The sequence below is a fragment of the Hylobates moloch genome, unplaced genomic scaffold (assembly GCF_009828535.3).
Source record: "Hylobates moloch isolate HMO894 unplaced genomic scaffold, HMol_V3 SCAFFOLD_11, whole genome shotgun sequence".
Taxonomy (NCBI): domain Eukaryota; kingdom Metazoa; phylum Chordata; class Mammalia; order Primates; family Hylobatidae; genus Hylobates; species Hylobates moloch.
In genome coordinates this window covers 89450080-89590745 of record NW_026652286.1, presented here as the reverse complement: position 1 = coordinate 89590745, position 140666 = coordinate 89450080, and the positions used below count along the sequence as shown (strand labels likewise).

At 47.6% G+C, this 140666-nt stretch overlaps 4 protein-coding genes and 1 long non-coding RNA gene across 8 annotated transcripts; 4 read left to right on the top strand and 1 right to left on the bottom strand.

Moving 5' to 3' along the window:
• Window positions 1–1320: 1320 nt before the first annotated feature.
• APOA4 (apolipoprotein A4) lies at window positions 1321–3921 on the top strand. The gene is made up of 3 exons (XM_032167475.1): window positions 1321–1482; window positions 1840–1966; window positions 2742–3921. Exons 1-3 carry the CDS (start codon window positions 1434–1436, stop codon window positions 3754–3756), a joined length of 1191 nt encoding a protein of 396 aa, XP_032023366.1. The 5' UTR covers window positions 1321–1433; the 3' UTR covers window positions 3757–3921.
• A 20999-nt stretch (window positions 3922–24920) lies between these two features.
• LOC131384631 (uncharacterized) lies at window positions 24921–36452 on the bottom strand. Of its 2 annotated transcripts, XR_009215678.1 has the most exons (4): window positions 36214–36452; window positions 34218–34376; window positions 30066–30215; window positions 24921–25150 (listed from the first exon to the last, which is right to left on the bottom strand). It is a non-coding gene; the product is annotated as an uncharacterized LOC131384631 (long non-coding RNA). The 2 variants fall into 2 exon arrangements; XR_009215677.1 differs by lacking the exons at window positions 34218–34376; window positions 36214–36452 and adding an exon at window positions 32834–33194.
• Window positions 32128–35204, top strand: APOA5 (apolipoprotein A5). Of its 2 annotated transcripts, none has more exons than XM_032168134.2 (4): window positions 32128–32168; window positions 32680–32736; window positions 32851–32962; window positions 33500–35204. In XM_032168134.2, exons 2-4 carry the CDS (start codon window positions 32688–32690, stop codon window positions 34437–34439), a joined length of 1101 nt encoding a protein of 366 aa, XP_032024025.1. In that variant the 5' UTR covers window positions 32128–32168; window positions 32680–32687; the 3' UTR covers window positions 34440–35204. The 2 variants fall into 2 exon arrangements, with proteins under 2 accessions (XP_032024025.1, XP_032024023.1); XM_032168132.2 differs by having other exon boundaries at window positions 32656–32736.
• Window positions 36453–36544: 92 nt separating the features above from the next.
• On the top strand, window positions 36545–47728 carry ZPR1 (ZPR1 zinc finger). 2 transcript variants are annotated; one of them, XM_032167474.2, is made up of 14 exons: window positions 36545–36747; window positions 36915–37076; window positions 37499–37589; window positions 37976–38046; window positions 38689–38775; window positions 38935–39057; window positions 39418–39465; window positions 39643–39709; window positions 40116–40186; window positions 40937–41026; window positions 41527–41637; window positions 42310–42396; window positions 44720–44785; window positions 45798–47728. In XM_032167474.2, exons 1-14 carry the CDS (start codon window positions 36577–36579, stop codon window positions 45930–45932), a joined length of 1380 nt encoding a protein of 459 aa, XP_032023365.1. In that variant the 5' UTR covers window positions 36545–36576; the 3' UTR covers window positions 45933–47728. The 2 variants fall into 2 exon arrangements, with proteins under 2 accessions (XP_032023365.1, XP_058302560.1); XM_058446577.1 differs by having other exon boundaries at window positions 36555–36815; window positions 36896–37076.
• A 3993-nt stretch (window positions 47729–51721) lies between these two features.
• On the top strand, window positions 51722–76770 carry BUD13 (BUD13 homolog). The gene is made up of 10 exons (XM_032167473.2): window positions 51722–51983; window positions 54580–54673; window positions 59411–59495; window positions 61602–62351; window positions 63939–64156; window positions 65708–65813; window positions 66492–66630; window positions 66949–67133; window positions 67672–67753; window positions 76353–76770. The coding sequence occupies exons 1-10, from the start codon at window positions 51841–51843 to the stop codon at window positions 76444–76446; spliced, it is 1896 nt and encodes a 631-aa protein (XP_032023364.1). The 5' UTR covers window positions 51722–51840; the 3' UTR covers window positions 76447–76770.
• Window positions 76771–140666: the final 63896 nt, after the last annotated feature.

Sequence of the window (140666 nt, the reverse complement as noted above, 5' to 3'; positions counted from 1 at the left end):
ATGTTTTAAAAAAATTGTGTCTGGGCAGGGTGCAGTGGCTCACGCCTGTAAGCCCAGCACTTTGGGAGGCCGAGATGGGAAGATCGCTTGAGGCCAGGAGTTGGAGACCAGCCTGAGCAACAAGGTGAAACCCCGTCTCTGCTGTAAATACACAAATTAGCTGGGCGTGGTGGTGGGTGCCTGTAATCCCAGCTACTCAGGAGGCTGAGGCAGGAGAATCACTTGAACCTGGGAGGCAGAGATTGCAGTCAGCTAAGATTGTGCCACTGCACTCCAGCCTGGGTGACAGAGTGAGACTCTGTCTCGAAAAAAAAAAAAAAATTGCACCTGTACTAAACATATACAGACTTTTTTGGTGATTATCTCCTAAACAATACAGGATAACAACAATTCACACAGCATTTCCGTTGTATTAGGTATTATAAGTAATCTAGAGATTTAAAGTATATGGGAGGCTGTGCTTAGGTTATATGCAAATACGATGCCATTTTATATCAAGGACTTGAACATCCATGGATTTTGGTATCTGCAGAGGGCCCTGGAATGAATTTCCCATGGAGACTGAGGGATGACTGTACTACCCACTTCGCAAGCAATGTCCTCTTTAATGTACTGAACCATCCCATTGTTCAGAGGAGAAACTGAGGCTCAGGGCTTTGAATAACTAGACCAAGGAGGCACAGCATGGGAGTGGGACATGAAGCACTCTACAATTAACCCCTTCAGGACAAGGCCCTGTCTCCCGCACCCATCTGCCCAAAGGCTCTCCAGGACCCCCTCCTCTTGGGTGTACCTTGACAAGAGACCTAGATTTTAGCTCACTATGCTATCTGCGGTCCTGGATGGTCCCACTCCAGTGTCTGGTGCTCTGAGATGGAGTCAGCATTAGTGGCGGATGTGGAGACTGGGGGGACCTCTCTTCACTGGGGTAGACAGAGATGTGGACTTCGCCCCCCCATGAGCCTGGCACAAACCCAGGGCCGCCAGCAGGGCCTCGAGGCATCAGTCCCAGGCTCAGGGGCTCTCTGAGGTGTTTCTCTCACTGTTTTCCGTTCCCTTCCTCCCTTCCACACTGAGGTTGGTTGTGGGGGCGGGGGGTGCCTATGCACGGAACAGCCACCACTTCTAACTATCGCTTAAGTCCTGGTCTGCTGTCAGCTTCCACGTAGTCTCAGGGTCACAAAAGTCCAAGAGGCCTCTTGGGAATGTGTCACCTTCCAGCGTGGAGTCACACTGGGGAAGGAGGCAGGGAGGGCAGCCGGTGGAGGGGGGTGTGGTAGGGAGAGAGTTTAAATGTCTGGCTGGCTCTGAGCTTCAGTCAGTTCCCACAGCAGCACAGGTGAGCTCTCCTGAGGACCTCTCTGTCAGCTTCCCTGATTGTAGGGAGGATCCAGTGTGGCAGGAAACTCCTCCAGGCCAGCAAGGAGCTCAGGATGTTCCTGAAGGCCATGGTCCTGACCCTGGCCCTGGTGGCTGTCACCGGTGAGTAGAAGCTGTCTTTGGATGGTGCTCCTGGGCTGCTGCTCTGAGAGGTGCAGGATGGAGGCTGGGCCCAAGCAAAAGGACACTTCTGAGTGCCCCTCAGCCCCCAGCTGGACATGAGGTCTGCCTGGCTGCCAAGTGGCTCACAGGAGAGCTGGCCCAGTCCCAGTGGTGGGCCCATTGGCATTGGTGCTATACCAGTTTCACATATCCCTGTGGCTTCCAAAAAGCTAAGCTCAGACAGGGAAAATGGCAGGTTGGGGCACCCCCACCATTATCCAGTCTGCAGCTCAGAGCTGGAGCACAGGGGCCACAAAGGAGACGGGGCCTCATGAATTGCTCTCTGTTACCACCCAGGAGCCAGGGCTGAGGTCAGTGCTGACCAGGTGGCCACGGTGGTGTGGGACTACTTCAGCCAGCTGAGCAACAATGCCAAGGAGGCCGTGGAACATCTCCAGAAATCTGAACTCACCCAGCAACTCAAGTAAGAGGGACTACAGTGTGCGGTGGTGACGGGGGATTCTTAAAGGCCATGCAATGTATTGGCAAGGGTTGAGCTTAGAGACAGAAGCCCTGAGTTTAGGATAGCCACTGCCCTGCCACTAACTGGCCGGGCCTCTGAACCTAGGATCCACGTATGTAAACCGGAAGGTTGGACCGAATAATCCTTGCAATGTCCTTTTGCTTTGACATTCTAGAGTTTGACAAATGGCCACATCCTATCATTCAGGCTCATGGAAGAGCGGGAGGGAGGAAAATGTCATGTGAGCTGATTTCTAATACGTTTCAGAAAGACAAGCCCCAGTAGAATCAAGGGGAGGGAGGTGGGAATATTTGGGAGGCCCCTGGGCACAGGCAAGGAAAGCAGCACCTTGTGCCGCTGGAAGACCCCAGCAGAGGTCAAGAAGACACCATTCTGTTACACAATGTGATACTATGGCCCAGCACAATCCCACTGGGAAGGACCTCAAAGTCCCACCCTCTGCAGACAAGGAGGGGAAAGCAAACTGCTGGAGGTGACATGGTGGGTAGATTCTGAGACAAACTCTGTGGGAGATTCTGAGATAGAAATTCAGCGTCATAACTTAGTCTGTGACACTCATCCTCTCCAATCTGAACCACCATAGGGAGGGTGAACTCGGTACCCCTGAGCACTCACCTATCCTAGCAAGTGTGCATAAGGTGAGTGGTATACAAGCAGACAGTCTTGCCATGTAAATGCCAAGTGTAACGTGGCCTCCTTGTGCCCTTCCCCACAGTGCCCTCTTCCAGGACAAACTTGGAGAAGTGAACACTTATGCAGGTGACCTGCAGAAGAAGCTGGTGCCCTTCGCCACCGAGCTGCATGAACGCCTGGCCAAGGACTCGGAGAAACTGAAGGAGGAGATTCGGAAGGAGCTGGAGGAGGTGAGGGCCCGGCTGCTGCCCCATGCCAATGAGGTGAGCCAGAAGATTGGGGACCACGTGGGAGAGCTGCAGCAGCGCCTGGAGCCCTATGCGGATCAGCTGCGCACCCAGGTCAACACGCAGGCCGAGCAGCTGCGGCGCCAGCTGACCCCCTACGCACAGCGCATGGAGAGAGTGCTGCGGGAGAACGCCGACAGCCTGCAGGCCTCGCTGAGGCCCCACGCCGACGAGCTCAAGGCCAAGATCGACCAGAACGTGGAGGAGCTCAAGGGACGCCTTACGCCCTTCGCCGACGAATTCAAAGTCAAGATTGACCAGACCGTGGAGGAGCTGCGCCGCAGCCTGGCTCCCTACGCTCAGGACGCGCGGGAGAAGCTCAACCACCAGCTTGAGGGCCTGGCCTTCCAGATGAAGAAGAACGCCGAGGAGCTCAAGGCCAGGATCTCCGCCAATGCCGAGGAGCTGCGGCAGAGGCTGGCGCCGTTGGCCGAGGACGTGCATGGCAACCTGAGGGGCAACACCGAGGGGCTGCAGAAGTCACTGGCAGAGCTGGGTGGGCACCTAGACCGGCAGGTGGAGGAGTTCCGACGCCGGGTGGAGCCCTACGGGGAAAACGTCAACAAAGCCCTGGTGCAGCAGATGGAACAGCTCAGGCAGAAGCTGGGCCCCCATGCGGGGGACGTGGAAGGCCACTTGAGCTTCCTGGAGAAGGACCTGAGGGACAAGGTCAACTCCTTCTTCAGCACCTTCAAGGAGAAAGAGAGCCAGGACAAGACCCTCTCCCTCCCCGAACTGGAGCAGCAGCAGGAACAGCAGCAGGAACAGCAGCAGGAGCAGGTGCAGATGCTGGCCCCTTTGGAGAGCTGAGCTGCCCCTGGTGCACGGGCCCCACCCTCGCGGACACCTGCCCTGCCCTGCCACCTGTCTGTCTGTCGGTCCCAAAGAAGTTCTGGTATGAACTTGAGGACACATGTCCAGTGGGAGGTGACACCACCTCTCAATATTCAATAAAGCTGCTGAGAATCTAGCCTCCACTGGTTGCCAGATGAATCCTCCTTGCAGCTGGGGAGGTGGGGAGGTAACCATGACTGGGCAGAGCTTAGCAGCGGCCTGGCAGGAGACACCCAGGACTGGGGAGATGAGACTGCAGGAGAGGTAAGGGCCCGGTGGGCTGGAGGCGAGTGCATGGGGAGTCCTCTAAGGGGAGGCAGAAAAAGATGTCACACATTATCCCAAGACAAAATATGCAACCTACTTATATTCATTTAGCCAACAAATACGCATTGAATGCCTCCGATGCGCCAGTCATTATTCTAGGCACGGGCAACCAGCAAACAGCTTTTGTGCAGCCGTGTGCCCGACTCTGCTTCACACTGAGGGGGACACCTGGAGGCGAGCAGAACAGGGTCCCTGGCCCTGGGGGGCTCACAGTACACTGGGGGAGATGGTTCCTCTTTGCATGAGATCTTCAGTGCCTTTAACTTATTTATGTAGTTTCATTTAACCCACCCCACCCAGTTCCATTATAAAAGCGATTCATGTTTATTTCAGAACTTTCTTGACTGCTAAACCTGTGGTCTCCATCCAGAATTGAGGATTGAGGCTTGGGGACCGAGACGAGTCCGGGGAGGAGGGGCGGAGCAGGTGCTGGAGGCTGCGGGGCCCTGGTCTGCTCTGTCCAGGGGCCTCCTGCCAGGTGGCCTGCCAGTTTGGGGCTGAGTTTGCAGCCACTGGGGTTAGGGGCAGAGAGTCAGGGGGCCTGAGCAGTCTCATCAGCACAGCCAGTTGTGGGCAGCTGCAGCCTTGGAGTGGTCTCTCACCCCACCCTTAGAGACTCGAAAACCTCACTAAGGAAAGAGCCAGTTCAAGCCTTTGTCTCAAAGGACTCCACAGCCTGTTACCTCTGGACCCAGCCCTGCGAGTCTGGCCACCTCCCTTTCCCCTCCACAGGGGGATGCAGGCCCTTCAGGGCTTTCCTGGAAGAGGCCTGGAACATGCTAAGGAGGAGGGGGAAGTCCCCTGGGAGGGTGTCCTGGGGCCTCCTCCTTCCCTCTCAAGGTGCCCTCAGGGTGGTGGCCCCCAGCATGGTCTGGCCCAGGCCTATACCCCTCTGGCCCTCGGTGCTGGCCTGGTGGGAGGGATGTATGCTTGGGAATCAGACAAGCCCCGGTTTGAATCCTGGCTTTTGGACTGACTACTGGGTGATGTGGGGCAGATAATTGAGCTTCTTTTGGAACACATGGGTAATGACAATCAATCCTTGGCTCAGAGAGGAGTTGTGCTGAAGGTTTGATGGAGCAGCGGAGTCAAGCACTTAACATCGGGCACAGAGTAACCGTGCAATAGCTGGTGCTGCGGTAAATGCGACTTCCTCATCCCGCTCACCTCCAGGCCACACTCTGTTAATGAGGCTGCCACAGCTGGCCAAGGGTAGACCCCTGGGTCTCCCCTGCCCCAGCTGCTCTTGCTCCTGCTTACCAGGCCAATAAGGCTGCTGCAGCCACTTTGATACCTAACCCCACTAGAAGCACAAGAACCTATGGGGAAACACCTTGACAAACCCACCAGGCACCTGGAGGTTTACTGCATGGCCTTAGGAAACGGCCAATGAGGCCAAACAGAGCAAGGAGGCACCAAAAGGAAGTGAGATGCAGGGTGGGCTGGGTTCCAAGAGGGTCTGGAAGCTTCTGAGATGCTCTCAGACCTCACCTGAGGGCTGCCTGGTTTAGAGCTGACTCCAGAACCCCTGGGGGCCTCAGTGTCTCCCAGAACTTGGTTCTTAATATGAACCCTGGGCCAGCGTGGTGGCTCATGCCTGTAATCCCAGCACTTTGGGAGGTCAAGGCGGGCGGGTCATGAGGTCGAGAGATTGAAACCATCCTGGCCAACGTGGTGAAACCCCGTCTCTACTAAAAATACAAAAAATTAGCTGGACGTGGTGGCGGGCTCCTGTAATCCCAGCTGCTTGGGAGGCTGAGGCAGGAGAATCGCTTGAACCTGGGAGGCAGAGGTTGCAGTGAGCTGAGATCACGCCATTGCACCACTCCAGCCTGGGCAAAAAGAGCGAAACTGTCTCAAAAAATATATATATATTATATATATATATATATATACACATATATATATATATATATGTATATATAGACCCTGGATGAGACCCGTGCACCTCTGCCACCACCCTTAGAGCCATCCTGCAGGTCTCTGAGGGTCCTGCCACAGTGCTCGTCCTCCTGGATGAAGAAAGCCTTCTCTTTCCTGTACCAAGATGTCTCATCAGTCCCCTGGGTCTGGCAGATGTCTCTTTAACTTTGCTTTTGGCTGCTGCAATGAACTGAATGTTTGTGTCCCCCTAAATTCCTATGTTGCAATCCTAATGTGTAAGGTGATGGCATTAGGAGAGAAGACATTTGGGAGGTGATCAGGTCATGAAGGGGGAGCCCTCATGAATGAGATTAGTGTCCTTACAAAAGAGGCCCCACAGAGATCCCTTGCCCCTTCCACATGCGAGGACACAGCTAGAAGGTGCCATTTATGAAGCAGGAAGTGGGCTGTCACCAGACACAGGATATGCCGGTGCCTTGCTCTTAGATTTCCCAGCCTCCAGGACTATGAGGAATAAATGTCTGTTGTTTGTAATCCACCCAGTTTTTGGTGTCTCGTTATAGTAGCCCAAAAGATCTGAGACAGTTTCCCAGCCTCTGAAGCCCTCCTGTTTTGTTTCGGAAGTGTCTCGCTGATGAGTTTTGGTGACAGTCAGAGGCTGCCTCCATTACAGACACTAACAACTCCAGTCGCCTGACTTCTAGCCTCCCTTACCTCCAGCATGGGACATGGGACCTATGCTCAGCAAATCAGATGTAATTGCCCCAGACTGGTGTAAAGAAATAGGGACAGTGGAGAATCTTTTCTGGAGTGGGCAGGAACAGTGCGGCAGCAACAGGCAGCTTGCGGCCAGGCTAGAGCCTCAGGCCAGGGACGAGGTGTGGCAGTGGCTGGTGGGCAAACTGGGCTGTCCCTATCCTGGCTTAGTGGTGACAGCACGGTCGTCCCCATCACTCTAGTTCTGTGGCATGAGTGTGGCCATGTTTCTCCCTCAGCTCCCCTTATTCTTGTTTATCTTCCAAACCAAGTACTCCAGCTTTCCTAGACATTTCCTCGAAATTCCTGGAAATATGTCGATAAGTTCCTCTTCTGATTATCTCTTCCAGAGTAGGTTTCTGTGGCTAGCAATTAAGAACCTTGATTGAGGCCAGGCGTGATGGATCACGCCTGTAATCCCAGCACTTTGGGAGACTGAGGTGGGCGAATCACCTGAGATAGGGAGTTCGAGACCAGAATGGCCAACATGGTGAAACCCCCGTCTCTACTAAAAATACAAAAATTAGCTGGGTGTGGTGGCACACGCCTGTAATCCCAGCTACTCAGGAGGCTGAGGCAGGAAAATCGCTTGAACCCAGGAGGTGGAGGTTGCAGTGACCTCAGATCACGCCATTGCACTCCAGCCTGGGTGAAAGAGCAAGACTCTGTCTCAAAAACAAACAAACAAACAAACAAACACACCACTTTGACTGACACACCCCTCCCCTCTTGGGGATGTTTCTCTTGCTTTGGGCCTTGGAAGACACACCCTCATCTCTGGCCTGTTCCAGTTGGCCAATTGGTTTGTCTGAGGTACACTTATTAGTCCTCATTAGGGTTGGTCCCATCTTCCAAGGAAAGCAGCCTTCCTCCTGTTCTGAGCTAGCATATGGACTTAGTCCCCTGTGGCCAGTCAGTCCTCTGCTCCTCTCCAGCGGCGGAGCTGACTGGGGACCTGGGCAACAGGCTCTACCTACCCTCCTCAGAGAGTCTCTAACAGCTGGTCTCAGATCTCCTATGAGGTCCTGAGTTCAAGCAAGACACTCTGGCTTGGTTTGGGGAATCTGTTTGTTTATGGGAAGATGTTCAAGATATTTTATGGAAAAAAAAAAAGCAAGGTTTCAACTATTATGTACTTTACAACCTGGTCAAGGAACACATGTGCATATTTGTATGTGAACGTGTAAGGAAGTGAAAATCCTGTTAGCTCAACAGTTAGACCTAGAATACCTCTGAGAGAGAAAATGTCATTGACAGTGCACACTAGCTGTTGACGAGGACACCCAGAGGAACTGGCTGGAAAGAGACCATGAGACAAAGAGATGGAGTCAATTGTTCCGTGCATTCCCTGCACTGGCATTTGAGGTGGTAATGAAGAGTAGGAAAGGAGGAGAGGTCACAGAAGGGAAAACAGGGAATACATGAGGAGTTGAAAGCCCCCTGCAAATGACGGCCAATAACAAATGCCCAGTGGCAATGGTTGTAGAGCTTTTCAATACAAGGATGGCAATTCATTGCTGACTGCAATGCTGGTAGTGTGAGGTGCTTTTAAAAACCACCTTATATTACCATATTGACTCATGTAATTCTCATGATCCACCATGACATCAAAGACAATATAGGTGAGGGAGAGACACTTCAGAATGGTGAGGTACATTACCTAGCAAGTGGTGGAATGGGATTTTTTTTTTTTTTTTTTTTTTTTTTTACCAGCACTTTGGTAGGCCGAGGTGGGCGAATCACTTGAGGTCGGGAGTTCAAGACCAGCCTGGCCAACATGGCGAGACCCCCTCCTCTATTAAAAACACAAAAATCGGCTGGGCTTGGTGATGTGCGCTTGCAATCTCAGCTGCTCGGGAGGCTGAGGCAGGAGAATCGCTTGAACTCGGGAGATGGAGATTTCAGTGAGCCGAGATCATGCCACTGCCAGCCTGGGTGACAGAGTGAGACTCTGTCTCAAAAAAAAAAAAAAAAAAAGAGAAAGAAAAAAATATGCCATTTTAGGCCGGGTGTGGTGGCTCACACCTGTAATCCCAGCACTTTGGGAGGCTGAGACAGGTGGATTGCTTGAGCCTAGGAGTTTGAGACCAGCCTGGCAACATGGCAAAACCTTGTCTCTACAAAAAATACAAAATTAGCCAAGTGTGGTGGTGTACACCTGTGGTCCAAGCTACTCAAGAGACTGAGGTGGGAGGATTGCTTGAGCCCAGGAGGTTGAGGCTGGGGTGAGTTGAGATCGTGCCACTGCACTTCAGCCTGGGCAACAGAGGAAGACCCTGTCTCAAAAAAAAAAAAAAGAAAAGAAAAAACCCCCACCATTTTAGTATTACTTTTATAACATAAAATTTACTGTTTCAACTATTTATAGGAGTTCAATTCAGTGGCATTAATTACATTTTCAATGTTCTGCAACTACTGCCACCACTATTTCTGAAAATTTTTTCATCTCCCCAAACAGAAAACTCTATCCATTAAGCAATTGTGAAAAACTGCTGCTATGAATGTGGGTGTACACATATCTTTCCAGTCCTTGCTCTCAATTCTTCTGAGCAAATACCCAGAAGTGGAATTGCTGGGTCACATGGTAATTCTATATTTAAATTTTGGAGGAACCGCCAAATTGTTTTTTATAGTAGTGGCACCATTTCATATTCCCACTGGTGACGCCCAAGGTTCCAATTTCTTCACAGCCTCTCCAATGCTTGTTGTTTTCTGTTATTTTTTGGTTTTGTTTTATTTTGTTTTTAACAATAGTCATCCTGAGAGTAGTACTTTTAAAACCAGAAATAAGTAAGAAAAGAAATATTCCCCAGAGCTTCTCCAGGCTACAGTCTATGCCATCAGGAAAGACTGAATCATTGACACCCATAGGAAAGCGTGTGCTGGGAGGTCCCTGTGGGCACCAGGGAGGTGTGTTTGAACTCCAGCCCAGCCCGCATTAGCTTACCCAACAGTCCCCCAGAGCCAGCACAATTTCAGGCCATAATCTCCCTGGTCACCACTGGCTCCTCAGGTGACTTGGAAGTAGATGACTCCTCTGTGGACCTGGGTTAGTGCCCCAAAGGCATGCTGACCAGCACTGGTGTGGGCCAGGCTGAGATGCTGGCCATACTCCTATGCCCATCCCCAAGTTCAAAGGTCAGAAGTCCTCTGAGAACGTCCAGGGTCACTACCCCTGAGGTCTCTGGTGTACTACGTGGCCCTGATTAGGGCCAAGGGAAGCGATCTGAGGGCCACTCTCTTTCTGTACATACAGGGCCTTGCTGCTCTTGAGGGATTGTCCTGGCAGGATCAAAAGCAGCTTCTGCATGGGGACGCCGTGTCCTCCTGCTGCTATCATAGCATGCCCTGTGCTCCCAGGAGCAGGCCGCGGCATGTCCTGGGGACAGAAACAACAAGCTTAGGGTTATCTGGGCACTCCTTTGTCTCCTGTCTGACAGCGTGCAGGGTGGAGTCATGGCTATCTTGCTGTATAATGACAAGCAGCTGACAATGCAGGGGCACAACAGAAACCCCCGAATGGCCCATGTCTGAGGAGTGAGGGTTTGGTGAGCTGCTGGTTCTGAGATAATGGATTAGTGATATGGGAATCAAAGACCTAGGACCTGGAATCATAAGATCACAGGGCATTAGGGTTGGAGGGAACAACCTTGTCTCTCAGCCCTAATTCCTTTGATATCATCTAACGAATGATCTTAACTCTAGGCTAATAGCTCTTGAGCTCAGGCATGTCATTTGTTTGTTCATCATTGTATTTGCAGGGTGTGGTAGCTAGCCCTCACGATGGTGGCTGATGTGTGATCAATAGGCTATGTCATAGTATTTCACTTCTAAGTCTAGGTCATAAAGGGCATTGTGGCACCTACCTTGATTTCTCTTGGATCATTCATTCTGAGGGAAGATAGCTGCCACATTGGGAGGACGTGCAAGCAGCCCTGTGAAGAGGTCAACACAGTGGGGAACTGAAGCCCTTTCCGAACAGCTAGCACCAAGTTGCCAGCCATGTAAAGTGACCCACCTTGGAAAGAGATCCTCCAGCCTCAGCCAAGCCTTCAGATGCAACCTCATGACAGACCCTGAACCAGAAACACATAGCCAAGCTGCTGACCCACAGACGTTGTGAGAGGTCATAAACGTTTACTGTTGTTCTAAGACACTGTTTTAGGGTGCTTTGTTGTACAATAGCTTACTGAAAATACAGAGAGCCTGGCACAGTGCCTGCACGTGGTCATCACTCAATGGTTGAGCAAGTGAATCTTGTTTAGTATTGAACACTCCCACTGACAGCTAACTGTACCATCTCTCAAAACAATTCATTCTCTCTTTGGGCAATTCTGTTAAAGATTATTAGAATTAAACTGGAACTTTCTCAATACAGCTTCCACATTTTGGTCTTATTTTTACTGCTCTTTTCAAAAATCATTAAACTGGAATCTTTCTTAACATGGCTTCTACACTTTGATCTTACTTTTATTTATCTTTCCAACCATAGAATAATTATTCCTTTATACATGCATTCTACATACAGGAAATCTTCCCAAAGACTCATTCATGGAACGCCAAACCATATGGAGAAAATTGAGCCAGAGATGTGTTATACTTCACAGCTGCCTTGGGTTAAAGAGTTGGTTTCTGAAAGGGCAGAAGTCTTGTCTATGTTTATTCTTGAACAGTCAGTGCCTAGCATGATGACTAGAACTTAGTAGGTGTTCAATAAATATTTGTTGACTGAATGAATTTAACAAATCTTTTTGTCTTGCTGAGTTGTATGGTATATATATATATTTTTATATTTATATATTTTTTATATCTATATTTATATATAATATATAATATATAATAATATATAATTATATATATTTATATATAAAAGATATTTATATAATATATATAATGTATATATCTTTTCCAGATAATGCTGAATTATTTTTCAAGGTGATTGTACCACTTTATCTCTTCCAATCAAAGGAACTTCCTGGACAGATCCTCTCATTTTTTTTTTTTTTTTTTGAGATGACGTTTTTGCTCTTGTTGCCCAGGCTGGAGCGCAATGGCGCGATCTCGGCTCACTGCAACCTCTGCCTCCCAGGTTCAAGCAATTCTCCTGCCTCAGCCTCCCGAGTAGCTGGGATTACAGGCGACTGCCACCACATCTGGCTAATTTTTGTATATTTAGTAGAGATGGGGTTTCACCATGTGGACTAGGCTGGTCTTGAACTTCTGACCTCAGGTGATCGACCCGCCTTGGCCTCCCAAAGTGCTGGGATTACAGGCGTGAGCCACTGCGCCTGGCCCGGATCCTCTCATTTTCTTATCTTTGTTCTTACTTCAATCTCTACATGCTCTCCCTTTCTGAACTATTTCTTTACTTTCTATTTAGTTTTTAATTTCTACTATCTGTCTTTTTTTAATTTCTAAGAGTTTTTATTATTGATATTCTGTGAATGTCTTTTTATACTATCCTGTTCTTGTTTAATCAATGTAATCTTTTCATTCTCTGATGTTATTAATGTCATTTTTCAATGTTCTTCTTTCTGTATATTCTCAGCTTTCCCTAACTTCCTTTTTAAATATTTGTTTGTTTTGGGTCTCTATCTTTCATGTTAGAATCTTTCCTCAAATGACTGGTAATCGTTGGTTGCTTAAATTTAAGAGTGGGAGATTTGGGCTGGGCGCGGTGGCTCACGCCTGTAATCCCAGCACTTTGGGAGGCCAAGGTGGGCGGATCACGAGGTCAGGAGATCAAGACCATCCTGGCTAACACGGTGAAACTCCATCTCTACTAAACATACAAAAAATTAGCCAGGCGTGGTGGCGGGCGCCTGTAGTCCCAGCTACTCGGGAGGCTGAGGCAGGAGAATGGCATGAACCCAAGAGGCAGAGCTTGCAGTGAGCCGAGATCGCACCACTGCACTCCAGCCTGGGCGACAGAGCGAGACTCTGTCTCAAAAAGAAAAAAAAAAAGAGTGGGAGATTTTAAAGGTGATTTGAAGCTCTAATACATGGGTAGTACTTATTGACTATGAATGTCACTGTAGGGTGATCCACTGAGATGTTCAGCTGGGGAACCCCATTGTGAAAATCTTTGGGTCTTACCTCTTGAGCTGGTCATATTCTCCTAAGAAATGTCTTTCATTATTCTGCCTGGAGGATAAAGGCCTGGATACCAGTGTCCCTGGGGCCAAGTGGAAGAAGCAGGAGGGTGATTCAAAATTTCAGAGGGCATACTTTGATTTAATCCTGTTGCTAGTCCAGGTCTCCTGCCCTCAACTCTGCCTGACGTTCAAGAGAATAAACTTCCAATCTTCTACTAAGGTGAGACAGGGAAGCTAAAGCTCTAACTGCTCCTTAAATAGTTTCAACCAATCTTTCATGTTTTATGACAGCCTCCTCCGTCACCTCTACTTTCAGTAGAAACTGGTGCCCCAGTTCAGGACAGTCATATATGGCTGTGCAAGCTGTGCACTGCATCATTCTGAGGCCACCTCTCTTACAGGGTAGACATGACAGATTTGTATATTTATCATGTCAAATTTCTGGCAGACGGCTGTAGAGTGTCTTGAGAAAGGGGAGGCTGTTTCTACTGCACACACAGGTGCAGCATGGGCTCGCAGGAGCCCTACTATCATCTCTTCGCCTTTTGAGAATCCAGCAGCGTAAGTCAGGCTGGAACTCATCTTTTCTCACTTTTCTCACAGCTCATGACCAGCATTCCCAAGGCCTGCTAAATCAGTTACAACTGGTCCATTTGCTTTCTAACATCCAAAATTGTGCCGTGGTCTTTTCTTCCTTTTCCCGATCCCGTCTTTTTTTTTTTTTTTTTTTTTTTTCATTTGAGACAGAGTCTCACTCTGTCGCCCAGGCTGGAGTTCGGTGGCACAATCAGGGCTCACGGCAGCCTCTACCTCCCAGGCTCAAGTGATCCTCACATCTCAGCCCCCTGAGTAGCTGGAACTACAGGTCTGCCATGCCTGGCTGATTTTTTGTATGTTTTCAGTAGAGACGGTTTCGCCATGTTGCCCAGGCTAGTCTCAAACTCCTGGACTCAAGCGATCTGCCCACCTTGGCCTCCCAAAGTGCTAGGATTACAGGCGTACGCCACAGTGCCTGGCTACATCTTTTCCCAAACATTTCTTCATTATAGTTTCAGGAGGATTTCGGGAAAAAAAAGTGAAATTAGATGCATGCATTCAATCTTCAATGTTTGTCTGGAAGTCTATACAAGTAGCATCGACAGAAGATTGCTGAAAGCTTTACGGTACATTCATTCCTTTGGAGTCTAAGCCATTGGTTCCAACCTCCCCAGGAAGTCTTCATTGTTACGGCAAAGGGTTTGTGAACAGGAATGTACTTCGACAGAAAATGTTCTTCCCTTTAAAAATGTATCTTAAGGCTGGGCGAGGTGGCTCATGCCTGTAATCCCAGCACTTTGGGAGGCTGAGGCAGGCGATTGCCTGAGGTCAGGAGTTCGAGACCAGCCTGGCCAACACAGCGAAACTCTGTCTCTACTAAAAATACAAAAATTATCCGGGCTTGGTGGCTTGTGCCTGTATCCCAGCTACTTAAGAGGCTGAGGCAGGAGAATTGCTTGAACCTGGGAGGTGGAGGTTGCAGTAAGCTGAGATTGTGCCACTGCACTCTTGCCTGGGTGACAGAGCAAGACTCCGTCTCAAAAATAAATAAATAAATACACAAACAATAAGAAAAAAATTATCTTAAGAAAATAATCATGGAATGCATGCATTTAGCTATGTGGATGTTCATCACAGTGTTGTTTATAATAAAAAATTAAAAACAAGCCAGGCACAGTGGCTCATGCCTATAATTCCAGGACTTTGGGAGGCTACGGCGGGCGGGTCACTAGAGGTCAGTAGTTTGAGAGCCTGGCAAACATGGTGAAACCCCGTCTCGCATGTGACAGTCTCTACTAAAAATACAAAAATTAGCCAGCCATGGTGGTTCATGCCTGTAGTCCCAGCTATTCAGGAAGCTGAATCAGGAGAATGGCTTGAACCTCAGGAGGTGAAGGTTGCAGTGAGCCAAGATTGCACCAGTGCACTCCAGCCTCGGCGATGGAACGAGACTCCATTTCAAGACAAAATAAAAAATAAAAATAAAAGAAAGAAAGAAAGAAAATATGTAATTGACTGAATCCCTCTCTTCGTGGGTTTTCAGGAAACCCAAAACCAATGGTGAAGATCTGGCAACCTTGTCATCTGTTAGTGCTTCTATGATTGTGCTTTTCATCAGGTCATGATTTTCTGCAATTATTTCTGTTTTCCCCATCCTGTGGTCCTCACTGCAACCCCCTCTCTTTTATTACCATTTCAATTTTCATTTTCAGTAGCCTCAAATCTTTGGTGATGAAGAGTACATATAAACAAAACCCAAACAAATAAATAATGAAAATCTTTATCTGGGGTTGGCACACTATCACTATGTTGACTCAGAATGTGTTCGGTACATTTTGTGGCACTCGAGTCCACGTCACTGGTCCCACCCAGCTGTTGCACCACCGGCAGGCATTTTTGACACAAACATCTAGCAGTGGGGCATTTCTCGACCTGATGGATCATGGTCTGCGCAGGGTAAACAGGTCGTAGTGGCAAGCCTGAGGACCCAAGGACCTGCTGTCCTGTCTATCACTCAGAGCTGGTTCTGCCTATGCAGGAGACAGGAGAAGAGGGAAACTGAGTGGGGTATGTTTGTGCTGGGACAAGGCATGGTGGGACAAGGAACGAGAGGTGATAACTTGGCAGCTGTGCCTGGGCTTGGCTGTTCTTTCCCTGGCTGGCCTTGAGTTACTGTTCTTGTACCCAGATCAGTTAACACATGGACCTGGTCCCCCTGTATTCCATCAGGCCTCTTTTTCCCAAATCCTAAACCCCCTGGGGTAAGGGGAAGAGCACCTGGCTTTTTACTTAGGATGGTGTTTTCTCCCAGTAGTAAGTGTTGAGGCTCTTTGTGGTATGGGTCTGGTCTTAGGACCAAAGTCCTCTCTTTGCTCCCAAGCAGGAGACAGTGTACTGAGCATGGACTTTGGAGTTAGATAGACCTGGAATTGGCCCAGGGCAAGACCTTGGGCAAGAATCTCTCTGAACTCCAGTTTCTCTGTAAATAAAATGAGGATAACAATTCCTACCTTAGAGTATTGACTTGAGCGTTACAGATAAGAAAGGTAAATACTGGGCACAAGGTAGGTCCATAGAGAGCTCATTGTCATTAAATCTTTTCGAACCCAATTGGGCCAGATTCTGGAAGGCAGAGAGCCTTGCGGGCGTGCCCAGGCTGCTTCCTACCCCCACGCGCTAGCCGCACTGAGCCCTGCATCATTTCTCCAACCCACTAGATGAGGGTTTGTGTCTTATTCTCTCCAAGATGTGGCAGGGTGCCTGACACACAATATGTGTCCCACGTCTCTGAGTCCCAGCCAGGTTGGCCTCAGTGCCAATTGCTGCCTTCATCAGTTTTAGAGATGTGTGACGCATCGTTGATCTCTCTTCTGAACCCGCCATGCCTCACACCTCTGTCAGCCCTGGTCATAGCCCAAAACATAAGGCTCTCTAGCAAGGTCACTGCCTCCTACCCCACTCTTCTTCCTGCCTTGTTCTTTGCTTATTCTCTCTATCCAACATCCCGAGACCTATTCCCTCCCAGTTTTCCCACTGCCTCTGGAACACACTCCTCTGCATCTTCAGCCTTCCTAGGTGCCTCCTTCCACTTCCTGTCCTCAGCTGGGCTTGGCCTTGGCTCAGGCTGCCCTGCTCCCTGGCTTCCCCTCGGTCCTCCTGCGTGGAGGCTGCTGGCTCTAAGGTGGGGGTGCTGTTCTTTCCGTATCAAGTTTGCTGACTGTTGTTCTTATTTTTTTTTCTGTGATTCTATCAGTTTGAGGAAATGGTATTAAAATCTCCCACCAAATTTGTCAAGTTCTCTTTGGGACTCAGTGGCTTTTTGCTTTACATATTTTGAGACTATGTTGTCAGGTTCAGAATTGTTTTATCTTCCCAGTGAATTTCTTCTTCTTCCTTTTTGTTTTTTTTGAGACAGAGTCTTGCTCTGTCACCCAGGCTGGAGTGCAGTGGTGCGATCTCAGTACACTGCAACCTCTGCCTCCCCAATTCAAACAATTTTCCTGCCTCAGCCTCCTGAGTAGCTGGGACTACAGGCATGCACCACCACGCCTGGATAATTTTTTGTATTTTTAGTAGAGACAGGGTTTCACCACGTTGGTCAGGCTAGTCTCAAACTCCTGACCTTGTGATCCGTCCCCCTGCCCCGGCCTCCCAAAGTGCTGGGATTACAGGTGTGAGCCACCATGCCTGGCCAAATTTCTTCTTTTATCATTAAATAATGATCTGCTTTATCCCTATCAATCCTATCTATCCCTATCAATCCAAATAAGCAAAGCTGATTTGTTCTGATGTTACATTGCATACCTGCTTTCTTTTGATTACTACTTGTCTGGTATGTCTTTTTAAATTCCTTCCCTGGCTCCACTTTTTAACCTTTCTCTGACATTATATTTTAGGTATGCCGCTTATAAATTGCAAATAAGTAGAGTTTTAAAAAAATCCAATCTGAAAACAACAACAATAGTAAACTGATGTAGCACCTACTATGTCAAGCATGTTTGTGTGCTTTTTAACCTATAGTAATAAAGCATTATTTCCCACAGGTCCTATGAGGTAAGTATTATCATTATCCCCTTTTACAGAGTTTGAGGCTGCGTGGGGTGGCTCATGCCTGTAACCCCAGCACTTTGGGAGGCCAAGGCGAGAGGATTGCTTGAGCTCAGGAGTCTGAGACCAGCCTAGGCAATATAGTGAGACCTAATCTCTACAAAAAATTTAAAAATTAGCTTGGCAGGGTGCCACATGTCTGTGTTCCCAGGGACTCAGGAGACTGAGGTGAGAGGATCGCGTGGGCCCAGGAGGTGGAGGCTGCAGTGAGTTGTGATTGGTGATTGCACCACAGCACCTAGCCTGAGTGACAGAGTGAGAAAAGAAAAGAAAAGAAAGAAATTGAAACACAGAGAAGTTAAATAACTTGCTAAAGGTCACAGAACCAATAAGTGGCAGGACTTTGACCCAGCAGACTAGCCCCAGAGACAATGCCTTGTGGGCTCACTTAATCTACTTAATTTGATAGTGATTACTGTTTTATTTATGTCATATTATTTTGTATTTTCATTTTACTATGATATTTCTTTGCTTCTTGTATCTTCCTGCTTGCTTCTCTGTTGGTTTTGTGTTCCTTTAAAGACTAATTTCATACCTTTTAAAAAATTCAGTTAGAAAGTTCAAACTGCACATAAAGAGTCAAACAGAGCCAGGTGCGGTGGCTCATGTCTGTAACCCCAGCACTTTGGGAGGTTGAGACAGGGGGATCACTTGAGGCCAGCGGTTTGAGAGCAGCCTGGGCAACATAGCAAGGCTCCATCTCTCCAAAAAATTGTTTTTTAAAAAAGAGTCAAACAGATCTACAAGTTAGTTTAAAATAGCAGCAGTATCTCAACCCCACCTCTATTTTTCACTCTGCAAAAACAACTACTTTCAACTGTTTTTTGTTTGTTTGTTTGTTTGTTTTTTGTTTTTGTTTTTTGAGACGGAGTCTCACTCTGTCACCCAGCCTGGAGCGCAGTGGTGCGATCTTAGCTCACTGCAACCTCTACCTCTCGGGTTCAAGCGATTCTTCTGCCTCAGCCTCCCATGTAGCTAGGATTACAGGCATGTGCCACCATGCCTGGATAATTTTTGTATTTTAAGTAGAGACAGGGTTTTACCATGTTGGCCAGGCTGGTCTCGAACTCCAGACCTCAGGTGATCCACCCGCCTCGGCCTCCCAAAGTGCTAGGATTATAGGCCATCGCGCCCGGCTGACATTGCCTCTTTAGAAAGAAGGGCAGTTCATCTTCACTGATGAGGGAGCTTTTCTTCATAGAATAACATCAGCTGAAATATATAAAAGAAGTAGTAGAATTAGAACATTCTCATTCTGCAACTCTTCCAATGTAATAATTAATTCAGGCAAAGATCTTGAATGTATGCTATGTTCATCAGGTTGCCACGGTATTTTAAGATGCCAAAGTATCCCAATTCTGTTACTTGCTAATTACAAAGGGAAATAACCTATCTTTCCAACCAAGAGTTCTGCTAGTTACCACTTCACGAAGTGAAAAAACTAAGGATTGCTAATAGTGGGACAAGTAGCCATTGTGTACCTCCTGATATGACATCATGTGAACTTCTCATTTCACCTTTAAATATTCTTGGCCAGGCGCAGTGGCACATGCTTGAAATCCCAGTACTTTGGGAGGCTGAGGCAGGGGGATTGCTTGAGGCCAGGATTTCAAGACCAGCCTGAGCAACATGTCAAGACCCCCACCTCTACAAAAAATTACAAAGTTAGCCAGGTGTGGTGGTACATGCCTGTAGCCCAGCTACTCAGGAGGCTGAGGTGGGAGGATCACTTGAGCCCAGGAGTTTGAGGCTGCAGTGAGCTATGATCATACCACTGCACTCCAGCTGGATGACAGAGCAAGAACCTGTCTCGAAAAACAAAACAAAACAAAAAACACCAAAAAACCCCACAGTAAATTAGAAGAAAGCTGCGTAAATTAGAAGAAGCTGATGTGAAATCCTGAGTCCATGGGTCAATTTAGGAGAGACCATCTGGAGAGCAGGGAACCCCCAAAAGTCAGTTTCTTTAGGCCTATTTCCTTGGGCCAGCCAAATTTCTCAGGGAGAATGTTGTTCCATTTTCAATAAGGGGAAAGATGGTGAATTGAGGAGTCTTTTAAAAAAAATTATTTTTGAGATGGGGTCTCATTCTGTCGCCCAGGCTAGACAGCAGTGGCATGATCATGGCTCACGGTGGTCTCTAACTCGTGGGCTCAAGCAATCCTTCTGCCTCAGCCTCCTGAGTAGCTAGGACCACAGATGCTGCCATACCTGGCTAATTTTTGTATTTTTTGCAGAGACAGGGTCTCGCTATATTACCCAGGTTGGTCTCAAATTCCTGGGCTCAAGCGATCATCCTGCCTTGCCTTCTCAAAGTGTTGGGATTACAGGCATGAGCCACTGTGCCCAGCCTCAAAATTTAATGTGTAAAGTTTTCCTTAATTTTTCTTAGCACAAAAACCCTGTCCCCCAACAATACCTAGTTTTCTCCAGGCCAGAGTCCCACTCTTTTACCCTTTTCAGAGAGAATAAGCATCTGGTTTTCTGCTGCTTTGGGGGTACCCAGCCAAGTAGAGTTGAAGAGAACAGCTGCTTCTCAGACCCTCGACCAACTGCCATATTTCTAGTCCCATTGCCACCCACTCTTCCAGAAGAATGTTGACACTAATGTCAGAGCATTTGGAGAGTTTAGTAGTGAAAATCAGGGGACTTCTTGGCTTTCTCCACTGCTGCTTCAAAATTCGTCAGGTGTGCCTGTCACCACCGTTTGACCATTTGGAAGCTTTCCAACTTCCAAAATGTTGTTATTTTTGTCTCCTTTTCTATTTTCCCTGTGGGTTTATGCATTTTGTAAAAAGTGCACTTCAATGCCACGTTATTGAGATTTCAGAGAACAGCAGAGGCTAATGCATGCAATCAATCCACCGTCCTTTACTAGAAGTCAATCGGATGCTCTTTAGTCTCTCTTCCCCATATACTAGTTTAAAAGTTATCCATTCTTTCTATTCGTTTTATGGGTTATCCTTAAAATTTTAATATTCTTTTCTGACCTAATAAAGTCTATAGATAATCAATATCCCTGTCTTCCTCCTGAATAATGCAAAGGCTGCTGAATGCTTTCACTTTGATCTCTCCTTTCCCATTTACAGGTTGCTTCAGTCTGATATTTTAGTTCCTCGTTACTTTTAACACCTCCTCCAAAGTAGTCCCTTCATCAATAGATGTTTTTGAGCCCTCCCTACCATGTGATAAGCACTGGTCTAGGCACTGGGAGTACAGTAGGAAATGAGATAAACTTGGCCAGGTGTGGGGTGGCTCACGCCTGTAATCCCAACACTTTTGAGGCCGAGGCGGGCAGATCGCTTAAGCCCATGAGTTCAAGACCAGCCTGGGAAACATAGTGAGACCCCCGTCCCTACAAAAAAATACAAAAATTAGCTGGGCATGGTGGTATATGCCTGTGGTCCTAGCTACTCGGAAGACTGAGGTGGGAGGATCACCTGAGCCCAGGGTGGTCGAGGCTGTGGTGATTACACCACTGCACTCCATCCTGGGCAAGTGAGACCCTGTCTCAAAAACAAACAAACAAACAAGCAAACAAAACCCCCACAAACTAAACTATGTGTAAATACATTTTTGTTAGGTAGAACTATATGAAATTGCCACTATTTGACCAATTTTTAGTGAAAACTAATCTCATAAGTGTGTGTGTGTGTGTGTGTATTTTCACTAATGTTTTTTGGATTTACCTAAACATTTATTAATTTCATGCTCCCCATGTCTCCTTCTATCCTATTCCTTTTTTTCTGGGTTCTGTTTCCTTTTCAGATTTTTAGTAGTTCTTTTCAATGAGGATGTGTGAGTGGTAAACTCTCTTTCTCTGAAATTAACTTCTTCCTCTCAAATAATAGTTCACCTGAGTATAAGTCTTGGCCATTAATTTCCTTTCAGTCTTTAGAAGATACATTGATGATAAATCAGTTGCCAGTTTAATCATGCTTCGTGTGTAGATCATTAGTCTTTCTCTTTGGTTGATTTTAAGATACCCATTGCCTTCAGTGTTCTGCAGATTACTGTGATGTGTCCTCATTTGGTTGTGTGTTAATTTTTCCTACAAAGACTCAGGATGCTTCCTGTACCTGAGGATTCAGGTCACATCTTTCTTCAATTTTTGAAATTTCTCAGCCATCATCTTTTGACTATTGCTTCTTCCACAGTCCCTGTGTTCTCTTCCTGGAAATCCTACAGGCATATATTGGACCTCCCATTCTGTCCTCCATGTCTCTTACCGTCTATTCATACCCTCCTTTTTATATTTAATTTTTTTGAGACAGAGTTTTGCTCTGTGGCCCAGGATGGAGTGCAATTGCATGATCTTGGCTCACTGCAAACTCTGCCTCCCAGGTTCAAGCCATTCTCCTGCCTCAGTCTCCCAAGTAGCTGAGATTACAGGCATGCACCACCACGCCCGGCTAATTTTTGTATTTTTAGTAGAGACGGGGTTTCACCATGTTGGCCAGGCTGGTCTGAAACTCCTGACCTCAGGTGATCCACCTGCCTCGGCCTCCCAAAGTGCTGGGATTATAGGCATGAGCCACCGTGCCTGGTCAATATGCTCCTTTTTATTTCTATGATTCTTTCTGTGTGATTTTCTCAGATCTACCTTCTAGCTTACTAATTCTCTCTCCAACTGTAGCTAAATGTGTTTTATATTATAATGACTATATTTTTTTCACTTCTAGATGTTCTATTTAATTCTTTTTCTTTTTGACAAATAGAACTTATTTCAAAACAAACAAAAGGCCAGGCATGGTGGTTCATGCCTGTAATCCCAGTGCTTTGAGAGGCTGAGGCAGGAGGATTGCTTGATCCCAGGAGTTCAAGGCCAGCCTGGGCAACACAGTGAGATCCTTTCTCTACCAAAAAAATAAAAAATCAGCTGGGTGTTGTGGGACACTCCTATAGTCCCAGAAACTACAGATTCTTGGGAGGCAGAGGCTGGAGGATTGCTTGAGCCTGGGAGGTTGAGGCTGCAGTGAACTGTGATCGTGCCACTGCACTCTAGCCTGGGTGACAAAGCAAGACCCTGTCTCAAAAACAAATAAACAAACAAGCAAAGAAACAAAAAAATGCTTACACAGGGCACTACTTTCTTGCTGGGATAGTTTTAACACTGCGTTAAGCATAAACACCTTTCTTTCTGAAATGTATTTGAGATGTATATTGATTTTTAAAAAACCCACACCTCCATTAAGGTCTGGTGATAGCAGTAGAAACAATGTAGAGTGGCTCCACAATCACATAGATGTCTTTGGTGTGTTCTGAGATGGAGTCCAGGAACACCAAGTAAAGACTGCTACCTCACAGTTTACATCTGAGTTCTTAGAAGACAAGACTGAAGGAGAACAATTTGTAACAAGATTTACTTGGCCCAGGTGTGGTGGCTCACACCTGTAATCCCAGTACTTTGGGAGGTTTGGGAGGCCAAGGTGGGTGGATCACCTGAGGTCAGGAGTTCGAGACCAGCCTGGCCAACATGGAAAAAACCCCATCTCTACTAAAAATACAAAAATTAGCCAGGCACGGTGGCACACGCCTGTAATCCCAGCTACTCAAGAGGCTGAGGCAGGAGAATCGCTTGAACCCAAGTGACTGGGTTGCAGTGAGCCGAGATCACGCCACTGCACTCCAGCCAGCCTGGGTGACAGAGAGACTCTGCCAAAAAAAAAAAAAAAGACTTACTCTTCAGAAGGAGAAATCACTAATGTTGCTTAAAGAACAGGTCACAAGAGAAAGACTCTAGAAGATCTTCTCACTTGGTGCATATCAAGTGTCTATTTGAGACCCATATACTTGCTTAATCCATGTGTTTAAGGCAAAACTGCTGCTGCTGAGCAGTAAGGAATAAGGTACCTGCTAACCTTTATCAATCTACATTTTAAAATCCTTCTTACTCCACATCCAGATTGAGCAGCAATTCTTGGATATTAAAAAACAAAAACACAAAACAAAGTAAAGGGGCAACTCTCTTAAAATGCAGCTGTCCGCAAACACTGTGATACGAAACGACAGTCAAGGAAAGGGCAGCACAAACAAGTTCATGTGGAAGGAATCTGTTCAAAGTCTTTGCATTTAAGAACAAGTTCCCTAAAAGCTCTTACTTACAGAAGAAATCAGACAATAAATGTAGTTGGAATGATGGAATTCTTTAAGTTTTCATTTTGTTTTGGGCAACTCTGTTGCCCAGGCTGGAGTGCAGTGGCGTGATCGCGGCTCACTGCAGCCTCAACCTCCTGGGCTCGGGTGATCCTCCCACCTCAGCCTCCTGAGTGGCTGGGACTACAAGCATGTGCCACCATGCTAGGCTAATTTTTGTATTTTATTTTAGTTTTTCTTTTCTTTTTTTTTTTTGTAGAGACAGGTTTTGCCATGTTGCCAAGGCTGGTCTCAAATTCCTGGGCTCAAATGATCCTCCCACCTCAGCCTTCCAAGAGCTGGGATTACAGGCATGAGCTACTGCACCTGGCCTAGAATTTTTAAAAAATCACTATCTGGCAACTCTCAGGATAATATTTGATCCAGGCAAGGATCATCAATGAATGCTAAAACTATTGGGTGAAAAATTGTTGCAGAATGGGATACTCTCACATGGCTTCAAAGTATTGCTTCACAAATTACTTTTCAATAACTTAAAAAACCAAACTGTACTAACCATGGACAAATCTGGTTGTTATCACTTTAACCGAGTGATCGAACTTAGCATCACCAAATAGAGTGCAACCTAATAGTTCGTGCCTCCGGCTAGGATGCAGTAAGAAGGGCCAGATATCACCTAGTAAGTATTTTTGCCAAAAATGTTTAACCTTAATCTAATCATGAGAAAATAATCACTCAAATCCAGAATGTGGGACATTTTACAAGACGTCCTCCTTGCACTCTTCCAAAACAAATCAATGTCATGAAAACAAACAAATGGTGGGGTTGGGGAGAACTGTTCTAAATTTAAAAACTAAAGAGGGATAACAACCAGATGAGATGTGTTAGAGCTTGAATTTAAAGAGAGAGAAAAACAATTATGAAAGCATTTTGGGGAAAATCTGAATATGTAGCATATGTTAGATGATATTGAGGAATTATGTTAATTTTCAAAGGTATGATAATGTTTTTTTCTTTTGTAAGAGTCCTCATTTTTCACAATGTATGTTGAAGTATTCAGAGTGAAGTGTCATGTTGGCTATAATTATTTTAAATGGTTCCACACACAAAGCAATCATACCACATACACATATACATGTACCTCCAACCAACTCAAACCATGTTCAACACTGAAACTATAAGATGCCACCAAACAGGGAAGCATGAGTGTGCGTTGCATCTACCCATTGTATCAATCTAGGTTCAGTCAGAAAAACAAAAGCCACTCCATGTATTTCAAGTACGAAAGGCTTTAAAGCAAAAAATTAAAGGTTTATTCAACTCTTGGAAGGGCTGGAGGAATGACCATTTCGGTTTGCAGTTCAGAAGGAGTGACTCTCAAACGCTCATTGGTAAGTGGCTACAAATGGGAAGCTCCCCTTATTATGCCTGTAATATCAATGCATGTGATTCCTAGGAAGGTCATCCAGAAGCTGCTTTAAACTCCAAGCCTGTCCATGCTTCTGTCTGCAACCGGCATTGAAACATAATGGCCTCTCCTCTTCCGTCTCACGCTGGCTGACTCTAACCTAGGCTCATAGAGAGAAGGGATTCTAGAAAATGTATTAATAGTTCCAAGTGTCCCCTCTGCATCTCATAAAAGACCTTAGAAAGGGCACTGATAATGCTATTTGCAAAAAGACAATCCAGCGCAGTTGTATTTTACAGCACAGACTCTTTTTTTTTTTTTTTTTTTTTTTTTGAGACGGAGTCTCGCTCTGTCGCCCAGGCTGGAGTGCGGTGGCACAATCTCGGCTCACTGCAAGCTCCGCCTCCCGGGTTCACGCCATCCTCCTGCCTCAGCCTCTCCGAGTAGCTGGGACTACAGGTGCCCACCACCACGCCCAGCTAATTTTTTTGTATTTTTAGTAGAGACGGGGTTTCACCGTGGTCTCGATCTCCTGACCTCATGATCCGCCTGCCTCGGCCTCCCAAAGTGCTGGGATTACAAGCGTGAGCCACCGTGCCCAGCCTACAGCACAGACTCTTTAAGTTTGGGTTATCAGCAAAAAACCATTAGAGTATGAGAAATTCCTTTTTAAATTGTGGCAAAATATATGTAACATAAAAATTACCATTGTAGCTATTTTACATTGTAGCTAAGTATATAGTCCAGTAGCATTAAGTACATTTACACGGTTGTGCACCACTATCTAGCTCCAGAAATTTTTAATCTTCCCAAACAGAAACTTGTACCCATTAACCAATACCTTCTCCTTCCTCACTTCTCCTAGAAACCAGAATTACACTTTGTCCCTACAAATCTGACTACTCTGGATACCTTAGAATCACAGTATGTGTCGTTCTGTGACTGGCTTATTTCACTTAGCATCATGTCTTCAAGGGTCATCCATGTTATAGCATGTGTCAGATTTCCTTTTCTTTTCTTTCTTTTTTTTTTTTTTGAGACACAATCTTGCTCTGTCGCCCAGGCTGGAGGGCAGTAGCACAATCTCAGCTCACTGCAGCCTCTGCCTTCCAGGTTCAAGCAGTTCTTGTGCCTCAGCCTCTCAAGTAGCTGGAATGATAGGCATGCACAACTACACCTGGCTAATTTTTGTATTTTTAGTAGAGACGGGTTTTACCATGTTGGCCAGGCTGGTCTTGAACTTCTGGCCTCAGGTGATCTGCCCACCTCGGCCTCCCAAAGTGCTGGGATTACAGGAGTGAGCCACTAGGCCTGGCCCCTGATTGTCATTATTTAAGGCTAAGTGATATTCTGTTGTCTGTATATACCACATTCTGTTTATTCATTCATCTGTCAGTGGACATTTGGGTTGTTTCCACCCCTTGGTTATTGTGGATAATACTACTAGGAACACGAGCATACAAATATCTGCTCCAGTCCCTGCTTTTAACTCTTTTGGATATATGCCCAGAGGTGGAATTGCTGGGTCACAAGGTAATTCTAGGTTTAATTTTTTGAGGGACTGCCATACTGTTCTCCACCGTAGCTGCACCATTTTACCTTCCCAGCAGCAGTGAACAAGTGGTCCAGCTTCTCCACATCTTCACCCACACTTGTTATTTTTGGCTTTTACTTTATTTTTAAAAATAACATTCTAATGGGTGTTAAGTGGTCAGAAATGGTTCTTTTAGGAGTAGAGATAGAAGCCGGGGGGATGGCTCAGGCCTGTAATCCCAGCACTTTGGGAGGCCTAAGTGGGCGGATCACTTGGGGTCAGGAGTTTGAGATCAGCCTGGCCAGCATGGTGAAACTCCATCTCTATTAAAAATACAAAGATTAGCTGGGTGTGGTGGTGTGCACCTGTAATCCCAGCTACTTGGGAGGTTGAGGGATGAGAATTGCTTGAATCTGGGAGGTGGTGGTTGCAGTGAGCCGAGATCGCACCACTGCATGGCCTGGTGACACAGCAAGTCTCTGTCTCAAAAAAAAAAAAAAAAAAGAGTAGCGATAGAAAAGCATTGAAAACACAACCTCAGCTCAGCTCAGTCCACCATGGTGGGAAGCCATTAATTCTTCACTCTTGAAACCTTTTCATCCTTGGTGTGGCAGAGGCTGCAAGTCACCTCTGTAACTTTATTCTTCCCTTCTTTCTCAGTTATAAAATCCCCGATTTTAGAAACATCTTTAATGAGATATAATTCACATACCATAACATTCACTACAATTGAATGGTTTTTAGTATATTCACAGATTTGTACAACTATCACCACAATCTAAGGTTAGAACTTTTTTCATCATCCCACAAAGAAACCCCACACCCATTAGCAGTTATTCACTATTTCTCCCCAACCAACCTCCCCTCCCCCCAATAGCCCTAGGCAGCCACTAGTCTACTTTCTGTCTCTACCGATTTGTCTTTTCTGGACATTTCATACAAATGAGATTTTACAACATGTGGTCTTTTGTGACTGGCTTTTTTTCCCCTAGCATAATGTTTTCCAGGTTCATCTGTGTTGAGCAGGTATCAGTACTTTAACCCCTTTTTATTGCCAAATAATATTCCATTATATGGATAGGTCACATTTTGTTTATCCATTCATCAATTGATGGACATTTGGGTTGTTTCCATTTTCTTGACTATTATGAATAAATGTTGCCATGAACATTTATGCACAAGTTTTTGTGCAGATGTGTATTTTCATGTGTCTTGGTTTTATACCTAGGAGTAGAATTGCTGAGTCATGGGAGAACTCCTCCATGTTTAACCATAGATTAACTGCCAAACTCTTTTCCAAAGAAATTGCACCATTGTACAATCCCACCAGCAATGTATGAGGGTAGAATCCCTGATTTTTAACTGATCATTGAGCTTAGGCCCATTCAAAACAAAGATGACATTTCCTAACCTTCCTTACAAGTAGTTCTGACCAGTGGGATGGGAGAAGAAGTTAGGTTTTGTCCTTAAAATAAAGGAGAGTGGCCGGGCACAGTGGCTCACACCTGTAATCCCAGCACTTTGGGAAGCCGAGGTGGGCAGATCACCTGAGGCCAGGAGTTCGAGACCAGCCTGACCAACAAGGAGAAACCCTGTCTCTACTAAAAATACAAAATTAGCTGGGCATGGTGGCGCACGCCTGTAATCCCAGCTACTCAGGAGGCTGAGGCGGGAGAATCGCTTGAACCCAGGAGGCGGAGGTTGTGATGAGCCGAGATGGTGCCATCGCACTCTAGCCTGGGCAAGAAGAGTGAAACTCCGTCTCAAAAAAAAAACAAGAAAGGAGAGTACATTCTACACTCTCCTCTCCTCCACCCTGCCCCCTTTCCAGTGGCTGGATGTGGACATGGTGGTAAGATATCTTAGATCATGTGGGCAAGGGAAACACACAGGGATATTAGAGCCTCCAGACAGAAGGAACTTAGGACTCTGGACAGCTTTGTGGAGCAGTGCTCCCATACCAGCGTGAAGTTTTGTATGGGAGAAAATATACATTTCTAACTTTTGTAAGCCACTGTTATTTTGGGTCTCTCTCAGAGCAGCCACATATATAATTTAACTACTATATTTTCTTTCTGTGATTCTTCTTTATTTTGATTATACTTCTACTTCTCTGCCCCTCTTTTAGGTGGGAGGTGCTGCTCCAAGCACTAACTCAGAATATAGACCCTCTCCCTCTTGCAACGGTGCCAGCTTGGAGTTCTTTGCTTCCACTGTAGGCGAAGGAAGGAAAAAGTATGGAGAACTCACATCCACTCTTCATTGTCCTCAAACAGAAGTAACCCATTTTGTTCTGCTCACAGTCCATTGGCCAGAACTAACTGTATGGCCCCAATCTAACTGCAAAGGAGTCTGGGAAGTACAGCACAGCACATGGATCTTTGGAAAGCGTTAATTTTCTCTGCCAAAGGCTTCTTTTGTTGTTGTTGTTGTTGTTGTTTTGAAACGGAATCTCACTCTGTCACCCAGGCTGGAGTGCAGTGGCCCTATCTCAGCTCACTGCAACCTCCACCTCCCAGGTTCAAGCACTCCTCCAGCCTTGGCTTCCCAAGTAGCTAGGATTACAGGTGTGCGCCATCACACCTGGCTGATTTTTTTGTATTTTTAGTACAGACAGGGTTTTACCATGTTGGCCAGGCTGATCTCAAACTCTTGGCTTCAAGTGATCCACCTGCCTCGGTCTCCCAAAGTGTTGGGATTACAGGCGTGAGCCACTGCACCTGGCCAATACTGGTGTTTTCTGACCTCAGCGTTTTTCTTTTCTCCTGCCATGTACTCTCCCTAGAGATTTCATCTACTCCCAACTCTTCCACTGTTCCTATCTGCTGATGACTCCCAAAACTCAGTCTCCAGCCGAGACTTCTCTCCTGGGCTTGAGACATCTGTATCCAACTGCCAGAACATCTCCAGTGGACAGCCTTTGGGCGCAAGGCAACACTAGCCTGTGGGTACAAGTAATCACCCAAAGTCAATTTCAGTGGCTCTCCGCTCCCATATTTTTTCATTCCCTGGAAATGTACCCTTCTCAAATACTCTGAGCCTCTCTTCTCCTTTGATGACTGTAGTTTTGTGACTGGATGGTAGTTTCTGTTGCTTTTTTCCTTTCAAATGAATTTTCTCTTAGAAGGCTTCTTAGCCATTATGCAAATAGACCTCAACTGGGCTTGCCCTATGCCTATCTGAAACCCAGCTTAGGTTCAAGTTAGGACTCCTGCTGATCTGAGCTCTCACTTCCTGTCCCAACCTGCTTTTCCTTAGGAGGCTTCTGCTGTTGGTGAAAGAAAAAATCATCCCCCTAGTTGCTCAGAAACCTGGGAATTATTGGGATTTTTTTCCTCTCCTTCACCTTCCTCATCCAATCAGTCACCAAGTGCTATCAACTCTGCTGCCTTAGTAGCCCTCAATATATACTTACCTATCAACCATCACTGCCGTGCCATATTTCAGGCCTTCATTTATCACTTGGATTACTGAAATATCCCTAAATAGTTCCTCTGCCTTCTGTCTGGCCACCCTCCTGAGTGATCTCTCCATCATGTACCTTTCAGTGACTGCTTGCACAAGCCCCTTCGTGACTTGGTCATAGTCTGCTCTCTCGAACAACCAGGGCCAAGCACCTGGGTTCTGATTCTGGTTGCAACTCTTAGTGTGTGATGATGGACAGGCCACTTGATCTCCTCAACCTCAGTTCCTAAATCAAATGAATGATTGAATTCAGTCACTCAACTTTGTATTAGGCAGTGTGCAAAACACATTAGTGGATATAGAGATGAATTAGAAAAAGCCCCTGCACTCAAAGAGCTCTCAGATTAATCAACAAATTATTGTGCAGTTAGATAGTAAGTGCTATAATCCAGGAATATACAGTGTTGTGTGAATAATGTGGAGTCAGTTTATCTCCAGAGCAGAAAAAGGTGAAGGCAGAAGAAGGCATTCAGAGTGATACGGAGCTGTGCAGCAGGGGCTACTACTGTCCCCTCAAATCCTTTCTTCTCTTCTTCCTGAGTAATAGAGTCCTTTTTCAGCTGGGCATACAGCCATCCAAAATAAAAACTATATTTCCCAGCCTCCTTTTCAGCTAAGTGTAGCCATGTGACTAAGTTGTGGCCAATGGGATGTCAGTACGAGGGGTAATAGCAGTATCTGGGATGTGTCTTTAAAAGGAGGGAACACGTCCTTCTCCTTTTCCTCCTTCCTGTTCCCTGGGAGGTGAATTTGGTGGCTGGACGTGAAGCAGTTGGAATTTGGACATGAGAGTCTTGTTGACGATAATAGTGCAATAAGATAGAAGCAGCCCTGGCTGGCCTACATTCACATGAGAAAGAAATAAGGCTCCATTTTGTTTAAGCTATTCTGTTGCATATATATATATGTATATATATATTTATATATACACATATATCAGCTAAGTGTAGCCATGTGACTAACTTCTGGCCAATGAGATGTCAGTACGAGTGGTAAGAGCAGTATCTTGGGTGTATATATACACACACACACATATATACATATATGTATGCAAGAACATAAAATATATATGTGTGTGTATGTATATATATATACACACATATATGTCGCTTGCAGACAAGTCTAATTCTAACTAATACAAACTAACTCTAAAAAATGAATATATATTCACCAGGGGACAGGCTATTTCAAGCAGAGGGAATAGCCTATATAAAGGCTCAGGGAATGCCGTGGTTTTATGTGGCAGTAGATGAGACTGGAAATGAGTCAGGATGAGCCACAGTGGAGGATGAATTAAATGGGCAGGAGTGTGGCAGAAAGACCTGTTGGAGGCTATGAATGCAATCAAGGTGACAGACAACTGGTGCAATGATAGTAGTGGAAATGGAGGAGAGGGGATTGATTCAAGATGCATTTAGGACCAAGAATCGGGAGCTTGTGAATGTGTGTATGAGTACTGTAGATGGAGTGGGTGTGTCATCAGAGAAGATCTGAGCATTTGGGCTTGCTCTCCTCAGAGGCCCTGCAAGTGAAGTTCAGCTTTTCCTCACGGGGCAAATCCTACTTTCGTTCCAGTTCCTGGGGCTCAGAGTCCCTGGCCGAGATGCCTCTTGCCATCTCATCTTCACCCTGCCTGGCTTCCCTTGCTTGTTCCAGGATTATTTCATAAAGAGGGATGTGGTTGGGTCTTTAACCCTATGAATGCTGGCTCTCCCCAGGATGCCTGAGGAGCCTGTAGCGAAGTTGTCAGGGGCTGCTCAGGTTCTGGCTGGCAGGTGAACACTGTCCGTCTTGCCGGCTGGGACACAGTGACTCTGGGTAGTTGTGTAAGAGAGGGGCCCTTGGCAGGCAAACAGGTTCTTCTCTGTTGATGGGCCAGCCAGCTGGTCAGTGGGAAGGTTAAAGGTCATGGAGTTTGGGAGAAACTGGGTGAGGAGTTCAGCCCCATCCCCAGTAAGGCTCCTGGGAAGCACTCCTCTACTGGGGCAGCCCCTGATACCAGGGCACTCATTAACCCTCTGGGTGCCAGGGAAAGGGCAGGAGGTGCGTGCTGGGAGGCAGCTGAGGTCAATTTCTTTTGAACTTTCACGTGGTATTTACTCAGAGCAATTGGTGCCAGAGGCTCAGGGCCCTGGAGTATAAAGCAGAATGTCGGCTCTCTGTGCCCAGACGTGAACAGGTGAGCAGCTGGGGCAGAGGGATGGGAGTCACAGTCCTAAGGGAGGGCATTGCAGGTGGCCTCAGGGGAGAGCCTGGGGTGGCCCATAAGACGTCCTCTTGGAACACTGTGGCAGAGTTGCGTCTTCGCCCTCGTTATGGTTCAGTTTTTCCCACCATGAAATGGGAGGGAGGGAGACAGGTGGGCAGGGGAGAGGTGGTAGAAGTGGCCTAGGGAACTGTTCCTGGAGTCTGGGACCTTTGCGAAGGGGTTAGAGCACCACGCTCTCTGCTACGTGACCGAGGTAGCAAGAGCACGCCCTCTTCCCGTGTCTGAGGAAGACACTCTAGCCTCCTTGACTCATCTAGGTCGTCCTCTTGAGCCCCAACAGCTCTGTGCTCCCCAGCCCAAGGAAGGGGTAACAGGATTTCGGGCAGTTGCCCCCGCAGAGGGCCCCTGGGCAAGTCCCCTGCGCCATGTCCCTTCCTCTGCTTCTTCCCCTAACCAGGCCTCCCTCCACCTGTCTTCTCAGAGCAGATAATGGCAAGCATGGCTGCCGTGCTCACCTGGGCTCTGGCTCTTCTTTCAGGTGGGTCTCCGACCCTGACTTCAACGTGGGGGTGTGGGTGGAGGCTGGCCTGAGGGCCCTGTCCACCCTGGGGGAGGAGAGCCCAGGCCCTGATTACCTAGTCCCTCTCCGCAGCGTTTTCGGCCATCCAGGCACGGAAAGGCTTCTGGGACTACTTCAGCCAGACCAGCGGGGACAAAGGCAGGGTGGAGCAGATCCATCAGCAGAAGATGGCTCGCGAGCCCACGTGAGTGCCCAGGGGAAGGGGTGTAGGCGAAGGGAGGAGACAGCTGGGCCAACTCCAAACTGTGGGTGCTCCATGATGCCCTGCTTCTGCTGCCTCGACCTCTGTGGCCGCTGCTGGGACAGAGGAAAGGAGCGATGCTAGTTCTGCCTGCAGATCCCGGCCATCCTGGGCTCTTCAGCGCCCTCTGCCTGCAGCCCCCGCCTTGACAACTCTGTAGCTGTTGCCCCTTGCTCACTGAGGCGCGGGACCTGGGATCAATCGGGAGGACACCCGCTGCAGTTCCTAGAATCAAAGGATGATGTGGCGCATCTATGTTTCTTTGGAGAGTGTTGTGGGTCTGGATTTGTATGGGCGATGTGTTTGTGCTTCGAGCGTGAGGAGTTGTGACTGGCCAGGGCTAGGACAAGAGCCCTCGACTCTGGCGCCAACGCCCTGCGTCTTTGGTTTCCCCAGAGGATCAGTGAGCGATGACTTGGGGACATAGGAGATGATGAGGGCTAGCAGTCTGACGGCCTGGATATCTGTCCCCTTCCCCAGGAGCCTGAAAGACAGCCTTGAGCAAGACCTCAACAATATGAACAAGTTCCTGGAAAAGCTGAGGCCTCTGAGTGGGAGCGAGGCTCCTTGGCTCCCACAGGACCCGGTGGGCATGCGGCAGCAGCTGCAAGAGGAGTTGGAGGAAGTGAAGGCTCGCCTCCAGCCGTACATGGCAGAGGCGCACGAGCTGGTGGGCTGGAATTTGGAGGGCTTGCGGCAGCAACTGAAGCCCTACACGATGGATCTGATGGAGCAGGTGGCCCTGCGCGTGCAGGAGCTGCAGGAGCAATTGCGCGTGGTGGGAGAAGACACCAAGGCCCAGCTGCTGGGGGGCGTGGACGAGGCGCGGGCTTTGCTGCAGGAACTGCAGAGCCGCGTGGTGCACCACACCGGCCGCTTCAAAGAGCTCTTCCACCCATACGCAGAGAGCCTGGTGAGGGGCATCGGGCGCCACGTGCAGGAGCTGCACCGCAGTGTGGCTCCGCACGCCCCCGCCAGCCCCGCGCGCCTCAGTCGCTGCGTCCAGGTGCTCTCCCGGAAGCTCACGCTCAAGGCCAAGGCCCTGCACGCACGCATCCAGCAGAACCTGGACCAGCTGCGCGAAGAGCTCAGCAGAGCCTTTGCAGGCACTGGGACTGAGGAAGGGGCCGGCCCGGACCCCCAGATGCTCTCCGAGGAGGTGCGCCAGCGACTTCAGGCTTTCCGCCAGGACACCTACCTGCAGATAGCTGCCTTCACTCGCGCCATCGACCAGGAGACTGAGGAGGTCCAGCAGCAGCTGGCGCCACCTCCACCAGGGCACAGTGCCTTCGCCCCAGAGTTTGAACAAACGGACAGTGGCAAGGTTCTGAGCAAGCTGCAGGCCCGTTTGGATGACCTGTGGGAAGACATCACTCACAGCCTTCATGACCAGGGCCACAGCCACCTGGGGGAGCCCTGAGGGTCTACCTGCCCAGGCCCATTCCCAGCTCCTTGTCTGGGGAGCCCTGGCTCTGAGCCTCTAGCATGGTTCAGTCTTGAAAGTGGCCTGTTGGGTGGAGGGTGGAAGGTTCTGTGCAGGACAGGGAGGCCACCAAAGGGGCTGCTGTCTCCTGCATATCCAGCCTCCTGCGACTCCCCCATCTGGATGCATTACATTCACCAGGCTTTGCAAACCCAGCCTTCCAGTGCTCATTTGGGAATGCTCATGAGTTACTCCATTCAAGGGTGAGGGAGTAGGGAGGGGGAGAGGCACCATGCATGTTGGTGATTATCTGCAAGCCTATTTGCCGTGATGCTGGAAGCCTGTGCCACTACATCCTGGAGTTTGGCTCTGGTCACTTCTGGCTGCCTGGTGGCCACTGCTACAGCTGGTCCACAGAGAGGAGCACTTGTCTCCCCAGGGCTGCCATGGCAGCTATCAGGGGAATGGAAGGGAGAAAGAGGAGAATATCATGGGGAGAACATGTGATGGTGTGTGAATATCCCTGCTGGCTCTGATGCTGGTGGGTACGAAAGGTGCGGGCTGTGATAGGAGAGGGCAGAGCCCATGTTTCCTGACATAGCTCTACACCTAAATAAGGGACTGAACCCTCCAGACTGTGGGAGCTCCTTAAACCCTCTGGGGAGCATACTATGTGCTCTCCCCATCTCCAGCCCCTCCCTCTGGGCTCCCAAGCTGAAGCCTAGACTTCTGGCTCAAATGAAATAGATGTTTATGATAGAAGTTTGCCTGGCATGACTCTCATTTGGACCATGTCTGAAAGCAGTGGCCTCACCACTATCCCCAAAGCACACCCATCACCCACTCCATTCCCTTGCTGCTCTTTCTCATCGACCCCCTCCCAGTCCAGGTCTGTCAAAGGGGCTCTGGCTGGGCTCTGCTTTAGGGATCCTGGCTAGACAACGGCTGTCTGTCACACCTGGCAGGAGGGCCTGGGTTATGGGCCCTTCCTCTGCACCTGCACTGTTCACTAGCCTGTCATAGGACACTGTGCATGGAATGCAGGCTATGTCTGGAAGAGCTGTGGCCCTGGTGGACCTGAGATTCCTGAGGTGGGCTGCCTCCTTTGTTCCTGCTGTTCTAGAGTTTGAATGGCCTCTTTTTATGCTGGACTCTCTTCTTGGGACTCCCCTCACTCAGGGGCACAAATGCTCCCTATAGATCCCTTGGGAACTGAAACTGGGGTGTGGTAGAGGACGTGGAAAGGGTAAACACAGCCCCTTGTCTTTGGACTGCCCTGTCTGGCCCCCTTTCCTCCCAGCTCAGCCTACTGTCCCAGGGTTCTCAGCACCTGCCTGCTCCCCAACCCCAAAGCATAGACCCCACACATATGTAGGCTCATCATGCCTGCAGGCTGGTCTTCCCTGACACCCTGGAGTTTGACAATGTTGGCAATAGAACTGGGTTGTGGACCCAGCACCTGGAGAGAGGAAGTGCTAGAAAGGTAGAAATAATAAAAGGTGTTTTTGTTGTTGTTAGGAAACTGGAAAAGCATGGGTCAAGGGCTATGATGGGGATGAGGAGGTGAGAGAGAAAATGAGGGCTGTGTACTTGAGGCTGGGATTGGGGAAGGTAGTGATGAGGACAGAATAGGGAGTGGGAAGAACAGAAAGGGACAGAGGGATTCAGGGATTGAGACGGGGGAAGAAGCTGAGCCACCCGGAGGGGCGACCTAGCACGCAAGCAGCATGTGGCCCAACCCTGGAACGAAGCAGCCCGGCTCCGGGCGCACCTTCTCAGGGATTCCTCAGGGACAAGTCCAGCCCCTTTTCGTCAAGGCTCTTGTAGACCGACGTAGGGACCAATAGAACCCCGTGCGGTGGAGCTATTGTGAAGGAGCAAAAAACTGCCCTGGTTCTAAGAGGACGTCTTGCGGGAAGTGACGGCTGAGTTGAGGTGGATCCGGCTGGCGATGGAAGCCATATAAACCCGGGAACCGGGAGCCCTTGACGACATTGTTCCCCGAGTGCCCGGAGTCTGCGGCCTCTTTAAGAAGGGAGGCGAGGGTGGTGGCAGCTGGCGGAAGTGACGAGAGGGGTGGGGCCGCGAGAGCGGCGGAAGTGGGAAGCCAACGTCTGAATTGCGCGTGGTAGCCATGGCGGCCAGCGGGGCTGTGGAACCGGGGCCCGCGGGGGCTGCCGTCGCCCCCTCACCCGCCCCGGCCCGGCCGCCTGCCCCAGATCACCTGTTCCGGCCCATCAGCGCCGAGGACGAGGAGCAGCAGCCCACCGAGATCGAGTCGCTGTGCATGAACTGTTACTGCAATGTGAGGCGGGGGCGCGGCCGGGAGAGTAGGGCTTGTGCTGGGACGAGCCGGGGGTCGGACCCAGCCAGGTGGGCCCGGCCGGGGACCCCGAGGCGCGCCCGGAGATAGTAGGGCGGGGAAAGGGAGTTTCATGGATTTTTTTCCTTAGCTGCTTTCTACTTCACCAGGGCATGACGCGCCTCCTGCTCACCAAGATTCCCTTCTTCAGAGAAATAATAGTGAGCTCCTTTTCCTGCGAGCACTGTGGCTGGAACAACACGGAGATCCAGTCGGCAGGCAGGATCCAGGACCAGGGAGTGCGCTACACTTTGTCCGTCAGGGCTCTGGAGGTGAGAGGACCTCAGAGCAGGTACCTCAGTATTCTAGAGGGAGATCGGGGACTGGAGTCAGAGCTCTGGTCCAGGCGGTAGGATCTTAAATAAATCCCCCTATGTCTCCTAGCCTTAGTTTCTTTTGTAAAATGGTACTGGTGTTGTCATCAGCTCAAGTGAGATAAGATTTGTGAAAATGCTTTGTAAATGTTGTCTGAGGGCATGAAATGAGCGGTAGTTGTTATGAGTAGTATTCTTACCATTTGGACAGCCTGGTTCACACCACCTGTACTGTTCGAAAGGAGCAGTCTGGACCCTGTGGAGTGGCGAGAGGGAGAGACAGCTGGGCTGGGGTCTGATGGAAAGCGACAGTCTGGTTATTACTTGAGGATAAGCTGTTCTGCAGCCTCTTTGTACTGAACGTATTCCTTTCTGCCCAGGACATGAACAGAGAAGTGGTGAAGACTGACTCTGCTGCCACAAGGATTCCTGAGCTAGATTTTGAAATTCCTGCCTTTAGTCAGAAAGGAGGTAAGTTTAAGATCACAGTATTTGGGCTGTTCACATGTAGCTAGAATCTTACCCTCTTTCTTGCAAACCCCCTGGTGCCAGGTCTGATGGTTTGTATATGGGTTCTACCATGTAATCATTGTGATCTTCATTAGTTTATCATGAGTGGAAAGCTTAGGAAAAACAGCTCAAGATGGTAGAAAGTAATGGTAATACCATAGTGTGTTTATTGTAGAATTTTAGCATCACTATTATCAGACATGAATGGAAACTTGCACCTGGCCTTCTCATTTTACGGATGAGGAAATTAAGACCCAGAGAGTTCAAGTGAATTGCCCAGGGTCATACAGGCACTTGATAGCAGAGCTAAGGCTAAGTCACACTTGTCTTTTGTTCTTGTTCACAAGCTCTGACCACTGTTGAAGGATTGATCACCCGTGCTATCTCTGGCCTGGAGCAGGACCAGCCTGCACGAAGGGTAAGCTGGGGTTTTCTGACTGTAGCAGCTCAAGGAATAATTGCTTATATGTGTCTGACTAGAGTGTCCCATGTGTCTGAATAGTCCCTCACTAAATGTTGGAAACTTTTTGGGTAAGCATATGGTGGTGCTGGAGCTGCTAGGATGTTGCATATGTTATAATTATTGTCTTTTCCACTTCCCTCCCTCAGTATATATTCAGGCCTCATCAGACAGACAATATAACATTACCTCTGAAGAGCCTTTCCTAATCCCCTTGGGTCATCTGTGTTTCCTGAGTATTCCATTGCATCTTATATTTATTATGACAGAAGTAATATACTATAACTGCATCTTTAGTTATTTGTCTCCTTAATTGGCTGGGGAGTCCCATGAGAGAACTGATAGATTTACTATTGTATCTCTAACGTGGCATGAGTGCCTGGGCTAAATGGTTGAATGAGTGAGAAAAATGAGGCTCACCTGTCACCACCCGTCAACTTCAGGCTTGTTTGCTACATCTCATTGTGAAGCCTGAGTCACTCTGTTTCCACTCACACTGAGATAGGTGGTGACTTCCTAATGGTAGTAACATGGGCATCACAAGGGGCAGGGCATACGGTACAACACCAGGGCTGATGCTTTACTCTGTATTCATGACAGGCAAACAAAGATGCTACAGCTGAAAGAATTGATGAGTTCATTGTCAAACTGAAGAAGCTAAAGCAAGTAGCCTCCCCTTTCACTCTGGTGAGTACTGAGAGACTGGAGTTGCCCTTGATTAGGGGAGGAGGGATGATTAAGACTGCTGGGATTTTCCACTGTGGTGCCTGAGTGGTCCGATAGTAGGTGATGTAGGATTGTTTATGATTTCCTTTTGCAATGACTCTCTCTTCTCCCATTTGTTAGATCATTGATGATCCCTCAGGGAACAGTTTTGTGGAAAACCCACATGCTCCTCAGAAAGATGATGCCCTGGTGATCACACACTACAACCGGACCCGACAGCAGGAAGAGATGCTGGGGCTCCAAGTAAGTGGACTGAAGGATCCAGAAGAATGCTCTGGAATTATCACGCACTCTGGATTGCTTGGAGTCAGTGGAACTTATTTTGCTGCTGCTGCTCTGTGTGCCCTATTCTCAGTTTGTTTGTGCTTCTCATCTTGCTTATGTCCAGGACTTGGGTAAACTTCACAGAAAGGATGGCAGTGGCTGTGATCCTATCTTAAGTCCTGTTCTTCCTTTGGTTGGAGCTTTACTTTGTGGTTTCTCTAACTGATGAGGTGGCACCTGACATAAGAGAGCCGGAGCATTTTCTCCCACTCCAGGGCAGGGTGTTGGGGACACTGAGGTATACCTGCCAACTTGTGACGTGCATCTTTGCTATTTTAGGAAGAAGCACCAGCAGAGAAGCCGGAAGAGGAAGATCTCAGAAATGAAGTGAGTCACATTGGCTACTGGTGAGGAAGGAGCAGAGTTGTGGGCTGAGACTGATGCTGTTCAGCATCTGTCTTCCTTGTCACCAACATAGATGACCACCAGCATACCAGCTGAGTGTCTTTAGCCTGAACATCCCATCTGGGAGGGCTCACCCTTTGTCCCCATGTTGTGTTCCAGGTGCTCCAGTTCAACACAAACTGCCCAGAATGCAGTGCCCCCGCTCAGACCAACATGAAGCTAGTACGTATCTTTTGCCGAGCAGTTGGGTTGCTCTTCATCTGACTCAGGCATGAAGATTATAATCAGGCTGGGAGCATCCCTTTCAAGGAAAGCACATGCTTTATACCCAGTGATAAGGAGGATATTGTCTTTGATTAGACTGTGTGCCTTGGGTTTTGTGTTCAAAGAGAAAATTAGGCCATGGTCACTAGACTGTGTGTATGTGGCCTGAGCCATGCCTTCAAATGTGTGAACAGGGATCACCATGGGTTGGGAACTTGCCCTCTTCTGGAGGACTCTGTGGGCTGCCTCTTGTGAATATTTCCTGCATTTCTGGGACCAGCATATGTTTGTGTGGGGTTTGGCTTTGTTTTTCCCCAGATGGTGGTCTTGTTCGCCTGGAAGTAGATTTCCTTAACTCTGTTTTCCAGAAATCCCTCACTTTAAGGAGGTTATCATCATGGCTACCAACTGCGAGAACTGTGGGCATCGGACCAATGAGGTGGGTGGGCACCATTATTTGGGAAGAAGACTAGCTTAAGGGTAACCCCCTTTTAACTATCATTCTTCCTAAGTACTTCAGGACTCGGGGGTAGGGGGTGTAGAGTAGCTTGGGTCTTTTTCTTAGGTCTAGTATAGGGTGAGGAGCCCTTGAAGGAACGGGAATTAGCCTAGAGAAGAAAAGTTAGAGATTCTGTAACTTGTTTAAGACATATTAAAGGTTGATGATATGGAAGAAAGAAGTCTTTTGACCCACTCCTCAGAGGTGTGGAAGTTCAGGGAGGCAGATTTTGACTTCACGATGAAGAACTCAATACAGCTGTCTGAAAATAGAATGAGCTGCCTTGGAGAATTACAAATTCCCTTCCCCTAAGTGTATCTGAGTATAAGCTAATTAAATTCTTTAACCAGAATATTATAAAGGAGACCCACACATTGGATGCAGTAGATGAAAGGACTGCAATAAATGCTTAAAAGTCTCTTTCAACCCCAAGAGTCATTTTTTTTTTTAAGGTAAATTCAGAGTTTATTGGCAATTTGGGATAAGTTTTGGCATGTTACCAGGGTTGGGCACTGTTCCTGGCCAGCACTTGGTGTTTTTGGTTTGGGCGACTGCTGTTTAGAAGGCTCTTTCTTTGGTAGCTATTAGTGGGCGTAACTGATTGGAGGTCCAAGCCTACACTCGAGGTCTGTTGGGTACCAAGTGAGGCTCAGGTCTTCTCTCTGTTGCTCCTGACTGTTATCTGTGCAGGTGAAATCTGGAGGAGCAGTAGAACCCTTGGGCACCAGGATCACCCTCCATATCACAGATGCCTCAGATATGACCAGAGACCTCCTCAAGGTAACAGTCTGCTTGGGAAAGTCACTGTCGTCCTCATGAGTTAGATAAGCTGTCTCTATCTAGGGGAAGCTGTCTTTTAGAAATAATGCTCAGGGACATGAGGTATCTCCTACTTCCCTGGCTTTGAGGACCCCTGAGCAGAGGGGGTTAATCCAAGGTTGGGATTGCAGATTTAGAAGGTGACCCTGTTAGCTCTTTCTGATGACCTGGTAGCTTTTTGGCCTCCAGTGTCTATCTGGGTCCTCTTCTCTGTCTGTCCCCTAATGACAGGATACCTGACAGCTTGAAGCTATGACTGAGTTTCCCTTTATTAAGTTGGATCCATTCCCGTGGTTCAGATGGACAGGAGTGAGTCTCAAGCTTTAACAAGGGAGTCAGAGAAAACTGGGACAGCTGCCCTTGTCCCCAGTCTGTCACTGCTGGTATTAATTGGGCAGGAGGCTTCTGGTCGGCTTTCTTTGCCTCTGACTTAAAGCTTAAACTGACCTCTCCTCTCACAGTCTGAGACTTGCAGTGTGGAAATCCCAGAGCTAGAATTTGAACTGGGAATGGCCGTCCTCGGGGGCAAGTTCACCACACTGGAAGGGCTGCTGAAAGACATCCGGGAACTGGTGAGTCACCTGAGTAGTGTGTAAACCACCTTTGAGCAATTTGGCTGTGTGAAGAGGGACTGGAAGACTTCAGACATCCTAGTTTTCGGTGCTGGTAACTGGGTTTCTTTGCCTTAAAGCTGGTTTAAGAGACTTAAATATTATTTTGGATTGTGAAGACAAGTTTATGGGAAATGTTGAAATTCCAGGCCTAACTTTGGGACTTCATAGTTATTTTGTGGTCTTGGATAAGTCATTTATTTTACTGTAAAGTTACGGGATGAGGGTCCTTCTAGCACCTAAAACTTCCCAACATAAAAAACATACATGTATGTGTGGACTTAGCCCAAATATTTATCTTCTTGATGAATTATTTCACTTGATTCTCTGTTGGGCATTTTGTATTTGTAAATCGTACTTTTTTTTTTTTTTTTGCATTTCTTCTCCAAATTAGTATTAGAGATCATATTCTAAGAACATGTTTTGATTTTGTTTTACATTGCCAGTTTTGTTCTTGGCACATTATCCCATAGACTCCTAGGAGTGACTGCCTTGGTCAGAAAGGTGATGTGGGCTAAATGGAAACCAAGTTTCCCTGACTGGGCACCCACTGCCACCTTCTGCCTAGTTTATGGTCAGGCCTAAAAAATATAAAGCCAGTATTCACACAATTTGGATTATCATTTATTGCAGGTGACCAAAAATCCTTTCACATTGGGCGACAGTTCCAATCCTGGCCAGATGGAGAAACTACAGGAGTTTAGTCAGAAGATGGACCAGGTGAGAGGTCACTGGCCAGTCAGTACTTAGAGTCCTGGGGCTCCAGTGAACAAGAGGCTGCATGCTCATGTCTTGCCATTTTTTGAACATCTAACCATCATGTTGGGGATTCTTCTTCTGGTTTTCTTTTTTTTTTTTTTTTTTTGGAGACAGTCTTTGTTCTGTTGCCCAGGCTGGAGTGCAGTGGCGTGATCTCGGCTCACTGCAACCTCCACCTCCTGGGTTCACATGATTCTCCTGCCTCAGCCTCCCGAGTAGCTGGGATTACAGGTGCCCACCACCACGCCTGGCTAATTTTTTGTATTTTTAGTAAAGACAGGGTTTCACTGTGTTGGCCAGACTGGTCTCGAACTCCTGACCTCGTGATCTGCCCACCTGGGCCTCCCAAAGTGCTGGGATTACAGGCGTGAGCCACCGTGCCCGGCCCTCTTCTGGTTTTCTATATTCCATGTCTTCTTTCTTGTTTTTCTCCCTTATTTTGTTAGAGCATCTTCTCCAGTAGCTTCCTGGGATAAAGTGCATGGGAAATAAAATTTCTGGGACCTTCCACATCTGAACATGTCTTTATTCTGTTATCACACTAGAGTGATTATTGGCTGGGAATACGATTCTAGGATAGAAATAATTTTTTATCAGAATTTCGAAGACACTGCGCTATGGTCTTCCACTTTGGCAAAGACATTGCACTACAGTCTTCCAGTTTGGCTGTTGAGAAGTCTGAAGCCCTTTGATGCCTGGTCTTTTATATGTGACCTAGTCTTGTGATCTCTTTGTTTCCTTTGATGTGAAATTTCAGGATGTGCCTTGGTGTGGGTCAGTTGTCACCCACTGGGCTAAGCACTTGGTAGATGTATCTTTTCAGTCTGGAAAACTCGTGGTTCAGTTCTAGGAAGCTTTCATGAATTACTCTATTGACGATATCTTTTTTCTGATTTTTTTTTCCTGTTCTTTCTGAAAACTCCTGGGTTTTAGATATTAGACTCACTTGTCTGGTCTTCTATAATTTACTTTTTTTTTTTTTGTCCTATTTTTGGTTTCTTGGTTTTTTTGTTCTACTTTGGGAGATTCCTTCAACTTTATTTTCCAACCCTTCAATTGAGGTTTTCATTTCCACTAAAACTTTTATTTTCCAAGGAGCTTTTTAAAAAATAGCATCCTGTCTTAGGGATGTAGTATTTTTTCTTCTTGAGGATTATTATGTTTCAAGTTTTTTCAGCATGCAATTTATATAGCACTTATTGATACTGATGTTGGATCTTTCTTGACATTTTATTCTCCTTGCATCCTTTTTTTCCCCATTTGATTTCCCATCTTTCATTGTTAAGGGCTTTGCTCAGATGTCTGATAATCATTGATTGTCTTCTTACAAGTAGCGGACTAAAGACCTGAGTAGGGGGTGAGCCTTGTTAACATGGGGCTTATTACAGGGGAATTTAGCTTAGCTGTTTTATTGAGGTGGTCTCCAATGCCAGAATTGTTAGGTCTTTCCTCTTGGGCTAGTCAGACAAAGACGCTATGTCTGCCAGACAAGAACCAACCCAATTTATATTATATAATCCCCAAAAGTTTTAAGAATTGGTGAAATTAGGTAGCTCTGAAAGTAGAGGGGAAAGGATCTAAAATAAGGACTGTTAGAAAAGCCAACATCAGCAAGCTGTGGACCAGGGGGTGCTGGCCCAGTTGAAGGTAGAGGGAAAGGACTCAAGAACAAGGAGGTTAAATGACTGTGGCCGTTCCATTTCCTGGCCTGAGGGTAAAGGCTTGGCTGGCAGTGTTCTGAGAGCTGTGGGAAGGGGGCTGGGGTGTGTATGTATTCTGTTTCCCATAAGCTTACGTTCATTTAACCTCCTTGTTCTTGATTCCTTTCCCTCTACCTTCAACTGGGCCAGCAGTTCCTAGTCCACAGCTTGCTGATGTTGGCTTTTCTAACAGTCCTTATTTTAGATCCTTTCGCCTCTACTTTCAGAGCTACCTAATTTCACGAATTCTTAAAACTTTTGGGGATTCTGTAATATAAATTGGGTTGGTTCTTGTCTGGCAGGCATAGCCTCTTTTTTTTTTTTAATTTTTCTTTACTTTCATTTATTTCATTTCTTTTATATATATATATATTTTTATTATACTTTAAGTTCTAGGGTACATGTGCACAAGGTGCAGGTTTGTTACATATGTATACATGTGCCATGTTGGTGTGCTGCACCCATTAACTCGTCATTTACATTAGGTATATCTCCTAATGCTATCCCTCCCTCCTCCCCTGACATAGCCTCTTTTTACCAGGGGTTATGTAAAATTTACTTGCTGTGTTCTCTCTGTCCTTTAGATCATCGAAGGTAACATGAAGGCCCACTTTATTATGGATGATCCAGCAGGAAACAGTTACTTGCAGGTATAGTAGACCTTCCCTGATGTTTCATAGAGATACATTTTCTGATCTTCCTTTAATATGTATCATTTCCCTAGAAACTGAAAGACTTGATTCTAAATGGACTGCTTTTTACCAAGGAGGCAGAAGTTAGAAGATACATAAGGGAGAAAAGAGGGGGGTGTGGGAGAGGATTTTTTTTTTTTTTTTTGGAGACAGAGTCTCGCTCTGTCGCCCAGGCTGGAGTGCAGTGGCGCAATCTCGGCTCACTGCAAGCTCCGCCTCCCGGGTTCACGCCATTCTCCTGCCTCAGCCTCTCTGAGTAGCTGGGACTACAGGTGCCCACCACCATGCCCTGCTAATTTTTTGTATTTTTTTAGTAGAGACGGGGTTTCACCGTGGTCTCGATTTCCTGACCTCGTGATCCGCCCGCCCTGGCCTCCCAAAATGCTGGGATTACAAGTGTGAGCCACCGCGCCCGGCCAGGGGATTTTTTTTTTAAGTGTATGTAAAGAAGGAAAAAAAAGGATACTCTGAGGCTCCTTTGTTTTTTTGTGGTCAAGCTCTTGTCCCAGTTCTGGAGTTTTCATTTTGCAAATCTGATTATGGATTGAAGAGAAATGGTACCTTATCCGGAGGCCAAGATAGGAAACTGATAGGCTTTAAGTTGACTGAGGAGATAGTCTGGTGATTGATGTACCTTTATCATTTATTGAGTACTTAACCGTGGGTCAGGCAAAACTCTTTTAAGTTCTTTCCAAGATTAAGACCATTTGTCATACTTTTCATAAAAAGGTACAGATATAACAAAATAGGTGGATTGTTCCCTGATTCTGGTGCTGGGGTCTTCTACCCCTGGCCCATGTGGGCTCTGTTGCTACCCACTAGTTCAGTCTAGCCATGGGAAATTGGAGGCCAATAAAAAGAAGAAAAAAACCCAAAACTCATTATGTTCTTGGGAAAGTGGGAATTGGAAGCTGCCTGCAGAGAGGGGGAGTGGCACGGCAGCACTGATTGTCTCTCCTTGACCTTGCAGAATGTGTATGCACCTGAAGATGATCCTGAGATGAAGGTGGAGCGTTACAAGCGCACCTTTGACCAAAATGAGGAGCTAGGGCTCAATGACATGAAGACAGAGGGCTATGAGGCAGGCCTGGCTCCACAACGGTAGCAGTGGGTGGCTCAAGGGCCAGCCTCCAGCGCTGCTCTTTTTGTAGGTTATTTATTAGTATTGGAAGAAGGCTGGGAGTGTCTTTCCCACCAGCCCTTGCCCATGGTGGGGAGGACATTTGGTCTGAGTCAGAGATCTATGCACACTTTCTAAACAGCTTGTGATGCAAGTGTGGGCCTACTGTGTTACTGACCTTATTTTGGAAGTTTTGAATTGGCCTAGGAGGAAACCCAGAAATGAACCAGGGGTATGTCATTACCACTTTTTTCATATCAAGTCCTTACCCTCCTTCCACATAACGCTCTGTCCTCTAAGGTTGGAACTCTGAAGTTGGAGAAGGTGGAATAAAGTTACACCTGGAGTTTGTTGTTGGTTTTGAGTATATAAAATACTGACTTTGAACAGGAGAGGAGTCTCCTGAGGGGAGACTGAGTCCAGCACAAGTGAAGGAGTTACCGTTGAAATGATGACTTCCAAACAGCACTGGCCTCTGTATTGACCCTATCCTTGTTTGATATCATGCTGTTAGAATTCAGCCTCCTAAAGAAAAGTTTCCCGTGTATCTACTGTAATTTGGGGATTGCAGCTGGCATTTAATTCATTCCTTCAACAGATGCTTGCTTATTTACTGTATGCCAAGCACACCACAGAACAGAGGACAAAATAAATCTCTTTCATGGAACTTAAAAGTCTAGTGGGGAAAAATGACAATAAACAGATGAGGAAAACAGCACATCAGATGGTGATTAGTGTCATGGAGGAATGTAAAGCAGGGAAGGGGCCTGGGTTGTGCAAGGAAAAGGAGAGTAGGGAAGATCTTCTGAACTAGAAGGTGATAATTTGACATTTGGGCAAAGCTGAGGAGGAGGTCAGGGAGTGAGCTGTGTGGGTAGCTGGGGGAAGATTTCCTGGCAGAGGGAACTGCAAATGCTAGAGCTGTGAGGTTAGAGCCAGTGGGGGTATCTGATCAGTTAGCCCCACTCTCAGAAATGTTGAAACACATTCATCCATAGAGACAGGAGGCTATCTGCAGTTCTGAAAGTTGAGGACCAGTGAACACTCTGCTGCTTGGGCCCTGGACTTCCCAGCCAGTGCTCTTTGCACTGTAGTCTCCTGCCTCTCATAAACAAAAGGTGACTCCTGCGGTGCAGACTGCAGGGTATTTGTTCAATAAAGACCAATTCATTGATTAAGATGTTATCACAAACCTTATTGCTTTGTGTTGCAAACTTTTTTTTTTTGTAGAGACAGAGTCTCGCTCTGTTGCCCAGGCTGGAGTGCAGTGCTATGATCTTGGCTCACTGCAACCTCTGCCTCCCGGGTTTAAGCAATTCTCCTGCCTCAGCCTCCCGAGTAGCGGAGACTACAGGCGCACGCCGCCATGCCCAGCTAATTTCTTTTGTATTTTAGTAGAGACGGAGTTTCACTGTGTTGCCCAGGCTGGTCTTGAACTCCTGAGCTCAGGCAATCTGCCCACCTTGGCCTCCCAAAGTGCTAGGATTACAGGCGTGAGCTACAGTGCCTGGCCTGTGTTGCAAACTTAACTCTGAAGAATGAGTTAGAGATGACTTAGCAATCAGACATCCACTCTCATTGCTCTGTTAAACTACTCTCAAAGGTCACAAGTGATTTTCCACTTGGAAAATATTATCTATTTCTGTCACATTTGATAGTGGACCATCTGTTCTTAACCCTTATTTTGGCTCTCGAGATACTGTACCCTTGGTTTTCCCTTCACTTTGAATCTTTCTTATTTGGACACTTTGCCTCCTCCCTCATTAAATTTGTTTCTGAGAGTTTTGCTTTTGGACATCTCTCCATATTGGATTCTTTGGCATCTTACTATCATGTGGGACTAACTTCCATACCTGTATCTCTAATTTCTGTAAGTGAGGGCGAGAGTAAGGTGTTTGGAGACTCAGGTTAGCAAATGACTCATTCAAACTATAAAGCTTCAGTACTTTGAGCAAACTTCTCACAGGCAACTATTCTACCCGAAGAGATTATCTCTAGATATGTTTCCAGCTGACTTGGGAATCTAAGTTTACCAGACAACCCTCCGATCTATCATTTGCTCTCTTAAGTAGACTTCCCCATAGTGTAGGTGTGCTCTGTTAAGATAAACTGCAGTATCAGGTTCATTTTCCATTGTGAAGGAAAAAAAATGGCACTCTGGCTTATTACTGAATCTCTTGTGAGTTTGGTTGGTGTGAGGCAATCTCCCAGAATCCATCCAGTTCCTAGGAAATGATGACCTGAGTTTCTGAACTTGCAAAGACTGAGGACCAGGTGCCAGACTGGGATAACCCAGCTAAGGTACTTCCTGCCCTTTGATGACAAGGCATTCTTCAGTTTCATACCCTTCTCTTGAAGTATCTCTCAGCTCCTTTCTCATTTCATAAAGTGTGTCAGGATGGGAGCTTACATATAGTTAACTGAGTCTTGCTCCACAGCCCCTAGCATATGACACATGGTTAATAAAATCTGTTAAAATCCTCCATCCTAGATCAATCCCTATTAGGACACTAGGGATAACGTCTATAAGTAAAAAGATAGGGAAAGGGTCTTGCTTTAAGGCCAGGGTAGGTGAGTCAAAGTGCCAGGAACATGTGGATTCAGTTTCACAGCCATGAGTAACATTTAAATGGAAAAGGTTTGTGATTGTGTTAAAAAAGGAAAGTCGTGCATGAGGGCATGCCTCCTGCTTTCATGGGTCAAGTATGTGAAATGCAGCCATGTTCAGTCATTAGACCTGTGGACGAACATACAGGTAGGTACCGAATGTACATCTGTGTCGTGATGAGGGAGTGGAGGAGGGGAGGTGAGTGTTGGGAGCAAGTATGAAGGGCAGTTGACTTGGCCAACTGAAAGCTTTAATGATGGCAACACTTTCATTCTAACATCAGTATATTTCCTTCTTTGTACACCTGTGGTAGGTGCCTGATGCACACTGCAGAAAATGGTGCCTCTGCTTACATTTAGGGCAGTAGTGGTTAAGACTACTTGGCTTTATTCCTATTAAAAAATGTTTTTTACACACTTCTTTTTAAGGCAAATGGCAGTGTTTCCAACTGTGAAGAGAAAAAGTTGCTTATTTTGTGTGTTCGCCTCAGTTTAGTATTGGCACTTCCAATGCTTGTTTTCCTAGTCTGTAAAATGGGGATAATTAGGATAAACAAAATTATCCCCATTTTACAGGTGACAAAACAGCCTCAGAGAGGTCACTTCCAGAAGGAAGCAGAGCTTTTTATTTTTTGAGGCGGAGTCTCTGTTGCCCAGACTGGAGTGCAGTGGCACGATCTTGGCTCACCACAACCTCTGCCTCCCAGGTTCAAGCGATTCTCCTGCCTCAGCCTTCTGAGTAGCTGGGACTACAGGTGCACGCCAGCATGCCTGGCTAATTTCTTTTTTTTTTTGGAGACAGTCTTGCTCTGTTGCCCAGGATGGAGTGCAGTGGCACGATCTTGGCTCACTGCAGCCTCCGCCTCCTTGGTTCAAGCAATTCTCCTGCCTCAGCCTCCTGAGTAGCTGGGATTACAGGCGCCCACCACTGCACCCAGCTAATTTTTGTATTTTTAGTAGAGATAGGGTTTCACCACGTTGGTCAGGCTGGTCTCGAACCCCTGACCTCATGATCTACCTGCCTCGGCCTCCCAAAGTGCAGGGATTACAGGCGTGAGCCACCGTGCCTGGCCAGAAGTAGAGCTTCTAAGAGGCAGGTGTCAAACCCAGGCCAGTCAGACTCTGAAACCTGAGGTCTGAATATTTTAAGCTCAACTCCACAATTACTATATTTGTTCTATTAGATACAACTGCAGAGAGAGGCCAAAGCTCAGAGCAGGCCACTGGCACGGCATCTGATCCTGCTTAACTGCCCTGCAGCGTAGGGTGGAGACGCTTGGGTCTTGTCAGGCTAAGGGACTTGGGTAGGATGGGTAGTGGTGGAATTGAAGAAAAATTGAAGAAAACAAATGGGCAGAAGATGGGTGGGTGGAAGTTGAGAGGGCTATCCTGGCAGTGTTCACTGGAGCAGAAGTGTGAGGCTTTCTGAATGCCCGCTGACACGAGGGTGGGGCAGGGCTGTGTAGTGTGAGATGCACCAAATTGGACTAGAAACCAAGGCAGGGTTGTGTATGGGGTACCCCTGGGGCCCTCTGCCTAGTGAAGCCCCATCTTCTCAGCCCAGTGTCCTCGTCTCACAAGCCCTCAGAGCCCCAGCCTGCTTTCCTTTCTGGGCCTGTGCTGCAACCCCCTCAACATGGCCCACTGGGTAAAAATTCATGCTTCAAGACTGATCCCCAAGCCTGTTTTGTATTATATGAGTAAAGAATTTTTTAAACACATATCCCCAGATAATGTATATTTATTTATAAAGTATAGCCCTGTCTGCTTGACTAATGTATTGAAACAGTGACCTTTTTGACTCCTGGTCCAAGAAACTATTGTCTGCACTTTTGTGTAGTTGTGTGTAGCATCCTGCAAATTCTGTCAGAAGTCTGTGATTTCAGTAACACTAAAACTTCTCTCTCAAATGGTACAAATTTTCAGTTTTAAGACAAGTTCTGGGGATCTAATGTACAACATGTTGACTATGGCTAATAATTCTGTATTGTTTACTTGAAGTTTGCTAAGACAAATTTGCTTAAGTGCCCCCCAGCGAACTAGTACATAAATAAGTCTAGTGAAGGATGTTTTAATTAATTTGATTTTGGTAATCATTACACAATGTATAATTATATCCAGTCATCACATTGTACTCCTTGAATATATATAATTTTTTGTCAAATAATAAAGCTGGGAAGAAAACGATAAAACTGACAATCTAACATATATGATGAGGTAAAAAGATCTGGTATTTCAAGAAATTTGGATGACCTCTTGCACCCCACTTTGCTAGCCTCTACTCCCAAGACTCATGTTCTGGCTATATGAAGTTGAGCAACTTCTTTTATCTTGCCACGCTTCAGTTCTTATCTGTAAAATATGATAATGAAACGATTTGAGAATTGTGAGGGTTAAATGAGATAATTCAGGTAGAGCTCTAACCCCCCTGCAAAGAATAAAGTCTTTTCTTTCCCCCCAAAACTTGAGTGTTAGAATTCATTCTCTCTGGTTTCTCTCTTTTGCTATGCTAAAAAATGATCCAGGTCCTTCTCATTGGCAAGATTGTTTTACAGTTTCCTTCAAGAGATAACTGGGGGCTACTTGTAATAGAACACTAGAAGAGTTACACAGGTCTTAGAAACTACGTTTTTCATAGTAATTATGTTGGTTTGCACTTCCTGGCTTCCTTTTTTGGACAGTAGGTACCTGGAAGCCTAGTGGAGCAGATTTTCCCCACTTAAAGATACTTATAAAAATAACGAACATAGTTCCGATGACCATGTGTCCAACACCGCTCTGCGCACTTCACACAGTAGTGTCATTTCAGCCCGTGACCATTCCGAGTTAGGTGCCAGGATTCTCCCCGTTTTGTGATAACTTGCCCGAGGTCGTACAGCTAGCCAGCTATGGAACCAGTATTCAAACTCGGCTACGCTGCAGCCCGTGGCCCTCCACTTTCTTGCCCGTGCTCTGGAGTTTAGGCAGCCGCTGGGGGCGGGGTCGTTTGGGTCAGGCTGTGGCCTCATAGAACAGCGCTTGCTGCGGTTGGATGGATGGGTGGGTGGGTGAATGAAGAGAAGAAACCTGGTGGCGTCGTCCCAGGGCTGTGGAGCGCCCCGAAGGTGTGCACATCCCTGGCTAGCCTGCGAGCGCGTCCCGGGTGACCGCACCTGCCACCCCCGCGGTTCTCAGCACTCTCCGCCACTTCCGGCCGTGGCCCCGCCCCCTCGGGCGGCTGGCGGCCGTTACGCGTTGAGGAAGTTTGTCTCCAGCGCCGACCCGTCTCTCTGCCCTCGCCGCTGCCATGGCGGCAGCTCCGCCGCTTTCCAAGGCCGAGTATCTGAAGCGTTACTTGTCCGGGGCAGATGCCGGCGTCGACCGGGGATCTGAGTCCGGTCGCAAGCGTCGCAAAAAGCGGCCGAAGCCTGGCGGGGCCGGCGGCAAGGGGTGAGTTGGTATCGGCCGGGGCGGGGCCTGCGACGACTCGCCACCCCTTCCCAACTCCGCCCTCGTCCGCCGGGCGGTTCCTTTCCTCTTGGCGGGTCTCCTGGCTTCTCCGCCGACCCCTGCTCATGCCCAGGGCCCCACTCACATCGCTTGAGGCCCCCCGCGTTGCCTCTGCCGCCCCGCTTACATCTCCATCCTCTGAGCAGTAGCGTCAGTGCGTTAAAGCCGGGGTGTAACTTTGATTACTCTTTTCCCGCCTTGGTAGACTTCCGTCCTCTCCCATAGAGAATGAATATTGTGCCTCGAGAATAATGGAGCGGATTCAAAGCCTCTGTGCTTGGATCTTTAGGGCCTGGTACCTGCCTGTGGGGATTCCCAGATCCCAAGGACTTGGTTCTGAATCAGAGACCTTTGATCACCTCTTGTTACTCTTAGTAATAGTCCTACTAACGAGAGAAGCTAACATTTATATAGTTATACTTTTCTTGCCAGGCACCATTATAAGAAATTTAAACATATATATTTATTTAAGCCTCACAACACTACCATGAAGTGGGTGTTATTTTCATATGGGACAACTTTGTGGCCCAGTGTAGTGGGCCCTACCAAATCGTTTTCCACCCAGAACCACAGAATGTGACCTTCAGAAATAGGGTCTTTGGAGATGTAATCAGTTAAGATGAGGTCATACTTGATTAAGGTGGGTGCCAAATCCAAGATGACTGTTTTCCTTTTAAAAAGAGGGAAGTATGGATACAGACACAGCAACAAAGGAAAAACGACCATGTCTAGATTGGATTGGATTTATGTTGCCAAAAGCCAAGGTAGGCCTGGGGCTACCAGAAGCTGGGAGAGGCAAGGAAAGATTCTCCCCTAGAGACTTTCCAGGGAGGATGGCCTTGCAGACACCTGGATTTCAGATTGCTAGCTTCCAGAACTATGAGAGAGTTTCTGTTGTTTTATGCCACGCAATTTGTGGGACTTTGTTACAGTAACCCTAAGGCACTAAGATACCCAGTGAAGTCACATTGTTCTAAAGGACTAGTCCATGTTCTTTTCTGGTTTGGTGCTTGCCTGATTATTGTCTTTGTCTTTCTGCTTCGCTGACTTGTGTGGATCCTTTGGAAGCAGTGCCATGTGATGAAAGTAGCTTGAGTGTTGGAGCAGCACTGGTCAGAGTTCGAATCCTAGCTGTGCCACTTTATAGGCCGTGTACCCTTGGGCAAGTTGTTTCATCTCACTGAGCTGCAGTTTCCTTATCTTTTAAGATGAGAATAATGCTGAATAATAATGGTTTTATTAAGTGGTGGTTGTGATTAGAGGGATTGCATTAAGTGACCCTGGCTTTTTGAATAACTTCACATCATGGCAGTCGTTGTTATTGTTTGGGCTCAACTATAGTTTATCCATGTAACAAACATTTGTTGAATATTTCGTATTCCAGTTACTGTAGGGTGTTGAGGATGCCTCTCTGAACAAAAAAAACATAGTCCCTATTCTTGTGGAGCTTATAGTTTAATGGGAATACTGGCTTTAAGCAACTAATTACACAACTAATTGATATATTTTCTTTATGATAAATGCAATGAAAGTATTCCAAGGGTTTTAACAAGGGTTCTTAGTCTTGAGTGAGTGTGAGATGGTGAGGGAATCGGGGGAAGCAGTCACGAAAAGTTTGCCAAAGGAAGTTAAATTTGTGTTCGGACCTGAAGAATGAGGAAGAGTTTCCTGGAATGAGAAAGAATTTCCTGGCACTTTGGGAGGCCAAGGCGGGTGGATTGCTTGCATATAGGAGTTTGAGACCAGTCTGGGCAACATGGTGAAACCCTGTTTCTACAAAAAATACAAAAAAGTAGTCAGGCACAGTGGCACATGCCTGTAGTCCCAGCTACTTGGGAGACTGAGTAGGGAGAATAACTTAACCCTGGGAAGTCAAGGCTGCAGGGAGCCACGATGGTGTCCCTGCACTCCAGCCTGGGCAACAGTGTGAGATCCTGTCTCAAAAAAGAAAAAGATTGGGGCCGGGCACGGTGGCTCATGCCTATAATCCCAGCACTTTGGGAGGCTGAGGCAGGCGGATCACCAGGGCAGGAGATGGAGATCATCCTGGCTAACACGGTGAAACCCCATCTCTACTAAAAATACAAAAAATAAGCCAGGCGTGGCGGGCGCCTGTAGTCCCAGCTGCCCCGGAGGCTGAGGCAGGAGAATGGCATGAACCCGGGAGGCAGAGCTTGCAGTGAGCTGAGATTGCACCACTGTACTCCAGCCTGGGCAACAGAGTGAGACTCCGTCTCAAAAAAAAAAAAAAAAAAAAAAAAGAAAAAGATTGAAAAGAGTAGATCAGGCAGAGGGAAGGAACTGCATATGTGAAAACTGATGTGATAGGAACTTGGCTCCTTTCTAAGCACCAAAGGATGACCAGGGAGGTGTTCAACCAAGGAAGTAGCAGTAGGAGATGAAGTTGACCTTGTAGACAAAGACTGGACCATGCAGGATCTTGTAGGATTTTGAACTTTATTTTAAAACCAACAGATAAGTGTTTTTATGCTGGTATCCTAGAATGACTCTTTTTGATCTTCTTATTCTCATTTAGAATGCGGATTGTGGATGACGATGTGAGCTGGACAGCTATCTCCACAACCAAACTAGAAAAGGAGGAAGAGGAAGATGATGGAGATTTGCCTGTGGTATGTATCTTTGGGGATGTCAGGATTTTGAAATGAAGCAGGCTTCTCAATTTCTTTTTTCTTTTTTTTTTTTTTGAGGCGGAGTCTCGCTTTCTTGCCCAGGCTGGAGTGCAGTGGCGTGATCTCCGCTCACTGCAAGCTCCACCTCCTAGGTTCACGCCATTCTCCTGCCTCAGCCTCCCGAGTAGCTGGGACCACAGGCGCCCGCCACCACACCTGGCTAATTTTTTGTATTTTTAGTAGAGACAGGGTTTCACCGAGTTAGACCAGGATGGTCTCGATCTCCTGACCTTGTGATCTGCCTGCCTCGGCCTCCCAAAGTGCTGGGATTACAGGCGTGAGCCACGGCGCCCGGCCTTTTTTTTTTTTTTTTTTTTTTTTTTTGAGATGGAGTCTTGCTCTGTCACCCAGGCTGGAGTGCAGTGGCGCAATCTTGACTCACTGCAAGCTCCGCCTCCTGGGTTCAGGTGGTTCTCCTGCCTCAGCTTCCTGAGTAGCTGGGATTACAGGCACCTGCCATCATGTCCAGCTAATTTTTTTTTTTTTTTTTGTATTTTTGTAGAGATGGGGTTTCACCATGTTGGCCAGGCTGCTCTTGAACTCCTGACCTCAGGTGATCCGCCCGCCTTGGCCTCCCAAAGTACTGGAATTACAGGCATGAGCCACTGCGCCAGGCCAAGCTTCTCAATTTATTTTTCGAGCTCAGGGTAGATTTCTAGGGGTGTTAGTTGAGAACAGAAAAGAGGTGACAGTTTCCAAAGAGCTGTTTAAAATAGTTTTCTTTGCTGATGCCTATACACCAACTTCTCTCTTTATGGAGGGCCCATCAGCCTAGAAATGAGATAGATCACAGAGAGAGGACTTCTCAACATCAGTGATAGAGTAATGATGAGACTTAGCTGTGGTTCATTTTGTTGGAATCTTCCTTAAAAACAATGCTGAGGTTCAATTATAGGGAACTTTTTATTTGCTCCTTTTTTTCATTAATTTAACTAAGCTTTCAAATTGTATATTCTTGCCTAAGTACTGGAGATATGTAGATTAATAGAATATAGCTGTATTTTAGAGTGTATACCCTAGAATGAAAAACTGAATTTCAAATAAATTTCAACAGTATGGTAAATATTGGGGATGTTTCACATACGTACCAAGTACCATTAGAGCCCAGGGAGGTAGCATACTTTGTATTCTGTTGGGAGATATCTTGAAAGATGTAAATATTGAGTTTTGAAGGGTAAGTAAGAGCCAGGTGGACAAAATCATAGGCAAATGACCACCCAGTGGTTCATGAAACCATTGCTGAGAATTTCTGAGAAACAAAGTGGAAAGGAGAGCTGTTGATAGGCTCAATTCCACTAAAGGCGGTAAAGATGGATTCCATTCCAGATGAGTATTTAATATTAATTCCCAGCAAAATTCTTTTTGTTTTTTTTTTTTTTTTTGAGATGGAGTCTCACCTTGTCACCCAGGCTTGAGTGCAATGGTGCAATCTCGGCTCACTGCAAGCTCCGCCTCCTGGGTTCACACCATTCTCCTGCCCCAGCCTCCCGAGTAGCTGGGACTACAGGTGCCCGCCACCACGCCTGGCTAATTTTTTTTTTTTTTTTGTATTTTTAATAGAGACAGGGTTTTATCATGTTAGCCAGGGTGGTCTCGATCTCCTGACCTCATGATCCTCCCGCCTCGGCCTCCTAAAGTGCTAGGATTACATGCGTGAGCCACCGCACCCGGCCAATTCCCAGCAAAATTCTAAAATAGATTATTTAAAAGAGGGCTTGCTAGTAATTAGAAGGGAAATAGTGATCTTAGGGAGCCAATTTAGTTTTGGTCAGAAGAAGTAAATATTAACAATATTTGTTGTTATTTTTTAATTTTATAAAAGCAATGCATATTTATTACAGAATATTTGGTTATGTAGTAGTTCTATATATATATATATATTATCTGTTCTATTACTGGATACATGGATTGTTTCCACTTATAAAATATCATACATCATTGTACATAAATCATTTGTAGACATCAGTTTATTTCTTTATTCCCATAAAATGAAATGAATGGATCAAAGGGTATGGTTCTTTTTAGTTATATTCCCATGTTGCTTTCCAAAAGGTGCTACCAATTTACACTCCTACTAGAGGTGATGAGAATGCCAGTTTGCCTACGTCGTCAATATTAGGGCACTATTATTATTATTATTATTATTTTTGAGACAGGGTCTTGCTGTGTTGCCCAGGCTGAAATACAGTGGTGTGATCATGGCCTATTGTAGCCTCTACCTTCCAGGTGCAAGCAATCCTCCTACCTTAGCCCTGCAAGTAGCTGGTACCACAGGTGCGCACCTCCATGCCTGGCTAATTTTGTGTATTTTTTGTAGAGATGAGGTCTCTGTGTTGCCCAGTCTGGTCTTGACCTCCTAGGCTCAAGTGATCCTCCCACCTAGGCCTCCTAAAGTGTTGGGATTACAGGCGTTAGCCACATGCCTCGCCAATATTAAAGGATTATTAACAAAACAAAACGAATAGCAAACCTATGCCGATTTAGCAAGTGAGTAATGGTATCCAGTTTCTTGCTTTTTTTTTTTTTTTGATAGAGTCTTGCTCTCTTCCCAGGCTGGAGTGCAGTGGCACGATCTCGGCTCACTGCAAGCTCTGCCTCCCAGGTTCACGCCATTCTCCTGCCTCAGCCTCCCGAGTAGCTGGGACTACAGGCACCTGCCACCATGCCTGGCTAATTTTTTGTATTTTTAGTAGAGATGAGGTTTCACTGTGTTAGCCAGAATAATCTCGATCTCCTGACCTCATGATCCGCCTGCCTCGGCCTCCCAAAGTGCTGGGATTACAGACGTGAGCCACTGCGCCTGGCCCAGTTTCTTTGAACACTAGTGAAATGAATCATTTTTTATATGTTCATTAGGCTTATGTTGTGGGTATATTTCATCATTTGCCTTTTCACTTAGTTCATAATTGTTTTTATTCTTTATTTTTTTTGAGACAGATTCTCACACTGTCACCAATGCTGGAGAGCAGTGGCTCAATCTTGGCTCACTGCAGCCTCTGCCTCCCAGGTTCGAGTGAACCTCCTGCCTCAGCCTCCTGAATAGCTGGGAATACAGGCGTCTGCCACCATGCCCAGCTAATTTTTGTGTTTTTGGTAGAGATGGGGTTTTGCCTTGTTGCCCAGGCTGGTCATGAACTCCTGGGCTCAAGCGATCCACCTGCCTCAGCCTCCCAAAGTGCTGGGATTACAGGAATGAGCCACTGCACCTGGCCATTTTCTTTTATAATACTGTCTTGCTTTTATGATGGCCCAAAAACCTAAACAAAGGAGGCTTTAGTGCCACTGCTCTCTGCATTGGTTAAAACAGATCTTGATTACTGAATTCATTTTTGTAACTTCAAGATCACCACCACCACCAGTAATAATGGCAAAACGATTATGATGATTACGATAGCAGTGGCAGCACAGGAATAACTAATAGGTGTAATTTATTGAGCATTTATCATGTACCAAGCATGGCTAAGCTTACGTGAATTATCTCATTTAATCCTTATAGCAATCCTTTGAATCCCACTTTTACAAATGAGGAAATTGAGGCTTAGAATAATTTACCAAAGGTTACGCAAATGCTAAGTGGCAGAGCTGGGGTTTAGATCTTAATTCATCTTGCCCGAAACCTGTGCTTTTAATGCTCAGTGAGAAATCTCAAAACTGGGTTATATGAAGAAAGATGGTAGGATTTTGGGAGAAGTAGAGGGCTATTATGACCTAGATTTAAATTCCAGTTCTGCCACTTGTTAGCTTGTGACATTGAGAAAGTTACTTAACTTCTCTGAATCAGTTTGCTATTCAGTAGTGTGGAGCCTTTCTTTGCAGGGTTATTGTGAGAATCGAGTTAGATTATATGAGTAAACCACAAAACACAGTCCCTTGCACATAGTTGCTACTCTGTAATTAGAGTTTATTATGCCAGCAATCTTTGAAAGTTTGTCATGTGGAAAGGGGATCACTTGCATCAGAGATCAGAACTAGAATGAATTCAAAGAAGTTATAGGAAGGTAGATACGGGACCGGTAAAACTAAGAAGTTTCTAACATTTTTGAAAAATGCAGTGGACTCTGTTGTAAGATAATGAGTCCCTTGTCAGAAAGGGATTGGGTGAGTGACCACTTATTAGGAATACTATAGAGAAATTTCTGATTTGTTCAGAAGTTTAGAAGATACGAAATATGGTTTTAGCTCTTAAAGATTAATGATTGTGTGTACATCTCAGTGGCTCTTTTTGGTTGTATTCAAGAAAACCTATCACTGTGACTACCTACAAGAAGGGTTTCATAGAAACTCAGAGTCCTTGATTAGTGCTAGGCATGATGGCGGTGGGGGGGCACCTGTGTTTTCATTGTTAAGGTAGAAGTGTAAAAGGAATTTAGTTATTAGTTTACAAGTGGCTGTTGTGTACCTAGCAGGTTAATAAAAAGGTTTGTAATGAAAAAAATTAACCTTTGCAGGGAAATTGATTATTAGAGAAGGATCTACAATTAAACCAATACAGTGACAATCAGATGTTTATGGAGCAAACATAACTGAAGACCCCTACTTATTTCTTCATGACCATTTTGGATATGTGTGTGCTCTTGTGTTAGGAATCGGAATGGTTGTAACTGCAGGTTCTTGAGACAGTGCTTCTTGGCTGGATCCTGTGGATTTCCTAAGCATAGGAAATCTTTACTCTCACAGGTGGCAGAGTTTGTGGATGAGCGGCCGGAAGAGGTAAAGCAGATGGAGGCCTTTCGTTCCAGTGCCAAATGGAAGCTTCTGGGAGGTGAGTTCCAACAATAGATAAGTCTAAATTTCCATTCGTAGGGGAGGTCTTTTTTCCTTTTCTGTACTTTTCTTTAGAGGAATGCATTGTTTGTTTTAGCATGTCATTGATCCTGAAAAATAAAGCAGGAAAAAGGAAGTTGGACTTCTTCAGAGGTAGTAAGACATAGGAACTTAGAGACCAGATATTCCTCTTTCTCTTATATTTTGGCATTAGGGTTACTGAGGTCGGTGACTAATTTGGAGGCCTTTGAGCACGCATTCCTCTTTGACTCAGAATAGGAGAGCACTTGGTGTATAGGCAAGACTTTGGGAGGGGTTTACAAGAAATAGGAACAGAATTTAGGGACTTTAGCTACCACTATCCTCTTCCACAATGAAGCAACTCATTTCTGGGGGGTCAAGGACCAGTGTTTTTTGTTCTGTTTGTGTTAGTAAATTTCTCTCTTCTTTCCTTAAATATTGGTATTTTATAGTGCATTACCTTCTACTTGCCCACTTTAGACTCTTCCTAAGCTAATATTCATAATTTAACTCTCTTTTAAAAAATTTGAGTCCTTGAGAATTGGATAAAAAGCATTTGTTTGTCACGTCTGTTTGAGCATAGACTAGTCTTATTTGCCATGATATTGCCCTATCTAGCACAAGGAGCTACCTTTAATAAATATTTGTAGAATTGTTTAATTGCTAGTAGGTATTTGATTTTTGTAGCCTAATCAGAATTCTTTTCCAAAGAGAATCTTTTGATCTCCATATCTGTTTGTCTTAGGAAGACACACAGACACACACACACACACAGTGCCTTTTCTTGTGTATCTGAATGTTTAGAAAGTCAGTCACACACACACACACACACACACTCTCACATTTACACTCACTCACTCTTTTCTTCTGCCTTGCTTTCACTCTCCCATCCCAATTTGTTACTGAAAGTACGCTTACCAATCTCTGACCTTTGCTTCCTTCAGATTTACTGTTAGGCCCCCCACAGACATCATACTTTTCTCTGTGGAGTGGATTCCAATCAGATAGGCCTGTTCCCCAAAGTAAAGGAGTTGACTTGGTTTAATTCATCCATTTAACAAGTATTCATTGGTTCCCACCCAGCTATTATTTGTATTTGGGCTATGGAGCTCAATGACAAGAAATAGAGGTAGAGGAAGAACTGGATTTTGAAACTGTTCCAGTTGCTATAGATATTTCATTCTGTGGTGCCTTTGAAAATGGAAGGTCTCAAACTATGTATTTTAACTTTAAAGATTTACATATTTTAAAGATTGCACATGGACTCTGAAGTCAAATAGAGCTGGATTTAAATATTCCTCTACCACTTATTAGCAATATGACTTTGGCAAGTTAATCTTTCTGAGTATCAACTTCCTCATCTATAAAATGAAATGACAATATTTATGTCCTAGGCTTGTTGTGAGAATTGAATCAGGTAATCTCTATGAAACATTGGCATACAGTAGGTGATTGGTAATTACTTGCTCCTTTCTTTTTTATGGTGATTTTTCCCCTCTCTAAGAAAGAGCACAGTGAAATGGATTAAATAGTTAACAGCATTTTATTTTGATATTCACCATTTTAGTCATTTTACCTTTTGAAAGAAGAGTGAGTACAAACTATAAAGTATCTAGGCAAAATATCAGTAGGAGCCACTAGCTGGGAACTCTGCACAAATGAGGTTTTAGAAAGAACACTGGATTGGGAGTTAGAAGACTTGGATTCTAGCCTGTGTCTTCATCTTAGGAGCTGTGACCTTCGGTAAGAAATCGCTCAGCTCCTCAGCTGAAAACAAAGGCTCTGGCCTCTGTTTTCATGCTGTAATACAAGGGTACCTGCCCTGCTTACCTTAAAGGGTATAATATGAAAAATGTGCTGAAAATGCTTTGCAAATTTATGACTTGGTAAGTGGAGGGGTTATTCTTAAGATATTAATGAGTAGTGGTTTGCTGCCCCTAAGCAAGAAAACTGTGCAGGCCTTTTGGGCTTTCTAAGCAGTTCTGAGGTATGTGCTGCTGGAGCATCTTTTGAAACTGGGTGTGGGGGTGGACAGAGGGACAGAGCATTTGTGGGAATCTGACTCTTTGTTATTTGTGTTTAGGCCACAATGAAGACCTACCCTCAAACAGACATTTTCGTCACGATACCCCGGATTCGTCTCCTAGGAGAGTCCGTCATGGTACCCCGGATCCACCTCCTAGGAGAGTCCATCATGATACCCCGGATTCATCTCCTAGGAGGGCCCGTCATGACACCCCGGATTCATCTCCTAGGAGGGCCCGTCATGACACCCCAGATCCTTCTCCCCTCAGAGGGGCTCGTCATGACTCAGACACATCTCCTACCAGGAGGATTCGTCATGACTCCTCAGACACTTCACCCCCAAGGAGGGCCTGTCATGATTCTCCAGATCCTTCTCCCCCAAGGAGGCCTCAGCATAATTCTTCAGGTGCATCTCCTAGGAGAGTCCGTCATGATTCACCAGATCCCTCTCCTCCTAGGCGAGCCCGTCATGATTCCTCAGATATCTCTTCCCCCAGAAGGGTCCATAACAACTCCCCTGACACATCTAGGAGGACTCTTGGCTCTTCAGACACACAGCAACTCAGAAGGGCCCGTCATGAGTCCTCTGATTTGGCTCCTAGTGTCACTCATTCCCTGCCCAGAACCAAAAGTGGTAAAGCCCCAGAAAGAGCCTCTAGCAAGACTTCTCCACATTGGAAGGAGTCAGGAGCCTCCCATTCGTCCCTCCCAAAGAACAGCAAACATGAGTATGACCCTGACATCTCTCCTCCGCGAAAAAAGCAAGCAAAATCCCATTTTGGAGACAAGAAGCAGCTTGATTCCAAAGGTGAGCATGTGACTGTTCATGAGAGGGATGTATGTATCCCTGGGAGCTTTCTTTTGGCCGTTTACTTGCTTTATTAGGTATAAGAATGGAATTTCTTTGGGAAAGTTTTGAAAAGTGAGAGGCTGGGTTTGGGAGAGTTGAACAATTATGGTGGCAGGGAGGAAGGTTTTCATATATCTTTTTATGTACTCGCTCCACTCCATACAAAAGTACAATTTATTTGTTGCAGAAGCTTTGGAATGTACAGAAGTATATAAAGATAAAATGTGACACAAAGTCTGTCATTCAGAGGCAATTATTGTTAGTGTTGTAGCCAGGGTCATCTTAAGTCTTTTTTGGTTTGCATTTTTTATATAGTTGAGCTGTGGCTATGTTGAACATTTGTATTGCATGTGCAATCTTGCCTGCTCTCCTTTCTTAACATAGTCTTCCTCAGGCCATAAAAACATCTTTATGTTAATATAATTTTTAATAGTGTTTCATTACATAAATTTAACCATTTTCCTAATAATGAATGTTTTTGGTTATTTCTAAGTTTTTTTCTTCTGTAATTCTATAATGAACATCCTTGTACATAAACTGTTGTCCTCATTTTGGATTATTTCCTTATCTACTTCTAGATAGATTCCTGGAAATTCAACTACTTCTATATAGGTTTCCTAGAAAGCTGAGAAGTTGATGTACTGGGTCAGAAGATGTGGGCGTTTTAAAGACTGTCGATACATATTGCAGAATGCTCTTTGGGAGGTGACTTGTGATGCTTATACAGTTGCTAGAACTTAGGCCTGTGCAGTGAAATTTTTTACTCCCTCATTTGTTCCTAGGAACTATTTTAATTTTAAAATTAAAGTACTTTGTTATCCTTTAGTCCAAGGATATCAGAATATATTCTAGGTATTTCTGACTTTTGCCACACTATGGAGAGCTGACTACAAGTTATTTTGTCTTTCCATGGGTGGGGTTACTGACATAGAGGAGTGTGTGGAGATCTTACACACCAGTTACAGTCAGTGGTCACTTGGGAATAGAATGCCATATTCTACCTGTTTTGTTTCTGACTTTGCTCTTCTCCTGTGCCATCCATACTTATGTTTAGGTTAATGATAATTCTTCATAGGAAAACTAAATAAATATTGTACATTAGCTTGGTAAGTTATTTTTTTAGATTCTTCCAAGGGGATTAAAGAACTCTTTGGCCAGGCATGGTGGCTCAAGCCTGTAATCCCAGCACTTTGGAGGCTGAGGCGGGCGAATCACTTCAGGTCAGGAGTTCAAGACCAGCCTGGCCAACATGGCGAAACCCCATCTCTACTGGAAACACAAAAATTAGCTGGGTGTGGTGGCGCACACCTGTGCTTCCAGCTGCTTGGGAGGCTGAGGCACAATAATTGCTTGAACCCAGGAGGCGGAGGTTGCAGTGAGCTGAGATCATGCCACTGCACTCCACCCTGAGACTCTGTCTCAAAAAAAAATAATAGTATAAGGAATTCTTTTATTTCTGGGTTCTCCTCCCAGCCATAGGAGATTTCATGTAAGTTCTTCACCTAGGGGACGTCAGAGTCACACAGATTCTTTGCTCCTATCCAGGTGACTGCCAGAAAGCAACTGATTCAGACCTTTCTTCTCCACGGCATAAACAAAGTCCAGGGAACCAGAATTCTGATTCAGATCTGTCACCTCCACGGAATAGACCTAGACACCAGAGCTCTGATTCTGACCTCTCTCCACCAAGGAGGAGACAGAGGACCAAATCTTCTGATTCTGACCTGTCACCGCCTCGAAGGAGTCAGCCTCCTGGAAAGAAGGTCAGGATTTTCAGGAGCCATGTCCTTGTTTTCATGTGACTCTTCTCTCTCAGCTTTATATATGTCCCAGAGAATCAAGCCAAAAAGAAAGATGTAGCTCTTAGAAGTGTAGTAAATCTTAGTTAAAAGGACCTTTGGAGGTCTTTCTTTCTGAAGGCAAACTGGCTATAACCCATCCCAGATGGACTTATAGATACCAGATTTCCCAAGTAGCTTCTGCGTTTATAGCCTCTTAATTCTACAATCTCATTTTAACAGGTCTAGAAAAACTTCCTATTTTCTTAGGAATAAACTGAGGACTGTGATTTGCAGAGTGAAGTTTGGAGCACAAGCATTATGTCAAACGGATCACATACAGAAATTCTGCTTCTGCCACTTTCTGTGAGATTTGGGCAAGATGCTTAGTATCTCTAAACCTCAGTTTCTTTATCTGTAAATTGTGGATAATAGTAGTACCTACTGTGTAAGGTTGTTATGATAATTAAGCCAGTGTAAGTAAAACTCTTAGCACAGTGTCTGGGACAAAGTAAGCATCTAGTGTTAGTGATTTACTAGTATAAATTGGACTATAGGTCTCTGTATCCAGAGCTTAAGAAGAGGCACTTAAAATATGAAACCACTTTTAGAAATCATATTGTCTGAGAAGTCAATGTTTTGTTTTGAATTCATGATAAAGCATGATGAATTAGCCAAAAAACCCAAAAATCCGTATGAACCTTGAGTAATTATATTGTAAAGAACATTGGTAGTAGTAAAGGAATCTTATTTGTGAGTGGTTAAGAAACAGAACGATAGAGCCTGTGATGTGCATTTTTCTCCCCAATGCAGACTTACCAGGTAAATCTTGTCTGTAGAAGACTCTGAGAAGACTGGTCCTGGCAGGGTAGACCAGCCTGTTCTTTACCCAGGGAATGAGATTCTTCTTTTTTAGGGAAAAAAGAGGTCTCTGTTTCAGCTGGACCCCTTGACATTTTATATATCTATTTAGTTCATGGACAACTTAATATTAGTCCAATTTAGTTGCTTAAGGATATCAGGATATACTGTGTGCTTCATTTGTGGGCTGATTTGCTATCTTGATACTAAGTGGAAATTAGCAAAAAGTTTTCATTTGTTAGATCTTCTGTCATTACCCTGAAATATATCCACAATTTAAGGATCTTAGGTTTGCTTGAGTTTGTACTGTAAATGGAATATTTTATCAGTATGGGTCTCTAATGGAAGGCTTAGTGCTTTATACTGGTTTCTGATCAGATGACCTGAGATAATCTTCATGTGTGCAGTTTATATACTGTAAAGTCAGAAATACAAATGCATAGCCCTCCCTTTAATATATTGTTAGTGTTTATGCTTACTCTTAAACTTGATGGTTTTGATGATGGTTTTCTTTTATAGTTTTTGAATCCTATGGTAATTATTGAGAATATAAAGCTAGAGTTTTAGGTTTAATTATTGCTGGTCATCAGACACAAATGCAACTAACTGTGTACCGACGGAGCCTACTGCCACATCATCTCATTAATGTTGGATGCTCCCTTTTCCATTGCATAGGCTGCACACATGTATTCTGGGGCTAAAACGGGGTTGGTGTTAACTGACATACAGCGAGAACAGCAGGAGCTCAAGAAACAGGATGAAGAAACCATGGCATTTGAAGGTAAAAATATGAAAGTGCAGAGACCAATCTAGGCTCATATTGTTTTTTTTTTTTAATTTAGCTTATTGTACCTGATATTTTGAACTTTTAATTGCTGTCAAATTTCAGCTCTAGTTTTATGCATTGTTGTAATTTTTCAGTGAATCCCAGTGATCCCAGTGTTTCCTTCCTTCTTGAAAAATGCCATTTCGCCCAGGTGCTGTGGCTCATGCTTGTAATCCCAGCACTTTGGTAGGCCGAGGCGGGTGGATCAGCTGAGGTCTGTAGTTCGAGACCAGCCTGGCTAACATGATGAAACCCTGTCTCTACTAAAAATACCAAAAAAAAAACTAGCCAGGCGTGGTGTTACATGCCTGTAATCTCAGCTACTCAGGAGGCTGAGACAGGAGAATCGCTTGAACCTGGGAGGCGGAGGTTGCAGTGAGCCAAGATCACGCCACTGCACTCCAGCCTGGGCAACAGAGCGAGACTCCATCTCAAAAAAAAAAAAAAAAAAAAAAGAAAATGCCATTTCTCGGGCCCAGTGCCAATATGCACCTAGATGTTGGTAGGAACTACTACTTTGGTCTGGCTGCAGAAGTTCTTATCTAGCATTAGAATCCCAAGCGGTCGATTTGATCTCTTAGAATGTTATTTCTGATTTTGATCCTGATATTTGAGTATAATTTTCCTTTGCAGCTGAATTTCAATATGCTGAAACCGTATTTCGAGATAAGTCTGGTCGTAAGAGGAATTTGAAACTCGAACGTTTAGAGCAAAGGAGGAAAGCAGAAAAGGACTCAGAGAGAGATGAGCTGTATGCCCAGTGGGGAAAAGGGTAAGGGAACCACTGAAAGGGTAAACAAGATGGCAGTGACTGGAACAAGTCATTTCTCTGCTCTTCTGATCACTCACTTTCTTATTATGCCTTCAGAGCTGATATCAGTAATGGGAAATTTGGTGTGCTGAATCTTCTTCCTAGGATATTGATATATTCCACACTTGCAGTGGGTATTCTGGGAATTTTACCCTGCTCAGTATTTGCCCTAGGGTACTAGAAAGAGGAGATTCTCCAAACTTAGCAGTATGGTCCATCTCGTGTAGAAGTGGAAATGTCATACAGGATAGCAAACACTCTTGGTTCTTTTTTGCCCAGGCTTGCCCAGAGCCGGCAACAGCAACAAAATGTGGAGGATGCAATGAAAGAGATGCAAAAGCCTCTGGCCCGCTATATTGATGACGAAGATCTGGATAGGATGCTAAGAGAACAAGAAAGAGAGGGGGACCCCATGGCCAACTTCATCAAGAAGAATAAGGCCAAGGAGAACAAGAATAAAAAAGGTGGGACTTCTGGGAATCATCAGCTGGAGGTGACTTGTGAAGAGAGAATCATTAGGATGCTGATACATAGCTATACGCAAGGAAGGATTTCCCAAATAATTTAAATTCATTGTATTTGTGAGTTTAGATTCAACTCAATTGGTCTTTCTATATAAAAATTTTTCCGGGCCAGGTGCAGTGGCTCATGCTTGTAATCCCAGCACTTTGGGAGGCCGAGGTGGGTGGATCACCTGAGAGTTTGAGACCAGCCTGGCCAACATGGTGAAACCACATCTCTACTAAAAATACAAAAAAAAGAAAAAAAATAACTGGGCATGGTGGTGCATGCCTGTAATCCCAGCTAGTTGGGAGGCTAAGGCACAAGAATTGCTTGAACCTAGGAGGCAGAGGTTGCAGTGAGCCGAGATCGTGCCACTGCACTCTAGCCTGGGCAACAGAGTGAGACTCTACTAAAAAAAAAGAAAACTCCACATTGCCATCCAGCTCCGAATTAAATTATGTCATTAACTGAATCCTTTTTTCTTACTCCTCTCATTAGTGAGACCTCGCTACAGTGGTCCAGCACCTCCTCCCAACAGATTTAATATCTGGCCTGGATATCGCTGGGATGGAGTGGACAGGTAAGCCTGGGTATTTCTTAAATTTTTATTTTCTCTTCTGCCTGACTGTAACCTTCCCTAACCACTCGTAAGTTGCTCCACACTTTATTTCATTCTCTGCTTTAATCACAAGGTGAAAAATATGTACTTTGCTTGCTTCTATTTCTGAGGTCCACAAATCCTGTTTCTCATGCTTGGAACACTCCTTCTGTTTCCTTTTCATAATACTTTTTAAAGCTCTGGACAAACACCTCAGGTGGTTCAGATGAGACACCTTTTGTTTTGGACATCGATTACTTTTAACGATATTTTCTAAGGTTTAGAGGGGTTGAGTGATGAGTTATAGTCTGGAGCCTTCTATGTGATATATCTTTAAATTGTAGCCTCTGAATCTTTATTCACTCTATGGTCTTAGGAGGCAGTCACTTTTAATGTCTTACAGTCCTCTACCACCTCATCTGTCTACCTACCAACATCTGTACCCACGTACTCTAACTTCCTGTTATGATGGATGAATATTTGCTTCCATCCAAAGTCAGTTTGTGTACTCACATATTAGATCCTATCTCCTCTTGCCTACTAAAGGACATTGTTTTAGTATCTAGCATAATAATTCTTAAACTTTTTAATCTCAGGACCCTTTTACACTCTTTTTTTTTTTTTTTTTTGAGATGGAGCCTCGCCCTGTTGCCCAGGCTGGAGTGCAGTGGTGCAGTCTCGGCTCACTGCAACCTATGCCTCCTGGGTTCAAGTGATTCTCCTGCCCCAGCCTCCCGTGTAGCTGGGATTACCGGCGCCCGCTTCCACGCCCAGCTAATTTTTTGTATCTTTAATAGAGACGGGGTTTCACCATGTTGCCAGGCTGGTCTGAAACTCCTGACCTCAGGTGATCCGCCCACCTCAGCCTCCCAATGTGCTGGTATTACAGGCTTACAGGATTACAGGATTACAGGTGACCCACCATGCCCAACCACTCTTTTTTTTTTTTTTTTGAGGCAGAATCTTGCTCTGTTGCTCAGGCTGGAGTGCAGTAGTGCGATCTCCACTTCCTGGGTTCAAGCAATTCTCATACTTAGGTGGCCTGAGTAGCTGGGATTATAGGCATGTGTCACCATACCCAGCTAATTTTTGTATTTTTAGTAGAGATGAGGTTTTGCCACGTTGGCCAGGCTGATCTTGAATTCCTGGGCTCATATGATTGTCTGTCTCATTTCCGAAAGTGCTGGGATTACAGGCTTGAGCCACCCTGCCTCGCCTACACTCTTAAAAATTACTGATGACCTCAAAAAGCTTTTGTTGATGTGGATTATATATATTGATATTTACCATATTATAAATTAAAACTCAGACATTTAAAAATTGTTTATTCATTCTAAAAAATAATAAACTAATTACGTTAACATAATTACTGTATATTTAAATGAAAAATAATTACATTTTCCAAGTGTGAAAAAACAGAAGGATGGCATTGATTTACATTTTTGCAAATCTCATTAATGTCTGACTTAATAGTAGGTAACTTGACTCTGTATTTGTCTGTTGTGATTTGTTCAGTTGAAGTATAGGAAGAAAATTTAGCCTCACACATAAGTGGTTAGAAAGAGAAGGCATATTACATTTCTTAATGTTACACAAAAACTCAACAAGTGCCGGTTTCTTAAAGGTGAGCTATGTGGAACCTGAAATCAGATCAAAGAACTTTCATTACTGTTATATTAATTTTTTTAATACTTTGAGTGGATATTTTACCCATGCATGATTTTATAACATCATGCATTGGTCATTTGTAAAATATTAGTTCGCTGAGTTTTTCAGACCTTCCAAATGTTGACATATTTCCACTATACAATATCAGAAAATCACTTTTGTTAACATCACTTCCGGTCTTATCACAAAACTCTTTAAATAATGGAAAGTTAAAGAGTTCACAGTTTTTCAGAATTCTAATTTACACTTGAAAGTTTAAATGTTATCACTGGCATTTCCATTGCTTGAGCTATTTCCATTTAATAGCTTAATTTCTCTGCTGAGATTTCCCATCTGTTCATTATGAGATATTTTCCTCTTCTTGAAAATATTTATGATATGTAATTGGTGCTTTGAAGTCCTTCCTGTCTGCTAATTGCAACATTGGATTCACCACAGGATTGGTTTCTATTGACAGCTTTTTCTTCAGTGTGTATTACATTTTCCTGTTTATTTACCTGTGTGGTCACTTTTTAAAATTGTTACTAGACATCATGAATGATACACTGTAGAGACTTTGAGTTCTGTTACACTGTATTGTCAGTTGTTTTCCTTCAGGTAAAGCTCACTTTGTACAATAGCTTTTTATAGATTCTATCAGATTTTGTACCTAGAGGGTCTTCCATCTTTGCATACAGTTTAATTTCTTACTTTCCAATCTAGATGCTGTTTCTTTTTCTTGCCGTGTTGCATTAGCTAGCACTTCAGTGCAGATGTTGAATAGAAGTAGTGAGAGCAGACATCTTTGCTTTTTTCCTAATCTCAGGAAGAAAATATTTAGTTTTTACAACACATTTATTAAATGTTTTGTAAGCTGTCGGTGTTTTGTAGATACCCTTTATGGAGTTAAATTTCCCTTCTATTTCTGTTTTGCTGAGAGTTTTATTTTCAGGAATGTATGTTGGATTTCGTTCAAAATATTTTCTAATTATCCTTTTGGTTTATTCTTTGCTCCATGGGTTATTTAGGAGTGCATTAATTCCAAATATTTGGACTTTTCTAGATATCTTACTGCTATTTACTTATAATTTAATTCCATTTTGGTCAGATAATATACTGTAATATTTTGATCTTTTGAAATTTGTTGGCCAGGCACGGTGGCTCATGCCTGTAATACCAACACTTTGGGAGCCCAAGGCAGACGGATTGCTTGAGCCTAGGAGTTTGAGACCAGCCTGGGCAACATGGCAAAACCCTGTCTCTACAAAAAAAAATACAAAAATTAGTCGGGCATGGTGGCACACCCCTATAGTCCCAGCTACTATGAAGGCTGAGGTGGGAGTATCACTGAGCCCAGGGAGGTCGAGGCTGCCATGTGCTGTGATTGCACCACTGCACTCCAGCCTGGATGACAGAGTGAGACCCTGTATCAAAAAACGATAATAAAAATGAAATTTGTTAAGATGTGTTTTATGGCCCAGTGTATAGTCTATCTTCTGAATGTTTCATTTGCTCTTGAAGAGAACTTATATTCTGTAGCTATATAAGGTAGTGTTTTATAAACGCCAGTGAGGTCAAGGTGTTGAGATTTTAGATCGCCTGTATTCTGGGTTTTTTGTGTTTGTATTTTTCTATCAGTTACTATCAATTGTGGATTTTTTGTTTTAGCTGGTTTATTTTGTTTTTCAACTCTAAAATTTCCATTTAATAGCTTACATTTCTGTGCTGAGATTTCCCATCTGCTCATTATGAGACATTTTCCTCTTCTTGAAAATATTTATGATATGTAATTAGTGCTTTGAAGTCCTGTCTGCTAATTGCAACATTGGATTCACCACAGGATTGGTTTCTATTGACAGCTTTTTCTTCAGTGTGTATTACGTTTTCCTGTTTATTTACCTGTCTGGTCACTTTTTAAAATTGTTACTAGACATCATGAATGATACACTGTAAAGACTTTGAGTTCTGTTACACTGTATTCCTCTTAAGTGTGTTGGTTTTTATTCTAGCAGGTAGTTAACATAGCTGAACTCTAAACTCTGTCCTTTGCAGTGGACCACAGCTACAGTCTTTGCTCAGTTCTTTTAGTTTCTAGCTGCCATTTTTTTAATTGGCCTGATGATATTTTCTCTGCACATGTGTCGTTTAACAGTTAGCCAAGGATTTGACTAGGTTTTGTATGTAGATTTTGAGGTTCATCTCTTTTGTAGTTCTTTCTCTTCCAAGATTTCCCCCCTAATTTCCTAGCTTTCCTGCCCACTTTGCACTAACTCCTCAAGCCAGTAAGCCTGTGGCTTTCTGCCTTCGTGAGCAAATCTCTTTTCACATATAGACTTCATCCAGCTCATACTTACTTTTGGTCACTTTTCCACACCTTCAAATACCTGTATTTTTTTGTTTTGTCTAGGTTTTATAGTTGCTAATTGAGGATAGGTTAGTTTGTTCAGGTTACTCTGCAATGTCTAGAATCTCTCCCCACCTTATATGGGCCTAAGGCATTGTCTTCTGTCCTTCGGGGTGCCGTCAAAATGCAACAGCCAGGTGTGGTGGCATGTGTCTGTAGTACCAGCTACTTGGGAGGCTGAGGCAGGAAGATCGCTTGAACCAAGGAGTTTAAGTCAAGGCTAGGCAACACAGTGAGACCCCAACTCCAGAATAAAAAAATTTAAGGCTCTTCTTTCTGATATTGGCAGATATCTATAAGATGACTGTAGTTCCTCATCTTGGCAGATACCTTTAGGGTAGCTGTGGTTGCAGGCTAGCTTACTAGTTCCGTTTGCAGTTCACTGTATGTAGGCTTTTTGGTAGAAGGAGGATTTCTCAGAATACTCATTTGCCATACATACAGCCAGAAGTAGATCTTTTTATAGCACAACCCTACAGATGTTCCCTGTTACCGAGTTTTTGTTTTTTGTTTTCTATTTTTGGACCCAAAACTTAGAATTCTCCCTGACCTAGTTTTTTTTACTAGTATTTAATTTGTCTTCATCTTTCTTAGTTGCTTTTTTCCACTTCTTGTTCTGATTTTATCCTAGATTTCTCCTGTTATTTCCCTTTGTCACCCTTGCTTTCTTTTTGTTATTCATCTTTCATCATCATTTCTAGTTTTGTCTCTTTTTGGCCTGCTGCAAGGGAGTATTTCCAGAACAGATATATAGTATGTTACAGTTGGAAAAACCCATAAGATAATTACCCAGCCTCTCTTAATTAAAAGAGAAACTGGGCCGGGTGCGGTGGCTCATGCCTGTAATCTCAGCACTTTGGGAGGCTGAGGCGGGCAGATCATGAGGTCAGGAGATTGAGACCATCCTGGCTAACACGGTGAAACCCCATCTCTACTGAAAAAAAATACAAAAAATTAGCTGGGCGTGGTGGCGGGCGCCTGTAGTCCCAGCTACTCTGGAGGCTGAGGCAGGAGAATGGCGTGAACCCAGGAAGCGGAGCTTGCAGTGAGCCGAGATCGCGCCACTGCACTCCAGCCTGGGCGACAGAACGAGACTCCGTCTCAAAAAAAAAGAGAAACTGAGGCCCAATAAATAAGCAGTTTGCCTAGAGTCATGCAATTTCCCTGTGAAAGCTGGAATTAGAACTCTGTGTTCCTGATTGTCTGGTCCAGAGCTCTTTCCACCGTGAGTTCTCCTGCAGTTTGTTTTCTGATTCTGCTTAGGATTAGTGTTTGTTATTCATATGTCCTTTGTATTATCATATTAGTGTAACTCTCTTAAGACCTTATTTCCAAGGTAAAAAACAGTGGTTTCCTTGGTGCTTTGGAATACCATCCATGCTTCTAAGGTTGGAGAGGATGCCATTTATAATAAGCTTCCCTTCTTTTTTTTTTTTTTTTTGAGATGGAATTTCGCTCTTGTTGCTCAGGCTGGAGTGCAAAATGGCACGATCTTGGCTCACTGGAACCTCCGCCTCCTGGGTTCAAGCGATTCTCCTGCCTCAGCCTCCCAAGTAGCTGGGATTACAGGCGTGTGCACCACGCCCAGCTAATTTTTGTATTTTTAGTAGAGACAGGGTTTCACCATGTTGGCCAGGCTGGTCTCGAACTTCTCATCTCAGGTGATTCACCCGCCTCAGCCTCCCAAAGTGCTGGGATTACAGGCATGAGCCACCATGTCCGGCCAAGCTTCCCTTCTTAAAGCCCTCTGTTACTCACTCCACTCATCCCTTAAGAGAAAGTCTTAGCATACATGTTGTAAGTGTAAGCAGCTAGGTAGTAGGTACTAGGGATTCCGTGATTAATGAGAGATAGCCGCTGAGCCCAGGAGCTCACTTTTAATCTAGAATAGAAGACAGACAGTTTCAATGCTGTTTGGTTAGTGTTACTATAGAAGATTTTCAAGATGTTTTGGGAGCACAAAGGAAGAGTAAGTTGAGCCTTGGGAGGATGTGATCAGGAAGGGCTTCCTAACGGATGAAATGTGGGAGCTGAGTTTTAAGGGTTGTTGGTAACCAGCCAAGATAAGAAGGAAAGGAAGGATGTTAAAGGAAGAGGGTCCTATATGTGCAGAGTCATAAGGCTATGAGACACCATGGTGTTACCAGGTGGTGGGGGTCCCTAAGTAATTTGCTGTTGTTGGATAGCATAAAGCGTGAGATGGATGAGAGAGGTTGGCAGACCCTGATCACAGAAGGCCCTGGAAGCCTTTCTGAGGAGCTTGGTCTTCACCCTAGAGGTAAAGGGGAGACACGGAAGGATTAAAAACAGCTCTGCATTTTAGATAGACAAATCCATTATAGCGGTAATGTGAAGGATTTGAAAGGTACAAGATTGGAAGTAAAACAGATACAAGGCTTTTGCAGTAGCTCAGGCTAAAGGTAATGAGTGTCTGAACTACAACTTTTAGGCAGTGGTAGTAAGGATGGTTAGTAAGAGAATAGGAAGTGGGGATGTGGTCAGGGGTGAGCTGGTGGGACCTGTTTGCTGATTTGGGGAAGAGGAGGGAGGAGTCATTGGATTTGGCAACAAGGAATGTCACCGATGACCTGAAAGGGCTAGTTCCGTTGTGTAGTGAAACAATGGCCAGGCTCTGATGTATTAAAGAGTGAATGAAAAGTGAGGAAACAAATAGTGAATACAGGCTCTTTAAGAAGTTTAGATAAGAAGACCAAGAGAATGCATGGTAATTAAAGGGATTTGAGGTCCACTCACTACCTCCTTGAAATTCACCCCTGTATTGTTTTCCATGACACCCTACTCCTGGTTCTTTTCTGTGACTATTCTTGGCCACCTTTGCAAACTCCTCTTCCTCTGTGCACCTCTTAAGTCTTTCCCAGGGCTCCATCCGTAATTTTTAGCTGTTCTTACTCTGTGCTGCCTCTGGCTGATTCTTACCTAGTCATGTTTTCAACTATAACCTATATGTACGTGATTTCCAAATCAGTATTTGCATCTTGGTCTGGTGTATTTAGCTATTTGTTGGATTTCTCTGTTGATTTAGACTTGAGAGATTTCAAATGCGTTGTATTCAAAGCTGAACTCATCAGCTTCTACTGTAAGCCTGCTCCTACTTTTGTGCTCTCTAACTTGCCTCCTCCTCCTTTGTCCTTGTGTACCTAATCAATTAGTCCTACTAATTAGTCTTACCAATTTTGCCTCCTGTGTCTTCTCTCTTCCGTCCCTCTTTATCATTGCCTTCATCATCTCTTGCCTGGACCATTGCAGTGATTTTCCTGCCCCAGATCCCCTCCAGAGTGATCTCTTTGAAATGCAGTTTAACTTCTTGCTTTAAACCCGTCCTTTCTGGATGAAATCTAAGCTTTTTACCATGGCCTACGCAGCTCATTATGCATTGGCCTCTGCCTACCTTTCCAACTTTGACTCATGGCTGTTCCCTTTGTCATACTTCAGGTTCCAGCCATACCAGTTTGCCTTTGGTTTGCTGCACATACCAGGCCACTTTTTATTTCTGTGCCTTTGTTCTTGTTGCTCATTCTGTTCTGAAATGACCTCCAGACTCTTCTGACCCTTCCATCTCCAGAACTGTAGTTAACACAAAGCCTTTACTGATCATTCTTGCCCAACCCTCATGTCACCTTTTTATCATACCTCCCAAGCTGGTTAAGATACCCGTTCTGTTCCCATGATACCCCATGCATATTTCTACTAGAGTTTATGCTGTTCTTTTAATTTATTTGTTTAAATGTCTCTCTCTTCGACTAGTCTGGGAGTTCATCAGGACAAGTGCTGTGTCATACTCATTTTCATGTAGTGTCTACCATGGTACCTAGTATATAATGAAAATTCAATAAATGTTTGTGTAATGAATGGATAAAATATAAGATGTGGACATCAGCTGAGAGAGAACTGGGCTTTTAGAGAGTGGCAAACGTTTGAAATAGCTGTCAGAGTGGGGGAAGGGTCTGAACAAGGACTGAGAAAAGGATGAATGATATATTTTGTCCCTTTGATTCTATTGCATATGCCTTATTTTTTTTTTTTTTTTTTTTTTTTTTTTTTTTTTTTTTTTTTTTTTTTTTTTTTTTCCTTTTTTTTTTTTTTTTCTTTTTTCTTCTTTCTTGACAGAGTCTCACTCCGTCACCCAGGCTGGAGTGCAGTGGCATGATCTCCGCTCACTGCAACCTCTGCCGCCCAGGTTCAAGCGATTCTCCTGCCTCAGCCTCCCGAATAGCTGGATTACAGGCACCTGCCACTGCACCCGGCTACTTTTTGTGTTTTTAGTAGAGACAGGGTTTCACCATATCGGGCAGGCTGGTCTTGAACGCCTGACCTCGTGATCCACCCGCCTCGACCTCCCAAAGTGCTGGGATTACAAGCATGAGCCACCGTGCCCGGCCATGCCTTAAATATTTTCATATGACTCCTTACTTTCCCCTTTTTTCATTATATTGTGAACTCTTCCCTTTCTTTTGAAATAAATGCCCCTTTCAGGTTTCCGGCTGAATAGTATGTCTCTTTTGATTGCAGATCCAATGGATTTGAACAGAAGCGCTTTGCCAGGCTTGCCAGCAAGAAGGCAGTGGAGGAACTTGCCTACAAATGGAGTGTTGAGGATATGTAACTTTCCTGAGGCTGTGGGGGTGGCTGGGCTGTGGTAGTGGGCATAGGCAGTGAGATGTCCAGTGGTAACAGTTGTCTGTGCTAATAATTGGAGCCCACACAGACCAGCAACTTGTTGAATGCCAGTTTTGATCACAGAAGAATATTCGAGACCTGATGTTTGGACTGAGGTACCTGTACTTCTTGGGTGTGACAGCACCGGCTGTTGCTGACTTTCAGAGGAAGCATTGATTTCTCATTGACCAGGGTTTGTTCTTGGTAGGGTTTTTCTTTTTCTTTTTTAAATAAACATGTATTTATTTTTTTAAAATTATCTTCTTAACTGGGTATTCTGTTTTGGGAAGAATACAGGCTACTATTGAACCTGTGGGGATTTGGGGGGTGGTGGTTGAATTTTTCACTAATCTAGAAAGCAGTGTGAGTAAAAACTTTCTTAGTGATAGATCCTTCCTCTGAGAAAACAGGAATTAGTACTAAACTAGACTCAGGAATAGACACACAGTTATTTGGAGACATGGTGTATAATAAAGGTAGTGTCACAAGTTAGTAGGGAAGAGATGGATAATAGTGCTCAGAAAATTGGCTTATTATATGGACAAAAATAAAGTTGAATCCTCATACCATATAAAACAAAATTCCCAAAGTGATTAAAGACCTAAATGAAAGATAACATGATATACAGCTAGTAGGAGCAAATGGCAAATGTTTTTGTGCCTCGGGGTAGAGATAAATTTCTTAAATAAGATCCCAAAGCACAGTGCATAAGATCTGATAGCTTTGATTACTTTGTAATTAAAGGTTTCTATTTGGCAAAGTATCCCATAGTCAAAGCTAAAGATGGATATGGATTAGGAGAAAGTATTTGCAGTGTCTAAAACTGACAAGGATTGCATATACAAGGGATAGAATATAGAAAGAGCTTCTGCAAATCATGAAGAAAAAGACAAATGAAATAAAAATATGCAAAAATATGAATAGGTAAAATCTAAAGAGAAAACCAGAGTGGCTCATAAGTATATTACCTCACTAGTAATTAGAGATATGCTAGTTAAAACACTGAGTTTCTACCTTACATCTTAGTGTGGCAAAAATAAGAGACTGATCTGATGGGGAATCAGAACTCATGGAATATTTTCTCTTCTTTTCTTTTCTTTCCTTTTCTCTTTTCCTTTCTTTTTTTTTAAAGACAGAGTCTTACTCTGTCGTCCAGGCTGCAGTGCAGTGGTGCCTCTGCCTCCCAGGTTCAAGCAATCCTCCCACCTCAGCCTCCTGAGTAGCCAGGACTGTAGGCATGCGCTACACAATTTTTGTTTTTTTAGTAGAGATGGGGTTTCACCATGTTGGCCAGGCTGGTCTCGTACTCCTGACCTCAGGTGATCCGCCCACCTTGTCCTCCGAAAGTGCTGGGATTACAGGCATGAACCACTGTGCCTGGCTACATGGAATATTTCAGCTGGTATATTCATTTTGGAGAACAAATAAATGAAACTTGCTGAAATTAAGTAATACCTAGGGAGCAATATTGCAGTTTTTAATAGTGTGGCTCTGGAGCTGTACTGCCTGAATTTGAATTCCAGCTGTATCATTTGCTAGCTGTGTAACCTTTGATAAGCCAGTTAACTTCTCTATGCCTTAGTTTTTTCGTCTGTGAAATAGACATAATAGTACCTACCTCATAGGTTTATTGTAAGCTTAGAACAATGCCTGGCACACAGTAGTGTCACAAAATTATTAGCTGTTACTATTCTCACTGTCATCATTATCATCAAGTGGGGCAGCCAGCTTCCACGATGGCCCCTAATGATCTCTGCCCTCTGGTATATAAGCCCTTGTATAGTCCTCTCCCACAATAAATAAGGTTGACCTATGTAACCAATAGGATGTACTAGAAATGTGTGACTTACGAAGGTAGGTCATAAAAGGTTTTAAAACATCTGCCTTGTGCTGTCTTGGATCCTTGCTCTGGAGGATGCCAGCTTCCATATCGTGAGGACACTCAAGCAGCCCTCTGGAGAGGCCCAGGTAGAGAGGCACTGAGGCCTCTCACCAACAGCCAGCACCAAATTGCTGACTGTAGGAGTGAATCACCTTGGAAGTGCATCCGCCAGCTCTACTCAAGCCCTCCCTCAGGCTTGCAGCCCTGATCGACCTCATGAGAGATCCTGACCCAGGACACCCAGCTCCAGATTCTTGAACCAAAGAAACTCTGAGATTATAAATGTTTAGTATTTATTTATTTATTTGAGATGGAGTCTCACTCTGTTTCCCAGGCTGGAGTGCAGTGGTGTGATCTTGGCTCACCACAACCTCTGCCTCCCGGGTTCAAGCAATTCTCCTGCCTCAGCCTCCTGAGTAGCTGGGACTACAGGTGTGCACCACCATGCCCAGCTAATTTTTGTATTTTTAGTAGAGGTGGGGTTTCACTATGTTGGCCAGGCTGGTCTTGAACTCCTGACCTCGTGATCTGCCCACCTTGGCCTCTCAAAGTGCTGGGATTACAGGCATGAGCCACTGCGCTCGGCCATGTTTAGTATTTTTTAAAAACAGCTTTATTGAGGTATAATTTACATACTACACAATTCACCCACTTAAGGTGTATGATTCATTGGCTTGTAATATGTCACAGAGTTGTGCAACCATCACCACAATTAATTTTAAAACATTTTTATCATCTTGTGGGTACAAGAAACCTTGTACCCATTAGCAGTCACTCCTCACTTTCCCCTAACTTCTCCAGCCTTAGGCAAACACTAATCTACTTTCTGCCTGTATAGTTTGCCCGTTCTGGACTTTCATATATTAATAAGATATGAATGAGACTGTCATATAATATTTGGCCATTTGTGTCTGGCTTTTGTGCTTAGCATAATGTTTTCAAGGTTTATCCATGTTGTAATATGTATGAGCACTTCATTCCTTTTTAAGGCTGAATAATATTCCCTTGTGCGGATATACCACATTTTATTTATGCATCATTTGATGGACATTTGAGTTGTTTCCACTTTTTGGGTATTATGAATAACGCTGCTGTGAACAATTCATGTATAAGTTTTTGTATGGATGTATATTTTCCTTTTTATATTCCTAGGAGTGGATATATTCCTAGGAGTGAAATTGCTGGGTCATATGTAACTCCATGTTTAACTTTTTGAGGAACTGCCAAACTTATTCCACAGAAATGTAGGCGCGTTCCAATTTCTCCACTGCTTGCCAACACGTATTATTTGTCTTTTTGATTATAGCCATCCTGGTGGGTGGGAGGTGGTATATCTCATTATGGTTTTGATTTGCATTTTCCTGGTGGCTAGTGACATTGAGCATCTTTATATATCTTTTGGAGAAATCTTTATTCAAATCCTTTGCCCATTTTTCATTTGGGTTATTGGTTATATATACACATACACAGGCACTCTCTTATGTAAAGGGTTCTTTATATGTATCTTGGTTATAAGTCCTTTACTAGATATATGATTTGCAAATACTTTTCTCATTCTGTGAGTTGTCATTGTTTTAAGCTGCTCAAGTGTTTAGGAAAGGAAATTTGCATTTAGGGTAGGTAAGCAACAGCAGTTACAGTTATAACAATTGTTATACGGCAACAGATAACTAATACTTTAAATATGTACATACTTCAAAGTAGTTCCACTCCTGGCTATATCCTTCAGAGAAATTTGCATAAATCCTTGAGGAGTAGATACAAGGGTGTTTTTCTTTGTATAGTTTGGGTGGCAAGAATTTGGAAGAAACTTAGATGTCCATCACTAAGGAAATTGACAAGTAAAATGTGGTATATACATATAATCAAGTATTTTTTTAAGTCAAATGCAAGCTGTTAGGAATTTAGTGAAATAATAGACTTCAAGTGAAAAAAATAAGGAACAATAAAATTTAAAGCAAAAATCAGCTATATAAATTAAACACATGAAGTGATATTATTTTATAAGGAGGATATACACCTTAATCAGTAGAATAAGGTTTGTGGGAGGGAACAGAATGAGACTAGAATGGAGAATGAAGGGGGGAAAGGGAAGCAAAGAGGGCTTTGCATGGATGAAAGTGATCGCGTGCCGTGAACTCAGGCCTGTGATAACTCAGTTCTGTGCACCTGAAGCCCTAAGTGCAGCTCCAGAAGCAAGGTCTGGTTTCATGGAAATGACATTTAGTTCCCACATTAGTTAGGGTAGACTAAACTGCTAAAGCAGACTCCAAATAGACGTGTTTTTCCCCCCTGCTCACTCATGTAACATCCAGGTCGTTTCAGGTTGAGAAAGTAGGAGTGGGATACTCTATGAAGTTGTTTAGGGATCAGGCTGATGCCAGCTTCACTACGGCTTCCAAGGTTGTGTTGGGCATTACCATTTTAGTGAGTTGAGCAGAATGTGAAGGATTGCTTGGCAGATGTTACGGGCTAGCTCTAGAAGCGGCACACACTTCTACTCATATTCTGTTCATAAGAACCTAGTCACAAGGCTCCCTTTTAATGCAAAGGAGCCCGAGGAATATAATATGCATCAGGAAGAAGGGATAAATGGATGTTGTTGGACACATAACATTATCTTTGCCACATTATATACTTCTCAGACTCCTAAAGAAAGGCTGTCCATCCTTCAGCCATTTGAGACATACATGGATTTTTAAATAGTTTTGAGACCTGGAAATCCCGAAGGGAGTATCAGTTGGGGTCACTACCAAGTTAGGGATGTCTCTTCCCTAACTCTGGCCAGTGATTGTCCCAGAGAAGGGCTTAATAGGGAGATGAAAGGTAAACTGGGATTGTGTCGAAAGTCAGCATTTATGAGATGGAAGTACTTTGTTTATTTTTACAGCTTAGGTCTTGCTTTGTTGCCCAGGCTGGAGTGCTATGGCATGTTCATTGCAACCTCAAACTTGTGGGCTGTGATCCTACTGTCTCGCCTTCCCAAGGTGGCAGAGGAGGCCTTCAACTCCTAGCTCATTGTCACACCCCTTCTGCACAGCTAGGTTTTGTTTCCATATGGTTTCGGGTTTTAACTTCATTTTCGTGGGACCCCCATACTGTTTCTTAGGAACACCTCACTCTAAGAGGCTCAGAGGCTTTAGAAATCTTAAACCACTTTTTTTCCCTTAACAAAGGAATGTATTATTTATTTTTTATTTTTTTGAGACGGAGTCTTGCTCTGTTGCTCAGGCTGGAGTGCAGTGGCGCGATCTCAGCTCACTGCAACCTCTGCCTCCTGGGTTCAAGCAATTCTCCTGCCCCAGTCTTCCGAGTAGCTGAGATTACAGGCATGTGCAGGAATGTATTATTTATTTTTAAGCAGAGATTGAGGTGTAGGGAAAGCAGTTAGATTGTATTTCAGGTGAGCTCTGTGTTTATTTAGTAGGCGTTAGTGAACATTTAAAAACTCCACCCCTCCAATTTCTCTGCCTGTAAGTGTGAGAACACAGCACATCTTGTAGGGCAGAGATCCCAAGCCTGTCCAGCCCCTAGCTGACTGTCATTTCCTAGGCTGTCTACTAGAGGGCAGTGTGATATGCCTTTTCTAGACTGGCCACAGCATGGGTCTATACACACTTCATAATACGCCTTAGAGAACATAATCCTGTTTCCAATACGGAAAAGATTTTCAAGAGAGAGACCTAGTATTTAGGTTTTGATCAGAATCTCCCTTACTTGGGCTTTGGAAACCTTTCTTTACGTGGAAGAATTTTTTTTCCTTTTAATCAAATCAGTCCCTTTTACTCTCCTTTCTTACGCCTCCGCCACTTTCAAGTTTAGACTTAAGAAGCCATGAGCAATGTGAAAAACCTCTGAACTGTACACTTTAAAAGGGTGAACTTTATGGTATGATAATTATATCTGAATTTAAAAATATTAAAACAGGCCAGGAATGGTAGTGCATTCCTGTAATTCCAGCTACTCAAGAGGTCAAGGTGGGAGGATCACTTAAGCACAGGAGTTCAGGACCAGCCTCGACAATGAGACCCCATCTCAATGAAATAAATAAAATGTAAAAAATGTAAAAACAACAAAAAAGAAGAACCACTGAGAGACACTAGCTCAGATAGAATACAATAGTAGTAACAGACTGCAATGACTCAGTCTCTCCTTTTCTCTCCTGAATGATTCAAACTTGATGGTGTTGATCTTGGCCTTATACAGCTTCACCCTTTCCAAAAACAAGGGCATGTGGGCAATCTTGGTGGTAGGTTGATACTCAGGCGGTACCTGTGAGCCCACCCCCTTGGGAGTGGACAGAGTAGTCAGCTGAAAAAGGAGTCAGTCTTTCCCTCTGCGTATCACATCCAGCGCCCTCTGTCAGCTAAGGAATTACAAAGTGTGTGACTTTATCCTGTCACACGTAAAAATGCAATCTCTAGTGCTTAGTAAACAGGGCCTGTTTTCTTTATTTTCCTTTTCTTTTAGTAGGAGAGGAAGCAATTGTGCAGAGAGGTTAACTTGTTCAAAATCACTCTGAGTTGGGAAAGAGTCAGAATTTAAACAACAGATTCCTCTCCCTGCAGTTGTCACCCCCACCTATCTTCACTCCAGTAGCAAGGTAAGAGGTGAGGGGGCAGTCCAAGGGACTGTTTCCTGCCCAGAGCAGTTCTTACCAGGGGCTTCTCATAGCCTCTGCAAGGAGGTCCATAGTGTACTTGAAGCTGAGTTCCCCAGTCCTGGAAGAATTGCTTGCTGGTAGTTTCAGTTTGGAACTTGGCTTTGAAGATCCCAACCAAGTGTGTTAGAGGGGCACTTGCCCTTGACTGTTTTGTGTGTGTGTGTGCATTTTTTTTTTTTTTTGAGACAGAGTTTCATTCTGTCACCCAGGCTGGAGTACAGTGGCGCGATCTCAGCTCACTGTAACCTCTGCCTCCTGGGTTCAGGCAATTCTTCTGCCTCAGCTTCCCCAGTAGCTGGGATTACAGATGTGCACCACCATACCCAGCTAATTTTTGTATTTTTAGTAGAGACCGGGTTTCACCATGTTGGTCAGGCTGGTCTCGAACTCCTGATCTCAGGTGATCCACCCACCTCGCCTCCCAAAGTGTTGGGATTACAGGCGTGAGCCACCGCGCCTGGCCCCTTGTCTCTTTTTGCCAGGGGCTTGGGAGGAGGTAGAGAAGACCTCTGGGAAGAGAGAAATGCCTGTCTGGGAAAAAAATTATTGTTTTAAATTGCTGTCTTTCATTAAGTACTTACTGTGTGTCAAACATGTATGTTCAGTGCGTATACATTACTTCTGTTGTCAGGGAGAGATCAGTCTGTGAATGGTTGCAGATAGGGAAAGCCACATTTCTGGGTCTCCCAAGAAAAGGGGGGTTGGGATATCCCGGCAGGACAAACTCTTCCTTGTTCTCCCCCATACACCCTGAAGTAATAGGACCTTCATGCTGATTACTTGTTGACAGAGAGCTTGGGCACTTTACCCTGGTCACTGTGTCCCCACCAAATTTGACAGTGCTGTTGCCACCTCCTGCTTTGGCCAGCTCAGCTCTTCATGCAGGTAAGTAGTGGGCTGCCAGCCGGGGGCAGTTTCCTTCTGCACATGCTGGATCTGTTTGCTTCCCAGGGTAAAAATGATGCTGCCAGATGGAGCCATGCAAAGGGGCTTCAGGTGGTATTTAACATCTCCTGGGGCTATTTCCTCCTGGACTTCTAACTGCTGAAAAGCAACTCCCTTCTGCTGCTCTCCCTAGTGGGAAGTTCAGTTTGTGGGGGGTCGAGGGAGGGTGAAGGGGGGTCCTTCTGATCTTCCCTTCATTAATTGGGCTTAGTAGGGGAAGTCTAGTGGTGGTCAGTCTGCTAGAATGAGAGGTCATCAAAAAGTAGTCAGTGTTACCTCCTATCAAGTTACTTTACTTCTCTGAGCCACAGTTTCCTTACTTTTTTTTTTTTTTTTTTTTTTTTTTTTTTGAGACGAAGTCTCCCTCTTGTCCCTCAGGCTGGAGTGCAGTGGCGCAATATCGGCCCACTGCAACCTCTGCCTCCCGGGTTCAAGCAATTCTCCTGCCTCAGCCTCCCGAGTAGCTGGGATTACAGGCTCCTGCCACCACGCCCGGCTAAGTTTTGTATTTTTAGTAGAGAGAGGTTTCACCATGTTGGCCAGGCTGGTCTCGAACTCCTGACCTCAGGTGATCTGCCTGCCTTGGCCTCCCAAAGTGCTGGGATTACAGGTGTGAGCTACCGCACCTGGCCACACAATTTCCTTGTTTGTAAAATCAGGGTAATACATCCCTTTCTGGTTATTGAGAAGATCTGAAATAAAGTTATCCAGCATACTGTCTGGCATGTAGGAGGTGCTTAATAAGTAGTATCTTCTCTTAAAATAGATACTTAAAGAGCGTGTCTGCTGCCTCAGTGGCACATGTCCCAGTCTCTGTTGATCCCTCTCTCGTCTCATTCCTGCTTTACCTGAACACCAGGGTCACTGTTCTCTGGCTGTGTTTGGAGAGCCAGTGTCTCTTGCTGGGTGGGATTGAGGGATGTACTATTTGAAGAAGAGTAGTCAAACAGGTGGGAATCTTCTGTTCCCTGGAGAGGGGGTGTCTAGAGGCGGGACGGAAGTGATCGGCTTGTTCCAGTGATTCTTGCCTGTGTCATGGCAGCCTTCTATTACCCATTGCCCCTTGTCAGGGGAGAGGTGGGTGCTGGTGGTGGTGTCCAGACAGGGCCCAGTTTGAATTTATTTGAAGCTGGGTACATAAGAACTAGTGGTGGGGGTGGGGAGGGGTGAGGAGTTCTCTGCATTTAACATTTAAGGGCATGTGGAATTTCAAAAGCAGTTTTCACCAGCATTTCATGTTTGTTCGGTTGTTTCTTTTGGCTTTGAGCATAGTGCTGGTTGGGGGCAGGGTGGCTTACGATGAAGATGGTCAATGGTGGACTCCTGCATAGGTGGGTGGAACTCCATATGGGAAAACACATTACGCCTGGGCTTAGTGCGGTTGCCGCGGTGTCTGTGTCTCCTAAGAGGCAGGAAAAAGAACAGTCTCTAGGAGCAAAAGAGGAAGAGAATTGAGTTAGGGATTTTGTTCTCTCTCTGCTTCCAAAGCTGCAAGGGCTGTATCCATGAGACCTTGAGGAAGCCCCTCCAGTTCCTCAGTGGGAGGGAAGAAGGTTGGCCCTCCGCACTGCCTGTGTTTTGACAGAAGTAAAACTCTCGACTCAGCCTTCAAAGTTCAAGGGTGGGATATTGGGAGAGGATGAGCAGCTTTTTGGCTTGTTAAGAAAGTCACATTTTTGGCCAGTATAAAGTGGAGGAGGCAGAGTGGGGTGAGGTGTGTGGGAGTCCTGTGGGATGGAGAAAGCAGCTGCCACGGGCCATGTTACCTGTGGGTGATGGGGAGAGGCTGTGGTCATAGTGGGGAGCAGGCAGTGAGAACTTTGTGGGAGGGCTGTGTTTGAACTACTGAGGTCTGAGCAGGGTCCAGGGCAGGAAGCATCCTGTGTTCTCTGCCTATCCACCCTTCATTAGACGGAGGGAAGCAGAGAGCAGGAGCTCTGGGGACAGGGAGGGGAGTGAGAGGGGGATGCCAGGTAGTGGGTGACTGGCGGACTCTTATCCGCAGTCTCAGAGCACACAGAGATGGCTGAAGGATGCCACTTTAAGTGATGCCTTCTGGTCATGCTGGCAGTAGCTTCTGTGCTCGGCCCTGTCTTCTGTCCCCCAGCTTTTGAGGGGGCACCTGTGCTTTGGCAAATGGACTTTGGTTCTGAGGTTTGGTGTCTTAGGTTGCCTCGAGCCTACACTGGCTTTGGGAGAGGAGGTAGAGGCAGCTGTGTCCCCAGCAATAGATGACTGTGGCCAGCAGCTAAGGGAAAGGTCCAACTCTGGATCTCCACTGTGTGTGTGTGTGTGTGTGTGTGCATGCGCGCGCGCGTTCACGCGCCCAAGCTCTGGCCCTTCAGATGTCTGTCTTTTGCTGCCCTCATCTCTGCTTCCCACACCCACCCCCCACCCACGTGCACACACCAGGTGTTGTCCTGAGACCCGAGACAGAGGGGTGAGCTGCATCTTGTCAGCTGTGTAGATCTGCCAGTAGCTCTACAGTGGCTCCCTTTCAGAATCTGGAATTACAAAATGAGAATCTCAGACTTGGAAGATACCTTAAGGGGCTTCTAGTTATTCCACCTTCCCCATACCAATTAGTGTGAAAGTATTTCCATCAGTTCACTAGCTCAACTGCTATTCCCCTCTAGTACCATGGAAATGCAGTGTTAACTCGATTAATCCTAGAATCAAAGTTGGAAAGAGCCTTCGACAAGAGCTAATCCTCACACTCACCCCAGTGCCACGATCCCCTGGCAAAACACATTTATGTGATGTGCCGTTCCACTCACATTTGAACGCTTTCTACTCTGTCTTCCCTCCTGGGACATATGTATTCCATTCCTGAGCAACTCTAGCTTTTTTCCAGTTGTCTTTCCTCATGGCTTCACCATTTGTCTGAATTATCCAACTTGGGGCTTATAAAAAAAAAAGACTAACTCTTTTCTATCTGACACAATTTTAGATGCGTTGGGATAAATTTTTCTCCCTGTGCCCTACCTGTTTCCCTTCCTGGGGCCACAGCATTAAGCTAATAGGAGGAGAGTCTTGCATTAAAACTTATACAGGAAAGGAAGCAGACAATCTTTTACATAATAAGGTAGCAGGAAATTAATCTTCATACTCAGTTTTATTTTTGAAATTATTATATTCTTATTTGTATAAATGTATGGAATACAGGTGCAATTTTGTTCCATGCACAGCTTGTGTAGTGGTGAATTCAGGGCTTTTAGGGTATCTATCACTTGAATAATGTACATAAGGCCCATTAAGTAATTTCTCATCATTCACCCCCCTCCCACCCTCTCACCCTTCCAAGTCTCCATTGTCTATCATTCCACGCTGTTATGTCCATGCGTACACATTATTATTATTTTTCAAGACAGAGTCCCACTTAGTCACCCAGGCTGGAGTGCAATGGCGCAATCTCAGCTCACTGCACTCTCTGCCTCCCAGGTTCAAGTGACTCTCTTGCCTCAGCCTCCCGAGTAGCTGGGATTACAGGCAAACACCACCATGCCTGGCTAATTTTTTTTTTTTTTTTTGTACTTTTAGTAGAGACGGAGTTTTGCCTTGTTGGCCAGGCTGGTCTTGAACTCCTGACTTCAGGTGATCTACCTGCCTCAGCCTCCCAAAGTGCTGGGATTACAGGTGTGAGCCACGGTGCCCAGTGTGTACACATTATTTAGCCCCCACTTACAAGAGAGGACATGCAATATATGTCTTTCTGTGTCTGATTTTGTTTCACTTAAGATAATGGCTTCGGGAGGGGGAAGGGATAAATTAGGAGATACACCTAATGTTAAATGATGAGTTAATGGGTGCAGCACACCAACACGGCACATGTATACATATGTAACAAACCTGCACGTTGTGCACATGTACCCTAAAACTTAAAGTATAATTAAAAAAAAAAAAGATAATGGCTTCCAGTTCCATCCATGTTGCTGCAAAAGACCATGATTTCATTCTTTTTTTATGGCCGAATGGTATTCCATTGTGTATATATACTACAGTTTCTTTATCCAATCATCCGTTGATGGCCACTTAGATTGAGGTTGATTCTATATTTTTGCTATTGTGAACAGTGCTGTGATAGACATATGAGCACACACAGAAGGTTTAATGGTGTTCATGGACACCTCCCCTAAAGGGCCTTGTCCCTCTCCTCTACCCTCAGTTCAACAGCAGAACCAAGCGTGACAACCTGTGCCAGAGGCTGACACCAGAGGGAGAGGCAGGAGGAAAAGGATGTAGGACCCTAGGAGAGCCATAATGTTGCCATTAGAAGAAAGCTGTTGGGCCCATCTGACTTTTATTTTTCCCCCCAGTTTCTTCAAACATCCTTTTTAATGCATGATTTTGAGTCTCACACTGACTTCTCTGAACTCATTCCAGTTGGAGTGAGCTGGGCCATAATGTTCAAAGTGTGCTGATCAGAGTACAATAGGTATCACTTCCCCCAGTGTAGACATTATGCGTGTGTGCGTGTGTGTGTGTGTGTGTGTTTGTATATATGCATAGTGTAACCTCAAACTCCTGGGCTCAAGGCATCCTTCTTGCCTCAGCCTCCTGAGTAGCTGAGACTATAGGTGTGCACCACCATGCCTGGCTAAATTTTAAGTATTTTGCAGAGATGGGGTCATGCTGTGTTGCCTAGGCTGGTCTCGAACTCCTGGGCTCAAGTGATCCTCTCACCTCAGCCTCCCAAAATGTTGGGATTACAGGCATGAGCCACCACACTCAGCTAGATATTCTATTTAATTAATTAATTAATTTTTTTTAGTAGTTTAAGCAGTGGGAAGTTTAATAGAAGAAAGCAGAGAGGAGAGCAGCTCCTTGCGACAGAGAGAGAGATGTCTGAAAAAAGCCTAGATATTCTGTTTTAATCAGTGTATTTAAGATTGGATTAGCTTTCTTTTTTTCTTTTTTTTTTTTTTTTTGAGATGGATTCTCACTCTTGTCGCCCAGGCTGGAGTGCATTGGCACAATCTCAGCTCACTGCAACCTCTGCCTCCCAGGTTAAGCCATTCTCTTGGCTCAGCCTCCTGAGTAGCTGGGATTACAGGCACCCACCACCACGCCTGGCTAATTTTTATATTTTTTAGCAGAGATGGGGTTTCACCATGTTGGCCAGGCCGGTTTCAAACTCCTGACCTCAGGTGATCCACCCGCCTCGGCTTGCCAAAGTGCTGGGATTACAGGCGTGAGCCACCATGCCCGGCCTGGATTAGCTTTCATGGTGACCACATCACACCATGGATTCCCACTGCACTAACTATTGTCAGAAGCTCCCGTGTCTCCTTTACACATATCGTGAGAAAGGAGATGGAGCCATGTTGCACCCATCTCTTTATTTGTGCAGTTGGTGTTTTGGACTCAGTATAGTTACCTTTAGCCTCTAGAAATCCTACTTTCTTGTTCTTCTGTGCTTTCTCAGCATGAAAGTGGTAGGATGCTAAGCTTTGTCCTGGTTTTTCTTGGTGCAGGAGAGGAAGAGGCCAGAATGGGGGTTACTTGGGCCCAGTTACACTCCTGAGGCTCAGATGAGCCCAGCCAACATGGCCTCATGTTGGAGAGGACTTAGCTTCTGAGTCAATTTGAAAAGTCTTTTGATACGAATTAAAGAGAAAGTGTGGGCTGGGGACAGTGGCTCATGCCTGTGATCCTAGCGCTTTGGGAGGCTGAGGTGGATAGATTGCTTGAGCCCAGGAGTTTGAGACCAGCCTGGGCAACATAGTGAGACCTTGTCTCTACAAGAAGTTAAAAAATTAGCTGGGTGTGGTGGCACCCACCTGTAGCCTCAGCTACTTGAGAGGCTGAGGTGGAAGGATCACTTGAGTCTGGGAGGTCGAGGCTGCAGTGAGCTGTGATTGAGCCACTGTACTCCAGCCAGGGTGACAGAGTAAGACTCTGTCTCAAAAAAAAAAAAAAAGTTGTTGGCAAAGACAAAAAGCTGCTATTCAAGCACTCATCTGAGGTGCTAGGAAATCCCCAGGCTTTGTGGCAGGGGCTAGAAGGGCCCTGTCTGCCCAGTTATACTTAGAAACTCAGAATTCGAACTCTTTCTACTGCCCCCAGGACAGGATCTGCTTACCAATTCAGCCATTTTCTGAGTTTTCATGGCACTTTGAGGACAGCATTTATCATACTATTTTGTGCTTTGGGAGTTCCTATGGCCAGAAACTGTTTCTTAGTCATTTTGAAATCCCTAGCTCCTAACCCAAGGCATTAAACCCCAGAACTAATAGCTATCATTTATTAAGTACTAACTTAGGCACTAAAAACAGGTACTCTCCATATATTAATCTCACAACCACCCAACAAGGTTAATGCTAACATTTCCATTTTGTAGGTAGGAAACTGAGGCTAAAGACCACAGCTCTACCAAAGCCTCTGCTCTTTCTTCAAATGAATGAGTGAGTCTGAGGCGGTTGCTCTGAGTGAGTGTGGGCCAGAGTGGGTTCAGGGCATTCAGGAGCCCCCAGACAGCTCATTCATGGAGGTGTCTAATCAGCTATGCTAATTGATTGTCATGTCTGCAATATCAGATGCATGCTTAATTAGCACATGAACTCTCCTGTCAGATATTCCTGGAGGGGCTCTGCCAGCCAACCTAGGCCCAGCCGCAGGAGCCTGCTGCTTTCATGGAAACAGGGTGGGGAAGCATGATGATCCCAGTATTGACGGGGATCCTGAGAACAGGAACATCCCACGGCTTTGTCGCGTGGGAAGCAGATTCAGGATGAAGCCCTGTCGACAGGATGTGTCCAGTCTCCTCTGCCTCAAGGCCCTTGGTTCATCGACCTCTTCCCTACAGCCTTTGGACTTTGCACCACTCTTTGAGGCCTCTGTGCTTTTTTCCAAGCTCCTGCTTCTGCCCTGGTCTTCCTCTCCCTAGCAAATCCTTACTCACCCTTAAGGGCCCAGCTCAAATGTCACTTCCTTTGCGGAGTTCTCCCTGGCCCCCTTCCTACTGGCAGAGTAGCAGAATCAAATGCTTCCTCTTCAGGCTTGCTCCTATCATACTTGTACCTCCCTGACTCTAATGTGAGTCTCTTCAAATTACAGTGTTTTTGATGTGTTTGTCTCCCCCGGCCAGACTTAGGGCTTATTCAAGGCAGAGATCACGGTCTTCAGCATCTGGCACAAAGCCCGGCCTGTACAAGACACTCAGTACATTTAATTTGTTGAATTAAACTGAATGCTAAGTTGAGGTTCCACTGCAGGTAAGAACTGGGCAAGTGTAAACTTCCAGAACTCAGCAGCTATTTTATTAGTGATATGCAGATATAGGTAGGGCATCTTTGAAATCTTCCCAAGGATTCTGTGATCCTTATTTTTCCTTTTTGCAATAATCCTCTCCTACATGGGGAAAAGGGGGATAAAATCCCAGTTTGGCCCCAGCCTGGGGAGAATCTTGGCATTAGGCTAGGGGGCCATGGTGGGAGGAGGCATGGGACTGAGGCCTAAAGGCCATCAACCAGATTGCAAGCTGCCTGAGTGCAGGATGTGACTTCCCCTGCCTCCTGCGCATCTGGCCACCACTTTGCCTGGAGTGACTTGGGACTGGGGAATCAGGGGTGGGCAGCAGTGCAGGAAAACCCATCCGTACCAGCCTGGGGCTCCCTCTTCTCACTACCTCGTGAGGCCCTGTGGAGTGTGGACTGTTGGTGCTGTCCTGGTCCCCCAAATGCCACAACTGTTGACTTCTGATGTAAATAGTGTACATCTGTTTATTACTTTGCAGCTAATTTGCATTAACTTCTCTGAATGACAGACATATAGAAATTCCCTGATTTCTATGACCTCACTTCCACACCACAAAAAACCACAGTGGTCCCTATACCTCTGTACTCAGGGACTCCCAACCCAGGTGGGCAGAGAAAAGGGAGGAGACTTGCATCAAGCAGGCACCAGCCCAGGAGGAGGGGATCCAGGAATCCCACTACCCTGGAGCCCACTGCTCTGGCTTCTCTTTCTTGTCTCTCGGGGTTGTGCGGGGTGAGGGCATGGGGGTTTGTGAAATGTCTTAGTGATTTTGTAATTCACGCTAGGGAGTCGTTGGGAGAAAAGCAAATGAAAAGTAGGGTAAAGGGGAAAGAGGGGCTTTGTGACTTAGGTGGGCTTTGCAGAAGGACAGGAAGCCACACCCCGAGCCTTACAAGGCAAGCTGCATGGAGCTGCCCAGCTGCAATGGGGATGGACCGATACAGACTGCTCAGTGTAGCCACCTGCTGGACACATGGAGTCATAGCGTTCTGCTCCCTTCATGCTTCCTACCCTCCAGCTGCGCCTGCTCTTCTTTCTTCCTTCTTTCTCCTCCTTCCGCCTAGTTCCACCCTGGCCCACATATCTGCTTTCCCTCTTCCCTCAGGTGTGACTACCCAGATGCATCTGTCTTGGCCCAGGGCTGGGGACTCTGAATTTCCTCCTTTGGTGATGACTGAAAGGGAGCAGCCATGCCTGGTTGAGGCCAGAGAGAAGGCTTTTCATCTCCATGCTCAGTCCCTCCACCTTCTCGCTTGGCTTGCTGGGATCCTGTGCTTGGCTGCGATTAGAGACATTGAATTTATTGTCCAAACTGGGATGCTTCTGAGAGTGAAGGGTGTGTGTGCTTGCTATTAGTAATTATGCTGAGACAACAGCTGTAGACCAGAATTGTCCTGGGCCAGTAGGGACTCATGGTAAGCACAGTTCCGAGGGTCTGCCGGCCTCTTTGTCCGTGCGTCAGGTGTGGAAGGCTAAGGCGGCCAGCAGAGGCTGCTGCGGCACTTGTTATGTGCCTCACTATCTAAAAAGCTCCTTTTGCCATGCTGGGACTGTGGTGGGTGAAGTTGGTTGTCGTACAGGGCTAAGGTCCCCTGAGTAGTGATTGTACCAGATTTGCTCACCTGGGCCTGGTGCACAATGGGATAAGAAAGCTGCCTGCTTCCTCTAGTTTGGGTTGGGGACACAGCCCAAAGCCCCAGGGCCTACCTTCTCAGAAACTCCCTGTCATCTTGGATTGGACTGTGCCTTTCCTGAATTCTGACACTGCTTGTTCCTGCCCCTTCAGGCAAAGACTGGGCAAGCAGTTTCCTAGCACTGCCAGCTCTGAGGCTGGTGCCTTTCTGGGTGGATTATTGGCCTTCCTGGATACATTGGCAGGAGGGCTCATGGGTCGGCCCGAGGATGCCCTGGCCAGAGGGGACCCAAGGAATGCCTGACAGTTTCTCTGCCTGACTTGCAGGGGGGAGTTCAGACCAGCCTTGGAGTTCTGTGAAGGCGAAGCGCTCCTGGAATCTTCTAGCCCTCCTTCCTCTCACCCAGTTCTAACTCTGGCAGAAAGACCTCGTTTCCTCTTCCTCATGTGGGAGACTTTCCCTCCCTTGACCCCTCTTGCAGTTGGGAGACCTTGATCCTTGTGAGAGGAAGGGGTTGCTGTACCAGGATGGGGTCCCTCCGCTCCCCTGGCCAGGGGAAGCATGACCTGCTGACCTGGAGTCTGGCCTTCCGAGCTTCGTGGCCTGACCTGTGGTTGCTTGCCCAGTACCAGCCCCTCGCTTCCATCTTCTCTCCTTGCTCACCTGAAGGGAGAGGCCAGTATCAGGCTTTCCAGGCTACGTGCTGGTGATCATACCAAAGGGCGGTGTCTCACACAGGCTGCGGGAGAGCTGCCCTGCTTAAGCAGAGAATTCTGGAGCAGCAGTGGGTATCCCGGGCAGCCACAGGGATTGCCATGGCAACACGCGAGGCAGCAGCAGCGGGAGACGGGATGGAGCAGGGCCTCTTCTAGGCTGGAGCTGAATTCCTGGGGTGGTCAGGAGAGGGCTGGAGGGCAAGAAAGAGATCCACAAACCCACAGCTGCCCCAACAGAGGGCAGTCTGCCTTTGCTCCTGGCCCCTTGTCAGTGGAAATCCCACACTCCCTGGTACATGTCTGTTAGGCGTCCAGCCTGGGCAGAGGGCCTGTTGGTGTGCGGAGAGGGGGAAGGGGAATCAAACTTAACTGCAGAGATTTGTTTTCTCAGTACATCTGAAGAATACAAAGGGGTTTTAGGCTGCGCCAGCCTGTGTTTCTACCTGGGGGACTCTGAGCCATCAAAGTTAACCTAGACTAGTAACCGGGGATCAATTACAGACCTGTAATATGCTTTCCAACTTCCCATTGTAAAAAGCAGCCTATTTGGAAAAAAAATAAATGAAAGTGCTTTTCTTGGTCTCTGGTGCCACCGAGCCAGTGTGATTCCCTCCCTCCCCAGTTGCCTTTGCCCACTCCTCACTCATTACCTCTACTCAGTTAGCCAAGGCTGGGTTAACCCCTCAAGAGCCAGGATTTGGGTGAGAGGGGATTGCTGTCACCTTCTACAGGCACGCCCTCCTCCCAGCACAGTTCTCGGGAGCGCAGAGCAGGCCAAGTCCAGAGCCTGCCAACCTCCTCCCCACCCTCTCTCTCGCTGCCAAATCTGACTTTGATTAGCGTGTGGAGGGGGAAGAAAGCAGGAAAATAGAATATTAAAATCTTAATTCAATTTAAAACACTGTCATTCACAGGCATGCCAGTGAGATGACTAATTATTATGCAAATGAGGCAGATAGAAAAGTGATTAATAATTGCACAAATTAAAAATTATTGTAAACATCCTGTGACGAGTGATAAGTCCGATGGAGAGGCGAGAGCGGTGGGCCGGGGAGGCCATGGCGGAGCTGGCTCCTGCATCCTTATTTCCTCATTAGGGGGATTTAATTAGCGCCTGATGATGGGGCTCGATGCTGCCAGGGGTGGAGGAGTTGGTGGCCAGGGCCTGGGCGGTCTGTGCTGGATCCTTGGTTTCTCTCCAGTTCCTCCTCATTGCTCTGTGGCTGGGGCTGGAGCTGGCTGCACACGAGGAGGGGTGGGTTGGGGTTGGGGAAAGGCTGGCCACCATAGAGGAGCAGGTGCTGTGCAAAGCTTCTCTGCCGCCTTCCGCTGGCCTTTTGCCTGCTGCTACCTCTGTCATTTAAGTCCTCAGGTGTGGGTCAGCGGTGTTGGTGAGGAGGCCCCTGGGTGGGGAACTGTGGGCACATCCTGATTCAGCCAGGCATATTCCTCGGGGTTTAGTGAAGGGACACATGGGGCACGCCCCCAGTGCTGAAAGGTCCCAGGGAGGATGGACAGGTACATGTTGCTGCCTGGGGCCTCAGGGTTGCCTTGGGTCCAAGTTTCCCTGACTCTGCCAGGCACATAGAAACTAAGTCAGTGTCCTGAGCCAAGTGACTTGCCCTTAGCCATGTTCAACCTGCATCCAAGCACCCCACAGCAGGGAATGCTTAGGAGTCACTTTGGCTTGGGTGGGCATGGCTGCTGCAAGGCAGGGGACAGAGGAGGCCGAGCTCCTTGGGCCCAGCAGCACCAGGTGCTTTCCAGGGCATGCAGCCCTCCTGGATTCGTCCCGCCCAAATAGGGCAGCAGCTGACATATTCTTGACAAAACATACCGGCCAGCCACAGTACAGCTTCCCCCTGCTAGTTCCCGAACCCTGAACTCTGAGCAGGAGGGGATGGGACTGGGTCTAGGCTCAGGGAGAGGTGGCTGATGATGGGAGATCCATCTCCCTGCTCCACCCCCAGTCACCGTGGACCTTAGGGAGATGGTCTTCCTTGTCCAGAGAAGACCACAGAATAAGCTGGGAGGTCAAGAGCCTGGTGAAGAGGTTTTGCTCTTCAGAGGAGCAGTGGATGCTGGAAATTCTGGCAGTTGGGAAGGCTTCTGGACAGGGCTAAGGTGGGAATCTGGCCTTTGAAAGATGTAGAGGACTCAGAAAAGAGGGTTGGAGGTGAGAAGTAGAGAGAATAGGGTTATCCAAGCCTTTATCTTCTCCCTAAGAGCCCAGATTTTCCTAATGAGACTAAGAAGCTGAGGTTTTCACAGGCCAAAGGTCCAGCCTGTGTGTCCCTAAATTTCTCTTCCTGAGACTGTGGTGTGTAATTAATTTTTTTTTCCTGATGAGGGTTTGGAGGTGAGAAAGGTTTATTTCTGTTTTAGGACTCACGCAGTTATCCCAGGGTTAATAACCTGCACACAGCCTTGTCACCACGGCCACTAGTGCCCCTCTTCCCACCCCCTCTCTGCCAGCCTCATGTCTTCACTCTGGTTCCTGGGTTTCTCTAGTCCCTTTCTGATTCCTGGAGGAGGAAAGTTCTTTCCTGTTGGAACTGCAAGTCCACACCTCTGACTTCTGGCTGAAGCTTGCTGGACTCTGAAGGCTCTCCCTTCACCGTGAACTGTTTAGCCATAGCTGCCAACCTTCGACAAACTCCCTTCTCCATCTCCTCTCTTTACCCACTCCTGACTCCTGCGCTATGCTACTTCCTGGGTTCTTCTTCTGTTTTTCTTTTGTTTTGGTTTCTCTGGGGCTCTGCTGAGGCAGCAAAGGGTGACGGGGTGTGGTACTGATTCTGTGTTTACCTTGGACAAGTTATATCGCCTCTCTGTTTCCTCGTTGTTATAACTGGGAAAATACTACAACCTCATGGAATTTTTCACTTATCCTTTCCCATCTTCATCAGTTCGTTTATTCCATCAAGACTTCACTTCTACGCGTCAAGTGCTGGGGATGCAAAGCTGCAGATGGTCTCAAGGAACGAGAGCCCTGTTGGGAGGCAGATAAAGGAACAGCACACGCAGAGGCCCAGAGGAGGGAGGAGAATAGAAGTGTGGAGATTGGCAAGGGATTTGGGATGGCAGGAGGACAGGTTGCACTGGGGAGTGATAGAGTTGGAGGCCTTTTGTTCCCTGGAATTTCAATACGATTTTGTGGGCTCTGAGCAGGTAAGAAAGGACTTTGTTGGGGCGGCAGGCAGGACTAACACTGTGTTTTAGAAAGACCATTTTGGCAGCAGTGTGGAGATGGGTAAGGCTGGAGGCAGGGTCCCCACCCAGAGGCAGCTGCTGCTGTCTGTATGAAAGACGATGAACTGCAGCCATCAGGTGTGGCTCAAGAGTCATGGGAAGAGGAGAGAGCTTTGTCATGAGTCAGAAAAGGCAGGATGCAGCGTCTGAGTGACTGTGAGGGTGACTGAGGGGGTGTCTTGGGTGACAGCTGGGTTTCTGGCATGGAGCAGTGCTCTTCTTTGAGAAGAGGGATCCAGGGAAGAAGGAGAGATGATGACGGTGTTGCTTTGGGAATCCTGGGAATGACCACCCTGGGTTTAGTTGCCCGGGATGGAGTGGGAATTGAATATCTGCTAATGAATATTTGATATTGAACATGCTGAATTTGGCGCTTCATCTGCCCTGCCTGTTTTATTTCTCACTCTGACCATACCTAGATCTTGAAAGGGGGCTTGACCCTATCCTGAAGCTTGACCCCGACCTTCTACCTTTCAACATTTTGGTTAGTGGGTGCCTGCTTGCGGACTTTCTGAGATGCACTCCTCAATTACTCAGCTGTGTCTACATTCATTCCTGCAGGCTCCGGGTAGGTTGGAAGAACCCACATTTGACCCTATGGCATTGGACTTGGGTTGTTGCTACCTCTATTCTGTGCCATGGGGAAGAAGGCTCTTCTCTGCTGAGTCCTAACAGGCAGATACTGGCTGTAAATCCTTTCTAGATCCCTCCCTGGTGCCCACGCTCTGAGGCTACTCGGAGGGCGGTGTGTTGTTGCTGAGACCCCTGAATCTCACTACTTCAGGCTGTCCCCTCACCTCGGGGGTGGAGATAAGGCCTGGGGTCTGAGTTTGAGGGGACTGATGCCAGGCAGGGCTCCTAGCAGTAAGGTGGAACTGCTTCCCTCCTCAGAGTGATTTTCCAAACCAGCTTCCCATTTCTCTGAGGCTGCCACCACCCCTGGGAAGCACACATTTGCGGTTGCCGAACAGTTGAAGGGCAGTGGCTCTCTCTTCCAGGGCAGTGTGGGCCTGCCTCTGGCTCCCCCGGGAGGGCTGCACCCCCACCCACCTGTGCCCCTCATTAAGAGTAAGCAGCCCAGAGTGCAGCACTTGGTAGGACCCATGAAGACCCCACCAGGAGCCCCTAGTGGTCCCCAGTGTCTCCATTATGCCCTCTGCAGTTCTCACGGTGCCCTAGGAAAGTCTATGTGCTTTTGCTCTCCAGAAAGCTCCTGGTCACTTTCTAATATGTCTCCAGCAACTCAGCATTATCAGTGTTGCCCCAATATCTCTTTGGTGGAATCCCTGTCAGGCTTCTGGCATTCATAGCTACTTCCCACAGAATCCCAGGAACACTCCAGTAATTCCCAGTCAGCTCCCAGTAGTGCCAGGTTGCTCCCATACCTCACAGCGGGCTGCTAGTGATATCACATTGTGTACCCAGGAGCACCTGGTGTTCCCCCAAGAACGTTCCAGCATGTTCCCAAGAATGCGCCAACACACGGCATCAACGTTCCACTATTCCTGCAAGATTTCCAGTAGATTCCATTACTTCTCAGGTTATCTCCACCAATGCCACCGATGTGCTTAGAGGAGAATCTGCTGTCCTGCCCACCAGGAATGAAGAGAGGTTCTTTGCCTGCTCCTCCTGCAAGACACCTGGGCTTTCCTGCTGTGGGAGGCTGGTAGGGAAGGCAAAGGAGTGGGAATAACATTTGTTGAGTAACAGCCGTGGCTTAGGCATTTATGTGTGCAATAAACTGCAAGGTGGGTGGTATCCCCATTTTATAGACTCAGAAACTGTTACCCAGAGAGTGGAGTAATTTTTCTCCAAAGACAGTAAGTGGCGGGGAGTGATCAGAAGGCAGCTCTGTCAGGTCTGACATCCCTGCCTGTCTGGAGCCTGCAGAGACCCAGAGAGAAGGCAAATCCCAGTTCCAGAGACGCACAGGGTAGGGGCAGGGGAGGGTGGGCAGCGGGCTCTAGGTTCCTTCCTTCCCTCCCTACTTTGTTTTCTCCTGTGGATTGCAGGCGTATTCGTTCCTGAGAAAGAAAGGAAAGGGGTTAGGACTGGTTGAGCCGTCCTGGTTTCTTTGGAGAGAAGCTGTGGTTCCCAGAACGTCTTGGCTCTCTGGGGACTGCAGGGGTCAGATCCATCCTCTCCAGTTTCACAAGCCTACTCAGCTTCCACATTCCACATCCAGCGGCTCACCAGACCCACCCACCCGCCCAGATGACCCAGTTCCAGGGCCGGCCTCAGGATTCTGGGCTCCCTCCTGGGCCTGCCCTCAGCCCTGGGCACAACCTCAAACTCCAGGTCCTGGGTTGTGCATCTGCCTTTCTGCCCCTTGCCCACACTCGCTGCTGCTCTCCCGCTGGCTGCCTTCTCTGGCATGGGCGACCTTGCTAGTGCCAGGGGACTCTGAGCAGCGCCGACTCAGCAGGTGGGGCGATGCAGCCACTTTACAGGTGGGGAAACGGGAGCAAGGCTGGTTCTTTCCCTTCCCTGACCCAGTGGGGAACCTTTGCCCTTGGGAGTGTGGATGGAAGGGCGGGGAGCTGGACAGGGGGGATGAGGTCCATCGCCCTGGGTGAGGGCCCTGGGTGGGGAGGTGGTGCCGGGTGGCTCAGCCTCCCCTGCAAAGACTCTGCCCCTTGTTCCTCAGCCTGGTGGGGGGTAGAGGAAGGGCTCTTTCTGGTGCTGTGTCAAGCAGCAGCCTCCCACACGGAGTGGGGAGGGGAACGTTGAAACACACCTTGGCTCCTGGCCACCTCCTCCCCACCCTCACCCCCACCCCCACCAAGGCAGACATTGTTGGAAGGCATATTAATAGAGGGGTTAGGCAGTTTAGAGACAGACTGCCTGGGTTCGTGTCCTTCTCTATCTCATTCTAGCTGTGTGACCTTGGACATATCACTTAGGGTCTCTGAACCCCGACTTCTCCATTTATAAAATGTGGCTAATAATGTTACTTACCTGTCACATGGTAAATGCTCAATTGAAAGGGCTAACATGAGAATGCCATTTTCTGTATGTACGTGATGCTTCATACAATCACACTGGCACACATATGTGATTATGTGTGGGCTTTCTATGTGCTCTGCCCTTCCCCAGCTTTGCTGTCTGTCCTTGTTGTTTCCGGAAGGTTGAGAGGGAGGTGAGGGATCTGCTCCTGACAACTCTGACAACTGAGGGGCTCAGTGCTGCCCAGGAAAGTAAGTAGCAGAGGAGAGAGGACTTGGCCTAAGCAAGGGAGCCAGGGCCTTGCAGAGGAAAGGAAGAGGGGGCAGGGGGAAGGAGGACAGGGAGGGCGGCCAGGTGTGGCAGGAGTCAGGGCATCTCAGAGGCATGAAGGAGCTGGGGTGCTGCCTTCCCACTTGGGCTCACCTGTCCAGCCCCCACACTGCCCTCCATACCAGACACCCAGCAGTGCTTCTGCTAAGGCCCCTGGCCAGGGGGTATGGGCCACCTGCACCTACGGCTTGCCTTTTGGGGATATTTTTTTGGGGGGATTCTTGGCTCTCTTGGGTTATGCTCCTCCTTCTGGTGTACCCTAGGCAGGGAACAGTTTGGGCAGAATGGGAGGCTGCTGTGAGGGTTATAGGTGGGTTACTTCACGGACTCCGTGAGTCTGGGGCTCCTCCTGTGAAGTCTTAGTGACAGGATACGAACCCAAGAACTGTTGGTATGTGGCATCCTTGCCTCAGGAGCTCTTCAGCAAGTGCTGGAGTTCACATGGCCAGCCTGAGGGAAGAGCCTCTCCTTCTGTGTTCTCTCTGCACCCCTACCCCTCCCTACAGCCCAGTGTCCTCGGGGCAGGGGTGGGTGGCAGTGGGGAGGAGGGAGGGGAGATGGTCCGTGACCTCTGGTTACAGTGAATTTGGGACTAAACATCATTAATGCTGACAGATGCCAGCCATACTTACTTGTAGAATAACAGGACAATCTAGGGGAAAAAAAATCACTAGAAATATTGACTAAAAGCTTCAGATTTGTGCCTCTTCCCTGCACACCCCAATATGAAATAAATCTCTCTGCATTTATGGACTCCAAGTGTGTCTCAGCATCCCTGAAGTGCCTGCGGGGTGGGTGGCTTGCTCTCCTTGGGTCTGGTTCCCTTTCCTCAATATCCCTGTGAAGTGGGGGCAGGTGGAGGAACATGGAGAAAGAAAGGACAATGGTGTGTGCAGGGCCCTATTGTGGGGAGGGGGCGGGGGTCACCCTCACCACCCCAGGGGTGGTGAAAAGAAAGGGTTGGGTTTATGAGCCTCTCTTCTCTCTTTTTCTTTTCAATTACAATGATACCTCAGGTAATTAACTGCTAATAACCTTGTTAATTTAAAATGGATGCTCTCCCTTCTGGCTTTCTCAGGAAAGGCTAAAGCCACCAGGGGTCAGCAGGTTTGGGGGAGCAGGAGAGGGTGGGCAGGAGAGGAGAGGATGCTGGATGGGAGGCCCTTGTGGTGGGCAGGCAGGGCTGTGGCTGGCTGTGTGGCATGCTCTAAGGGGCCTGGCTGCTGTGGAAGTCCAGAGGTACTGGGATCCCTTCAGCCCCTCCATATTCCTGGACAACAACTGGATGGGTCACCTGGGCCCCCCCACCTGGGGAAGAAAGCCTGTGGCTCTCTCCAGCACCGCAAGCCTTTGCCATGGAGCAGCAGCAGCTGCTCAGCCCGAGCCACCTCCCTGTTAGGAACCATCTGGGGCCTTTGGGCTCACAATCCTAGAAACTCACCCTGCTGAGGGTCACTTCTCCCATCCCCACTGCTTCCCAATCGCAGGGATTGGAGATACAGTCAGGAAGGGAATAAACATCTCGTTCTGAACAGTTTAGACATTTTTCAAGAGTCAGGCATCTGGACGAGGTATCTGTGATCTTTTTAGTTCAAATATGTATTCGTTGGACAAACTTTTAAAGTCTAGCCCAGGTCTTAGTGATACAAAGCTGAAGAAAGATATGGTTCCTGCCTTCAAGGAGCTCATTGTCTCAGTGAAGTAAACAAATAATTACAACACAAACTGTACCGGGCATAGGGGAAAAAAAATACCTAACCTTGTAGGGTGTGGGCAGGCAGGAAGGGTGGCAGTCAGGGCAGGCTTTCCAGAGGAGGGGTACTTAAACTGGGCCCTGATGGAACAGGAGGAGCTCCCTAGGCTGCTAAGACAGAGTGTAGGAAGGCCCTTCCAGCAGGAGGGACGGCAGGAAGCATGAGAGGCCGTGGCTGCCGGGGAATGGGCAGTGCCTTGATAGGAATGAAACACAGGGAGAATGAGAAGGCAGCTGGAAAGAGAAGCAGAGCCAGGTCATGAGGGATTGATAGGATTTCTTCCAAGAGGTGACCCCCCTTGCCCAAGGGATCTTAGCCCAGGCAACTGGGGGGCCACTCCCTATGGCCTGGTGCCGAAGGAGGCGCCGACCTTGTGGGATTAGCTCCTAGAAGGCGTGGAAAGGAGATCCCTGTTCCCCTGCCCTTTTTGTTAGAGGACGGGGGATTTTAGAGTGAAAGAGTGGGTATTGGGCTGGGAAGGGGAGGAGAACTGGAGATTTAGAGAGAAATAGATCCCTGATTTGGTTTTTCCAAGTGGCTTCTTTCTGTCCTACAGTGCTTTGAGACCATTTTGGAGCCTGAGTGCATGAGTCTTGGAGTGTGTCTAGGGTGTCTGCACCCTCCCTGGGCAAAAGCCACTGTTCAAAGCTGGGAACTTATGTTCCCAGTGAGCTCCCACTCTGCTGCTGTGGGTCCCTGAGCTCCGCCTGGCAGTGCCCACCATCCTTCCCCAAACCTCAGCTCCTGGAGGAGGCCTGGATGGAGGTGCCAGGAGAGATAACAGGATCTCCAGAAAGCCCACATCTAAGATTTGGCGGCTGAAGCCACCCTCACCACCCTCAGTGGTTAGAATTGTTCACTTCTGAGTTAGGTCCAGGCGGTCAGAGCCTCCATTCTCTTGTCCCATTCCTGTTGTTTCAATTTTTTTTTTTTTCAAGACAAACAGCCGCACAGCTCCATCTCTTAATGAAACTGTTTGATGTTAATTAATTATGCTGTGGCCTCATTTGCATTCACAGGCTGTGGCTTCCCAGCTTCTCGCCCACTCTCCTCTGCCAGGAGCCCTGTATGTGCCTCAGGCAAAGCAGAGACTTGATAGTGCTAGTGTCTGCCCACTCACAGGCAACCCTCCCAGTCATTCTGCCACATCTGGAGCAGGACACAGAGGCTGGCCCCAAGGCTGGCCGCTACACTGGGGGCATGTTGTGAACCCTTGAATCAACCAAAGAAGCCAGGGCACTTGAGTATTATCTAGTTCCTCCCCTTTACTTACCAGCTGCTGATAAGTTAGACAGACATTAACCTTTACCTGGCTTCAGTTGCCTCTTCTGTAAAACAGGAATAACACTAATTTCATCTCAGTGGACCATGCCTTGTCTATCTTTGAGTCTCCAGTGTTAGGTACATGGAAGGGACGAAAGAAGTGATTTTTTTGAATCAGATGACCTCTTTGGATCTCTTTCAGAGGGTAACTCCAGGATTCTACAGCATCCCCACTTTTACCGGGGTCCCCAGATCCATCTGCTGTAACCATAGGCCCTCTGTGATGGTTAATACTGAGTGTCAACTTGATTGGCTTGAAGGATACAAAGTATTGATCCTGTGTGTGTCTGTAACTGTGTTGCCAAAGGAGATTAACATTTGAGTCAGTGGGCTGGGAAAGGCAGACCCACCTTTCATCTGGGTGGGCACCATCTAATCAGCTGCCAGTGCAACTAGAATATAAGCAGTCAGAAAAATGTGAAAAGAGAGACTGGCCTAGCCCCCCGGCCTACATCTTTCTCCCGTGCTGGATGCTTCCTGCCCTCGAACACTGGACTCCACATTCTTCAGTTTTGGAACTCGGACTGGCTCTCCTTGCTCCTCAGCCTCCAGACAGCCTGTTGTGGGACCTTGTGATCGTGCGAGTTAATGTGTTAATACTCTAACTCTCCTTTATATACATATCTATTCCATTAGGTCTGTGCCTCTAGAGAACCCTGACTAATACACCCTTTAACCTCTAAGTGGCCACAGTATTGATGCAGCATCCGCTGTGTACAGAATCTAGTTCTCATCAAGGATACCCACTAGGGCCTTGCAGGGCACACCGCAGAAGGCTCTGCTTTGGAGGACACATGGTGGGAAGCATGGTGGCAGCTCATGGCTTGAATGCTAAGCACGTAGTGGAGCGATAAGGCCATGTCCTGTGCTGAGGACCACAGTCGGGGGAAGGGACAGTGGTGTTGAGGCAATTTAAGTGGCAGAGCCTTATGCCCTTGAAATCCACATAGGTGTCAGGCCAGGTGGGAGGAATCATGTTAACAGGGCACCTGAAAGGGCAGAATTCACACTGAGTTACAGTGGATGGAACCTGAGCTGTCCTTCATGGCAGAGTGGAAGGTGGGAGGGGGTCTCCAGGCAGTGAATCGCAAGCTTTCTAGGGAGGTGCCCTCTAGCTACAGATCCCTTTCCTGGAAAATGTGCACATGTGCCTCCAAACCCCAATGCAGTGAGGCCTGCTTTGGGCTCCTGGGCCTGAGGTAGAGGATTCCTGCCCGGTCTGGGCAAAGACATGTGTGCTTTAGAAAAACCAGACAGGAAGAGAGGGCAACAGGGACAGTGGGAGCCAGATGGCCTGCCCAGGGTCTATGCGGGAAATCTGAGGGGGCCTCCTAGGAAGACAGAACTCTCTGTGGGAGAGGTTTTGTCTGGAGATGGAGGACTGATCCTGGGACCACGAGGGTAAGCAGGCTGCTGCCTCAGAACACAGGAGCCAAAGGGGAGAGGGCCCCGACGTGGCACTGGGGGCAGAGGTAGGAACAGAACCACGCACGAAGAACTTCCAGCCCTTAGGGTGGTGGGTGGGGTCAGGAGGTGGGGCAGGGAGGCTGCTGTGAGAAAATTGCCACCTCCTCGAATTCAACCTTCAGAGGAACGTGTGTGAGAGCCATCATGTCTCCATGCTATCAATAAGGGGACTGGGCTTGGAGAGGTTGGGAGTGAGGGCCATGGAGGTGGAGGAAAGAAGGGAAGACGTTGCAGAGGCAGGTGCTTGTGGAAGGGCAAGTGCTGGGGCTTTGAACTGGCATTTGTGTGATTCCTAGTGCTGTGCTGCTCACCCAGGGCCGTCGGTGCCAGCTCTTCCATGGGCACTTGCACTCTGGCTGCCACTGTCTACCTTTACCTCACCAGTTGGCAGCCAGATTCTTCCAGACCAGTGATCAGAAAGGGCCTCTGTGTCTCTAGTCCCTGGTCACTAGGCTCTTGGGATCCTGCTCTTTTTATGGGAGCTGAGTTGGCAGGAGCTTGGCTTCTGACCAGCTGCTGGAGGAAGGATGGGAATCAGATCTTCAGAAGCGTGGACCTTTCTTGGTGGATTGTGTTCAAGAAATCAAAGAAGGGAGACAGTTTGAGTATTGGGAGCAGGCCCGATGGGGAGGCTGTGAACTGGGACTGCGTACTGCTCTGTCACTCGCTGTCTGATTAGTCTTGGGTAAGTCACTTTTTCTCTCTGGTCCTTAGTTTCTTAATTTGTAAAATGGGATAATTTATCCTTCATCCACCTGCCTTTCTGTCCATCCATTATTCCATCTATCCATCCTTCCATCCATCCACCCACCCACCCAGCAACTATTTATTGAATGTCAGCTCTATGCTGGGCACTGTATGTGGCACTGAGGATACACAGCATGACAAGGTTGACATGATCGCTGCCCCTTGTGGATCTTAGATTGACCAAGGAAGAAAGACATTAAGTAATAATAACAATAATAATGATAATATAATAATAATAATGCCTGTCTTCTATGGCTGTTTGGGGACTAAACTAATGAGACAGTGTAGGAGAGGGGTTTTACAAGCACTTTCTTGCTAGGAGTTCTTATTATCAGAAGTCCTGCCCAAGCAGGAGCTAGAGAAGCCTTCAGCTCTTTAAGCCTATGACAATGTTTAGTCCAAACAGACGTCCATTCCCTCTCTATTATCCACCTCAGTCAACTCCTGGAGCTGCTTCTCCTTCCTCTTGCCCCCTGCCTCTAGCTTCCTGCTGTGTCTTCCCTGCAGGAGAGAAAGGAAACCTCAGTGATCAGTCATGTCCCTGCCCTGGCAGAGGGTCCGGATGGGGGAGCTGAGCTAACTGCTGCTAATTAGCACCACTGAACCTTGGCCAAGCTGGAGAGGCAGATAAAGGGAGGTGGCAGAACGGGGGCGGTACATGTATGGTCCTGTTGAGGGTGTCCTAGGCCTAAGCTTCTCTAGGACAGGCCCTGAGATAACCCCTCTTCCATGCCATCCCTTGGCTGTGCCCAGCTAACATCACCCATGAACACACAGTGGAGAGGGTAGAGCTATATGGTAGTGGAGGAGGAAGCGGATGGCCTAGAAGAGAGGACCCTTCCAACTGCTGCCTTCCTTCTCCAGATTCAGGGGAGGTAGTCTCCCCGCCTTCTTAGTATTCTCATCTCCAGATCTCAGTGTGGGCTGTTGCCTCTGTGTGGAATGCCCTACCTTCTTCATCACCACATTTCACCTGTCCTTCCAGACCAGAGAAGGAGCCTCCTCCACCAAATCTGCCCTACCCACTAGCTGGAAGCAATACCTTCTTTCCCTAAATGCCCACAGCACTTGGTTCATGCCTCGCTTATGCATGTATCCTGCTCTCCTTTGCATCATGCATGTTGGGCATGGGTCTTTTCTCCCCACCATTCTTAGGGAGACCTCCACCTAAGTCCTCGCTTCACACACAGTGCCTTACACAGTGCCTGGTACTTAGTAAGTGCTCAGTGAAGTGAATCAGACAATGTAAGAGTGTCTCTGGGCCTCCTGGATGTTCACGGGCCAGTTATGAAGGTGCGTTCCCATTTTACAGATGAAGGAATTGAGGGTCAGGGAGGCCAACTAGTTTTTCTCAAAGCCAAATAGCCAGTAAGAAGTGGAGACACCAGCCTGGGCAACATGGCGAAAACTTGTCTCCACTAAAAATACAAAAATTAGAGGCTGGGTGCAGTGGCTCACGCCTATAATACCAGCACTTTGGGAGGCCGAGGTGGGCAGATCATGAGGTCAGGAGTTCGAGACTAGCCTGGCCAATGTGGTGAAACCCCATCTATGCTAAAAAAATACAAAAGTTAGCCAGGTGTTGTGGCGTGCACATGCAGTCCTAGCTACTCGGGGTGCTGAGGCAGGAGAATCGCTTGAACTTGGGAGGTGGAGGTTGCAGTGAGCCGAGATAGTGCCACTGTACTCCAGCCTGGGTGACAGAGCAAGACTCCGTCTCAAAAAACAAACAAACATGCAAACAAACAAAACCCAAATATTAGCCGGGCATGGTGGTACGCACCTGTAGTCTTAGCTACTCGGGAGGCTGAGATGAAAGGACCACTTGAGCCTAGGAGGTCGAGGCTGCAGTGAGCTGTGATCAGGCCACTGCACTCCATCTTAAAAAAAAAAAAATAGAGACAGACTTCAAAGTCAGGTCTATGGGGGCAGTTTATTAATTGGGGAGACTTCTGCAGATAACAGGTTCAAACTACTAAATAATAAATGATAGAAACAACCAAACCAGCACCCCTTAAGAGAAGGATGTTCTGAGCATACTTCTGATCTATTGATTGGATGAGCCATAGGCATGCTGACTTTGTGGGACCATGGGGAGGTCATTTTGCCCAAGGGCTCAGTATTCTGGAAATGTTTTCTTGACTGGATTTCCTTGAGGTCTTTGGGCCCCTGGAACATTTCCTCTGTAGAGAAATCGCTCTCCACCACTCTGCTCACTCTCGTCGCACTATGGCTATGAACATCTTCTAGATAGACACTTTGGTTTTCTGTGCAGAATAATCTGGAATGGGTTGAGAATAATCTGGAATGGGTTGGAGGAATCACCAATACGTTCTGCGGTCACAGACCCTCTGATGTTCAGCTCAACTAGTGAATTTGCTGAGAACTTACCATTGGCACCTCATTGCTTTGGTTAGTGTAATGTAACTTTCTTCTATGTGAATCCTGGGAGATTTGCATGGGCAAAATGGTCTCTGACATGTCGTGGTGGCTCAGTGTTTGACCCAGGAGCTCCCAAGACTTTCTTCTTCTTATTTGAATTTTCCCGGTATAGTGGATGTCCGTGGTCTTTGTCTGTGCGGGATCCCTTACCCCTGTTTTTCAATTACCATATCCCTGCCTCCTCTAGGGCACTGACTGTTGCCCTATTCTAGTGGGGCAGAAGGAAAGAGCTGTTACCTTGTCTCAGAAATAATCCTATGACTCTGACCTGGCCAACATGCCAATCCCACAATGATTGGCCTTAGAATGTATATATGGCCCAACATGAGACCGCCGGAGCCCTGCCCTGAACTTTTCCATGGGTGTGGAGGGAGAACAAAGCTCTCTCTCTTCTGAGATCTTAAGCAGTGACAATGTACGCCCAGAGCAGCCTTTGGCCATGCTAGCCCAGGGGCCATTCTTTCCATGACCCTGCTCCAGGGAGGAAGCTCAAATCTAGTAAGACATAAGAAGGACAATGCAAAGAGAGCTGGAGAAGGGGAGAGAGGCCTGACAATACCATTTGACTTCTGCTTTTCCCATGTTCTTTCTAGTTATATGAACCAATACATCTCCAATTTTACAATATCATTTTAAATCCATCCCCTGCAGCTGAATGAGTCCTGAGTAATAACCAGGTAAGGTTATATATACACCTTACACACACACACACACACACACACACACACACACACACACGCACACACACACACACATGTATATGTATGGATATAAAACCATAAACAAAATAGGAAGGACAATTTCAGAATTAAGAATATCTATATACTATCACAACGCTCTCTAAGTACAAAAAAGAACGTCTAGGCAGGGCGCGTTGGCTCACCTGTAATCCCAGCATTTTGGGAGGCCGAGGTGGGTGGATCACTTGAGGTCAGGAGTCCAAGACCAGCCTGGCCAACATGGTGAAACCCCGTCTCTACTAAAAATACAAAAATTAGTCTGGCATGGTGGTGCACGCCTGTAATCCCAGCTACTCAGGAGGCTGAGGCAGGAGAATCACTTGAACCTGTGAGGCAGAGGTTGCAGTGAGCTGAGACTGCGCCTTTGCACTCCAGCCTGGGCAACAGAGTGAAACAGCATCTTAAAAAAAGAAAAGAAAAGAAAAGAAAAAAAGAACATCTATAAAATTGAGTACATTTAGCTTTGTGAAAAATGTACTACATTGCCCTTCTTTTTACTAGTGGAAACTTCATCAAGGGCGGCCCCCGGTTGCGTACCTGTGTTTGGGAACCACAGATTTAGTTAACCCTTTCCAGAGAGCAGGTTCACAAGGGGGAAGGGCTCAAGAGAAAATTGGGAAGGTTGGACCTCCCAGGCAAACCTGGCTTTATACTTTGTTTCATGGAGCTATCTCTGCCCTAGCGACTACACTGTGTGTGTGTGTGTGTGTGTGTAGAGAGAGAGAGGTCTAAGATCTTCCACCCCAGGCCCAGCCCCTGTCCCACCCACCCTCAGTGTTTGTCTCCTGCCTGCAGGCCTCCTGATTCCTGGGGTGCTCAGAAGAGCGCCCCCTGGACAACGGGCGTGAGGCCCTGGGAGTAGGGAACCTGCGGGAGGTTGATTCGGCTCAGGCTGGCGGGAGCCATGGGGGCTTTATCTTGCCATTAATGGTTTTCTAAATTGGTGGCAGTGGAGCACAAAACCCAATTTGCGCCTGGAGCACGCATGATTACTATTGTAATAACCTCAGCTAATAAGAATATGATGTGGGGCTAGGCTGGGAGAGAAAACACATTTCTCATTAGCTTTTGATTAATTACATAATTTCTTAGTTGTGGTGGCCAGGGGGGTGGGGCATTGCCATCTTCTCACCTCACCTTAACCCTGATGGGCTAGGAGTTGTCTAGGGAATATGGTATTTCCATGGTGGCTGTCAAGGGAGAAATCCCCGCCTCTACTCTCCTCCCCTCCCCACACTCTTTCTCTGTCTTCTCTCACCCTCCCGCTCCAGCCCTCCCTTTCCCTGCCTTCTTAATCTCTTCTCTCTTTGTCCCCCGCCCCCGCTTAGCCTTGTCCTCATCCTCATGGGTGTCTGTCGCTCAGTGTGAGAGCCCACACTGTCCCTCTCACTGCCAGATAGGAAGGCTGATCCGCCCTGCTCCCTGAGCCCAGCTTGCCTATTTCCATCAGCTTCTGTCCGCTTCTGCTCTGAACTTCCTTTGTCTGACCTGGATGTGCTCTCCTCGGCCTGCTGCTCTTGGCTCAGGTTGGTTTCTGGCCTGGCTCAGAGGCCCCTTACCCTTTTCAGGGAGCTGCTATGTGGTTTGAAATTGTTCTTGCCCCTTTCCCCCTCTCTACACTCAGTGAAGCCTCCTGGCCTGAGGCCTCTGCCTTCTCTCCTGGCCTCTGGCAGCCAGGCCCTGGCCGGATGGGGGCCCTCGGATTGTCACTTCTAGGACCCAGTGCTCCGCAGGGCACTGGCTGGAAGCAGGTTCATTTTATCTGTAGGTCAACCCCTTTCTGTTGCACTCCTGCCCCTGCTCTGTATCCAGAACTGTGCCAGACATCGTGGAGGACATAAGAGAAGAGAAAGCTGTGGATCTTGCTATTAGATTGTCTTGAGGAGAAACAGAATCTAACACAAAGCCGTGTGCACTGAGAGCTAAGTGGGTGAGGCAGCGAGACCAGAGGGAAGAGAGGCCTCTAGAGGCTGGAGGGCTCAGGGGGGATCCTGGGAGCAGGGGGCTCACAGGAGGCTTTAACAGAGGGCAGATGTGGATTGATGGAGAGGTGGGGCGGGGGTGGGAAGGAGAAGGAATTCCAGATGAGAGCATAGCATGAGCACAGACCTGGAGGTAGGATGCTGGAGGCAATTCTGGAGGATGTGAAGGCGGCCAGTGCATTTTAAGTGGCGGTTTCTGGGGCAGATGAGCTAAAAAGAAAATCTGGAGCCTGGCTCCCTTGAATGCCAGGCTGAGGATTTGGGACATACATGGCATGCAGCTGGGAGTTCTGACAGGTCCGGGGGTGCAAGGTGATCTCATAGCAGCAGTTTGCAGAATGGATGATGGTAAGGTATATTAGTGTTATGGTCTGAGTGTGGGTGTCCCCAAAATTCATATGTTGGAACTTAACTCCCAGAGTGATAGTGTGAAGAGGTGGGGCCTTTGGGAGATGATTAGCTCAGGAGGGCTCTGCCACCATAAATGGGATTAGTGCCCTTAGATAAAGGCCTGATGGATCCTGTTTGCCCTTTGCCCCTTCTGCCACGGGAGGACACAGAGAAGGTGCCATCTATGAGGAACAGGCCTTCACCAGATACCAGATCTGTTGGTGCCTTGATCTCCAATTTCCTAGCCTCCAGGACTGTGAGCAATACATTTCTGTTGTTTATAAATGACCTGGTCTGTAATGGAGGAATTGGTATTAAAAAAAAAAAAAAAAAATTAGCCCGAGGCATTTTTGTTACAGTAGCAGCAATGCCGCAACAAATTACCACAAAATTAGCAGATGAGAATAACACAAATGTACTATCTTAACAGTTCTGCAGGTCAGAAGTCCAGGTTGGCTTGACTGGTTTCTCCATTCTAGGTTATACAAGACTGAAATCAGGATATCAGCTGGCTGGGCTCTTATGAGGAGGCTTTGGGAAGAATCTGCTTCCAAATTCATTCAGATTCCTTGTGGTTGTAGGACTGAGATCCCATTTTCTTGCTGGCTGCAAGCTGGGGCCACCTTTATTGCCTAGAGGCCTCTTCTACTTCTTGCACATGGGCCCCTACATCTCAGAGCCAGCATCAGTGCATCAAATTCTTCTCATGCTTGCAAGCTCTCTGGCTTTCCCTTCTGCCACATTTCTTTCTTTCCTTGTTTTTTTTTTTTTTTTTTTTTTTGAGATGGCGTTTTGTTCTTGTTGCCCAGGCCAGAGTGCAATGGCACAATCTCAGCTCATCGCAACCTCTGCCTCCAGAGTTCAAGCGATTCTCCTGCCTCAGCCTCCCGAGTAGCTGTGATTACAGGCATGCGCCACCATACCCAGCTAATTTTTGTATTTTTAGTAAAGATGGGGTTTCTCCGTGTTGGTCAGGCTGGTCTCGAACTTCCGACCTCAGGTGATCCGCCCACCTTGGCCTCCCAAAGTGCTGGGATTACAGGTGCGAGCTACCGTGCCCGGCCTCTGCCACATTTCTTTTGGTACTTTGTCTTTTGCATCATCTCTGACTTCAGCTGGAGAAAGTTCTCTGCTTTTAAGGGCTCATGTGATTAGATGTTCCCACCTGGATAATCAGGCTAAGCTCTGTATTTTAAGGTTGGTAACCTTAATTACATCTGCAAAACCCTCTTTGTCATGTCATGTAACGTATCCATAGGTTCCAGGATTAGGGCATGGACTTTTGTGGGAGAGGCAGTATTGCTGACCGTATGAGGCAGGGCAGATTAGGCAGCACCTACCGTAGTCCTGATGAATGGAAATAAGGGCTAGAACCTGGGGTGTAATGAGAATGGAATGGCTTGGGCAGGTGCTGAGTCATTTCAAAGACAACTAGAGGATGATGATGATTGGTTGCATGGGTGTGTTGGTGGGGGGCAGGAGAGTGAGGGGAAAGGAGGAGTAAACCTAGGATCCAGTGAGGAAACCAGAGAAAAAACCTCACAGGTCACTCTAGGAGGAGGAGCTGGTTATTTATTTATTTATTTATATTATTTTTTTGAGACGGAGTCTCGCTCTGTCGCCCAGGGTGGAGTGCAGTGGCACGATCTCGGCTCACTGCAACCTCCACCTCCTGGGTTCAAACGATTCTCCTGTTTCAACCTCCCAAGCAGCTGGGATTACAGGTGCCCACCACCATGTCCAGCTAATTGTTTTATATTTTTAGTAGAGATGAGGTTTCACTACATTGGCCAGGATGGTTTCGAACTCCTGGCCTCAAGTGATCTGCCCGCCTTGGCCTCCCAAAGTGTTAGCATTATAGGCGTGAGCCACCGCGCCTAGCCAAGGAGCTGGTTATTGAGGGTAGATGATGCATTTGTTGCAGACAGGATGACTTAGGGATAACAGGAGAGTTCCTGCCAACTTGGAACTATCTTAGGAGCAGTTGAGGACACCAGAAATGTCACACCTGGTGATGCAAATATGTGAGCTATTCACATGGCAGCAATGGTTTGAGGCTTGGGGAGAGAGGGTAGAAAGAAAATTGGGCAAGAGCCATAGGAGATGACCAAAGAAAAGGTAGAAAGAGGAAGAAGAGCTAAAGAGAGAGAGAGCAGGCCCAGGAAGGAGAGGAGCCAGGCGAGTTCCCATCTGTGAGGCCAGGGAGAGCTGAAGAGCAGAGGCCCGGCAGGGGGGTGTACAAAGGCCATGAGCTGGTGATGGGATGGTTGGTGGTGATGGGAATGTGCATTTCTGAGTGCAGGGGCCGAGGAAGGAGGGAAGGAAGGACTAAGAACACATAAAAGGCTCAACAGGGCCCTCAGGAACTGTTGTCAGCATGTAGGGAGAGAAGGGGCAGGCGTGGGGCATTGGAAAGCAGGGTAGAGGAAGAGACTGGCACAGCTGGAAGGAGACAGAGGCGATACAATTCCAGGCACAAGACTCTCACCGGGGAAGGGGCTGATGAGGCTGAGAATGGAACTGGAAGCTTCAGTGGGAAGAGACCAAGGGTGGATCCATGATCATTGGTAGGTAGTGCTGAGCCCATGGAGTATCTGCTGGTCTGGCTGGGAGGTGGAGGTTTGTACCCTGGCCCAATGCTACTTACTGGCTGGAAGTCTGCCCCCAGGGCTTGGGTACTCGGGCAGGACTGGCTGGGTCTGGACCTCTGGGCATCTTGAAGACAGAACCTTCTGGATATGGAGGCTGGCCTGTGGGGAAGGGGCAGGGACACAGCCAGGCCGGGCAGCATATGTAGTCACTGTGCGGTCATTCCTATCCTGGGACTATCTTCTCTTCCCTGATTATCTTGGGGGGCTGGGCCTCACAGCACAGAGCTTCCTGGAGTGAGGGGATTTTTTCAAGGGTACTTGGGAAAAGGAAGCATAAGAGTGTCCGGCCTGCCAGAGGGCTCTGTGGGGAGCAGGAAATCATCATCTCCAGGGCTTTTGGCTCCATCAGCACATGGTCATCCCTGTGCCCTTCCATGTGTTCCTCCATATGCCCAAGGCCTCAGTGAATTCCATCCTTCCCGCCACTTCTGACATTTGCGGGCCATTGTCTGGGGCCTGATTGCCTGCCAGAGCACCCTGCTTGGCACCCCTGCCAGCCATTTCTCCTTTGGCACAGCTCAGAGCTGGCTCCTACTGTTTGCAGTGGCTCCACAGGTAGCTCCAGGATGAATATGGGGCAGTAGGCAGGCCCTGCCAATCTTTGTAGGCACATGGTGGGGACCCTCCAGTGTGCACGTTTGTGTGTGTCCACGCCCAACACTTGTCCACAGCTCAGCCCAGGCCTTGGCCTCCTCAGGGGACTTCAGGCTTGGGGGTCATGGAGGTGGCTGGGGGCTTTGGTGGGTGGAGGGGGCGCAGAGGGGCCAGTGCAGTGATGGAGGCTCAGGAGGCCGGTCCCATTGCTCAGCAGAAGGGCCGAGGGAGGATGCTGCGGGTGGGGGAAGCCCAGGGCTCTGCACCAGCCCCTCCCTGGCCCCCCCGCCCTGTGTCCCCATGGCCACCACCGCTGCCAGCCCTTGGGCTCCCTCGGTGGCTTCCTACCGTGTGAGGGAAGAGGAAATCTCGCCAGAGATCCATGTAAAAATAGATGTATCTCTGGATAAGCAGCGAGCCTGAAAAACAGCTGAGCCGGAGTCTGCTCCGCTGACAGAAGATCTATGTACCAAATTCCTCTTCAAAATTTATTTCTCCAGAGATTTATTCTTGCAGGGCTCTGCCAAGCTGGGGGAAGTTTGCAGCATAGGGCAGCTGGGAAGCTCTGCGGGACCACCCCCACCCTTTCCCTGGTGACGATCTCCCAGCGTGAGCCATGGTCAAATTAGGCAGGGCTGAGGGGCACTGGCTGGAGCAGAAGAGTCAGTGCTGAAATGCAAGAGGGATTTGAATGGCAAAAAGGACATTCTCATGCATTAGCCTGGCTGGGTGGGAAGCGGAGTGATGCAGCAGGACACCCATCCTGGCGGCTGGGAGAATAAGTGATGGCTATATTTATGTTTCCATCTAAATGCATGGATCAAAGCAGACACTTTAATCTATTCAACAACAGCCCGAGGATTAAAAAGTTGCAGGCAAATCACACTCTTAAATTGGTAATATATTTTTGCTTGTCACTTGACAAATCATTTTAGAGAGTGACTTCAGGCCAGGTGGGGGACCTGGAAGCTTGAACCTGGCTCCCTCACCTGGAAGGGGCCCGAGCCCCATAGGGTGCGGCATGAATCTCCTCATTTGCTCTAGCTCCTGTGAGCCAGCTGGGAGGGGAAGTGGGAGCTAATGTGGAGTACCAGTCCTGAGGTCACGCAGACGTGCGTCCTAGCCTCCAAAACAGCCTGGAAGGTGACACTATAATAATCCCCATTTCACAGGCCAGGAGACTGAGACATGTGGCTTGCCTGGGTCACACAATAATAAATGGTACAGTGGGGGCCGGGCGTGCCTATAATAATAAATGGCACAGTGGGGGCCGGGCGCCTATACTCCTAGCACTTTGGGAGGCCGAGGTGGGCAGATCATTTGAGGTCAGGAGTTCGAGACCAGCCTGACCAACATGGTGAAACCCCGTCTCTACTAAAATACAAAAATTAACCCAACTTGATGGTGGGCACCTGTAATCTCAGCTACTCAGGAAGCCAAGGCAGGCGAATCACTCGAACCCAAGAGATGGAGGTTGCAGTGAGCTGAGATTATGCCACTGGACTCCAGCCTGGGTGACAGAGTTAGATGGTGTCTCAAAAAATAAATAAATAAATAAATAAAAAATAAAATAAATAGAAATAAATGGCACAGTGGGGTGCAAAGCCAGATGTTTTGACTCCAAGCACAGCGGACTTGTCCTTTGATGGAACTGCTGGGTGAGAGAACAGTTCTCCTCTGGGGTCACAAGGCACAGCCGGGAGAAGCAGCATCAGCTCTGCTGCTTGCTGTGTAACTCCTACCAAGTTCTTCCACTTCTCAGCCTCCTCATCTGTAAAATGGGGCTAACGGTAGTGTTCGCCTCTGGAGGTGGTTGTCAGGAGGCTGTGCACTGAGCACACTGCCTGACACATGGTCAAAACCCAGGTTGGTGCTGAGCTCTGAAGGACATGAGCAGACAGAGAAAGGAACTCGCAAGCATGGCTTCTGAGGAATGGGTGAAGGAAGACCCTTGGTTAGGAAGAGACAGAGCTGCCTCTGAACACAGGCTGGATGGTGCAGAAAAAGGCAGAGTGGATTTGTTGTGTGGCTCCAATAGAGCCAACTGGGTCCTTCAGGAAACTGATGGATTTCAGTGAAAGAGAAGCAAGGAGTTTCCAATTGCCAGCATAGGTGATTACAGGCTGCAAAGAGGACATAGCAGCCTGACCCAGGGATGACATTTAGACAGCAGAAGTCCCTTCCCTTTCAAGCAGGAGAACCTAAAATTTCATGAGCAGTAGGGTCAGCTCCCCACGACTCTTGGGGAACAAGAGGAGTTAGGTAGTTCAATGGAACTGAAGAATCTACTTTTAAAAAAAGGTGTTCTTTTGCTGGGCGCGGTGGCTCATGCCTGTAATCCCAGCACTTTGGGAGGCCGAGGGGGCCAGATCATGAGGTCAGGAGATCGGGACCATCCTGGCTAACACAGTGAAACGCTATCTCTACTAAAAATATAAAAAATTAGCCGGGCGTGGTGGCGGGCGCCTGTAGTCCCAGCTCCTCGGGAGGCTGAGGCAAGAGAAGGGCGTGAATCCGGGAGGCGGAGCTTGCAGTAAGCCGAGATCGCGCCACTGCACTCCAGCCTGGGCGACAGAGCGAGACTCCGTCTCAAAAAAAAAAAAAAAAAAGTGTTCTTTGTGTGTATGTCATGATTTAATCCTACAGGTTTACGCTTGGCTCAGATCCCCACTAACCTTAGGGTATGTGAGATGGGCGTGGTGTTTGGGAGGAGGCCGGGTGGCACAGGAGTGGCAAGGCCACGGGGTGGAAGGAGGCAAAGCCAGCCCTGGGCAAAAGGAAGAATTCCACCCCTGCCCAAGATGAGCTAACTGGTCTGTGCAGTCGGAGCAGTGCCAGCCCAGGGAGGAATGGTGGACCTGGAGTTGGAGACTTGGGCTTCCATCTGGCCCCATCACTTAATATGTGTGTGTCCATCCTCAGGCCACCTCATCTCTCTGAGCCCCAGTCTCTCCACGTGGAACGCAGGGAGCTAATACCTGCTCCCTGCTCTCCTTTCAGAGGGGTTTTGAGAATCAGGCAGAAGCTGTCCTTATTCCCTTGGACTTGAAAGGGGTGCCTTGGGCATCCCCTGGCCTGGTCCCGGCGCCCCCTCCCCGTCGCGCGGGTTCCCGCCGGCTGCAGTCGCAGCGTCCCGGACCAGCCTGCACACCGACACCTGGCGCGAGCGCTGTCACGGCAAGGCCGACGCGGGTGGGATGCGGGAGGTTGCAGCGCGGCCAGATTGCACCATCTGCCTGTGCGGAAGTGGAGCGCAGGTGTTGTGTTCGGGGCGCAGGTAATTGCTGACGGCTGAGCCAGCTCTCCCGGCTTACGGTCTCCAGCGGGCGCGGGAGGTGGCAGCCCGAGTGGCTCCCTGCCTGGACAGCGCTCTGCGCCTTTCTTACGCCTTCAGCCTCTAGTAAGCCTCACCCCTGCTAAGCAAGGGCGGTCAGGGCAGTATCAGATTCATTTTGCCAGGGAGGAAATCGAGAAGCCGAGAGGTTAAATCCCCGGCTCAAGGTCCTGGAGCCAGTCAGTAGTGCGCCGGAACCAGCCCTCCCGGTCAGCGGACTCTTAATTCCATTTTCCTCGCGTGACCCAGCAACGCAGGGCAGTTCAGCAAACATTTCTGGAGAACCTTCTACGGGTCAGGGCCTGAGCTAGGTGTAGGGGTTCGGACGGGGGCTCTGGCTTTGTTCCTGAGAGGATGCAATCTTAAATCTCCCTTATGGACCTGAGGCTCCCAGGTGTACTCCACATCACCATGCCCACCACCAGGGCAGAGAAGCAAGAAGTTTCTAATCACCAGCATTGGGAAAAGAGGACACAGCAGCCTGACCCAGAAGTGACGTTTAGATAGAAAAAGTCCCTTCCCTTTCTTTTTTTCTTTTCTTTTCTTTCTTCTTCTTCTTCTTTTTTTTTTTTTTTTTTTTTGAGATGGAGTTTTGCTTTTGTTGCCCAGGCTGGAGTGCAGTGGCGCAATCTCGGCTCACTGCAACCTCCACTTCCCGGGTTCAAGCGATTCTCCTGCCTCAGGCTCCCAAGTAGCTGGGATTTCAGGTGCCTGCCACCATGCCCGGCTAATTTTTTGTATTATTAGTAGAGATGGAGTTTCACTATGTTGGCCAGGCTGGTCTGGAACTCCTGACCTTAGGTGATCCACCTGCCTCGGCCTCCCAAAGTGCTGGAATTATAGTCATGAGCCACTGCGCCTGGCCGTCCCTTCCCTTTCAAGCAGGAAAATCTAAAATTCCATGAGCAGTAGGGTCAGCTACCCACAAGTCATGGTAGGGACAAGAAGAGTTGGGTAGTTCTATGGGATTGAAGAATCTAGTTTAAAAAAGGTGTTCTCTGTGTGTATGTCATGATTTAATCCTACTGGTTTATGCTTGGGTTAGATCCCCACTAACCTTAGGGTATGTGAGATGTTTCTCTGGAGCACGAGACTGGCTGGTTCAAACACTTGGTCATTCGCTGGGGCCAGATGCTTTGGCCTCTGGTGCAAGGCCTTTCCGAATCCCGACTCAGTCTGCCTTCACAGCTTTATATCCCCCTGCTCCTGCCCCAGCTCCTCAAGTCAGGCTACCTAGGCCCGCCAACTTCTGTTCTGCAGCTGTGCCTGGGACCGCAGTGCCCTTTTCCAGCCCAGAACTTGGCTTGCCTCAATCTACTTATGCTTCTAGGCCTGGCTCCAGTGAGACTTCTTCCGTGAAGCTTTCTTTGATTCTCCAACCCTTCCTGATTCTTCCCGAGCAACGAATGACTCCCTTTCCTCTGCTTCACTGCCTTTGACAGGTCCTTTGTGACAACCTGAGGCCTCGTGGTATGGTTTCAAAGCTGCTCCTGGAACCCTTCCTCACTAGCTTGTGAACTCTGGAAGGCCTGGGTCTGGGTCGTACTCATCTATGACCTGCTCCCTCCCCGAGCATCATTCCCTCACCCAGGAGCTGCTCCAGGATTGAAAGGAGATAGTGTAGGTGAAATTGTTTTGTAAAATACAGCACAATGCAATATTGCTGCCGCTAAAACTGAAAAGTGTTTATTGAATCAAAACCCTAGGAAATAAAGGAAGCTCATCTTAACAACCCCCTACTTCTACATTATTTTTATTAACATGTAAAATTACAATAATAACAATAGCTAACATGTATTGACGTTTTGTGCCCAAAAGGTCAATACATGTTACAGGCTCATGCCTGTAATCCCAGCACTTTGGGAGGCCGAGGTGGGCAGATCACCTGAGGTCAGGAGTTCAAGACCAGCCTGGCCAATGTGGTGAAACCCCTTCTCTACTAAAAATACAAAAATGAGCCGGGCATGGTGGTGGGTGCCTGTAATCCCAGCTACTCGGGAGGCGGAGGCAGGAGAATCGCTTGAGCCGGAGAGATGGAGGTTGCAATGAGCCAAGATTGCACCACTGCACTCCAGCCTTGGTGACGGGAGTGAGACTCCATCTCAAAAAAAACAAAACAACAACAAAAAAGTGATCATTAAGACAATATTGAAAATAATGTCATGAATCATCAAATATGCTTCTAGAGATTCTCAACCAAATGTCCTCCACAAGTGTCTCTGTGACCTCCTGTTCTCAAGGGCCTATGTGGATGGAGTCTGTGGCTGTGAGGTGTCCCAGCCAGGTCAGGAGCTGACCCCCGGCCTAGCAAGATACTCCATGCTTCTTACAACATTTCCTGCCTTCCTAGAGCAGCACCCAGCAGGCCTCTTGCCCTTGTCTTGTGGGGTGGTGGGCGGTGCACCTCGTGGGGCATGCTCAGTGGTGGGCACCACACATGGGTGTCTTAAAGAGGAGTGCGTGTCTCTGTGAGGCTATCATCAGTGTTTTTATTTCAAGTCTGAGTGACACATTTTTGTCCTTTTGGCATTTATGGAGGACATAAAAAAAGAACTGCTCTGAGTAAATAAACAGAGAAGAAGAACGGCCTCCCTCCATGATGGGCCTGGTTTATGAGGCAACGAGCCTGGGGGGGGTCTTTGCTAGGGCTTAGTGATTTGGTTCCAGCACTGAATGGAAGCACAATCTTGTTTTTGAGTCGTTTCAGAAAGCTTGGGCTCCTCAGCTTCTGAGTTGTAGCATTTGGAGGTTGTGATCTGCATTTTGGGTATGTGTTTGGGGGTGTCCCTGTGAGTACACAGGTGGGCATAGGTGTGTCAGGGAGATATGGGTCTGTGCATGCATGCGGTGAATGGAGTACATGCCCCACCTGTGCGGTGTCTGTACAGTAGGGGGGTGCGTATAGATAAGGTGATTGGGGTGAATGTGGATCTTTCTGGGTGTCAATCTTATATACTGTGTGTGAATAAGCATTTATATGCAGGAGTCTGTATTTTTTTTTTCTTTTTTGAGACGGAGCCTGACTCTGTCGCCCAAGCTGGAGTGCCATGGCGCGACCTTGGCTCACTGCAACCTCCACATCCCAGGTTCAAGCGATTCTACTGCCTCAGCCTCTCAAGTAGCTGAGAGTACAGGCTCAAGCCATCACGCCCAGCTAATTTTTGTAATTTTAGTAGAGACAGGGTTTCACTATGTTGGCCAGGCTGGTCTCGAATTCCTGACCTCAAGTGATCTCCCCCGCACCTCAGCCTCCCAAATTGCTGGGATTACAGGCATGAGCCACCACGCCCAGCCCCAGGGGTCTGTATTTTTGTCATCGAATGTTATGAGTGCCTTGGAAGCTCCCTGTGCCACCCCAACCCCCAACTGTGATGCTTCCTTCATTGCCCCGGAGTTAACCACTCTCTTAACTTTTGTGTGAATCATTCCCCTGCTTTGTGTTATGGCTGTGCCACTTTCATGTGTCTCCTTGGTAAAAATGGGTCCAGATGTGAAGCTGGGATGTATTTGTTGTGAACGCGGGTCTGAGTTGTGTTCACAGTGGAGCCTGGATGTGCTCTGCTCAGCATGTGCCTCTGTTTGGGTGGATGGGTGGCAGAGGGTTGGGGAAGAGCGGTTGGGCTCTTCAGACAGGTCCCCGTGGACTTTGCATAACCAGCTCCTGTGGCTCCTTCTGGCATGGTTGCCACCTTTGGTCCCTGGTGGTTCTGCCTTGCTGGTCTGCAGAGAGATCAACACCCTTCAAACCAGCTGCGTTGTTGGCTGCGGCGCACTCCCGCGGTTACCATGGAAACCAAAGTAGGTCTGCTTCTGCCTGCCACCGGGTCCCTGGGCTAGGGCAGCTGTGGGCCAAAGCCACCGTGGTGAAAGCTGGCTGTGGGGGAAGGGAAGAGGGGCCTGGGGGACCCTCTGAACCTGTTTCTCCTCACACGCTCCTGGGGGCTCTTTTCTGCCTCCAAACACAAGGGCAGGTCCCTGTTGTCAGACAACTGAGATCAAAACAAACCATTTGGAAAGGGCCTGAGCAGTTGACTTTTCCACGTACATACAAAATCTCTTCCTGAAAAAAAATCCAAGACATATGCTAATTCCACATCACTGTGCATGTCATTTGTATATCATTAATTCAGTGCCTAAAATAAAGTGGCTTTTAGGAGAGAGCACATGAGATCTGATGGGAGGACTCTGTACATGTGTTTGTGGCCTGGTTTTATAACAGGCATCTGCTCAGAGTTCACTGTGCTGGGAAAACTTAAACGTTAACGGTGTTAAGCACTGCAGCGATCACAGATCCTGTGTGGTTTTGAAAAACAGGCAAGCACAAACCTAGCTGTGTAAGCAAAAGGTGATACATTGTTAGGGAGACACATAAAAGTGGCACAGCCATAAAGCAAAGCAAGGGAATGATTCATACAAAAGTTAGGAGAGTGGTTAACTCCAGGGCAACGCAGGAGGAGCACTGCGGGGGAGCGGGGGCACAACGGGAGCTTCCCAGGCACCAGTAACACTGCATGTCTTAACCAGGTGGTGGAGACACAGATGGGTGACTGATTGTTATCATTTCTGTTTGTTTGTTTTTTGAGATGGAGTCTCATTCTGTGGCCTAGGCTGGAGTGCAATGACATGATCTCGGCCCACTGCAACCTCCACCTCCTGGGTTCAAGGCATTCTCCTGGCTCAGCCTCCTGAGTAGCTGGGATTACAGGCGCCTGCCACTATGCTCGGCTAATTTTTGTATTTTTAGTAGAGATGGGGTTTCACCATATTGGCCAGGCTAGTCTCGAACTCCTGACCTCAGGTGATCCGCCTGCCTCAGCCTCCCAAAGTGCTGGGATTACAGGCATGAGCCACCGCACCTGACCCTGATTGTTGTCCTTTTAACTGTATTTACATATTTATATCTTCTTCTGTATGTGTGATACATATGGCAATTAAAAAATCACTGATCCTGAGCTTGTGGCCTCTGGCTCGATGCGGGTAGTAAGAGGAGTTATGGGATCAGGGAAAGAAGACAGGGTGGGATCACATTGTTATGAGTTTTGGAGCTGCTTCTAGCATGGACTAGCTTCCTTGGGGAAGCCACTCAGCTTCTTCCAGCTGCAGTTTCCTCATCTGTAACATGATGAGTATGTTGGAGTTATTTATTCAATTAAAAACTAATTTTGAGCTTTCTTTGTGGCAGGCACTGGGCTAGGAAAAAGACATTTACAAATGTCACAGCACACGCTAGAAAATGATGTGTGGGCCTGGAGGGGCCAGAGGCTCTGGGCTGGGAGAGAGACTGCCCACAGGGACAGTGGAGGAGGCCAGCTTTGAAATGGGTCTTAAAAGATGGGCCGCATTTCAACGGGCTGAGACAGGGCAGGAGGAAATGACAGAAGAGAAGGCACAATGTTGTCAAAAAGTAAGCTAATTGGGAACAGCAAAAATCTCATTATGGCTGGAGGACTTGAAGAACAGGTCTGGCTTAATCACTGAAGAGGCTCCTTTCAACTCTAACAGGAGAAACTTCCCCCAGCCTGGGCTAGGGAGGAGGACAACTGGCTCTGCTGGGGGCAGGGTTGGGGAGAAGAAGAGGGGAGGTGTCAGGGTGCTGTTGCACCCCCTTGTCCTGGGTGCAGGAGACAACTTGCTCCCCAAGGCTCTGACTCTCAAGACCTTGGACCCCTCCAGACAAGCTAGGCTGTTCCCACCCTCCTGGCCTCTACGCCGGCCTGGCTGTAGAAATGGGACCCTTCCTTCAGACAAAGACCCTGTGGTCCTGGGTGCATGAGGACCCCCCAGCTCCACAACAGATCCAGACATGCCCAAAGCCAGTCAGCTGCCAGAATGGGTGTGTAGGGAAGCAACATTCTCTTGCAATTTCCTTGAAGTTAAGACAACCCTGCCAGGGTGCGTTGGTAGCTGCTATGCTATTACTTGACATCAGGCCTGGCCCCATCCTGCTCTGCCCTAGCAACTGCACTCACCTGACCCTGTCACATTGAGCATGTGGTGATAGGAGAAGGAGCCTTGACCTGGGAAGGGGCCCTTGACATGGGACCAGAAAAGCGGGTCCACATCCCAGCTCCATCTCTTAGGAGGTGGGATGAGTCTCCAACCTTCTCTGACAGGTCTCAGGTGTCCTTGTTTGCAAAGTGAGAGGGTAGACCAGTAATCACTTAGGAACTTTCAGAAAGTAGAATCATTCACCCCTTTCAGGTGGAATGATGTGTTCATCTCTGACCCATGCCTGCTGGACACTTCTGTTAGGACATCATGCTGCTTTGCTTGGAGGAGATGGTGTTTCTCGCTGTTAAAGTGTGTGAAGTGGTTTATGTTGCAAGAGTGTAGTGTTAGGGCCCCACAACACCTTCTTCAAGGGGAACTCTTGAGTGATGGCTTGTCAGAGAGCTCTCCAGGAAGCCAGGTAACCTGTGTTTGATTGTTCTTAGAGCAAAAGACCTGTTGGGCAGGTCAGCTCTGTAAGCAAGCTGAGAACTGCAGGCCGCCTTAGCCCATGACCAGGGAAACCAAAGGAGAGAGGGTTTCCCTAGACTGATGCACACACCGCAGCATGAGAGATGGAAGGGCTGCTGTCAGGACCACAGACCCCAGGCAAAGGCGATGTCTACAACAAGGACCATGACTACTGCAGGACAAGGATCTGATGGCCACCATTTACACATCCACTGAACACATAGTTGGTGCTCAGGATTTATTGAATGAATGTCTTTGGGGCAAGTGCAAATCCAATGTCATGGAAATTCTTGAGGGTGGTGCTTCGTAAAGACCTTAAAAGTTGTCCTGGCCGGGCGCAGTGGCTCACGCTTGTAATCCCAGCACTTTGGGAGGTCGAGGCGGGCAGATCACGAGGTCAGGAGATCGAGACCACGGTGAAACCCTGTCTCTACTAAAAATACAAAAAATTAGCCGGGCGTGGTGGCGGGCCCCTGTAGTCCCAGCTACTCAGAGAGGCTGAGGCAGGAGAATGGCATGAACCCGGGAGGCGGAGCTTGCAGTGAGCCGAAATTGCGCCACTGCACTCCAGCCTGGGAGACAGAGCGAGACTCCGTCTCAAAAAAAAAAAAAAAAAAAAAGTTGTCCTGGTGGGTGTCAGAAGTCCACCATCACTCTTACTGGTAGACGGCACAGGTTTTGGAAACAGTTAATGGTCTGTGTCTGGTATATACCGGCTGTGTAACCTTGAGCCTCTCTCATCCTAGTTTCTTTGTCTCTAAAATTGGTGCAATCTTCTTTATTTATTTATTTATTTGGAGACGGAGTTTCACTCTTGTTGCCCAGGCTGGAGTACAATTGTGCCATCTCGGCTCACTGCAACCTCCACCTCCCAGATACAAGCGATTCTCCTGTCTCAGCCTCCCAAGTGGCTTGGATTACAGGCATGTGCCACCACACTTGGCTAATTTTTTTTTTTGTATTTAGTAAAGACAGGGTTTCGCCATGTTAGTCAGGCTGGTTGCCAACTCCTGACCTCAGGTGATCCACCCGCCTCAGCCTCCCAAAGTGCTGGGATGACAGGTGTGCACCACCATACCCGGCCTATTTTTTTATTTTTTATTTTTTTTTAGATGGAATTTCACTCTTGTTGCCCAGCCTGGAGTGCAATGGTGCAATCTTGGCTCACTGCAGCCTCCGCCTCCTGGGTTCAAGCGATTTTCCTGCCTCAGCCTCCCAAGTAGCTGGGATTACAGGTACCCTCCATCATGCCTGGCTAATTTTTTATATTTAGTAGAGATGGGGTTTCACCATGTTGGTCAAGCTGGTCTTGAATTCCTGACCTCAGGTGATCCACCCACCTCTGCCTCCCAAATGCTGGGGTTACAGGTGTGAGCCACAGCACCTGGCCAATGGGTGCAAGGTTAGTACCTGCGTACAGCACTGTGAAGATGGCACGAGGTGATTCCCATAGAGTGATTAGCACCCTTCGTAGATTCCACAAAAAGAGTGTTTCCTCTGTGCCTGGTATACAGCAGGTGGCAGTTGTTATTCAAGATGGCAGCAAATGCTGGTGTGGTTGGTGTGGTCAGCAGGGTGAAGGGGGTATGATGCAGAGTGGAGGGGGTGAGAAAGGAATCTGCACAGGAAGGAGGGTGGGTTTGAGGTGGGGCTTGTTTGTAAGTCATACTGAAGGCAGCAAGGAGTCCTGTGGCCTCATCAGGTTGGAGATGTATAGAGCTGAAAATGAGAGAAATGAGCTTTGGTGAAGGGGAGAGCCACGTTTAGCACCAAGCAGGGCAGGTATTCTTTCCATTCATCCTCCGTTTTTTTATTTTTTATTTTTGAGATGGAGTCTGGCTCTGTTGCTCAGGCTGGAGTGCGGTGGCACCATCTTGGCTCACTGCAGCCTCCACCTCCTGGGTTCAAGTGATTCTTATGCCTCAGCCTCCCAAGTAGCTGGGACCACATGCGCACGCCACCATGCCCGGCTAATTTTTGTATTTTTAGTAGAGTCGGGGTTTCACCATGTTGGCCAGGCTGGTCTTGAACTCCTGACCTCAAGTGATCTGCCTGTCTTGGCTTCCCAAAGTGTTGGGATTACGTGCGTGAGCCACCGGAACTGGCCGCATCCATTCCTTCTTTATCAATTTATTCATTCAACAAAGATATATTGAGCATTTACTATGTGGCAGGCACTTTTCTAGGCATCAGGGATACAGATGCATGCAAAAAGTCAAAACTCCTGCCTCCAAGAACTTACTCTAGTGAAATCTAGTGCAATAATTGTATCATTCAACAAACGTGTTGGGATACTTGTCCATTGCATGATTTTGCATTTATCTGCCTTTTTTTTTTTGACGGAGTCTTGCTCTGTCACCCAGGCTGGAGTGCAGTGGCGTGATCTTGGCTCACTGCAAGCTCTGCCTCCTGGGTTCACGCCATTCTCCTGCCTCAGCCTCCCGAGTAGCTGGGGACTACAGGCGCCCGCCACCACACCCACCACCACACCACCACACCCGGCTAATTTTTTATATTTTTAGTAGAGATGGGGTTTCACAGTGTTAGCCAGGATGGTCTCGATCTCCCGACCTCGTGATCCACCCGCCTCGGCCTCCCAAAGTGCTAGGATTACAGGCATGAGCCACCGCGCCTGGCTGGTTTTTTTTTTTTTTTTAAATAAAACTCATTTGCAGAATGTTCTAACCTCACCTGAGCAGGCTATGAAGAAAAGGGAAGATCTGTGCATATCTAGATGAGGAGATGGGAGTATAGGGACAGCCATATCATGAGACTGGAAAGAGGGGACTTCTGAGCTTGATGCTAAGGAGAAATTCAGACCAGGAATTTAGCTGAGCAAGGGAATCCCTTCCTCCTCCAGACTCTCCTTTACCCAACTGGGAGCCCGTGTCTTATGGCCAACACGGTTACGGTGTGGCTTACTGCAGAGATTTTGTCCAGTTCTTGACTGTCACTAAACTTCCCCCCAGCCTGTGGCCCCTGCCTTGAGCCCTCTGCCTAAACCATCCTTACATAGAACAGAGCAGTAACATCAGAACCAGAGAGAGCCACACACAGCCTCTTGGAGATGGTCCCTCTCTCAAGGGTCAAGAATTAATCAAGGAAAGAGGGAAAGGAAGGGAGGGCAGAAGGAAGGAGAAAAGAAAGGCAGGCAGGCCAGTAGAATTGGCAATCATGATGCTATGGTTCAGTGTGATGTTCTGGTGCATTTCTTGATTCTTGTCTGCAAGGATGCTTTACTGTGTGGCTCAGGAGATCCTCCCAAGTTGTGATACGTTGGTCATTGAACCCCTGAGTGTGAAGGCCTGTCCTAGGGCTGCTGGAGGGTGCTGGAGACATGCTCAGCCTCACCTCTAGCCTGGCTGGTGGGCTGGTTGCTGGAACTCACTCAATTTATTCCCACATCTGGGCCTTGTCCCCCCACCCTGCCTTCTCTGGGGATCTTCCTTGTTCTCAGCCTTGCCAAATCCTACCTGCAGGAGCCCTGCCTTAGAAAGAACACAGGCTGGCTGGGCATAGTGGCTCATGCCTGTAATCCCAGCACTTTGGGAAGCCGAGGTGGGCGGATCACGAGGTCAGGAGATCAAGACCATCCTGGCCAACATGGTGAAACCCCGTCTCTGCTAAAAATATACAAATTAGCCGGGCGTGGTGGCAGGCATCTGTAGTCCCAGCTACTCAGGAGGCTGAGGCAGGAAAACTGCTTGAACCCAGGAGGTGGAGGCTGCAGTGAGCCGAGATCACACTACTGCACTCCAGCCTGGGCAACAGAGCGAGACTCTGGGTGACAGAGTGAGATTTTGTCAAAACAAAAAACAAAACAAAACAAAACAAAACAAAACAAAACAAAACACACAGGCTTCGGAGTCAGACAGACCCAGGTGTAAATCCCAGCCCCGCCCTTTTCTAGCTGTATGGGTTTGGGTGAGTCACTTACTTCCCCACCTCCCACTCAGCCTCTCTGTGCCTCTCACCTCCTCTACAAGTGAGAGAACCTTGCAGGCTGATGAGGTAAGGATCACAGGCCATGTGGGTCGTGCCTCCAGCACCTGGTAAGGTACTCAGCAGATAGCAGGATTCAGCTGCTTTGTTTCCTTTTAGGAAAAAGGCAGGATATGAGACCTTATTTTAAATGTAGCTACTGAAAGACCACCTCCTCCATGAAGTCTCCTGGCCCTCATCTGCCTCCATCCTCTCTAGCCCTGTGCTCTTTCTTAGGCCCCAGGGCCTTGGCCCACATCTTCCTGGAAGGTCAACTCTTGGAAGGGTTTACTCCAGTCCTGGAGCAGGTGCTTGGGAAATGTGTGCCGATTGGTGGGTGGGGGCAGAGGTTGTGTGGGGGCGTGGAGGGTGAGGGCGGATCTTGGGCAGTGGGCAGTCAGGATGGAATCCAGGCTGGCTGCAGGGTGGGGATGGTGGGGGGCCTGCTGCTACCTTCCTGACTCGCCCTCCCCCAGCCCATCTCATCTGGGGCTCCCACCCCTTCTCTCTGACCTTGTTTCTTGTTGGCTCAGCCCTGTCCTGCTAACGAGCTGAGCCAGCCTGGCGCCTGCCTCTTGATGTGCTGACTCAGTCCTGTGGCTCCCGCTTCCTCTGCCCTTGTTTGAAAATGCCAAGTTAATTGCTCTCCAGCTTTAGGCTACATTGGCAGGGGGCACACCCCCCTTTTCCTCTCCCCTTCCCCATGCCATGGGAGGGGCTAGGCCAGCGCCCTGCAGCCTCCTCCAGCCCTGGGGCCTGCCCTCCGTGGACAGGGCAGCCAACCAAGAAGGTGGGGGAGAGGGACAGAGGAGGCAGAGAGGGGAATGGGCTATCAGTGTCCATTAGGGAGCAGTGGAGAGGAAGGGGAGGTGCGGGAGAAGCTGGCACTCTTCATAGCCTGGTCTCCATATTTCTTGGCCCTCAGGATCCGAGAGATGGCTCTGTGTGGGAGGGAGGGAGACTGTGGGCACCGACAGGTGGTCTCTCAGATCTGTGCCCAGAGCTGAGGGTCTGGAGAGGGTAAGGTAGCTAAGAGGGAGACCCTGGGCCTCAAACAGGAAGGAAGAAGGGAAGGGAGGAAGGGAAAGAAAGAAGGAGAGAAGAAGGGAAGGGAGGAAGGGAAAGAAAGAAGGAGAGAAGGAGGGAGGGGAGGAAGGGAAGGGAAGGGAGGAAGGGAAGCAGGGAAAGAAAGAGGGAAGGAGGGAGAGAAAGAAGGGAGGAAGGGAAGGAGAGAGAAAAGGAAGGGAGGAAGGGAAGGAGAGAGAAAAGGAAGGGAGGAAGGGAAGGGAAGGAGGGAGAGAAAGAAGGAAGGGAGGAAGGGAAGGAGGGAGAGAATGAAGGAAGGGAGGAAGGGAAGAAGGGAGAGAAGGAGGAAAGGAAGAAGGGAGAGAAGGAGGAAGGGAAGAAGGGAGAGAAGGAGGAAGAGAAGGAGGGAAGGAGGGAGAGAAAGAAGGGAAGAAGGCAAGGAAAGAAGGAGGGAGAGAAGGAGAGAAGGGAGGAGGGGAAGGAGGGAAGGAGGAAGAGAAGGGGGAAGGAATGAAGGTAGAAGGGAAAGAGGGAGAGAGGGAAAGCAGGAAGAAAAGAAAGAGGGAAAGAAGGAAAGGAGAGAAAGAGATAGAGAAAGAGGGAGGGAAGGAAGGAAAGAAGAAAGGAATGGAAAAGACAAGGATGGAAGGAAAGAAGGAAGGGGAAGAGGGAGTGAAGGAGGAGAGAAAGAAGGAGGAAAAGAAGGGAGGAGGGGAAGAGGGCAGGAAGGAGGAAAGGAAGGGAGGAGGGGAAGAGGGCAGGAAAGAGGAAAGGAAGGGAGGAAGCCACTGCTGACTGTTGCACAGAGAAGCTCTCATTTAATTCCTGCAGGATGGGCTACAGATATGCCACCCAGGGGTGAGAGTCAAAATCTTTAACAGCAGTGTGGCGCCAGCGCTGGCTCATCAGGATGGACACCAGGCATGGAGCTGGGCAGGGTCCTAGAAGCCCCCTGAGCTGTGACAGGGGTTCGCCTTTAGGTGCCGGGCCGTGGGGAGGTAGGGGGGATAAGTGCTGGTGGGCTAGGTGTTTAGCAATCGGCGTGAGAAGTATTTCAGCATTCTAACAACATCAGCTCCACAGCGGCAGGGCTCCTCATCTGTTGTGTTCATAGATGTGTCCCCAGTGCCAAGAATGAGCCTGGTGCGTACTAGGGGCTCCATCCTTTGTTGAATGAATGGGTACAGGAGGATGCTGAATGCCAGCTTGGAGCCAGCCCAGGTGAAGGAGCCACTGTCAGTGGTGTGTGGTGGAACACAGAGCTGGGTGACGGTTCTGTGAGTCAGATGCCACACCGAGGCCCTGGGGGTGAGGGTGCAGCTGGGAAGATGCCCATCCGGGCCTGCAGGATGGGAAGCATGAGGGCAGGGTCTGGAGGTGGCTCCTGAGGAGGCTTATTGGAGACCCTTCCTTCAAGACCTTGATTTTGGGGTTCCCCTTCTGGGGACTGGTCCCTGGCTGTACCCAGGCTAGCTGGGGGCTTGGGATGCAGGGGCTGAGGGACAGGCAGAACTCCAGGGGGAGGCCCGGGAGGGTGCACATGAACTCAAGGTTTCTTATTGCAAGGCAGAGAAGGGGTTAGAAAGGAAGCCCTCATCCCGTAGGTGATCACTAAGGCAGAGACAGATGAGGAGTCTTCTCTGGTGAGGGGGTGAGGGGGTGGGCCCCGCCCCTCTGCACATCTGTGGCAGGTGGAGCCTCCTGCAGGCACTCTGTGTTTCCAGGAGGGTTTTCTGCCTTCAGCGTCTTTGAAATGACCTGGGCAAGGCGATTGGGCCCTCCTGCCTTCTTTCTTTTTCTCCCCCATTCTGCCTAGGAGGATTGGGGTATGGGAGTGTGGGGGGAGGGAGATGGTGGGGGGAGCAGAGCGGGGCATAGATGAGGAGAAGATAGCCCAGGTAGGAGCTGCCCTCTTGGAGCTGCCCTCTTGGCAGGGCATAGATGAGAAGATGGCTGAGGTAGGAGCTGCCTTCTTGGCTCTGTTCTGCCTGAAGAGCAGCTTCTGTTGACCTCTCCAGAAGGGGTGGTGTTTTCTGATCACCTTTCAGCTTCTCAAACCAGGTGGGCTTTGCACAGACGGTGCAGCAGGAAGGAAGGAAGAGTGGATGAGAGAAGGAGCACGCAAGAGAACAGTGAAATTCCTAAACAGGTGAAAAGCTTCCTGTGAATTCCAGACCCGAAAGTGCCCTGGAGGAGCACTGGGAGGCGGGGAGCCCTGCTGGGCAGGGCGCATTTCAGTGCCTTCCCACCTGTGGGTCCCTTGGAGGACGGAGGGCCACAGCAACTGCCTGAGTGGCTGCCCTGTTGAGTGCACCTCCTCTCTCCTCCCTCCCTGGGTCTCCAGCCAGCCCGTTGGCTTGATGAATTAGCCCCATAGATATTTCATCGGGAAAGCAAACACATATCATATATATCTTTGACAAGTTATTATTCTCCCTTATCAGGATTCGGGTGCATCCCTCGCCCGCCATTACTCACGCTGCACACCCGCCCTGCCTGGGACCGGGCACTGAGCTCACCAAGGTAGCGCCTGGCCAGGCTGGCTGCGTGCCCCGCCCTGCATCTGCGTTGGGCTGTGTGTGTGTGTGTGTGTGCATGTGTGTGCATGCGTGCGCGCATGTGGTTCCAGGCTGGAGCCAGAGGAGGAACCACCCTGGCCCTGCTTTGGCCCACTGGACTGACCAAATACTTCTCCAGGCAGGGACTGGTGTGGCTCAAGATGAAACTGATGGTGTTCTGGGCCTTTCGCTCTCTCACTGGAGCCAGGAGTGGAAGTTTTGTTCCAGGGAATGCTCTGGTTTGGGCCTCACCCATATCCACTTACTGGGCTCCCTCGTGCCCCTGGGCCCTCCCCCAGCCTCCCAGCAGGACAGATCCCCCTGCCACCACCCACCAATGCCTGTGCTTCTTGGAGACCACAGTGGCTTCTCCAGGGCTGCCCCCTTGGCCCATGTGGTAGGAGGCTCAGGGGCTGATGAATGAGATGTAGGTGAGTATCAGTGCTCTCAGCCCGGCTGTTGGGCTGTGATTTGTCATCTCTCACCCAGCACATTCCCATTTCCCCAGAGGCAGGCTCCATATTAACAAGTCCTCTGCTTAGGAATATAAATGGGGCACTTGGAATTGCTCCTGACAGCTGGAAGACGCGCATGCATTCAGGCCTTGGAGATGGGAGCCAGGAGGGGAGCAGGGGGAGGGCTTCATGCCGAGGTGCCCTCAGACCAGCTGGGAGGGCAGCACCCCATCAGACTGATTCTGAGGTGGGGACCTCAGAGGAAGGGAGGTCCCTGCTGCCTGGTCTGGGGCTGGGCCGGGGGTGGCTGCTCCTCAGGGCTGATGGGCCTGTCCCCCTGCTCTTTCAGGCAGGACCTTCCACCAGAGAGACTTCAGCTGCTGTGCCCTGGGAGGCTGCTCCCCCAGCAGTTTTCGTGCCGTCACAGCGACTGCTGACGGGTCACTTCTACCAGCCCTGTTAGCTCTCCTCTGTCTCCAGCTCCAGGCTGTGCATTCCTCGGAACCTTCCTTTCCCTCCCTTGGGCCACCTGCCTGGACCCTCACGGTGCCTTGGGTCAAACAGCAGTGCTGGGAGAAGGGAGGCAGCCTTGCTGGGCCAGCGTTGCTCTGGCCTCCAAGGCTGAGTCCTCAGGTGGACTTGCTGCAGCCAGTTGAGCAGGTTCCGGTGCCCTGGCCTGGGTGACACTCTGAGGGGGTGGGCATCAGAGATATTTATGGTGCAATCCCTGCCTTCAGAGGCTCCAGTTCACTGGGGGGATGGCTGGGGAGGGGAGAACCGATGGTCCTGAAAGGTGTGCTGGGTACTGAGAGGTGACCTTGGCACTCCTGGCAGGAGATCAGGGAAGGGAGAGACTGTGGACCGAGTGCCATGGTGTGGAGGGAGGGCTCAGTGAAGGCTTCCTGGAGAGGCAGAGTGCTGGGGCGTGCAGGATGGAGAGGAGTGGGCGAGAGCCTTGGAGGGATGCCACAGGCCAAGTGTGGGGAAGTGTTCTGGACATTCATTCAGAGTTCTGATTATTGTCCCAGGGCCAGAATCCTGCTTCTTGGGGGTAGCTTCCTCCTGACTTCTAATGCCCCCTTCAGCTGGGGGGATGGATGGGAGGCAGATGAGGTGAAAAGGATGAGATGGAGTCGGGTATGGTTTGGCCTTTTGGGGCCGCAGCATTCAGGCCTCTCAACTCCAGTACCTGAATAAAGTCTCCAAGCCTAGGGGCCTGCTCCTGTCTCAGTGGGTGTGGGTGTGCCCATCGGGTGTAGGTTCCCACTTCACCTGAGGCTCAGGCCCCAGGCACCTGGCTGGCCTGGGTGGATGTGGAGGTGTCTGGTGCAGTCAGCTTCACGGCCACTAGAGGGGAGTCCAGGCCCGTGTTTCTCTTCTTCCAGCGACGGTGGGCCCAGGCAGGGAAGAGGAGATCGGGGTGCAGCGTGTGGGGTGCTGGTACTGGTGCCCACGTTGGCATTCTTTGTGCTGGGAATGAGGGTGCCTATTCTGCTTCCTATTAATGCCTGAGCTCTTCAGTTCCAAGTTAGGGATGAAAAATCTCTGGAAATCTGGGAGCCCTGGAAAAAAGGCATTATTTAAACATGAATATCTACAATACTTTTCTTCTTTTAGATACAGGGTCTTGCTCTGTCATTCAGGCTGGAGTGCAGCAGCGCAATTATAGCACACTGCAACGTGGAACTCCTGGGTTCAGGCCATCCTCCTGCCTCAGCCTCCCTCGTAGCTGGGACTACAGGCACGTGCAACCACACTCAGCTAATTTTGTTTTTGTTTTTGCTTTTTTTTTCTTGTAGAGATGGGGTTTTGCTATGTTACCCAGGCTGGTCTTGGACTCCTGGCCTCAAGCAATCCTCTCACCTTAGCCTCCCATAGCACTGGGATTACAGGTGGGAGCCACTGTGCCTGGTGACAATTCTTATTTTAGTCCCTTTTACAAAAATGGGTTATGAATGTAGAGGACCCTGTAGTGGGTAGTCAAAGTCACAGGCTTTCGTGTAGTGTAGACTGCCTGGGTGGAATTCCAGCTTCACTGCCTAGTGGCTGGGCGACCTTGGGCAGGTCACATAACATCTCTAAGCCTTGGTTGCTCCCACTATAAAATGTGGGTTATAATGCCTAGGCATAACCACATAGGCATAGGCATAAACCACAAGGGTCATTTAGCACATGCCTGCCATATAGTAAGTGCTCCAGTGTAGCTTTTTAATTTTTCTGATAAGCAATCACATTTGATTAAGATGTGATATGGTTTGGCTGAGTCCCCACCTAAATCTCATCTTGAATTGTAGTTCCCATAATCCCCGCGTGTCGTGGGAGGGACCAGGTGGAGATAGTTGAATCATGGGGCCTGTTTCCCTCATCCTGTTCTCGTGATAGTGAGTTAGTTCTCACGAGATCTGATAGTTTTATAAGGGGCTTTCCCCACTTCTCCGGGCCCTCGTTCTTCTTCCTGTCGCCGTGTGGGAAGAGTTGTGTTTGCTTTCCCTTCTGCCATGATTGTAAGTTTCCTCCCAGTCCTGTGGAACTGTGAGTCAATTAAACCTCTTTTCTTTGTAAATTATGCAGTCTTGGGCAGTTCCTTTTTTTTTTTTTTTTGAGACGGAGTCTCGTTCTGTTGTCCAGGCTTGAGTGCAGTGGTGAAAGCTCACTGCAACCTCTGCCTCCCAGGTTCAAGCGATTCTTCTGCCTCAGCCTCCCGAGTAGCTGGGATTACAGGCATGCACCACCATGCCTAATTTTTGTATTTTTAGTAGAGATGGGGTTTCACATGTGGCCAGGGTAGTCTGGAACTCCTGAACTCAAGTGATCTGCCCGCCTCAGCCTCCCAAAGTGCTGGGATTACAGGCGTGAGCCGTGAGCCACCATGCCTGGGCAGTTCTTTATAGCAGAATGAGAACAAACTAATACAAGATGAAAGGGTAAAGGCCCAAATTTAAAGAAAAACACTGTTTTCCCTTCCATTAGCATTTTAAAGACACCCCCCCCCCCCCCCCCCCCCCCCCCCCCCCCCCCCGGCCATGAAGAAATTAGAAAAACTTCCTTCAACCCTGATATTTTCTAGGCCTTAATACAAAAATGAATGACTGCCAATTTGCATCTTCATTTATGTCTCACATTTCCTGAGGTGTGATTGCCTGCTGGGCACCCCGGGTCCCTCTGCAACTGAATAGGGGCACTCAGGCCAAGGCTGCACCGTAGGATGCTGGCACCAGGGAGCCCTCCAGCTCCCAGCTCTCCTCTCCAGCTGCACATTAGTATCAGCTGGGGGCTGTAGAAAAGACTAGTGCCTGAGCCCCACCCCCAGAGGTGCTTATTCACTTGGTCTGGGGTGGGGCCCAGGTGCTGGACTGATTCGAAGCTGCCTGGGTGATTTACGGAGCATCCAGGGTTCAGGACCTTTGCCTGGAAGTTTTCCTCTGGTGGAGGGAGACGCCCCAGTGTCTCCTCACTGTGGGCTCATGGAATTCTGTACACATGCAGGAGGAGACATTTGGCTTGGTGTAAGGCAAGCCCATTGGGTCGTTCGTAAGGGGGCCTTGGTTCTGGTCCTGGCTTAGTTGTTGACTCTGGAGAGCCTCTTGGTAAGCACCCTGACCCCTGGGCCTCAGCGTCCTCATCTGTCAAAGGGGATGAATGGCACCTGTTGGGCCTAAGGGTCATGTGGCCTGGGGATCAGATGCAGCAATGTGTATGCTTTGGAAGGGTGTGAAGCTGAGATACCCACAATTGGTTTCTCTCACCTGCCCTTTCAGAGAGTGGGGGTGGGTTCACTTGCGAGGATGCTATAACAGAGCCCTCTGCACGGGGTGGCTTAACAGAAATGCATGGCCTCATTGTTCTGAAGGCTAGAATCCAAGATTTCGGAATCAAGGCAGAGTTAGTGTCTTCTCTGGGTGGTGACGGGAGGATCGGGTCCAGGCCCCTCTGCTTGGCTGTGGATGGCTGTCGTCTTCCCCAGGTCCCTCTGCTTGGTTGTGGATGCTCCTCCCTTGGGGCATATCTCTGTGTCCACATTTCCCCTTTCTATAAGGATGCCAGTCATGTTGGATTAGGGATCACCCTAATGACTTTTTTAATTCATGACCTGAGTTTTAATAACTGGATTTTTGTTTTGTTTTGTTCTTAAGACAGCATCTCGCTGTCACCCTGGCTGGAATGCAGTGGCGCAGTCATGGCTCACTACAGCCCCCACCTCCCACTTCGGCCTCCCAAGTAGTTGGGACTACAGAGTACAGGCATGTGCCACCACAGTCAGCTAATAATTTTTTTTTTTTTTTGTAGTGGTGGGGTTTTGCCTTCTTGCCCAGACTGATCTTGAACTCCTGGGCTTAAGTAATCCACTTACCTTGGCCTCCCAAAGTGCTGGGATTACACGCATGAGCCACTGCGCCCAGCCTTAATGACTTGATTTTGATTTGATTACCTCTGTAAAGATAATCAAGGATCTGTCTCCAGTAAGATCTGAGACCACATTCCTGAGGTGCTGGGGGTTGGGACTTCTGTGCAGCAATTTTGGAGGACACAATTCAACCCATTGCAGGGAGCAGGAGAGTGCCTGAGTGCCTAGCTCAAAAAAGAGCAATGCAAACAACCAGCAAAAGACACTGCTGGGGGTCAGCGCGGAAGGGTGGGCAGGGACTTGGCCCAGCTTCCCTCTCTCTCAGAGAAGCCCACCCTCACCACTCCATCTTGTCACTTAGGCCTCCCTGACTGATTTGCCTTCTAAGTATTGGGAGGGTGAAGGGCCAGAGTGTCACGTGACCCCGCTGCAGAGGCACTAGGCACCTCCTAGTCTAACTGGGTGGCACTGCGTGAGCACCACTCCTGCACCGCGTGGCGGTCTGTGGAGGGGCAGTCCTGAGGAGAGAGAGTGGGGTCTTCATGGTGGTGCCCTCAGTTACAAGGCAGGTGGCCTGCTGGAGTTTGGGCAAGCTCCCGTGTCCTCCACCCTATGGTGGGTGGAGAAGAGGAGGGGCAGGAGCACCAGAGAGAAAAGGCCTCATGGAATACCCAGGCCAGGTGGGTGGAGCCTTGTTCCTGTAATTGAGAAGAGCAGGGGCTGCCTCCCTCCTGCCCTGCCCATGCCCAGGGGTCCACCAGGTAGAGTGGCTGTGTGAGTGTGTATGGTGTGCATCCATATTTATCAGCGGAGAGTCCCTGGAAAGCAGCCGGATGCTGAGCACGTGAGGCAATCTGCTTGGACCAGCTGCTCTGTTCCTGGCCAGCCACTGGGAGGAGGAGATTTGGGATGTCAGCCTAAACAGTGTACCCTGGTCTGTAGTGTTTGCTGATTTCTTTTTTTTTTTTTTTTTGAGATGGAGTCTCGCTCTGTCGCCCAGGCTGGAGTGCAGTGGCGCAATCTCGGCTCACTGCAAGCTCCGCCTCCTGGGTTCACGCCATTCTCCTGCCTCAGCCTCTCCGAGTAGCTGGGACTACAGGTGCCCGCCACCACGCCAGGCTAATTTTTTGTATTTTTTAGTAGAGATGGGGTTTCACCGTGGTCTCGATCTCCTGACCTCGTGATCCGCCTGCCTCAGCCTCCCAAAGTGCTGGGATTACAAGCGTGAGCCACCGCGCCCGTCCGTGTTTGCTGATTTCTGAGGTGTAAATACCTCTACCATGGCTGAGTTCAAGCTACCAACATGAAGCTCCTGAAATTCCACATGGTGGCCCATCCCCCTTGGTGTAGGGAAGAAACTGGCCCAGAGGTGGAAGGGCCCATGGTCACATAGCGGGTTGATGAGGGGCTCAGCTGGACGATGTTGCCAGACTGCACTGGAGTGTCTGTCTGTCTTCCTGGTGTCACCATTGATAATGGGTGCTCTGTGACAGTGGGGGCAGGATGATGAGGGGTCACTGTGGGTGCCATCCAGCCTGTGCCAATAATGACACCCAAGGACACCACAGAGCACCCGGGTAGTTTAGCAAGTGCTTTCTCACCTGCTTTTTCTAAATGCAATTTTCACAGCCACGCAGCAGAGCATCTATTATTACATTTTGCAGATGAGGAGACTGAGGTTCAGAGCAATGATATGATTTCCCCAGGGTCATATGACCAGTACGTGGCTGTGCATTCCCCCAAACCTAGGTCTTCTGAGGCCAGTCCTGGTTCTTACCACTGGCCCAGGATGCTGAGGTCATGATGCCTTCCCCTCATTGTGGCCTCTCCAGGGGCCCGATGACCCTCCATCTATAAGACCTAGAGGTGGAGGTGGGGGTGTGCATGCCCTGTGCCTTCCACTCTATCAGGCATGGGAGGGTCTCATAAGCACCTGCTGCTGGGTGATCCGACCCTTGGGAAATGGGCAGGTGGCTCAGCTTTGGCTTCTGCTTCTCTTTGAGGACTGGGCCAGTCCCATCCACCTGTTTTCTTCTCAGCCAGAGACCCCCACCCCCACCCCCAACCGGCTGTCCCCACCACTCAGCCTTAACCCTTCCACCCCCACAACCTCCCAAGCCGTTTTTCCAACTGCCCCTGGACCACACAGGTCCCTCACAGGCTGGCCTGTGACAGGTGAGGAAGATGTGCATGCATGTGGGGGTGGTGTAGTGTGTGTGTGTGTGTGTGTGTGTGTGTGTGTGTGTGTGTGTGTGTTTTACCGTGGATTCATTCCTGGAACAAGATCTCTTCTGAATGCAGGATGAGATACACATGGAGGTCTCAGAACTGTCTGAGTCTCCCAGGCGTGGCCCAGCGTGTGGAAGGAGACTGCAGCTGGTTTGGGAGATAGGCCAACAGACAGACAGAGGGTAGAAAAGAAAAACAGTGAGGAAGAGAGACATCAAGATAGAACATGTTAGAGAAATAGTAAAAAATCAGATAACCAGAGCTCATATGTGCCAGACATTGTGCTAAGTCCTTACTCTATACCCCTTTGAGGTATGCACTACTTTACCTCCATTTTACAGTTTATCCAGAGAAGTTGAATATCTTGCCCAAGGTCACACAGCTAGTGGGTAGAGTATAATTCAAACCCATTATGTCTGTTCTCACCTATTACACTACCAGGCCTCCCTGCTACGGAGAGGGAAGCCAGGAGACAAGGAGATGGAGAGGTGGGAGGTTGAGAAGCCAGGTGTCCATTCCAGCATTCTTATGTGCCTGGGGGGCAGTTTTGGGTGCCATGCTTGAGAGGCAGTGCAACGTACCAAGGAGGAAAAGCACCTGGCAAGCAGTAGGATAGTTCTTGCCAGCTGTGTGACCTTGGGCAAATCACTGTACCTCTCTGGGCCTTGGATTCTTCAGCTGAAAAAGAGAATAATATTTCTGCCCTGTCTTTCTCTCAGGCTGGTCCTAATGGTAATCAGAAATGATGGATGCGATTATACAATTGTTTATCTAATAAAATATACTGAGCATCCACCGCTTGTCAGACACGGGGAATAAGAATGAGAGCGGGTCAGACACTGTCGCAGTTCTTTGTGGGGCTTCCAGTCTAGAGGGTGATACAGGCCCCTGCAATAGAGAGGGGTACGTGCTAAGTCCAGGAAGTGACAGGAGTTGAAAGAGGGGCACTTAACCCAGTTTAGGGGGTCAGGAAAGGCTTCCTGGAGGAAGGGACACTGAAGCTGAGACAGGATGATAAGTAGGAGTTGGTTATGGCAAAGGTTTGGTTGGGGAACAAGGAGGGTGTTCCAGGAGAGAGCAGAGAGGATGGGAAAGGAATTGGATCCAGCTGTATAATGAAGCGCCTCCTTTTATTTGCCTAAAACACACCTTGGTCAAATTTTAAAGGTGGTCTTGAGCTCTAGTATTTGGATTTGTGTCCAAAGACTTCTTTGCCTAACTGAAGGTGGTCAAAGTTTTTTCCTCTTCTAGAAGTTTAGAGTTTTAGCTCTTACAGGTAGGTCTATGATTCGTTTCAAGTTACCTTTTGTATAAGGTATAAGATCTATGTTGAGGTTCTTTTATCTTTCCTTTTCTTTTTGTATGTAAATGTCAAATTGTCCATCACAATTTGTTAGAAAGACTTTCCTTTCCCATTGAATTACCTTGGTACTTTTGTCAAAAATCAGTTGACCATATATGTTGGGTATATTTCTGGACTCTTCTATTTCATCCATCTATATGTCTATCATCCCAGTACCACACTGACATGATTACTGTGGCTTTATAGTAAGTCTTGAAATTAAGTAGTACAAGGCTTCCAACTGTTTTCTCCTTATTCTAAGTCTTTGTATTTCCTTTAGAATTAGATTGCCAATTTCTAAAATACTAGCAAACAAAACCCAGTCTACTGGTCTTTTGATTATGTATGCATTGACTCTATAGACCATTTTGGGGAGAATTAGCATCTTAACAATATTGAATATTCTGATCCACGAATGTGTTACATCTCTCTATTTATTGAGGCCTTCTTTTTCTTTTTCTCAGCAATGTTTCCTAGTTGTCAGTGTACAGATCTTACAGAAATTTTCTTAAATTTATCCTTGATTTTTAGAGTAGTATTTAAACATTTTTACTTCCAATTTTTTATTACTAGTACATAGAAATACAAATTTTAAAAAATTGGCCTTGTATCATGTATGTGGGTTAATCTCATTTATCAGTTCTAGTAGTTTTTTTTTTTTTGTAGATTATTTGGGCTATTTTTTACAGAGGTCATCTCATTGTGTGATAAAGACAGTTTTAC

Coding starts and splice junctions, on each gene's coding strand:
- APOA4 (XM_032167475.1), top strand. CDS start 1,434: ATGTTCCTGAAGGCCATGGTCCTGACCCTGGCCCTGGTGGCTGTCACC. Junction 1,483..1,839: donor GGCCCTGGTGGCTGTCACCG/GTGAGTAGAAGC, acceptor GTTACCACCCAG/GAGCCAGGGCTGAGGTCAGT. Junction 1,967..2,741: donor GAACTCACCCAGCAACTCAA/GTAAGAGGGACT, acceptor CCTTCCCCACAG/TGCCCTCTTCCAGGACAAAC.
- APOA5 (XM_032168134.2), top strand. CDS start 32,688: ATGGCAAGCATGGCTGCCGTGCTCACCTGGGCTCTGGCTCTTCTTTCA. Junction 32,737..32,850: donor GGCTCTGGCTCTTCTTTCAG/GTGGGTCTCCGA, acceptor CCCTCTCCGCAG/CGTTTTCGGCCATCCAGGCA. Junction 32,963..33,499: donor AAGATGGCTCGCGAGCCCAC/GTGAGTGCCCAG, acceptor CCCCTTCCCCAG/GAGCCTGAAAGACAGCCTTG.
- ZPR1 (XM_058446577.1), top strand. CDS start 36,577: ATGGCGGCCAGCGGGGCTGTGGAACCGGGGCCCGCGGGGGCTGCCGTC. Junction 39,466..39,642: donor AGGAAGATCTCAGAAATGAA/GTGAGTCACATT, acceptor GTTGTGTTCCAG/GTGCTCCAGTTCAACACAAA. Junction 41,027..41,526: donor TGACCAGAGACCTCCTCAAG/GTAACAGTCTGC, acceptor CTCCTCTCACAG/TCTGAGACTTGCAGTGTGGA.
- BUD13 (XM_032167473.2), top strand. CDS start 51,841: ATGGCGGCAGCTCCGCCGCTTTCCAAGGCCGAGTATCTGAAGCGTTAC. Junction 65,814..66,491: donor AGAAACCATGGCATTTGAAG/GTAAAAATATGA, acceptor TTTCCTTTGCAG/CTGAATTTCAATATGCTGAA. Junction 67,134..67,671: donor GGAGAACAAGAATAAAAAAG/GTGGGACTTCTG, acceptor TCCTCTCATTAG/TGAGACCTCGCTACAGTGGT.